The sequence below is a fragment of the Rattus rattus genome, chromosome 15 (assembly GCF_011064425.1).
Source record: "Rattus rattus isolate New Zealand chromosome 15, Rrattus_CSIRO_v1, whole genome shotgun sequence".
Classification (NCBI taxonomy): Eukaryota; Metazoa; Chordata; class Mammalia; order Rodentia; family Muridae; genus Rattus; species Rattus rattus.
This window is the reverse complement of record NC_046168.1, coordinates 63,383,337-63,526,987: the sequence shown is the minus strand read 5'-3', so window position 1 is coordinate 63,526,987 and position 143,651 is coordinate 63,383,337. Positions and strand designations below refer to the sequence as shown.

At 42.6% G+C, this 143,651-nt stretch overlaps 3 protein-coding genes and 1 non-coding gene across 6 annotated transcripts; 3 read left to right on the top strand and 1 right to left on the bottom strand.

Annotated features, from left to right (window-relative positions):
• Positions 1 to 19,187: 19,187 nt before the first annotated feature.
• LOC116885014 (thymosin beta-10-like) lies at positions 19,188 to 19,371 on the top strand. The gene has a single exon (XM_032886255.1). The coding sequence runs from the start codon at positions 19,188 to 19,190 to the stop codon at positions 19,317 to 19,319; it is 132 nt and encodes a 43-aa protein (XP_032742146.1). The 3' UTR covers positions 19,320 to 19,371.
• A 13,774-nt stretch (positions 19,372 to 33,145) lies between these two features.
• Seh1l (SEH1 like nucleoporin) lies at positions 33,146 to 55,982 on the top strand. 3 transcript variants are annotated; one of them, XM_032886251.1, is made up of 9 exons: positions 33,146 to 33,360; positions 37,439 to 37,489; positions 40,635 to 40,781; positions 41,791 to 42,002; positions 44,367 to 44,465; positions 49,128 to 49,268; positions 49,780 to 49,937; positions 52,378 to 52,528; positions 55,206 to 55,982. In XM_032886251.1, the coding sequence occupies exons 1-9, from the start codon at positions 33,250 to 33,252 to the stop codon at positions 55,396 to 55,398; spliced, it is 1,263 nt and encodes a 420-aa protein (XP_032742142.1). In that variant the 5' UTR covers positions 33,146 to 33,249; the 3' UTR covers positions 55,399 to 55,982. The 3 variants fall into 3 exon arrangements, with proteins under 3 accessions (XP_032742142.1, XP_032742144.1, XP_032742143.1); XM_032886253.1 differs by having other exon boundaries at positions 53,660 to 55,982; XM_032886252.1 differs by having other exon boundaries at positions 53,657 to 55,982.
• A 3,977-nt stretch (positions 55,983 to 59,959) lies between these two features.
• Positions 59,960 to 142,703, top strand: Cep192 (centrosomal protein 192). The gene is made up of 44 exons (XM_032886256.1): positions 59,960 to 60,028; positions 60,455 to 60,625; positions 62,209 to 62,376; positions 63,583 to 63,711; positions 65,547 to 65,695; positions 68,278 to 68,330; positions 69,877 to 69,997; positions 71,255 to 71,400; positions 73,720 to 74,080; positions 75,057 to 75,200; positions 78,196 to 78,260; positions 79,249 to 79,458; positions 81,320 to 81,443; positions 82,687 to 82,817; positions 87,472 to 88,288; positions 88,583 to 88,703; positions 91,718 to 91,886; positions 93,630 to 94,533; positions 95,711 to 95,859; positions 99,745 to 99,975; positions 102,675 to 102,800; positions 102,980 to 103,123; positions 103,239 to 103,299; positions 104,231 to 104,370; positions 104,462 to 104,554; positions 105,396 to 105,514; positions 106,589 to 106,765; positions 108,229 to 108,319; positions 109,501 to 109,677; positions 114,288 to 114,548; positions 114,930 to 115,045; positions 116,635 to 116,744; positions 118,410 to 118,554; positions 121,482 to 121,672; positions 122,132 to 122,255; positions 124,091 to 124,196; positions 125,053 to 125,260; positions 128,037 to 128,116; positions 129,127 to 129,222; positions 136,232 to 136,351; positions 136,787 to 136,908; positions 138,771 to 138,897; positions 139,307 to 139,365; positions 142,297 to 142,703. Exons 3-44 carry the CDS (start codon positions 62,213 to 62,215, stop codon positions 142,433 to 142,435), a joined length of 7,320 nt encoding a protein of 2,439 aa, XP_032742147.1. The 5' UTR covers positions 59,960 to 60,028; positions 60,455 to 60,625; positions 62,209 to 62,212; the 3' UTR covers positions 142,436 to 142,703.
• Positions 109,083 to 109,211, bottom strand: LOC116885030. The gene has a single exon (XR_004385917.1). It is a non-coding gene; the product is annotated as a small nucleolar RNA SNORA33 (small nucleolar RNA).
• Positions 142,704 to 143,651: the final 948 nt, after the last annotated feature.

Genomic DNA, 143,651 nt, shown 5'->3' with positions numbered 1-143,651 from the left:
TTATTTATTTATTTTTTATTTTATGTATGTGGTTACACTGTCGCTGTCTTCAGACACACCAGAAGAAGGCATCGGATCCCATTACAGATGGTTGTGAGCCACCATGTGGTTGCTGGAAATTGAACTCAGGACCTCTGGAAGAGCAGTCAGTGCTCTTAACCGCTGAGCCATCTCTCCAGCCCGGCGGTTTAGTTTAAAAGTGTTCAAATACCCTAGAATACACAAATTCTGCACGATTAAATCACAAGTTTTAAGCAAAAGTAGCCAATGGCCCCAGAAAGGACAAGAACCAGGAAAGCCACGATCGTGTTTGTTTCAGAAGAGACGTCATCACTTGCTCTTGGTGTGGTGTTTGAGTGTGTGCACACACGAGTGCAGTGTTTGAGTGTGTGCACACACGAGTGCAGTGTTTGAGTGTGTGCACACATGAGTGCACAAGTATAATTGATTTCATGTATGGGTGAGAGCCCTTGCATTAGGCTAAAGCCAAGGGAAGGGTAGGCCCAGGGTCGAGGAGTGTCACCAAGAGGTCACACTATGCATCAGATCTAGCACAAGAGCTTTACTGAGGGACAAGGGAGGACAAAAGGCCATCTCCAAGTGGGGACATGGGAGAGAGGGAGACAGACAAAGCAAGCGGCTGCTGAAAGACAGGCTAGCAGGATGCCAAATTTACATCGCTGTGGATTGCTAACAAACAAACCGACCCATCTTCATGATTAATATTAAGACTATCTGGAGCCTGGCACACCTTCAATCCCAGCACTCCAGAGGCAGACAGATCTCTGAGTTCAAAGGCCAGCCTGGTCTGCACAGTGAGTTCCAGGCCATCCAGGACAGCTACACAGGAAAAAAAACCCTGTCTCAAAAATCAGAAAATGAGTTAGTTAGTTAATAACAATAATAATTAATAAATAAAATGTGGGGATTTAAGAAATGGCTCACAGGTTATAAGAAAATACTGCTCCTACAGATGACCCAACATTCAGTTCCCAGCACCCATGATAGGCACCCTGCAACTTCCCTTAACTTTGGCTCCAGGGTATCCCTCTTCTGGCCTCCATAGGCTCTACAGGGATGTGCGCAAGTACCTACTTGCAAGTGCACAGGAGCAGATTAAAAAGAAACATAAAAATCTTTTTCTTACAAGCAAGCTAGGAAAGAACAATTGTCAGGAGAGTCTAAGGATGGAATAGTTGAAAGGGAAGAGAGTATAAAGCTGTAACCACTGAGCAACAAAAGTGTCAAAAGAAACCGAATGAAAGAAGCAAAGCATAAACTTGTAACTACTGATCAATGTCCACAAAACTAACTAAATAGGTTTACATCATCCCAGGTTATCTATGTGTAACAGTTGAGCTGGCGGTGGTTGTTTACATGGTACTCCAGTAGATCATATGCAGGATTTAATGGGAAGTCCTCTAAGGCCTGAATCATTGTCTGTCTTTTTTTCTGTTTACCCTACCTTTTTGTTTGTCTTATTATTACCAGTACCAATTGTTTTACTCTTTTTTTTTTCTTTGTATATTTTACTGCTGGGCATTTGAAACCAGGGAGGTAGCCTGGTTTAACCATTTTCCTTTTTACTGTTCAGGTCAGATAAAGAACTGCTCTTTGTGGGTTATGTCTAAGAACTCAGAGAAGCTTTTGTGCCCTCTGCTGGAATGAATCAGGGTCTTGGTGACCATGTAGCGCCTCAGAACCATTGGAGCTTTCCCTCTGTGCTGATCCTCCTCTTTTGAGAACAAGGAGGGCTTCCTTCAGAACAGTGACCCATATCAAGATGCAAAACACCGGAAGGGCTGAAGGAATTCCCAGCAGGAATCACAGAGGAATCTCTTATTTGAGTGTGTGTGTGTGTGTACATGAGTGGATGTGAGCTCATGTGCCCCAAACATGCTTTACAGGATCTCGAGCAGAAGAGGACATCTGACCCCCTGGAACTGGAGTTACAGATAGGTGCGAGCTGCCATGTTGGTGCCGAGACCTGAACCCAGGTCCTCTGGAAGAGCAGCCTCCACAGAGGTAATTTTTTTTTTTTTTTTTGGTTCTTTTTTTTCGGAGCTGGGGATCGAACCCAGGGCCTTGCGCTTCCTAGGCAAGCGCTCTACCACTGAGCTAAATCCCAACCCCACAGAGGTAATTCTTAAACATTTCAACCTACATCTTACTTCTGTGGCAGGGAGACTATAATTACACATATTATCTCCCAGTTTCCCTCACACATTAAGAGCCTGACTCAGGGGTTAAGACCACTGGCTGCTCCTCCAGAGGACCTGGGTTCAGTTCCCAGCAATGTGTGGCAGCTCACAACTGTCTGTAACTCCAGCTCCAGGGGATCCAACACTCTCTCAGGCCTCTGCAGGCAGCAGGCTCTCACGTCGTATGCAGACAAATGTGTAGGCAAAACATCCATGCACGTAAAATAAAATAAATAAAATATTAACATTTATAAAAGAAAAGAATTCCCAAAATTAGAGAATGCGCCTCAACCTCAAAATCCTCCCTAAAGAGCCTTTAAGGTCTTGAGTAGTAGAGAGGAGTGAAACTTGGTAAAAATAGAAAACAGATCAGGCTGATGCCAATTAATTGCCCATTTCCCCTTGCCACCTATGAGGTAGCAAATAGAACTGGAGTCCGTGGCCAAGAGAAAAGCCCATGTCAAAGGATTTGAGATTGACCAGGCAATCAAGGCATGGTCATGGTAATTAGTACCAGAAGTGGATGGCTGATGTCTTAATTAGGGTCTTATTGCTGTGAACAGACACCATGACCAATGTAAGTTTTTGGGGTTTTTTTGTTTTTTTTTTTTTTGTTGTTGTTGTTGTTTTTTATTAAATTGGGTATTTCTTATTTACATTTCAAATGTTATTCCCTTTCCCAGTTTCCTGTCCATCAGTCCCCTAACCCCTTCCACTCCTCTTCTATATGGGTGTTTCCCTCCCCATCCACCTCCTACTACTGCCCTCCCAACAATCCCCTACACTGGGGGTCCAGACTTCACAGGACCAAGGGATTCCCCTTCCATTGGTGCCCCAACAAGGCTATTCACTGCTACCTATGCAGTTGGAGCCCAGGGTTAGTCCATGTATAGTCTTTGGGTAGTGGTTTAGTCCCCGGAAGCTCCAATATAAGTTTTATAAAGGACAACATTTAATTGGGGCTGGCTTACAGGTTCAGAGGTTCAGCCCACTATCATCAAGGCAGGACAGACAGGTGCAGACAGGTGCAGGAGCTGAGAGTTCCACCTCTTCATATGAAGGAAGCCACGAACAACAGATTGAGCTTTCTCAGGCAGCTTGGAGGAGGATCTCCAAGCCCACCCCACAGTGACACACTTCCTCCAACAAGGCCACACCTTCTAATAGTGCCACTCCCTGGGCCAACCATATGCAAATCATCACAGCTGAGAAACCTATCATTGACTAGCTGAGGCTATGCAAGCCCTTCAGGGTAATAGATAGCATGTGAATTACCAAGGGGTAAGGTCCCTCCTTTGGGTGACAGAGGTGAAGGAATAGGTAAAGGATATTAATTTTGCCCTTGTTGCCCTCAGATGCTGCCAATCACAAACAGATAGGCTCTATGTGGCCCCACACCCTGGCTATGATAACAGGAAGACCCTTCCAGACCACAGTGATAACTTTTTGGGTCAGGTAGTCATCAAGGTTCTGTGAAATAAACCTTAAAGCAAGGAAAGTTTTCAATCTACTCATTGCCATCCCACAACCACATGGCCATGAAGCTCTAGGGCTTACCTCATGGATAGAGAATCTTCGGGAATTGCCCTCACCTCGCACCAGTGGCCGGCTCTGTCTCATGGTTAGCTGCACTCAAAGGGAATAGCGGAGTGTGTACGTGTGCTCTGGAGGAGAGAGATGGGATCAAGATACCCGAGGAACCTGGTTCGAGTTTCTGATACCTATCAAGCCCACTCAGAGACTTAGAAAGTGTGGGGAAGAACAACAGAGTGAACTTCTAAGGCATGACGCCTGGACCTTGGGCAGAAACTGCCCATAGCTCCCACTAAATGACAGTGTCTACAGCATATTCACCAAGAGTGGAGAGGCATTTATATTGCCCTTACTGGGGGTGGGTAATAGTAGTAGGGGTAAATGTGGAAACCTCGTGCCTTCTGACCAGGGCACATCGGCCCTCTGTCAGCCCTCCTGTTGGTAACGATTCAACAGTGGCTTAGAAGAAAAAGGAGAAAATCAGGAACACACAATTCTCTTCAACTGAAAATAATTCCAAGTACTCCCACCCCACCCCCTTTTTTAAACACTACTTAGGCTATAAATTTGCTTACCGGCCATTGGATCCTTTTTTCCTTAGCCAAACCCTGAACTGACTTTGGCTAAAATGTAACAAGGAGGGCCCATGTCTGCATAAAGCTTGCCAAAATACATAGGGTCGGCTCTTTTTCCTATAAAGGCTCCAAGGAAGAGATGATGACAGTTTTTAAACAAAGAATTCAGGATATGGAAAATGTACTGATGCTAGGATACAATTTTGAAGAAATAGGTAAGGCAAAAGTAATGGTTTAACCAACCAGAATATAGCATTTGAAGGATTGTTTGAGGTGTAATAGGGATAGTTTCAAAGTGGTCTTTGATCTTCTATAAGGTAATAAGAGAATTCCCTTATTTTATGGAAGTAAAGTCTGTCTTTTTACTGTGCAAAGTTTGCTTTGCTTTGCTTCCAAAGACAGTGTTTCTCTCTGTATGTCCTGGATGTCCTGGAACTCACTCTGTAGAACAGGCTGGCCTTGAACTTAGAAGTCTGCCAATCTCTGCCTTCCAGATGCTGGAACTATAGGAGTGTACTGCCACTGCCTGGACATTATGCAAAATTTTAACTTGGAAAAATTTTGCCTTTATCCTGTGATTTGGGGTGCTAACATCATCTTCCAAATGAAACATCTATGTGTGTGTGGTGGGGAGAGGAGATGGGGGGGAGAGAGGGAGAGGGAGAGAAGGGAAGAAGAGGGCAGAAGAGGAGAAGAGGGGGAGGGGGAGGGGAAGGAAGAAGAGAGACAGAAGAGGAGAAGAGGGGGGAGAGGGGAGGGGGAGGAGGAGGGGCAAGAGGGGAGGAGGAGGGGAGAGAGGCAGCATTTATGGATTCCAGGCTGGGAAATTGTGGGATTACAGGAGTGTATACCATGCCAAGCTTCAAACGAAAACTTTATGGAAGCGGTTCTCTGGCCTTCTGGTTTTCTTTCAAAGGAAGATCAGAAAGGAGAAGGGGGAAGAAGAAAAGTCAGGGGGGAGGGAGAGGAACATGCAGAGGGGGAGGGAGAGGAGTAAAGGTTGAGAGAACAGGGGGGAGGGGAAGCAGAAGGAAATGAGGAGGATGGGGAAGAGGAAGGAGCGGGATGCCCTCCAGAGGTCGTCCAATGAGAGGTCCCTGGATCACTGGCAGGGGTTTAACCTTCAAAGTGGACTGTGGAATCCTGGCCCTTTCCTTGTGCTCCCTCCCCACGTCTTCCCCATTGTTGCCATTCAGTATCCCCAAAAGTCTCAAAGCATCCCCAAAAGTCTCAAAGCATTGGGTTTGCCCAGCCATGGACTGGCACCTCTAAAACTCTGAGTCAAAATGACTGCTTTCTCCTTCTATGTTTGTTAACTGGGTATTTTATCCATAGTAAGAGGGTAGGGGGATCACACACAGAGGCATCTGGCCAGGACCTCTCAGGAATGTCTCCTTGCAGGGTCAGCCATTCATGACTCTCTGGCTTGTATGGCTGCCTTGTTTGGAGTCAGGAGGTGGTGAGAATTATTTTGGCAGACTGACTGTTCTCATTGAGACATAGCTTTTCCAGAACAGAGTATTTTCAGAACATTTACTGGCAGCAGGACATAGATGATATCACAGAAGTGATTCCGGCACTGCTGAGCTGGTCAATTCCCCAGTTAAGTACTGTTCCTATGTCAACAGCTCTGAGTCAGGAGGCCAAAGTCACATCATAACCACAAAGACTGCTGCCCACCCAGGATGCCGCTGTTCCCTGCTTTTAACTTCAAACAAGTTACTCTTTTACTTAATTAATAGGATTTATTTGAGATTTGGCATTTTTAATCACAACTTAAAAATTTGAATACATTTGAAATGATAGAGCCTGGTTTTCTTACTCCAACACCACTTAAATTAAAAAGTGTAAAACCGCATGAGGTCATGTTTGTATATTTGCTATACTGTTACTTTAAAAGGAATATGAGGTTTGGAGAGATGGTCAGCAATTTAGAGGACACAAATTCAATTCCCAGCACTCACAACAGCCTATAACTCCAGCTCCAGGGGACCCGACACCCTCTTCTCACTTCTGCGGGCACCTACTCTTACATGCACACACACACACACACACACACACACACACACACACACACACGCACACACACACACACACAGGCACACACACTTTAAAAAACAATACCCACAGACTTGCCTACAAGTCACTCTGATGGAGGCATTTTCTCACTTAAGATTCCCTCTTCCCAGGTAAGTCTATGTTTGTATCGAGTTTACAAAACCTCTGTGTCTTCCTAGGGGAGACAGCAAGCATATGCTCTTCAATACCCTTAGTGGGAATTTGCTTTGACTGCTTATCAAGATGGGTAAACAGACCTTTCCCTCACTTCTCCTGTACCAAATAACCACTATATTGATCGTCCAGGTTTTTAACTTGTGTAGTGTAGTAGGAGATGGCTTAAGCAAACAATTACAATTTAAATGTAGAGATAAGCGGCCAAAACAACGAAAGGGCACAGTGACACGATCTCCCGATCATGCCGGCTGAGGAGAGAATTGCATCCTGGGGTGAACACTGCCAATGCTATCACCATAGACTTCCTCCCATTTCCCAGGCAGTGTGAACATCCTCATTAGGAGGTTTTAAAAACAGTGGCAAGTAGCAGTGGTGCACGCCCTTCTTCCCCGCACTTGGGAGGCAGGATCCAGTAGATCTCTGAGCTCAAGGTCAGCCTGGTCTGCAGAGCGAGTTCCAGGACAGCCAGGGTGACACAGAGAAACCCTGTCTCAAAACAAACAAATAACAAAAGGATTTTAAAAACAAAAGTGAGAGCAGGTATATTTTTCTTAACTATTTCCATCCTAAATCACGCTCCCTGTGCTAGGAATACATTTCATGGGAATATACATGTCCTCTGAACTCTATCCTGTTTTAGTCCCAACATCTATTTTAATCTAAAAACATGTAGGTTCTTTTAAAAATTGTAAAATTCTAGGTATGCTAATTCTCATCTGTAATCTGAGCACTCAGGAGGCTGAGGCAGGAGAATGACTTGAGGCCAGCTGGGTATTAGAATTAGACCCTACAAAAATAATGGTCTGTGTTGTACACACACACACACACACACACACACACACACACACACACACACACACACACACACACACACACACACACACACTGAAATCAATAAAATATAAAAAAAATGTAAAAATCTTTAAAAATGTATAATGTATAATATGCTAATATGAGTGGGTTTGGTTTTTGTTTGTTTGCTTATCAACTTGACACAAGCTAGAACATCTGAGCAAAGGGAACTTCGACTGAGAAAAATGCCTCTATCCGATTGGCCGACAGAAAAATAATAGTCAAATTAAATCGTAGACTGTAAATAGTCCAGGACCCACTAGCCTCATTCGGTTATGAGAATCCACAGACTATTTCTGATGCAGGACTTTCCACAAATTTACATTTTTGTCTCTTAAAAAAGAAACTTTAATTTTATTTTATGTGTGTGGGTGTTTTGCCTGCTTGTATGTCAGGGCACCATGAGCATGCAGTACTCTTGGAGGATAGAAGAGGGCATAAGATCTCCTGGGAACAGAGTTACATAGGCCTGGAAACTGCGTTGTGGATGCTGGGTCTCTGGAAGAGCAGCCAATGATCTTAGCCACTGAGATGTTTCTTGAGCCCCTGTTTCTGTCTTAGAGGCAGAATCTATATGAATTGTTCCCATGGACGAGGACGATTTAGAAGTAGGCAAGATGGTAGATGCCTGTTATTCTAGCACCCCAGGAGCTTCAGAACTCCAAGCTCAGTATAGATAAAATGCAAGAGTGGCCTTCATTTACATATGATTCAAATAAACATATTTATTTTTGTTAAAACGAATTAACTGTCTATTCTACCCAGACAAATATATGATTCAGATACAGTAAGGGAGGGCTATCCTGGGGAGTAACAGCATTCGTGTTGTTAGTATTGGTTGTATGACTTCTGGAAATAGATAAATGTCTTTTCATCCTAGATAGAACAGGGGTCACAGACCAAATCAACAATTCTACATAGATTTATCTTAGTGAAACAGTGACCTCATTCAGCTCATACAGAAGTGTGGGTAAGAAGTTACAGTAGTACATATGACTCAAAGAGATCTGTGTCCCCACAAAGTTCACCCCAGTATAAGTGAAAGAAGACTCACAAAGGTTACAGAATTTGTAGTCAGTATGACCAGCTATATTCTCCTCTCATAATTTTTACTACTTGTATAGCCTTGGGAGAAGCCTTGTGATCTTGTAAGCTTTAGGAACTTCCTGAGACTTGTGAGTTTAGTTTACTTTCTGAGACTTAAGAGACCTGGCTCCAGGAGTGGATGTTTCAGTTCAGAAAAAGAGAAGCTACAACAACAGTCAGAGATGGGTATATTACATTGGCAACAGGCAGAAATTTTTATTATGAATCTCTTGCCTGAGATAAACTTCAGCAGATGACAAAATATCCCTTTCAGTTAATCTTCCACCCATAGTATAAATAGAGCTTCCAAATTAAAAACACCCATAATTCAATGTGAGAAATTGAATGGGATATAGATGGATCACACAAATATACGTAAGTTTACTTTTGGGTCTAATTTCATTATTGCTACAGGATACTCAATGGATATTGAATTATTATTAGTAAGTTCTATGTGTTGCCTGGAAAGCATCCATCTAGGGTGCAGCACTAATGGGCAGGAATTAGAGCTGTGCGAAAGACTCCATTACATCATCCTCCAGCGTCACTAGAGAAAAATGACTTCACGATAGTTCACTGGGAAGTTCTGGACCTTACAAGGACTTTATAAATAACAATGCCAGCACATCCATTCCTCTCAGATCGGAGCTAATGTGTATTTTTCATGTTATTTTTAAAACAATTGAAATACATTCAGGTAGGCCAATCTCTGTTGGTTATTCTCGTCGGAGTTCTGTTTTATGATCATGAAAGTCGATAATCTAATTTGAATTTACTTTCTTTTCTTGCCATCATCTAAATCATTATTAAATAAAACCAAGTGATGTGCTTCTCCTCATCTCCAAATGGAAGAGCACATTCAATTTATTTTAAAACATTTTGCACAGCAGCGTCACTTTCGGAAAATACTCAATAATTGCCTGATAGATTGTCCTCCTGCAGCCCAGTGGTGTTCTGCTTATATTCAGGAGCAACTTAATGCAGGAGAAACCCCTGGGGATTGAATAAATATCTTCCCTGCTGTGAAGATGGAGAGGAGTCCAGATTCTTCTTCTCTCCCCGCAGAGCTGGACCTTAAATCAGTTTCACCACCCTGGCTCTTAGCTTGCAAATGTCTCCGTTCAGTCCCATCTCTGTTGTACTCACCCAGGGCATTCATCCCGCTTGTGGAGCAAAGAGACACAGAGAGCAGAAGGCGTCAGCTGTAGGGGAGCCACAGGTTTTGGTCCCGTGCCTGACCTGGGCCCAGCACAGTTTTACTTTCACTGTATTCTAACCCAGAGGAGAGATTCATTACGCGAAGGCTAGGATGTCCGTCATCTGGCTACTAGGACCGTGCAGAGCAAGGCCCTGCTCGCGCTCCTAACCTGTCTCCTTAGCTCTCCATCTGATAGCTACTAAGTGAGGTAGGTACTTTTAGGTTCCGTGTTTTAAGTGTATTTTCAAAGTGCTCTTTCTGCTTTATCTCATATTTTTTAATGAAAAATCCATGCTAATGGTAAGGTGTTCCCATCTGCCTTTTAACCTTTCTACCTGTATAACTTTGTGCTTAGTATAACCAAAAATGGTGTCCAGCCAGGCAGTGGTGGCATACACCTTTAATCCCAGAGCTTGGGAGGCAAAGGCAGGTGGATCTCTATGAGTTTGAGGCCAGCCTGATGTACAGAGTGATTTCCAAGAGAGCCAGGGCTACACAGATAAATCCTGTCCTGACCCCTTCTCCCCAGTTACATAAGTAACACCAGATTCCTCTGTGTCTTCCACTCAGCTCCGCCTTATGATAATTTAACACAGTCATAATCAAAACTATTTTTTAAAAAACGGGGCTGGAGAGATGGCTCAGTGGTGAAGAGCATTGGCTGCTCTTCCAGAGGTCCTGAGTTCAATTCCCAGCACCAACGTGGAAGCTGACTGCTGTCTATTATTCCAGTTCCAGAGGATCCGATAACCTCACACAGACATATATATAATCCGAATACCAAATAAGCATTAAATAAATTATATATATACATATATAAATCTATATACATACACCAACATATCTCTCTCTCTCTCTCTCTCTCTCTCTCTCTCTCTCTCTCTCTCTCTCTCCTCTCTCTCCTCTCTTTCTCTCTCCTTTTTTTCTCTCTGAGTCAGGGTCTCATTCCATGTCCCAGGCTATCCCAGATTTCACTATGTAGCCCAAGTCTCAAGTTGTTATTGTTATTAGACTTAGCAATCACAGCCAGTGCCTCTACAAGCCACTTTAAATGACCCAAATTAATAGTGAAAATGGCTTATTTAGCATGGCCACATTGAGAAGAGGAGAGAGAGAGAGAGAGAGTGTGTCATCCTCCAGGTCTGCCCCTGGCACCCTAACATGGATGGACAGATAGAGGGACAACATCGAATAGCAGGGTACAAGGAGAATTTAGGTCCTAGCATCAGAGACAGACACCATGGTGAGGTCTCTGAAGGGTCTCAGAGCACACGTGACTGAAGAGAAGAGGAGGACATCCTCGTCATGAGGATAGGGGGAGTTTCACAGAAAAAGCCTACAGCTCTCTAATTCCCAGGCAATAGGCTGGGGTTAGGTGGGGAACTGAGGGTTGTGGCACCAATTACATCGTTACCACCAATACCCACCTCCCGTGTGGTGGTGCACACCTTTAATTCCATCCCTGGGGAAGCAGAGACTGAGGATCTCTGTGAGTTTGAGACCAGCCTGATCTATATTTGTGAGCTCCAGGCCAGACAGAGTTATGAGGTGAGACCCCGCTTTGAGAATAAACAAACACACATACAAACAAAATCCTTTAATGTAAATTCAACTTCCATTGAGAAATCCTGTCTTCCATGACCCAGTAGGGAGTCTGTCAGTACAGGAGAGAGACAGAGAGCTGCAGCAAAGCCAAGGCTCCATGCTCTAACTCTAAAAACAAGAAAAACAAAGCCAAAGACAAACAACAAACACCCCAGGATTTTAGCCGTGAGTTATCCCTGGTTGGAAACTTCCTAAATTTCCCTGAAGACCTAGCTGGACTTGTTTTTGGAAAAGAGCAAGGTCATTTCGTTATTGTTTCTTTTAAGAGGCAATCCAAAGGGTTTCTCAATCACCTGGACAGGAAAATGCCCCTCTGTAACTTTAATTTACAAATTAAAATTTTTAAGTCCAATTTTTTTTAAGTTTATTTATGTATATGAGTACACTGCAACTGTCTTCAGACACACCAGAAGAGGGCATCAGATCCCATTACTGATGGTTGCGAGCCACCATGTGGTTGCTGGGATTTGAACTCAGGACCTCTGGAAGAGCAGTCAGTGCTCTTAACCGCTGAGCCATCTCGTCAGCCCTCAAGTCCTATTTTTTTTTTCTTTTTTCTTTTTTTCGGAGCTGGGGACCGAACCCAGGGCCTTGCGCTTGCTAGGCAAGTGCTCTACCACTGAGCTAAATCCCCAACCCCTCAAGTCCTATCTTTTAATGATAGTTCTTTTTTTTTTTTTTTTTTTTTTGGTTCTTTTTTTCGGAGCTGGGGATCGAACCCAGGGCCTTGCGCTTGCTAGGCAAGCGCTCTACCACTGAACCAAATCCCCAACCCCTAATGATGGTTCTTAAACACTTTACCCTTCCTTGTAGCCCATCACCTACCAGAGGAAGTGGGAAAGAAAGGATACAGGGAAGTGGATCTGTTTAGAAAGGTTCTTTGGAGCAACTCCCATCTGTGTTGTCTGGAAATCAGCAGCGGCAGCTCGATTCACTCACAAACCCTTCATAGATACACCAGCAGTCCAGTAGAGTCAGGTTAGCAACAGCAATGACACGACCTAGCAGAGACAGCCGGGCCTCAGCCTCTGCATGAGTCAGCAGGAGGGACCAACAGGAGTACCAGGATTTCTCAGCTGTGCCTCTCTCAGGGACGCAAAGATCAGAGAAGACTTGAGACCTACAAGCATTGCGCAGCTAGCTGTACCAGCAAGCCAAGATTTCTCTCTGTCACTCTGTGGAGTCCTAGTTATACCCTCCAAATATTACGTGTCCTCCATGTGTCTTGCCTCAGCCTGGCTCATGCCTTAGCACAGGTCTTGCCTCAGCATGTGCATCCAATCAGCCCAAGTCCTTGGAAGCAGCAATGAACTGCAGCTCACCTCTGGAAGTTTCTCAGTGCGTTTCTCTCTATGGCGTTGCAACAATTGCAGCTCAACCACACGATGTAAGGCAGACCAGTACATGCATGTTGTTAGCAAAGAATCTTTCACCACGTGCCCTTTCACGTGCTTGTTTTTGCAGAACGTCCTCTCTCCTGTGTCTGCTTCAGCTAAATGTTCCTTCACGAGTCTGCCTTAGTCTTTCACACCTGTGTCCACTTTAACGTGAAACGTCCCTTCAATGCGTGTTTGCCTTAGCAAAATGCCATCCAACCGACTTTCCACTTCACCCCTCCTGAGGGGAATCTATCTACTCAGGAGGCATAAAATCCTGTCTAAAATCTAGAGTAGCACAATGGTCCCAGTAGTCATTATCTACTTTGGGGGACTAGAAGCTAGACAGATCCTTGATAGGCAGATGGATAAAAAAGAGAGGCCAGGACTAGATAGATAACAGGGACAGCAAGCTTCCAGTTTCTTCCTCATACTCCTGTCTGAAGACGTAGGCCTAAAGCTTGGTCTTTTTCTCCCAGCAGCAGTCCGTACCCTGACTGTACATAGACCAGTTAGTTGAACAAGTTCAAAGACTTAATTAAGGGCAGCTTGAGTCGCTGCAGGCCTATCTGTCTCCCTATCTTCTTTTAAACTAACCAACCATAAATTAGGGGAGGAAGACCTTGAAGACCTTTAAAGCACTCAGCCCTCAAGGAGGCCAGCTCCTGACGCTCTGGGAAGGGTCTTTCCGTGTGTATCTTGCTGTGTGTGAGTGTTTTTTCACCCCGAATAAAAGCATTTCGTTGTGGGGCTGTTTCTGTGAGATTTCCCCTGCTGCTGCTTGTCGGCAACTCGAGATTATTTCCCCTGCCTTTTAATTCGTTGATTGGCAGAGAAAACAAACCTAATCAAGTCCACTGAATGATAACAACTCTTACCTCAAGACGACTGACCCCAGTTTACTTCCTAATAAACTCTAAGCCATATCTATCTCGTACACTATGATCTGGGCCTCATCAGAAATCACAGGACTAGAACTGGAGAGATGGCTCCAGCCTGAGCGCTCTTCCAAAGGATCTGGGTTCAAATCCAAGCATCCACATGGCCGCTCACAGCTCTCTGTAACTCCAATATCTGACACCCTCACACAGACATATATGCAGTCAAAATACCAATGCACCTAAACTAAAAGTAAATAAAGTATCAAAGAGAGGAAGGAAGGAAGAAAGGAAGGAAGAAAGAAAGAAAGGAAGGAAGGAAGGAAGAAAGAAAGAAAGAAAGAAAGAAAGAAAGAAAGAAAGAAAGAAGGAAAGAAAAAGAAAGAAGGAAATCACAGGACTGCGGCACTGAGCACGATCCTGGGGACTACGTGATTGAGCCCAGAACAAGGGTCCTACTATCTAGTCTATGGGGATCATCCAACTCTGAGGCTGGCAGTCATATGTCTACATTCCTTCTTTGTTCCTTCCTTCTTCACCCTCCACAGGAGTTTTCGGGATCAGTCACCTCAGCTGACATGGTGACTCATGTTTGGCCTGTAACCTTACGTGCGATTATGAAAAAAATGCCTCAAATTCAAGGCCAGCCCAGGTAACGGCCTGGTGATCAGTTTCCAAAACCAAAAACTCAACTGACCAAACAAACAAATGCTTCTCTAATAACTCTCTTGAGTGTTAATGTTACCAGCTTTTGTCCCAAAACTGGATCTTTCTGTGTGTGTGTGTGTGTGTGTGTGTGTGTGTGTGTGTGTGTGTGTGTGAGAGAGAGAGAGAGAGAGAGAGAGAGAGAGAGAGAGAGAGATAGATTGTGGGAAGCAATAACAAATGCCAGTTTAACAGCAAAACCAGTTTTTTTTTTAAACTTTTTTTTTTAAAGATTTATTCATTCATTTATTCATTTATTTTATGTATGTTGCTCTCTTCACCACCACCACACCAGAAGAGGGCAAGCATCAGATCTCATTACAGATGGCTGTGAGCCACCATGTGGTTGCTGGGATTTGAACTCAGGACCTCTGGAAGAGCAGACAATGCTCTTAACCACTGAGCTATCTCTCCAGCCCCCGCAAAACCAGATTTTATTCTCAGACCCCAATAGAAGTCAGAGATAAACTCAAAAATCAACTTCTCATCTTTGGGGGTTGAGAAGTTACAGGCAAAAGAAATGAATAGGAAGGGTAGGCTATGAGGGGGATATCTGTGGGCTTTCTGAGAATGGGCCCCATCTTCTAGGAATTCAGGCAGCACCTCCTTCTATCTCCTTTTATGATTTTAGCCCGTCATTGCCAAGGCAATTGCGTTGTCTCTCCTGGCATTTGAATGCCAGGCAGATGGGATTGCAAAGACGTTAGAAGCTGGCTGGTATCACTTTGGCAGTCATCTTGGTACTAACAAGTTTCAGTCGATGCACGCAGAGAAGGGAAGTCCTTTGGCATTCTGTCCTAAAATATAAAAGGGATTAGAGTGGGGTTGTGTGGTAGTTTGCATGAAAATGATCCCATAGAGCCCTACTGATGTGAGTGACCTATGCGACCACAGGAGTCAATGGTGATGTCTGGGTTCTTGCTAAGGGCCACGTCTGGATCCGATGCCCTTGTGCAGCTGGGGTCTGTGTTGATGCCCATGGTCCAAGTGACCACCAAGGGCCATTGATGTCTGGTGTCTGTGCTGCCGCCCGAGGCCATGCTGATGTCTGTGGTCCAGGCAGCCTCTGAAGGCCTTGTCTGCATGTGTGGTCCTACAGCATCCGGAGCCATGTTCCTAATCCGTGCTATCATCAGAAACTGCTCTCTGCTCCACTGACTGTGAAGAGCAAGGAGGTTACTTTTGCTGTGATATCAAAGACTGCAGATGTACGGTTGAGAGGGAGGGACCTGGGAGACTTCGTGTGACAACTCCTACCCACAACCAAAACCCCCTCTCCTCCAAAGAAAGCAACAGCCCCTGAGTAGAACTCTTCAGTTGTTGTTGTTTTGTTTTGGTTTGTTTTTGTTTTGTTTTTGCTTTTCCAAAACAAGGTTTCTCTCTGTAGTCCTGGCTGTCCCGGAATTCACTCTGTAGACCAGGGTGGCCTGGAATTCAGAGATCTGCCTGCCTCTGCCTCCCAAGTGCTGCAATTAAAGGGGTGCCCAGTGTGCCGGGATGCTGAAAAGTAGTTCTCCACAATTGTTGGCTCCTGGAAGATGTACAGGAGGGGAAGGACTCAGTTCTAGTTAAGCGGCTGGCCACTGAGGGTTATACCATGCTCCGTGTGAGTATATAGATAACACTAATTGGACTTGTGCATAGTTTTATTTTTACTTCTTTGCGGAAAGGGGGGTGGTGGTGAGAGACCAGATCTTTGGTTCATACTCCATTTAGAGAACCTAACCTAAGGTTGAACTCTCCGGCATGAGTTTCCAGGTTACTCCCCAACAAATGTGTATCTAACACCAGTTTCCAGGTCACAAGCCTGCCCCTGCCCCTTCACTCCCTAACCACCACCAATTAGGAGGAAAACAGAAGTTTATGATTTGGTTCCCAGCACTAGCCAATTATTTTAAAGGGCAACAAAATTTCATAAGAGCCCCACCCCACCCCCAATCAGATGTGTGCCAGGCTAGGAACCCCTTGCTTTTTTTCTTGCCTCTATAAATGCTTGCTTGAAACTGGGTTCTGGACTTCACCCTCCTGTCCTGCTGTGTCAGAGACGATGGCATGGCCCAAGCTCAACTGTGAATAAAAAGACCCTAATACGACTAAGATTGGAGTCGGCTCCTTGATGGTCTTTTGGGGTTCATGAACAGGCACAGCAGGGGTAGGTCACAAGGAGGGGCAGACAGGGAAGGACTGGGAAGGGATTAAGATCAGGGTGCATGATGTGAAATTTCCAGAGAATCAATAAAAACGTTATGTGTAAAAAAAATAAAGAAAAGAAAATGGCCCCCACAGGCCTATAGGGATTGGCATTGTGGGAGGTGTGGCCTTGTTAGAATGGCTGTGGCTTTGCTGGAGGAAGTGCGTCACTAGTGGGTGGGGCTCTGAGGTTTCAGATGCTCAAGCCCGACCAGTGTGACATTTCAGTTGCCTGTGGATCTAGATACAGAACTCACAACTCCTTCTCCAGCACCATGGCTGACTGCATGCTGTCATGCTCTCCGCCGCGATGCTAATGGACTGAACCAACAGAACTGAGCTAGACCCCGATTAAATGTTTTCTTAGAAGAGTTGCTGTGGGCATGGTGTCTCTTCACAGCAATAGGAACCCTGGGTCAAACAGGCCAAATTCGTGGTAATGTTAGGAGAAAACGTTTTCTAACGCAAGGCCCTTCTGACTTAGCTGTGCTCAAGCTGCTTACTCCTGGGCGTACACCCAAAGGCGGGTGGGTGGCGGGTGGCGATCCAGCAAGACTCACCACTGTCTTGCTGCTGCCTCTAAACTTTTGTAGATACGTAATATACATTGTGCGCTCACGTGCCCTGGTATGCTTGTGGAGATTACAGAACAAGGCGGGGAGTGGGTGTCAGTTCTCCCCGTGTGGGCTCTGGGGGTTGAACTAAGGTCCTCAAGGCCTTGTCAGTAAGCACCTTTACCTACGAAGCATCTCGCCATCTTGGAAGAGAAACTTCTAAATGGTCAGGTGTCTGCAGCATAGGACAATAGAGTCAAACCTAAGACCTGTTGATCCATCGATAAGGGCGTGGTACTTGGATCATTGCCTACGTCACTGTACAAGAGCACAGCCCTCCCCATAGAATGTTTCGCTTTTCTTCTGGCTTTGGTTTTCTGGACAGAAGGTCTCTCTCTGTGTAGCCCAAGCTCAATTTAATCTTGAGGTCCTCCTGGTTCTGCCTCTCTACTCCTGGGATTATGGGGATTGTAGGTCTGTACCCAGTGGCTTTTGCTCTTGCTTTATTTTTCCTTGGCAAACTGGAGATAACACTCACACAGCATCTCCTCCACCCCACTCCCCAATCCTGCAACCCCTGCCTCTGTTTGGTTTGATCTGTCTGAGACAGGGTTTCACTGTGTAGCTAGCTCTCTGCCTGTCCTAGAACTCACATTGTAAACCAGACTGGCCTTGAACTCAGAGATCTGCCTCTGAGTTCTGGGATTAAAGGCATGCGCCACCACTGCCTGGCCCATGATCTTTTCTTAATAAAGTTATTATCATTGGGGTCCACAAGTTGGCTCACAAACCACCAATCTCAGTCAGTCAATAGTTTATTGAGCATTTGCCCCAGGACCAATTGATCAACTCATAGACTAGAGGTGATTTCAACCCTGAGCCGGGATCCTACAGAGCTCTGAAATTCACAAACATCTGTGCCAAGTTATTTCACCAATCAGGATTTAGGGAAAGGGAACTTCCTTAGGAATATGTCTCTGCTGTACATTTATCGAGTCCCCATTGGTTGAGTTACTAGACTGTGGTAGGGAGACTTGACTTGTCTAGCATGTCCCAACTTGTCAATCAGGATGTCAGTTGCCCACATACATATCTCTTTCTGTCAAGTAGAATGTCAATTCCCAGGGAGGTCTTGGGAACTTAAAACTTTATTCAACCCCCATTCAAAATGGAAGTCTTGTTTCAAAAAGCTGCTTATATTGGTGCAGGTGTCTCTCTTATGTTGGGGTCCATCTCAGGGGCAGCTTTTAAAGACAAAACTGGTAAAAGCTCACACACAGGCGAGGGAAGTGGTGCTGGGCAGTTGGTTCCGGTCCAAGCCTATTGTGGCTAACTAGACCAAACGGTTCTAACTGACCTCTACTGTGATTGGTTTCCAAGAACACTAACGCATAGAAGATAACAGACTACGCAATCACTTCTGGCATGAGAAAGCTTCCTAGTAAGAGCACAAGAGAAAGTTTCCTTGTAACAGTAATAAGAGCATACGTAAAATGGCTGGCTAGACAGGCAGCAGTGACCCAGGCCTTAACTATTGTAAAGTACATTTATCTAAAACAAACATATGAAAGTATTCAGGGCTTGATCTGATTAAAGAATCATGGTAATTAGGCCGTGGATTATCTTTTTTTCTTGGTTATTATTGTTAAAAGTTAACATAAAACGGGGCGGTGGTGGCACACGCCTTTAGTTCCAGAATGGAGGCAGAGGCAGGCATTCAAGGCCTGTCTGGTCTAGAGAACGAGTCCAGGGTAGCTGGGGCTACACAGAGAACCCCCGATTTTTTTTTTCCGGAGCTGGGGACCGAACCCAGGGCTTTGCGCTTGCTAGGCAAGTGCTCTACCACTGAGCTAAATCCCCAACCCCGTTTTTTGTTTTTTTTTTTTTAAGATTTATTTATTTCATGTATATGAGTGCACTGTCACTGTCTTCAGACACACCAGAAGAGGGTATCGGATCCCATTACAGATGGTTGTGAGCCACCATGTGGTTGCTGGGAATTGAACTCAGGACCTCTGGAAGAGCAGGCAGTGCTCTTAACAACTGAGCCATCTCTCCAGCCTGAGAAACCCCCATTTTAAAACACAATACAAAACAGAAAGTTAGCATAAAAAGTAAATGGCTGTCTCTTGCTGCAGCAACGTGCGTGGGAGCACCTGGAGCGCGAGCTTGGAACGAGAATCCACGAGTTGTAAGAAAATGGCAGTCGAGCCGGACACTGGGGAAATCGCCAGCTTCGATAAGGCCAAGCTGCAGAAAACTGAGACGCAGGAGAACACCCCGCGGACCAAAGAGACCATTGAACAGGAAAAGGGGAGTGAAATCTCCTAAAAGCCTAGGAAGATTTCCCCACCCCACTCCTTCATCTCCAAGCCCCCCTCGTGATGTGGAGGAAAAACCACCTGCAAGATGGACTGTGAATCCGGGCACTCCGCGCCGATGCCACCCTCCCGTGGGTCTCTGAAGGGGACCTCCCCACAACACACACACACACACACACACACACACACACACACACACACACACACACTAATCGGACTGCCAAATTTCACCGGTTTACCATGGGATGTTATAGGAAATTATTTGTACGATTGATGAAAATAAAATAAAAACACACTTCACAGCAAAAAAAAAAAAAAAAAAAGTAAATGGTTTTATTACATCGTTTTCACACTCCTGTGACGTCCCCCACCCTGCAATTCTTTTTTTTTTTTTTTTTTTTTTTTTTTTCTTTTTCGCAATCCTGCAATTCTTGCAATTCCTGCCTCAGACTTGCTCTCCTTTCTTCCCCTTCCCACCTGTAGTTTCAGTCCTACCTTCTGCTTTCACGTCGCGTGGATTTGAAAATCTTTTCTTCCTTCTGACAGCTCTCTTCATACTTCATTACCGTTGGGTTAGGGGACGGAAGCCTAGGGAAAACTCACTACAGAACCCGACAGCTCTGAGGAGCTTTATTTCTGAGTGCTCAGGAGGGTGGCCAGTTTTGGATCTGAACCAACTCCCCGAAGGGAGCCTGTGCGACGTTTTAAAAGTCTGAGAACACAAAGCGAGGGGAGCTGGGGGAGCTGCCGTGCTGTCCAGTTGTTGTTTGACATTATGAGGTAAGCAGGGAGAACCCGCTGGAGACCGGGCTCTATCCAGGGCCTGGCTGCAGGTCCCTCACTCTCGCACTCAGGTCCCTTCCTGGACTCTGGCCTGGAGTTTTAGAATGATGAGGGAACAAAAGAGCGGGCAAGCTGTACTCAATCAATTAGGGCATAACGGGCAATTGGTTATATATTTTTACAACTTATGCACCTTGGTTTAGATAACAGCAGTTTCTATAGTCTTTACAGGTTAACAGACAATTAAAACGTTTGGAGAAGTGGGATAGGTAGTCACTCCTAGGCCTGGGAACGTGAACTTGTTTTGACTCTGCCAAAAAGATGGAGAAGCTGTCCTTGAAACGTCTGGACTCAGACAACTGTTTACAACAGAAGTTGTTCAGCTACAGGGAAGTCCCTGGCTCCTGGGACCTTGAATTTAGTTTCTCCCTATGATTAAATGGAGTCTGAATATAAAATGGTAGTACTTAGAATATGTTTCTTTCCCTTGTTCCCAACATTATCCATACACAAACATATATATATATATACACACACATACACACACGCATACACAGACATACACACACACATGCATACAGACATATACACATACATACACATGCAGATACATCATACACACATGCACATACACACACATGCATACACAGACATACACACATATACACATACATACACATACACACATGCATACACAAACACACATATATACATACATACACCTCCACATACTTATACACACGTACATTACACACATGCACATACACACATGCATACACTGACAGACAAAAACATACACACACACACACACACACACACACACACACACACACAAATTTCTTTTTAAGGAGGGGATAGGGCCTCACTTTGTTGCCCTGGTTCATCTGGAACTCACAGAGCTCTACATGCTTTTTGCCTCATGGGTGCTGAGATTAAAGGCCTGAGCCACAATGCCTAGCATTCCACGTTCCTCATGTGACCAGAAAGCAGGCAGCATTTGCCTCTGGCCTCAAAGTATGGGTAGTGTGTAATAAAACTTTTTCTTGGGAAACACACATGTCCACTCGCCCAGATAGGGAACCTACAGCAGACCAAAGTACAGATACCACCAAGGTCCAGCTTGGTGAGCCAACGAGTTTGATTGGGGTTGTGTGGTGGTTTGAGTAAGACTGGTCCCCGCAGACCCTAAGTCAAATGCTTAATCAGGGAGTGCCGATATTGGAAAGGATTTAGGAGGCGTGACCTTGTTGATGGAAGTGTGTCCCTAGGGGCGGGCTTTGAGGTTTCAGAAGAGAGTCTCCCTCTTCCTGCGGACTGGATCCAGATGTAGAACTCTCAGCTACTGTGTCTGCCTGTAGGCTGCCGTGCTTCCCGTCGGGTTGATAATGAACTAAACTTCTGAAAGGCTCAATTTAATTTTTTTTAAAATGGGTTGCTTTTTTAAAGAGCTTGTCCGTGTCTCTTCACAGAACACTGAGTAAGACGGGGTACTTACAGGAGTACGAGTAAGCGGTGAACTGCAGGAGCAGAAATGGCACATTGACCGCTGCATCACCAAACAAAGCTGGGAACCTGGAGCGCACTGCGCAGCTGCGGGCAGCGCAACCGGTTGGCAAACATCCTTTCCAGGGCCTTCATTTGGTCTGAGCCTCTTCCAGGGTAGCCTGGTCAGTTTCTGCTTCTTCCGGTTCCAGGCTGAACTGGAACTCAGGTATCTGCCTGCCTCTGCTTCCTGTGTGCCTTGATTAAAGGTATGTTCCACCACTGCCCGGTCCATCTCAAGATCTTAATGATTTCTTATTTTTTAAAAATCACACACACACACACACACACACACACACACACACACACACACACACACACACACACACAGTTAATGTCGTCTTCGGACACACCAGAAGGTGGCATCAGATCCCATTACAGATGATTGTGAGCCACCATGTGGTTGCTGGGAATTGAACTCAGGACCTCTGAGAGAGCAGCCTGTGCTCTTAACCAGCCCAATTTAATCATTTCTTTAAAGTTCATTTGTCATGTAAGGCAACCTGTTTGTGGGTTCAGGGGTTTGGATGTAGACATTTGGAGAGCCTTACTCCTCCTGCCGCCCGGTGCTGTTGAAAATGTGCTTTTCCAGAGGTAGGTCAGTGAGAGCGTTCCCCTCTATCACAAAAACTGGAAGGCGAAGGGCTGAGAAAGTTCCATCTTTCGTCTTTCATCTCACATTAAGACTTAAAAGTGACCTACAAAAAATATTCTCTCTCCCTAGACTCTGACATCACACATCAGTTGTCCCAAATACCCAGGCCCCGAGGTGGTATCTGAGAACTCAATTTCCTCTCTCAGGTCCCAGGACAACAAGCCCCATTACAGCATGACAACTTGAGAACAGTGATTCCCCTGTTACCATGGAGACGGGGAGTGCCGATGTTAGCCACGATGGTGCTTTGTCCAGCCCTGTGCTGTCCTTGTGCACATAGGACAGGAGGTGGATAGAAGCCAGCAAAGAATCTATGGAGACCTCTGTAGTTTCTTCTCTGCTGCCAGTCCTGCATGGGGACTTTAATTTTGCTATAGCTGTTCCCTGTGTGTGGGCTTGCTGTACTTGACTTACGCAATGAGGACTCAGGTGGCCAGTCTTGAATTTAGGGTGCTGTCTTGTCTATAGCATTCACACACACAGACACACACACATACACACACACACACACACACACACACACACACACACACACACCGTTATGTATAGCGCAAAGCCAAGCCAAGCCAATCTAAACAGCGACTTAACTTTTTCAGTTATGGGACCTAAGGACTATAAATTTTTTTTTTTTTAAGATTTATTTATTTATTACAAGTATACACTAGCTGCCTTCAGACACACCAGAAGAGGGCATCAGATCCCATTACAGATGGTTGTGAGCCACCATGTGGTTGCTGGGAATTGAACTCAGGACCTCTGGAAGAGCAGTCAGTGCTCTTAACCTCTGAGCCCATCTCTCCAGCCCCAGGACTAAATTCTTTGTTTGCTATTTTTTGAGATGGAGTTTTTTAAATAGCCCAGGCTGGCCTTGAATTGCAACTCTTTGAACTTGTGCTTGACTCCTGTCTGGCCCTCAACCCACACCTCCAATGCTGGGATTACAGGAAAATGCACCGTCATTATCTGGTCTTAAATATTGAACTCTTGACATAAAGGTTACATAAAAGTCACAGATGACAGCGCTGGTGGTGCTTGGATCCTTAGTCACCACAGTGAACAGCAGCTCAAGGGCCTGATGCAGGGCCTTATCCCTGGTCTTGTTCAATGGCCACTTCTTCCCTCTGGACCACATCTGTCCCCCAGTCCTGCTACATGGATTTTTTTGCCCAAAGTCCATGACTGTCCTGTGTTGTTAATAGTTTACTTGCACCCAAGTGACAGACTCCTGGAAAGTCAACTGAGTCCCTTAGGAGAAGGCAGAACTCTGAAATGCATCTACAATTGAGGAGCCCAGGATTTAAGCTTTGACATTATTTTACTGCCCATCTCTGAGGCCTTTCTGCCTATGAAAAGCTGTTAGGACTCTGGGGGGTAAACATCAGTAGCAGACTACATCCCCAGAGGCTAGACCTCAGCGCTGCAAAATAAATTAATAATTAACTTAAAATAGGCTGTGATTTTACCACTGTTTTATAACACTGTTCCTGACCCTGTTTTTTGTTTTTTGTGTTTTTGGGGACAGGTTATCACTTAGGACTGTCCGGGGCCTGCAGTCCTGCCATCCCCTGTGGGCACTGGGGCTGCAGTATTCACCAGCATACCTGGTTCTATTGTGACCTTTTAATTTATTATTTATATTTATTTTTGGTCTTTTGAGACGAGGTGTCTCTGTGTGGTTCTGGGTGTCCTAGAACTAGCTCTGTAGACCAGGCTGGCCTTGAATTCACAGTGATCCACTTGTGTTTGCCTTCTGAGTGATGGGATTAAAGGCATGTGCCACCACCGCCTCCCGGCTTGTTGTGATTTTTTTTTTTTTTTTTGGAGCTGGGGACCGAACCAGGCCTTTAGGCTTCCTAGGCAAGCGCTCTACCACTGAGCTAAATCCCCAACCCTCTGTTGTGACTTTTAACTATGACCCCCAACTCCTGTGGGAAATAAAAGCTTTGGAAAAGTAATTGGGGGGTTGAGATTTAGCTCAGTGGTAGAGCACTTGCCTAACAGCAAGGCCCTGGGTCTGGTCCCCCAGCTCCAAAAAAAAGAAAAGAAAAAAGAAAAGTAATTGGGGAGGATCTGCCTGTTTTTCATTCTCAGCCACAGCAAATGACCCAGGCCTGTATAACTTACTCTTTTTAAAGATTCCTTGTTATTGCAGGGTGTGGCATCTCATGCCTTTAGTCCTAGCACTTGCGAGGCAGGTAGATCTCTATGAGTTCGATGCCAGCCTGGTACAAGTACCAGGACAGGGCTAGAGAGATGACTCAGCGGTTAAGATCACTGACTGCTCTTCCAGAGGTCCTGAGTTCAAATCCCAGCAACCACATGGTGGCTCACCAACCATCTGTAATGAGATCTGATGCCCTCTTCTGGTGTGTCTGAAGATAGCTACAGTGTATTTATATATAATAAATGAATAAATAAATAAATCTAAAAAAAAAATACCAGGACAAACAGAGTCATAGAGCAGGACATTGTATCTAAAAAAAGTTACTTTTATTTTTTTAATTATGTTCCTGGGGGGTGGGGCAGTAGTTAGGTGCATGTGAATGCAGATGCCTGTGGGGGCCAGAGGTGTTGGATTCCCCATGGGGTTGGATTACAGGCAGCAGTGGGCTGCCCAGCATGATTACTGGAACTGAACTCAAGTCCCTTGCAAGAACTACCTCTGAGCTACCCCATGAACCCCTTTAAAAACTCACATCAACAAGCCCCTCTGACCCCCTTTGAGGAAAGAAACCAAGCCCTTCATCCCCCACCCCCAACCCCCAGCCACTGCTTCCCAATTTTCCCTCTGTTCTGCCCACACTGTAGCCCTCGCTGCCGCCACTCCATGCCACCTTCCTCCTGCTTCATTCAGAGAGGAAACCAGTCTCAGGCTGTTGCTGGCTGAGGTAGAGTCTCTTCGTGAGAACTCAGAATCACAAACACACAGCCGCCTGAGGCATGAGGGAATACAGCTCTCAAATGTCTCACAGGAAAATCCTTAGGGCTTCAAGCTGAAGCCTGGCTAAGGACCTAGGTTCACTTCAGAAGCCTTAAGGATGCTCCTTGGCCAGCCCCTCCATTGCAGAGCTCATCTTTTTCTTCCCTGTCAGACCTCTCACAGGAACGGGATCCTGTGTGTGCCTTGCCTATCCTGTGAGAAGGGCGTCCATTCACAGTTCTACATTCAGATATGGCTTCCCCCTACACTCTATTCTAGATTATCTTTGCAAGAAAACCTGAAGATAGCAACGTTAAAACTAATCTCAGCACTGGGGCTGTCCCTCGGCTGGCACAGTGTTTACGTAGCATGTACAAAACCTTGACGTGATTCCCGAGACTGTATAAACCAGGTGTGGTGGTGTACATCTGTAATCCTACTACTTGAGCTGTTGATTCAGTCTGAAATCATATATGATTGCATAGCAAATCAGAGGCCCCATATCCAAAGCAATTTTTAAAAATTTTTTTAAAGGTTTATTTATTTATTATATACATTGTAGCTATCTTCAGACACACCAGAAGAGGGCATCAGATCTTATTACAGATGATTGTAAGCCACCATGTGGTTGCTGGGATTTGAACTCAGGACCCAAAGCAACTTTTTGATCAGAAAAGTACATGTCTACCAAAGGCCTTATTCATACATAGTTTTATGGATGTTATCTGCCACAAAATTACTCGTGTTATTTAAACTGACTGAGAGCAGATAACATGTGTAAAACTTTAACTCACTGTAGGTTAACATTTTCCATGAATCACAGAGGTTAGCAAAGAAGCTGGTAACAGAAACATGCAATCTTAGCCACCTTGGAGGCTGAGGTAAGGGGAGCCAAAGCTCAAGGCCTACCTGTGCCACTGGGCAAGTTCAAGGGCAGCCTGGGCAAACATTTCACAGATGTGGGGATACAGCTTAGTGGTACAGCATCTGCTTGGCACGTGGGAGCCTAGGTTCAGCCCTCAGCTCTGAAGAAGAGCACAACGGACAGCCTGCAGACTATAGTGTGATTTCCTGAAGCCAGGGCAGCATGTCACATGCCTGGAAAGACAGTAGCAGGGACATAAGCGGGGCAGGCTTATTCCTCCGTTAGCAGATACTCAAGTCCCCAAGCACGAGGATCCTGCCTAAGTGTAAGCCACAGGGCGAGCAGGTATTTCTTGGTTTCTTCATGTTGGAGCAAGACAGTCTGTGTCGTAAAGACACGGCTGCATCAATGTCCACCGGAATGACAGCCTGACTGGTGTCCTGGCAAGAGGAGGAAGATCTCAGGTCCTCCCAGGTGGTCGGTCCTCTCCCCCACCCCAGTTCACTTCTGGCTCTAACTGAAAAGAGGAAGCCTGCTCTCACCATCAATCAACAAGAGGCTCTTCGAATTTATTGAGGAAGCCGGTGTGGAACTTGGAGATGTAAAGATTCCAGTCTGATAAAGCCATCTGCACTTACAAGGTCTGGAAAACACATAGATGGCATAGATCCCCAACTCTGCCATTACTGCCGTTCACAGTTCTGTATGAGATGCTTTGCTGCCACCTACCGGCTGCTGTCAGCTATGGCAATCCAGAGCCCTGGATGGACCTGTGAAAAGTGTGTGTGTGTGTGTGTGTGTGTGTGTGTGTGTGTGTGTGTGTGTGTGTGTGTGTGTGTGTGTGTGTGTGTGTGAGAGAGAGAGAGAGAGATACACTGTACAGTTAAATTTATACAGGGTAAAAAGGCTTTGAAACTAGTTGAGGCAGAATTTTCCAGAAAAATTAAACAGGAGTGCTATAGATCTAGAGGTCTTAGACATTTTAAAGGGATGTGACTGTGAAGTCTGGTAAACTAGGAAACTTGGCATGATTTCTGTTGCAGGCATTTTTGTTAGTTTGCTTGATTTTGAGAGGGTTTTTCTATATAGTCCTTGCTGAAACTAGCTATGTCGACCAGGCTGGCCTTGAACTGCCAAAGATCTGTCTCTGCCCCTGGAGGGCTTAAGGGCTTGCTCCACGAGGCCCAGTCTTTTGTGTCCATAATTCCAATGAAGATTCTCTCTTCTCTTCTGGAAATTTAGTCTTTGATCTTAAGGTTCTAACTGAATAGAGGAAGCCTGTTCTCACCATTGTGGGTGTGTGTGGGTCTCCTGTATTTGAAAGCAGTTGACTGTGAAATATCTTTGCACTAACATCTAGGATAATATTACAGCAACTGGATAGACACTGTAGCTTAGACAAGTGACATAAGCTGCTGGGAATGGGAATGAAGGTGGCTCTTAACAGACCCCCCTCATCCCACAATGCTCCCCCTTCAGCCCTCAAGGGATAAAGCTGTGGCCATTACAGGAGGGCATCTTGGGTGCTGGTCACACTGGTTCTCCACCTGGTGATGGTTGCTGGTTGGTTCAGTTGTGATTCTTCACTAAGCTGTACACTTGAAGGACAAGCACATGTTAGAGCTTGCAAGAAAATGCATTACTCACGTTTGGCAGGTTTGTTTGTTCAGGCATCAGGGCTGGAATACAGGGCTTACACGGGCTACCAAATTTAATTTTGAGATAGGGTCTATGCAGCCCAAGGCTTGAAGCTTGTGATATTCCTGCCTCACCCTTCCAAGTGGCTGTGATGGCAGACGGGGATCATCAGACTGGACTAAAGGTTTTAAGTTATAACACATTGCTATTTGTTTGTTTGTTTATTTTGAGACAGAGTTTCTCTGTATAACTTCCCTAGCTGTCCTGGAACTCACGCTGTAGACCAGGCTGGCCTCAAACTCAGAGATCCACTTGCTTCTGCCTCCTGGGTGCTGGGATTAAAGTCTGGATGCTGTTTGTAACTCTATGGTTAACTTCTGAAACCTTGGTGACACGACTGTTTTTAAAGAAAAGAACAAACAGCCTGTCCCCCCTCCCAAAAAAGAGAGAGGGAGAGTTGGCAGTGAAGGGACAATGGGAAACAGAACAACCAATAGGCTTTAGAAACACAGATCCAAGCCTCATGGTGGTAACAAATGTTCAATCCTGGCACTAGGGAGGCGAGAGACTGGTGGCTCTTTCTGAGTTCAAGGCCAGCCTGGTCCAAAGAGTGAGTTCCAGGACAGCCAGGACTCCACAGAGAAACCCTGTCTCAGAAACAAACAAACAAACAAACAAACAAACAAACAAGTTCCAAAATAAGCAACCCCTCTCCCCCAATCCACTAGTGAACAACCAGAGGTGAACTGACATTTTTCAACGATGAACAGAACAGAATTCTCTACTTGTGTTGGAGAGTCTTCAGACTGATGAGAACTGCGTGCTTGTGGGGAGCTGGAAAGTTGCAGGTCCAAGTGGAAGACAAAAAGTATCCCAGGCTGTCTTAGGTCACTTTACTTGTAGTTATCAGCTTCCTCCCACCTGCCTCTGCATCTGAGCAGGTACCTTTTTGACTTTCAGGTAAAGCATTTGGAATGCACTACTCGCTTAGCAAAACACTGGCTTCCACCAACTGCTGGGGCTGCAGCAGACTTCTGGGCTTTGTTGTGGTCTACCTATCAGTGACTTACCTATGACTTTGGAACAACAGCTGTGTTTTGCATTGACACTACAGGGTATCACAGAGAGGAATAACAGGTTTCAGTTAGGGGTTTAGCTTGGTGATAGAGCGCTTGCCTAGCAACTGCATGATGCTGGTGTCAGCCGTAGTTTGTGGGTTCTTTGTGTTTGGGGAACGTCTTATATTGTGTGTCTGGATTCTTGAGGGTGTATTACAGAGTGTCTCACTCTATAGGCCACCCTGGCCTCTAACTGACAGCAATTCCACCATCTCAGCTTCCCACAAGTTAGGACTACAGGTGTGAGTCACCATGCTAACGTTGAGTTCGAAGATTCTGACTGCTGTGGCTTTGAAGGGGGACAGTGTCAACAGTGCACCAGGGACTACTTCCATTCTTCCAGCCTGAAGGTAGAGAACAGTAGCCTACACTTTCACACCTCATAGTGTCCTGTTATACTTTTGCTCTTTTTTTTTTTTCTTTTTTCTTTTTTTCGGAGCTGGGGACCGAACCCAGGGCCTTGCGCTTGCTAGGCAAGCGCTCTACCACTGAGCTAAATCCCCAACCCCTTTTTGTTTTTGATTTTAGATAAGATCTGCTTGTAGCACTGAATCTGTGCTTTGTGTCTCTACCTCCTCCTCCTCCTTCTTGTTTTTTTTTTTAAAGATTTATTTATTTTATGTATATGAATACACTGTAGCTGTCTTCAGACACACCAGAAGAGGCCATCAGATCCCATTACAGATGATTGTGAGCCACCGTGTGGTTGCTGGGAATTGAACTCAGGACCTCTGGAAGAGCAGTCAGTGCTCTTAACCACTGAGCCATCTCTCCAGCCCTCTTCTTCTTGTTTTAAAAAGTGATTCCAATAGCTGCTTGAAGCAAGCATTTATTTATTTAGTACACTGTAGCTGTCTTCAGACACACCAGAAGAGGACATTAGATCTCTTTACAGATGGTTGTGAGTCACCATGTGGTTGCTGGGAACTGAACTCAGGACCTCTGGAAGAGCAGAGTGCTCATTACTGCTGAGCCGTCTCTCCAGGCCCTGCCCCCATCTTCTGAGTGCTGAATTTACAGTACGCATCACCATACCTAGAATTGTTCATTTTAATTAGTTCCTCCGATACCTTTGAAACTTTTGTGTGTATGTGTTTCTCAATTTGAAATCTGTTGTTCTGATTGGATGTTTATATATAACATCAATTTCAAATTGTTTTTAAACTTCTGTATCTAAGGGAGTCAATGTTGAAGCTTTTTTTTTTTTTTAGATTTATTTATTTAATGTATATATATGAGTACACTGTAGCTGTCTTCAGACACACCAGAAGAGGGCATCAGATTCCATTATAGATGGTTGTGAGCCACCATGTGGTTGCTGGGAATTGAACTCAGGACCTCTGGAAGAGCAGTCAGTGCTCTTAACCACTGACCCATCTCTCCAGCCCCAAGGTTGAAGTTTAATGAGCAAAAAGAATACAGTGATATTAAAAATATATGTGCAAAATTACAGGTGTTTCAGAGATCCCTAAAACAATACAGGGCAATACTCTTAGTTTTCTACCAGAATTTGATGGTAAGACCCTATTGTTAAAGACATTATTTTGGTTACAAAGCATGGAAAAATCAAACTGTTACTGATTGGCAGACTTCTCCCCTGCTGGGTTCTACTAGAAGGTGCTATATAGGTGGCTATGGAAGAAAAAACTAATAGTCTTACCTAGCTGTGAGCCTTGCAAACTATAATAATGACTGGTTTGGCAAGATATACCCATGGCTGCAGTAGTGGCATAAATGTTACTGGGTAACAAATTGCTTTCTGATTGGATTTAGGGCCTGCTCCTTGGGAGGAAATTCATGCCTAGTGTATAAATTGTGGTGGGAGGTCATTGCTGGGGAAATCATCAGCTGTTGGGCTACTATTATTACTTTGCTGAATGGACGTAGTGTAAATATTGCTTTTTTATCTCTATACCTATAGATTAGTGCTGCTCTCAGTCCTTAGCAGGAAAGCTTCCTTTTTATTGAATATGGGGCTTAATACAGAGATTCGCAACTGGTCAAGGTGCAGAGAATAACTATCTGTGGAGTGCTCAGCCATAACCGGGGCATCGATAGTCACATTCTGTCTCCCAAGTCTCAGGATACGGCCCAGAAGACGGGGTGAAGAGACTGTAAGAGCCAGGCATGGGGAGGACTGCTGTGAAACTCTTTTCTAGACATTGCTCTCATGACTGGGGAGCAGCTGTGACTGCCTGCACAAGATCAAGGCACTCAACATTTCAGCATGGTTGGGGACAGCCTCACATGTGGAAGGGTTGATGAAGAGGGAGTGTTTTCTATTAGCATAGGATCTTTAGGACAATGAAACTATTATGTATGATTTTGGAATGGTGGATCCACTTCCTGTTTGTCAAAACTTATAGAATATACACCAAAGATGAGCCCCATGTCAGTTACAGACTTGGATGCTGTTGTTTATGGTCTTACTGTAGGGTCACTGACCATAACAGTAACACATGTGCCTTCCTGTGCTTTAAACACTTATGTCTGCTTTTTCTTTTCTTTCTTTCGTTTTTTCTGAGAAAGGGTTTCTCTGTGTAGTCCTCTGTTGATCAGCCTGGCCTTGAACTCAAGAGATCTGCCTGCCTCGGCCTATGGGTGCTGGGATTAAAGGCGAGCACTGCCACTGCCCAGCAGGTCTAGTCCTTCTATCCCATATTCTACTTTCAGTTAATGTTTACTGTCTGTATTTAAACTTGGCTTCCAGGAGCTGGAGCAATGGCCCAGCAGTTAAGCTAACCGGCTGCTTTTGCAGAGGACCTGGGTTCGGCTCCCAGCACCCACCAGGCAGCTCATGACCATGTGTATAACTCCGGTTCTAGAAGATTCAACCTTCTCTTCTAGCCTCTACCGGTACTGCATACACATGCTATGCTACAAACATGCAGGAAATCCACTCTTAAAATAAACTAATCTTTAAAAAATTATAAACCTAGCTTTCTTAAATGTTTATTTTTGAAAGTATAGATTTAATTGTACTTTTATATAGTGTGTTTTGTTTCTGGAAATTAATGTCTCTGGAAATGAATGGTTAGATCCAATGGTTAGAGGACTTGGGGGTCCACCTCTAAAATAGGAATATAATCTAAAAAAGAATTTTTTTTAGAATTTATGTCTCTTCGTGTGTGTATCCGTTGTGTGCAGGAGAGTGCAGATCCTCAAGGAATCCAGATGTTTCAGATTCTCTGGAGCTGGAACTAAAGGTGGTGATGCATTCAAGCCATGCCTTAAATCTTATTAATTTAAAGAAGAGTAAGGAAAACTCAAGACTGGTAAGATCATTTCACTATCGGTCTCTGCGGGTTTCTGTACAAATCCATCAGGAACAAGTGCGATTTTGAGATCCTTTAGAGTCTGCTTTTTAAAGCAATTCCTATTCTTTTTTTTTTTTTTTAACATTTATTTATTTATTATGTATACATCATACAGCTTTTTGCCTGCATGTATGCCTGCAGGCCAGAAGAGGGCACCAGACCTGATTATAGATGGTTGTGAGCCACCATGTGGTTGCTGGGAATTGAACTTAGGACCTCTGGAAGAGCAGACAGTGCTCTTAACCTCTGAGCCATCTCTCCAGCCCGCGATTCCTATTCTTAAACATCTTTATTTTTAGGTGTATGCATGTTTCACCTATATGTGCACCGCATGCATGGAGCCAAAGTCGGGAGTTTGATCCCATGGGCGTTAAACAACCTCTCACCTAAAACCCTCGTTGAAGGAATGTTCCACCACTTCCTGAATTTGACTGAATCTCCTGACTGGAGCACTTCCCTTCATAGGTTTCTCTTTGCTATTTTTATTTCACTTACTTCTCCATTAAAGACTGGCTCCATCAAAGTAAATATTGGGCATCATTTTGGGTCTTGCCATCACCCCGGGTGACTTTCTAGAACTTCTTTTTCCTCATTCTGGTTTTGCTGACCCTCGAATCTGTTGTACTTGTGCCATCTTTCAGCACTGACCGCTGCTTCAGGTCCTCCACTCCTCATCTCAATTTCTTCCTTCTGGAAGACTTTGTGCTCGACGAGCTTGACTCCCTAAGCGACAACTCTGGGCATCGCCATCATTCCTAAGAAGCTCTGGTTAAACAGATGAGCCTTCCATTCCAATCTGCAGCGGGACATCTCTACTCGCTATGTGTACCGATCACGTGTTTACGGAGGCACACACCCCCTAGGCTGACCCCGGAAGGCGCTTTCATTTTTCCATCCTCCTGCGTCTGCAGGCTCCGTCCGTGGCTGGAACAAGGTTTGGACACAGGCTCCGCCTGCGCAGGGCGTGTCCCTCGGGGCGTGGCGCGCCTGAGCGACGCGAGCAGGCGAGGGCCGACGTACCGTACGTGCCTCCGCCGCGGTCCGGGGGCTGCGGGCCGCACCGCCGCCCTCTCGGAGGCGGGCCCGGCAGACGGCGGCGGCCATGTTTGTGGCGCGCAGCATCGCGGCGGACCACAAGGACCTCATCCACGATGTGTCTTTCGACTTCCACGGGCGCCGGATGGCCACCTGTTCCAGCGACCAGAGCGTCAAGGTGCGCGCGGCAAGCTCGACTACCCAGGGCCGGGTACAGAGGGGAGGGAGGCGGCACAGAAGGGACTAATCCTGACCGAGGCGTGCGAGACACAAAGCCGCGGACGCCGCCACGCCGGAAGCGGCGAGAGCCCTCCCCGTCGGCGGATTGTGGGGTCACGGGCGCCCGCGCTCGGGGCGTTTTCCTACCGCGCCTGCGCGGGGCGGCTCTCTGCCTCGGGGCACTGAGCGCACGCGCACGCTGGGTCTGCGGAGTGGGCCGCGGCTGTGGTCTAACGCGTTTGGCCTTCTCGTGGGGATGTGTGTCTCATTTCATTGGGTCTCGCCTGTATTCCTTTGCCCAGGACGCATGGGATTCCTTGAAGGGATATTATTATTATTACATGCCAGTTTCATACACACGTTTTCTAGACCTGGCAGTAGCCCTCCAGTCTCAGTTTCAGCCATGCTGGGGTTACGAGTATGAACTCCTTCACGACGCCAGAATAGCTGAACACCAGCTTTTAATTCTTGTTCGTGTTCAAGTGGCCTCTGAAGGTGGTTATCACAAGTGTCCGTTGAATATGCTACGATGTACTTTTTTGGAAACAGGGTCTCAGTTTTGTAGCCCTGATGATCTGCCTGCCTCTGCCGAGAGTGGTATGGTTAAAGATGGGAGCCACCAGGAACGACTCCATTGCCCTAACCCCACAATTTTAAAGACTTATTCGTGTGAGTGTTGTGTCTGCGTGTGTGAATGTGCACTGCCCGGCGTCTCTGCAGGTCGATAGAGGGAGTTCAGATTGTGATCCTTCTTGTTGGGAGGACCGCGCCCGGGTCCTTGGTTGGCCAACGAGCACAGCTGATGTAGGTAGCAGACATCTTTGGGAATGGTATTTACTAAGATAAATATGGCAATCTTGGGAGAGAACGTAATTCTGCATTGCAAAGCTTACGTGCATAATACACTACCAAGACAACCAGTGAAGGCTACCAAACTGCCTTGAGCTTTCCCAGCTTGGCCTCAGGACTGCTTCTGTTCACACTGTTGGAAGTAGGCAAGAAAAGAAGTCTCTCGAAGCCTTTTATTAGGTCTTTATCACACTAGGAGAGATGACCTACAGCTGACTTTCTTAGCCTGAGCAGCCTGCTTAGAGAACCAGAGAAGCTGTCTTGAGCCCCTCACTAGGTCACTAGGTGGAAATGGTTGGTGGCTCATCCAAAGTTCCTCAAAGCTCTTAAGAGTAAAAAGTGCAGGCGGCCGGGCTGGAGCTGTGCCTTCAGGAGGGCAGTCAGGTGCAGTCTTGGAGGACTTGTGGAAGAGTTCCAGATAGTTGGTACTTGGATTAAGGGCAGTTAGGTTGTCCAGAGCACATTTTCTTACATTTCTCATTTTTCGACACTACGTCGCAGCCTAGGCTGTCTTGGAACTCTCTGTGTAGAACAGACTGTCCCGGAACTCACAGAGTTCTACCTGCCTCTGCCTCCCAAGTGCTGGGATTTACAAGTGTGGGTCACTACTCCTGGCTAGAGTACTTTGTGTTACTTATACACCTTTAAAAAAAAAAATCTGTGCAAATGATAGACTTTCTCTTTAGAAAAAGTTCCTGGGCTGGAGAGGTGGCTCAGTGGTTAACAGTACTGACTGATCTTCTAGAAGTCCTGAGTTCAAATCCCAGCAACCACATGGTGGCTCACAACCATCTGTAATGAGATCTGATACCCTCTTCTGGTGTCTGAAGACAGCTCCAGTATACTTACATATAATAAATCTTTAAAAAAAAAAAAAGAAAGAAAAAAAAAGAGAAAAAGTTCCTGTGGGCTGGAGAGTGCCCCATGAGTAAGAATGAGTACTCCTCTCCAGAGGGACTAATATTCTGAGGCTCTCGACCATCTGTAACTGCAGCTCCAGTAGATCCAGTGCTGCCTTCTGGCTTCTTTGTGGTCTTCACTCAAAATGTGCACGCGCACACACACACACACACACACACACACACTTATACATGTAAGTGGTTCTTTAAAAAAAAGTAACTAGTAAGTTCCTTGCTGTCTGCACACTGGTTGTATTTACCAGTCTTTTCTATTCTTTGAATGATTTTTACTGTCTAAAATTTTAAAGAATTTCATCGAGCTGGATGTGGTAGCACATGCCTTTAACCCCAGCTCGTAGGAGCCTGAGGTAGTTGGATTAGTTCCATGCCAGTGTGGTCTTATATAGTGAGTTCCAGGACAGTCAGCACTGTGTAGAGACCCTGTCTTAAAAGCAGAAGGCTGGGAGATGGTGGTGTACGCCTTTAATCCTGACACTCAAGAGGCAGAGGCCAGCTTGGGTAACAGCAAGTTCCAGAACAGCCAGGACTACACACTGAGAAAAACAAAACAGACAGCATTTTGTCAAGTTCATTCTGGATAGTTGAATGTCAGTGCTGACTTTATAAGGGTCATTATTTTTATGAGTGCATGTGTCCGTACCAGGATGAGGTCTGAAGGAGCTGATCCCTTGGGGTTGGAGGCAATTGTGAGCCACATGTGGGTGCTGAGAACTGAACCAGGGTTCTCTACAGGAGCAGTGCTCTCAATTGGTGAGCCAGCTTTCCAACTCCTTCACTGTGTGTGTGTGTGTGTGTGTGTGTGTGTTGTTAGCTTTACATGATGAATTACTTTTTTTCCCAATATTGCTACATTTTCTTAGTAATTACCAGTCCTTAATACATTTTTGATAGATTAAATTGGGACTTTTTTATAATCTATGATTTCCTTGGTGTTTTTATTGAATATTTTACTTTAGCTTTGTTTCACATACCGCTGATCAATGTTATCTTGTTTAATTTTTATTATTTTATATGAATGGATAAGTGTTTGCACATGTATCTGTCCCTCTAGGGCCTCCAGAGGTCAGAAGAGGGTACAGGGTGCTGGGAATTGAACCTGGGTCCTGTAGGAGAACAGCAGTGCTCTTATCCCCTGAGACATCTCTCTAGCGCTGGTTGATGCTATTTATTTTATTTTACCACATTAAAATTTGTTTGTTGGGCTGGAGAGATGGCTCAGCGGTTAAGAGTACCCGACTTATCTTCCAGAGGTCCAAGTTCAATTCCCAGCAACCACATGGTGGCTCACAACCATCTGTAATGAGATCCGATGCCCTCTTCTGGTGCGTCTGAAGACAGCTACAGTGTACTTATATATAATAAATGAATAAATCTTTAAAAAAAAAATTGTTTGTTACCTCAAAGTGAATAGCCACCGTGTGTGTGTGTTTCCCCACTCATCTGGTCTGGAACTCATAGGCCAGCCTGGTCTGGAATTTAGAGAAATACCTGCTTCTGTCTCCCAAGAGTTAGGATTAAAGGTTATGCCACCAAGCTTGGTCCCACTGTGCTCTTGCCATCAGTTATAAAAGTGTGGGATGCAGTGTATCTGAAGACTGTTTTCACTTCTAAATTGACACTGTATCCAATAACTTCTATCCTCATCTCTCTAAGCCTCCTGGTTACATCTTCCTGGCTTAGATGGAACAGGATGACTGCCTTTGTTTATGTTGTAAGCAAATTCTTTTTCACAATTCACTTACTTAGTGCCAGAGTTCGTATGTTTATTTTTTATCCTTTCTGTTGGTGAGTTCAAAGGCTAAAAATGGTTTTCAGGGGCAGTACTGAAATGCTTCTATAGTTCTGAAGCACAAGCAAAGTGTGGGTGCCTTAGAAAGTGTGTCAGGAAGTGCCCTTCCAGCATGATTACAGGCTTCTGGCTGTGAGTTAGGTGCTGGTGAATGGCCAGTTATGTCAAGTCAGGTGTCTGTAACCAGAAATACACACTAAAAAGTTCTAAACTGCTAGGGACAGTGTTTTCATTAGTCAAGTTCCTCAGTAGAGCATAGTTGGGGTAGCACATGAGACTCTGGGCTCAGGCTTAGTCTGTACACCACTAGCACCTGGTAGTACCAGGGTTTTGGGGAAGGGGTGGCAGGAGGAAGTGGAGGACCGCGGTTGACTGTTAGAGCTCAGCTTCAGTGCTGCGGGATTGGCAGCCCGAGGGTGGGTGCGTCCTTCGTGGAGTGAGGTCCCTGGCTGTGCTCATTTGCCTTTGCTTCCTTACAGGTGTGGGATAAGAGCGAGAGCGGAGATTGGCACTGCACAGCCAGTTGGAAGGTCAGTGTTTTACATGGTTGAGAGAACTGAAATGTTTGCTGTTTTAGTGGACTGACTTGGTGCTCAGCTTTGAGAAAATGATAAACCTGACACAGTGTTTGTTTCTTGGAAATAGAGTTTGTTTTTTAACTTACCGTTTTGTTATTAAAGTAATAGTAAATTTGATAATAAGGAAATTTGTAGGTCTGGCCAGTGCCTTGGGAGGCTGAGGCAGGAGATTGCCATGAGTTAGAGACCAGCCTGGATACAGAGTGAGACCTTGTCTCAAAACAAAACCAAAGAGTGCAAAAATAGTGGTTTTGTAGCATTCTGAAATAACTACCTCTAGGGTTTTAGCATATTTCTTGTTTTTTCCCTTCCTCTTACTGTCCAACTTTATGTTCTTTCTCAAACAAAAACAAAAACGAAAAAATCCATAAAGCCCGTCTAAAACCACAAAATGAAAATTAAAACAAGCAGAAGACTAAGACAAAAAATGCCAGAAGAAAGCAAAATAAAGCAGAAACTTCATAAAATGACCATGGATGTCTTTGTGTTGGCCATGCTCCTGGGCACGGGGCCTGCCTGAGGTGTGGTTGATATACACAGTGAGTCGCCACCGGGGAAAGCAGATTTTCCCTATGCTGACAGCTCTCAGTTTAGATAGTCTCATGTCTAAGGTGGGACCCTATGTCCAGTTCTCTCAGCTCTGGAACCCTCCTGGCCTGAACCTCTGTATGCTCCGTAGTCTGTGTGCACTGCCCCCGTTGTGCTAGAAGACACGGTTTCCTTGGTGTCGTCTGTCACTTCTGGCTGGTAAAGTCTTTCTGCCTTCTCTTCAGGTAGATCCTTGGCCTGGGAGGGAGGGTTTGGATGACAACATCCCATGTAGGACCAAGTGCTCCAAAGTCTGCCACTCCCTACCTTGTTGTGGGACTCTGTTAACTCCCATCGACCGCACCGAGCAGCTTCTCTGATGAGGGTCGAGCAAGGCACTGGTCTATGGGCATAGCAGTCTGTCGCTAGGAGTCATTTATTAAGATCTTTGTTAGAATAATACTAGTAATTGACCTATCCAGTTCTTGGCCATTTTAGCAGTGTCAGGTATGAGTTCTGTCTCAGGGAGTAGGCCTTAAGTCCAGTCAGAAAGTGGTTGGTTTCTTCCACAGTATGTTTTCTGCTGTGTTCTAATTTGTCTTGCAGATGGGTCACTTGTAGGTCACCCATGATTTATAGCTGGGTGACTCCAACTGTGACTTTCAGGTACTAACATGAGTTTTAGATTTAAATCATTGTCTTACTTCTAGTTTCAAAAATTGGTCTAAAGAGGTCCTTGCATGACTGTCATTGCTTGAGGATCAATCTGTTTCCTCCTCAGTCTGGTCCTCACAGAATGTTACTGGTCTCAGAAACAATTGCTATATTATTTATTTTCTTATTTATATAGTGGCAGGATCTCTCTACATAGCCCTGGCTGTTCTGGAACTCACTTTGTAGAATAGGCTTGCCTCAGACTCAACAGGGATCCCGCTTGCTTCTCAAATGCTGGGATTAAAGGTGTCCACCACCATGTCTGGTTTAAGATGTCTCATGTTATTGGAGCAGAGAAAGTGTTAGAAATACAGAGGAGTTGTTGGGGTCGTAGCTCCGTTAGTACAGTGCTTGCCCTACCATGCACAGAGCTCTGATTTGATTGGCAGTTGTGCAAAAACCAGATGTGGGCTCATGCCTGAAATCTTAGCACTCACCCTTAACCCAGCACTGGGGATGTGAAGGCGGGAAGAACAGAAGTTCTGGGTCATCCTTGGATACATAAGGAATTCTAAGCCCCCTGGGCTACATGAAAACACATGATAAAATAACAACAACAAAGAAACATTGAAGTGTGAGGTTTTGTAAGTGTAATGGGTAGAGTGATTGTTACATCATCTAACAAATTCCTTTCATGGTGAAATACATCAATCTGTTTTCTTTCTTGACAGCATGAGGATGCACAGTAGTAATATATGTCTATACAATGAAGTGATCCTTAATGAGCTTTAAATTAGATGTATTCCTTGACTTAAATGGAGTTATTTACCAATAAACATAAATTAGGTTGTAAGTTGAAATGTTTCTAGCATATTCATCTTGCCTAGCATCCTGCATCAGTACAGCACACTCCGGATCCTTGGTTGATCCTGACTGATCAAGGGTTAGGGCTTCTTAGGTTTGAACTTAATGCTTTCATCCATAAAATAGTTTCTTGTTTAACTTCACATCAAATAATTTAACCATTTTGTTGTTACTTTTCTGTGTATTGTTAGCTTTTAAGATTTTATTTATTTTTATTTAAGAGTTTCCTGTCTATTTATGTGCATCAAGAGCTTGCAGTGTCCTCAGGGGACGGAAGGCATCAGATCCCTGGAAATGGAGCTACAGATTGTTGTGAGCCACCATGTGGGTGCTGGGAACTGAACCCAAATCTTATGTGAGAGCAGCCACTACTCTCACCTGCTGAGCCATCTCTCCAGCTTTCTGTGTTAGCTCTTGAATCAAATAATTCTGCAATTGTGAGGACCCAAGTTTGGAACCACATAAAATGTGTGTGGGAGGCAGCTTGTTCTTGTAATCCCAGTGCTGGGGTGATAGAGCCTAAAGGATCTACAGGAGCTGGCTGGCCAGCAAGTCTAGCCAATCAGTGAGCTCCAAGTTCAGTGAGAGAGATGGAGAAAACACGTGCATGTGTGTGTATGCACATGCACACATTCAAAATAAGGTAAAGATAATTTAAAAAGAATACTAACTCTAGGAGCTGATGAGATAGCTCAGCAGTTAAGAAGACTGACTGCTCTTCCAGAGGTCTGGGGTTCAGTTCCCAGCAACCACATAATGACTCATGCCACCTACAAAGGGATCTGATGCCATCATCTGGCATATAGGTGTACATGTGGACAGAGCACTCATACATAAGAAAAGAATAAATAAATAAATAAATAAATAATCCTCTCCAAGTCCACTATTCTAAATATCTTCCAAAAGTTCTGTTTTTAGAAATTAACTTTCTATTTAAATGTTACATTGCTGTCTTTCTTGTCTTACTGAAGTAAAACTACTTGTGTTCTATTATTTTTGCAAGTAAAATGATATGTGTGAAGTGAGTAAAATCAGTTTGCTTTTTAAACAGACACATAGTGGATCTGTATGGCGTGTGACATGGGCTCATCCTGAGTTTGGACAAGTTTTGGCTTCCTGTTCTTTTGACCGAACAGCAGCCGTATGGGAAGAGATAGTAGGAGAGTCAAACGATAAACTTCGAGGACAGAGTCACTGGGTAAGATGGGTTCCTGTTCCCTCTTCCATATTCTCCCGTTTGTTTCACTTTGGCTTGGCTTGCTAGGTCTCTCATTGTTCCAGTGGGGAAACCAAAGGATTTCTTCATACCAGATTCTGTGTATTTGTGTATTTTGTATGATTTGTATAGTAATTACTCTATGGTTTTAGGCTTCTGGTTTGTAGTTATTTTGCAATGCCTGGGATTGAACCCAGGGCTTCGTGCACTATCACTGAGCTACAGTCCAAGGTCCCCTTCCCTTCGCCTACTTTAAATTCCACCTCCGCCTTTGTCAGGTGATTTTACCTGTGTGCTGCTTAGATTCCTCAACTCTTAAAGAAGAGAATTAAACTAGATTATAAGTCCTTTCCACCACTTTCGTTGAAGTTTATCATATGAAGTGTTTTATTTTCCTTTCAATTTATTTTTCTTTTTTTTTTTTCTTTTTTTTTCGGAGCTGTCAATTTATTTTTCTTAATAATCACACACAATATAAAATCCAAAGCTGTAAAAGGGTACGTGCATCTTATCCTGCCTTCTGGTTCTGCTCTAAGGGTGTTTAGTCTGCGGGCGTTTGTCTTGTCTCTGGTGCAGTCCATTCCTTTACTGAAGCCGCAGAAGGCACAGGCCTCACGTTTACTATTAAAGGAGCCCACTTGGTTTGACTCACTGCTTGCAGCACGCTTTGTATGACAGCTATGTATACAAAAGTGCGAACATTTCTGGTGGTGACGAGTCTGCTCAGTGAGATTACTAACATAATACACGATGCTTTCTAAAGGCAGACTTTCTTCTCTCGTAAAGGCATAACTGTTCATTAGTTTGTTATGAGATTGCATACGCAAAGTGCTTCACTGGAAATAGAGACCAGGAGTGGCTTTAAGTTCCTGATGCAAGGATGAAAACCTAATAAATGGCGAGTTGTCTGTGTGATTCTAAAACATTTGTTCTTCAGATCCATCATATTTCTTTTTGTGTATGGTTTAAATTGTATTTTATATTTTTCCAGGTGAAAAGGACAACTCTAGTGGACAGCAGAACATCTGTTACAGATGTGAAATTTGCTCCCAAGCACATGGGTCTGATGTTAGCAACCTGCTCTGCAGATGGCATCGTGAGAGTCTATGAGGCCCCAGATGTGATGAACCTCAGCCAGTGGTCCCTGCAGCACGAGATCTCGTGTAAGCTGTGCTGCAGCTGCATTTCTTGGAACCCTTCCAGGTAAGCGCACGCCAAACCTCCGAAAGTCTTCCAAAGCAGGCGAGGGGTTTTTCAAGCTAAGAATTTACTGGCTTAATTTTTCAGATGCTTTTTGTAATACATAATATTATCTAAAAGAAAGTTTCCACTTTCCTATATCCATAAAATGGTGGAACCCATTCATTATCAATAGTTGAGAACTTCTACAAAATTTTCTATGTATATAAAAATAAATTAGAATATTTTTAAGAGACAGATCTGTGCAGAAATACCAACCCAAGAAGACATACTATACTCAGTCATGTGTAGAACTCATACATTTTCCTCAAGTTTCTTTTTCTTACAAAAAAATACTTGTGAATAAAATTTGAAGACATTTTAGTATATAATTTATTTTAATCTTTTTCTTTTTTCTTTTTTCTTTTTTTTTTTTTTTTTTTTTGGAGCTGGGAACCGAACCCAGGGCTTTGCACTTGCTAGGCAAGCACTCTACCACTGAGCTAAATCCCCAACCCCATAATTTATTTTAAAGCATCCAATTAATCCCTTAAACAATTAACTAATTGGAAGGATTCTCACCTTATTGCCTATGCTGGTCTAGAACTTGCTGTGTTGAACTTACTGTCCTGCTTCAGCCTCCTGAATGTTGGCATAGTAGAAAAACAGTCATCATATCTGTCTCTTCATTATTCCTGTTTAATGCTCCATGTTGAGTGCGATTGTATGACTATGCTATGGTTGCTTTTAAAAGATTTTAAACAAAGCTATTACTTAATTTTATGTGTATGTCGGTGAACACATGTGTCTGGTGTCCTTAGAGGTGTGAAGTAGGTGTTGGATCCTTGTGACTGGAGTTACAGATTGTTGTGAGTCACCGTGTGGGTGCTTGGAATGAAACCTGGGTCCCCTGGAGGAGCAACACACGTGATCGTAACAGCTGAGACATCTTTCCAGTGCCCATATTTGCTTTCTATTTATCTTTTTAATCACTCCGTAAGAAAATCTGCAGATATCTAGAAGAGTAGAAAACAAAACCAAAAGTTCTCTTTTTCTAAAAGGAAATGCCATCATTAGTTTATATTCTAGATTTTGATTCTGGTAGCTACTGTTACATACGTAGATGATTTATTCTGTTGGTTCTTGCTCTGTTTGATCTAAAGTGTTTATATTCACTGATACCTGAATATGACTGGTATGTGTTTTATTTGTGGTAATCTTTATAGTTGTTATGTTGGTAATTAAGTTCTAAACTTCTCTGTATTTAGTGATTTATTAGTTCTTAGATTATGACTCCTTGCTTAAACTTTAAAAGTTTTTATTTTATGTATATTGGTATTTCTTCTATTTGTATATCTTTACACCTCCATCAGGCAGTGTCTTTGGAAGCCAGAGAGGGCATTAGATTCTCTGGAACTGAGGTACAGGCCACCGTGAGCCAGCATGTATGTGGGTGCTGGGAATCGAACCCAGGTCTTCTGGAAGAGCAGCCAGTGCTCTTAACCTTGTAGTCATCCATATAGTCCCAACGATTCCTCTCTTACAAAGGAGAAAATTAGCCACATGATGGTAGTGCATGCCTCATATCCCAGGACTCCAGAGGCAGAGGTAGGTGACTCTCTGAGTTTGAGGCCAGCCTGGTCTATGGAGTGAGTTCCAGGACAGCCAGGGCTACACAGTGAAACCTTGTCTTGATAATCTAAAGGGGATGGGGAGGAGAAAGGAGAGGTGGAAAGACAGAGAGAATGGATGAGCTTACTTTGCTTCTGTTTCATGTTGAGCCTTCTCCTTTTGTTCATTTTTGTTACATTGTTATAAATGCATGATAAATATTTATAATATTTGGGTTCTGTGAATACTTAACATAGGTATAGATGTTTTGTCTATACCATGAGTCTAGTTGATTCTAAAATTTAACTAGCAGCCAGGTTATGTGAATATTTGTTATAGATATACTTTCTCATGAAGCTGTTGTTTACATAGAATAATCTCTTCATACCTTTAGTTATTACCATAGCTCCTTATAGTTTAAGTTTCCAATTGGATTAGTGGATCTAATCATGTGATGCTTTAGTAACAAAGCTGTAGTTAGCTTTAATAATAAATAACTACATTTTTCCTGTTGCTGATGTTTGAAGTAAGAAAGTCTCTAAGGTATGTCAGCTGTTGGAATGCCCTTGTTTAGAAGAGCGCTCCTTGAGAAGCAGTCCTGAGGGACAGTGGGAGGTTCTCATGTGCACATGTAGTGTGGCAGGTCTATGGTGGACATCCAGATGTGATGGTGAGGTCAGGCTGACTTGTAGGTTATTCGTCTGCTTGAGTCCAGTTCTTAATTTTAATTAATGCAGTGGGTTACTGCATTACATGAGTGCTTCCCTTCCTTTCCAGCTCTCGTGCTCACCCCCCCATGATCGCTGTGGGAAGTGATGACAGCAGTCCAAATTCAATGGCCAAGGTTCAGATCTTTGAGTACAATGAAAACACCAGGTGAGTTCTGCTTTGTTCAGAATTGAGTTATGTTTTTTTTTTTTTTTTATTAACTTGAGTATTTCTTATATACATTTCGAAAGTGTTATTCCCTTTCCGGTTTCCAAACAAACCCTCCCCCTCCCTGAGTTATGTTTTAAGTAAGTGATTGTTTCTTTATTATCTGCATTGTACATGTTTCATTGTATAGTTACTGGTTTCCTGAGAGACACCAAGTTCTGTGCTATGCTTTCATTTATAGTTGGTGTTTTTTTCTTCCAAAACAGGGTTTTTCTGTGTAGCCCTGGCTGTCCTGGAGCTCCCTCTGTATATCAGGCTGGCCTTGAACTCAGAGATCTACCTGCCTCTGCCTCCCAAGTGCTGGAATTCATGGTGTGTACCATCACAGCCTGGCCTGATGCTTTTTAAGAAAAGATTTCTTTCCGGACTCCTGCCTGCATTATTTTTCTGTGTGCCATGTGCATGCCTAGTCACATGTCTTAAGGGGTCATTAGAGCTCTGGAATTACAGTTGTGGTGGGTGTGGGTGCTGGGAATAAAGACCAGGCCTTCTACAGGAACAGAAGTGTGCTCTACAGTGCTGAGCTGGCTCTCTAGCCCCATTGCTGTTAGCTTTTTGAGACAGTCTCATGCTACTCCCGGTTGGTCCTGAATGAGAGTTCATTCGATTTTCCTATTTCAGCCTTTTGAGTAGGTTGAGCTTAAGGGATGCACCCAGTTTGTGAAGAGGAAACTGAAGAGGAGATAGATAGTATCTGGTACCTCAACCTGTATTACCTTGTAGAGAAAATGGGACATAAGACTAAGGAGTGGGACAAGCTTTCAGAACTAAAAGAATCAGGATGTTTAGTTTTCTACGTGGGGAAACCTGGTTTAAAGATTAGGTTAGGAATGTTTACTTAGCCCAGGACCTACGGGGTGAGTAGAAGTTGGCAGAAAGCCTTTCGAGTGACTAAGACTGTATCTGATAAGACCTGGGAACAAGACTTTGTTAGCCCTGCCACTTTAACAGAACAGGCAGAGGGGACGTGACAGGCAGGCAGACGCAGTAGCCTGTTCCACTGCTGTAGTGTTGTCTTACTTGTCGTGCCCATTTGAGCACAGGGCCAAACGGTACTTTAACTCTTCATAGGAGTGATAAGTATTTTAGAAGGGAACGTGAGTGGTTGGTGAAGTTATCTAGTTGGGAGATGACAGTGGCTTTGGCATAAAGTAGGGACAATGAGAAAGGGGAAGATAGCAAGGTACTGCAGGTACCTCGTGCATTTATCTCCCTGCTTAGAACATCTGAACACAAAAGCTTTGACACTAACATTTTTCACAACTGAACACACCAACAGCCTGTGGTGAAGTCTTAGGTCAAATATCAAGAGTCACAAGTAGAAAACAAGGTTTTTGTTAGCCACCCTGTACCTCTTTGTTTTGACAGTCTCACTGTGGAGTCTGTGGTCATTTTAGAACTCATTCTGTAGACTAGGCCTTCTGTGTGCTGTGATTTATTTGCTCTCCTGTCTCTCCCAAATACCAGGGATCACCTCTGTACCTCCATACCAGGCATGCAAGGTGCCCTCTTCCTCTGTAAAAAAATAAAAAAATCTGACTAAGTCTGTCAGTTGGCTACTCTGAATAGAAACTACTTTAGACAACTGTTATTTAAATCTGTTTTTATGAAGTATTTTGAATATTTCAGAAGCACCAGTAAGAGCTGAAGATAAGAACATGAATGTAGGGGCTGGAGATGGTTGCGGTTAAGAGCACCACTGCTCTTCCAGAGGTCATGAGTTCAATTCCCAGCAACCACATGGTGGCTCACAACCATCTGTAAAGAGATCCGATGCCCTCTTCTGGTGTATCTGAAGACAGCTACAGTGTACTTATATATAATAAATAAATAAATCTTTAAAAAAAAAAAAAAAGAACATGAATGTAATTTGGCATGGAGGTACACAGCTGGGATCTCAGCGCTTGGGAGACAGAGGCTGGCAGATTTGAGTTCAGGACTGGCCTGCTCTACATAGTGAGTTCCAGGACAACCAGAGCTATGTAGAGAAACCCCGTGTGTAAAAGAAACCAAACCAAACCAAACCAACCCCCAAACAGAAATGTAATACAGTGGCTGTATAGTACAGCGCTGACCATGGTAACATTTTCTTCATGTAGTAGAAAAAGAAGCAGCAGCGTAGTCTGTGACTGAGCCGGGTAAAGTACTGAGCGATAGCTGCCCCTCGCTTTCAAAGTGTTCTGTAGGTGGGGTGGGGCAGGAGCACAGCGTGGAGGGCATTCTCAAGCTCCCAGGCTGCTGAGACTGCCGAAGTGAGGTGAGATTTTTCAGGTAGGTATTTCAGAGTGAAGGCTCAAGAGAATTGAAGAAAGGTAGGATGGAGAGCTCTGTCCTATCTTCGTACGTGAAGGGTTGCTTGGCTGAGTGCTTCAGCCATGTCCATGCTGTTGAACCTAAGAAGGACCAAACTCTTGACATCCTCTTCCCTTTACAGTTTGCTTGATTCCTGGTACAGTCTTATTATGTACCCCTGGCTGGCTTGGACCTTGTTATGCAGATCAGGCTGGCCTTGGAGCCCTGGGAATCCACTACCTGCCTCTGCTTCTTGAGTGCTGGGATTGAAGTTGTGAACCTCCATGACCAATTCATTGTCATCTTATTCTGTTTACTGCTGCAGAACACAATGTGAGGATAAATATTGCAGCCACCTTCAGTTTTTACTCATGCTAGGCAAGCTGGCTACCATTTAGGTTCTTGATTTTTTGAGCCAGGGTCTTACTGTGTAAATCAGGCTGCCTTTGAACTCATCGTGCTCTTTCTGCTTGATCGTATCTGTGGACCACCACACCCAGGTCTCTCTTGCAATAGCTTTCCCCTAATTTATCTTCATTCAGGCGCTTCCGGCACTCAGTACCTGTCACTGGACTTTGCTACTTCTTGGGCTCTTTCTTCCACCTTTCCCACCCTTAACCACCCTTTCAACTCTAACCCTAGGCAGGAAAGAAAAGGATAGAGGGATCGGACAACATTGCCTTAGGCTACTTCCCACTTTTGATTTTGGCTGTAAGGATATCCAATTTCCTCTTGTTTCTTTGCTAGTGACTGCTTAACAAACTGATGGACAGCAGTCAACGGCAACTTACCGACAGTCCCCTCCCCAACCCACCCACCTCTCAGGGCCCTAGCATTTACATACTTTCTCAAAAGTCCTTAGAATTCTAAACATTACATAATTACAGAACTCGCCTATCAGCAGCTGGCAAAGTCATGGCTCTGCTAGAGCTCAAGGAAGGAAAGCATAGTCTCGGGCTGTGGGCTCTGAGGCTCCGTATCCCACACCCATAATATTTTTGTTTTTCAATGAAAGTAAAATTCTCATTACAAGGACCTTTAACTTTTTCCTCTTTAAAGGAACTTGGTATGTTGCCCAGGCTGGCCAGGAACTCAGTGATCTTTTTGTGTACGTCCTAAAAGCTGAGGTCACAGGTGTATGCCGTCAGCCAACTCTCCCTTCCCTCCTTCCTGTCTGAGAGCTCACTATCTAGACCAGGCTGAAGTCATACAGTTCTCCCTGCCTGTGGAGTGTGGGATTAAAGGCATGAACCACTATGCTAGGCTCTTACCCTTTTTTAACAAAAAAAGGAAAACAAAAAGGGCTAATGAAGCCAGATTTTATTTGAGCTAAGTTTTGATTAAGTATTTTTATGGACTGGTAATCTGTTGGTGGGGTCGGAGATCTGAAATCCAGTTGTTGGTTTGGTTGTGCTCTGAGGAAATCTTCTAGCTTTTGAGCCTAGGATCCTGGACTGTGGCAGCCACTCTAGGCATCTTCTCTGTTTTGTGTTTTTTTTCACTCTGTTTTTTCTTAGAAACATTTTCTCTGTGTAGTCCTGACTGTCCTGGAACTTACTCTGTAGACCAGGCTGGCCTCAAACTTGCTTCCTCTGCCACCGTAATGTGGGGATTAAAGGTGTGGGCTACCCCACCTTGTTCATCCTGTTTTGTCTTATCTAAGGGCATTGAACTTTAGGGTCAGTCCTACCCTAATGATAATGAATAAGGAATAGATAAATTAAAATTTTTTTTTTTTTTTTTTGGAATAAGATTACATTTGTAGGCTCCAGTTTGGGCCTAGGAGTTAGTCATTTGGGGGCCACTATTGAGTGTTCCCTCAAAAGTCAAGCATTTACTGAGAGGAGTATGAAAAACATTGAGATATATTGATGAACCTTTTCATATTTCTGACTTTTTAAAAAAATTACTCATTTATTTTGAGATGGGGGTCTCCATCCACAGTCCTGGCCGACCTGGAGCTCACAGAAGATTTTCCTGCCTCTGCCTCCACAGCGCTGGGCTAAGTAGTACCCATCAAACGTAGCTCAACTGTTTTTATTATGAAGATTTATGTGTGTTCATGTACATGCGTATGCATGAGTGTACATGTGCCATCTATGTGCTGGTGCCTGCAGAGGCCTGAGGAGAAGGTTGAGATCCCTTGGAGCTGGAGCTGCAGGTGGGTGGGAACCTGGAGTAGGTGCTGGGACTCCAGCTGTGGTGCTCGGGGACACAGCAAGTGCTCTTACCCCGGAGCCGGCCGCCTCTCCAGCCTCAAGTTCTGTAGTTTTATTTCTGAAAATTTTAATTACTTTTTCTCTGACTTAGGAAATATGCAAAAGCTGAGACTCTTATGACAGTCACAGATCCTGTCCATGACATTGCATTTGCTCCAAATTTGGGACGATCTTTCCACATCCTGGCAATAGCAACCAAAGATGTAAGAATTTTCACATTAAAACCTGTGAGGTAAGTTGTAGAGAAATGCGGAATTTGAAAGTACTCTTTCCTTCTGCCTCTCTTCCTCTGAGAGAACAGTAAGGGCTCAGGTCTGCAGACCGAGTCCTCTTCTGAATGTTGCATGTGACCTTTGGAGTGAGGATTTAGTTAATTGTCCCAGTTACTTTCCTTGTTTCTCTGCTTTCTTTCTGCTACTCTGTTGGATTCCAAACCTCGTTTAGGAGAATAATGTGCTCATTTGTCTCTCCCCCCCCACCCCCCCCACCCCCCCAAAAAAAAAGAGGCAATGAGCTTCATATGTGGGGTGAAGTAAGTCCAGGTTTTGGAGAAGTCAAATGGAATGGTGTTTATGTAGCTCGAGGGCTGAGTGGTAGTGGGCAGTGGGCAGGGGACATAAGTGCACATGTTGGGAAAGAATATGGTAAGCGTATTTATTTGTATTTTTTACTTCAAATATATGTTTATGTGTGAGTGTATATACACACAAGACTCTTTGAGAACTTTGTAAATCTTTTTTTAGGAAAGAACTTACTTCTTCTGGTGGTCCAACAAAATTTGAAATCCATATTGTGGCTCAGTTTGATAATCACAATTCTCAGGTCTGGAGGGTGAGTTGGAACATAACAGGAACAGTATTGGCGTCTTCAGGAGATGACGGCTGTGTTAGGTTGTGGAAAGGTAAGGTTTTTAATAGAGGGGCACTTGTTACTTATATTTACCTTTCACTTAAAAGTATAAACTCTGAAATATATATTTAAAATTGTTTTTAATATTATTTAAAATAATTGTCTTATGTTTGTACTATTTTGAAATACCAGATTACCTAGTTCATAGAAGTTAATGGCCAATTGAATTGTTTTATTTCTATGTGGAAGAAAGCCAGTTTGAAACTAATTAGAACATGCAGTGTCTTCGGGACAAGCTAATCTGGGTATCTGCTCTATTAAACCTTGACGAGGTCTCCAGTGGTCTTTGGTAAAAGTATTTGCCTCCCATGGGTAAGGAAATGAGTATGAATGTCTGCAACACCCCAGCTCCTTTAGGGAACTGGGGGCAGAGGGAGGAGACTTCTAACCTGGTAAACACAGCTCAGTGAAAAAACCAGTAGAGTCCTTATCTTAAACAAGGTGGAAATAGGGGCCGACAGCTGAAGTTAACCTCTGCAAGGGTGCTATGGCACACATGTACCCAAACACGCATACACACATACACACAAACGCACGCATGCACACGAACACACACACGCACACACTGTCTCTCATCCTCTCAGAGACTTTAAATCTATCATCTTTTTTTTTCTTTTTAGACTCCAAAATTCAAGAATACTGGAGTTCTGATTCTGTGTTTCTTGTGTCCCACTGAGGGAACTTGGTCTAATCAGTTGACACTGCCTTTGATGTCTGTAGCATCACAGTGGGCTGACTCCATTCCGACCATCAGCTATAGAACTGCAGTGGGTCATTTGTCCTGAGTGCAGGCTGGCTAAGCCCTGATGGCCTCCCATGTTCAGTCTTACTGTATATTCTGTAGGACCAGCCCAGATTTTCCTTTCCTCAATTTGATTTTAAGGATTTCTCTGTCCTTTTTTGTTTCTAAACTTAAAGTAGGATGGCCTAGTAGTTAACCATTAGATCCTTTAACTTTGATTTACTGACTTCAGTGACTAGTTTTGCATTCAAAGAATGAGATCATGTTGGATGAACTGCTACATAGAGGTTTTTTTTTTTTTTTAAAGATTTATTTATTTATTATATATAAGTACACTGTAGCTGTCTTCAGACACACCAGAAGAGGGCATCAGATCTCATTACAGATGGTTGTGAGCCACCATGTGGTTGCTGGGATTTGAACTCAGGACCTTAGGAAGAGCAGTCAGTGCTCTTAACCACTGAGCCATCTCTCCAGCCCACATAGAGGTTTTCTTATCAATACACATCTCTGACCATAATCTACACAGTGCCCACGTAATGTGCATAGCCAAGAAGACAGCTCCAATCCTTATTTATATTCATTGTAAGAAAGACAAAGAATTTGGGTTTATTTTTTTTAAAGATTTTCTTTTGATATTAACTTGTATTTGTAGAGAGAGGTCAGACGACACTCTTGGGTATTGTTCCTTAGTTATGATTCACCTTTGTGTTTGAGAAAAGGTCTTTCTTGCCGGGAAACTCACCAGGTAGGCGAGGCTGGCTGGTCAGCTGTTGAGCCCAGAGATTTGTCTGTCCCTGATAGTCTGTTGCTGGTTCCCCCAGGCACACTGCTGCATCTGGGTTCTGTCGCTGATCTGGGTCCACATGGCTGCAAGTCAAGCCCAGCCCAGACATTAATAACCTCTTTATCTTTGAGATTAGATAATTGTGTCAGTTATTTGTCTCTGAAAGAAGGGAAATAGATAGTGATATAAGATCTTACTCTGTATTGTAGGCTGGTCTGGAGCTCACTGTGTAGCCTAGGGTTGACCCCAAACTCAGACCAATTCTTCTGTCTCAATTATAAGTCATCATGGTTGCTTTAAATTAGTAGTTCTTTGAAAACCTTAATGTATTTCATCTAAAAATTGTACTTACCGCTTACCTAGGAGTAAATGTAGCTTGCTGAAGCTGCGGAAATGCTCAGTTGGTAAAGAGCTGGCTGTAAAAGCATGAGGACTTGAGCTCAGATCTTCAGCACCTATGTAAAACCCAGGCCTACTAGTGTGCAGTTGTAACTCTAGCGCAGGGGAGCCTTAAGTAGCAAGGTGTTTGGAGCTGCCCAGACAGCTGGTATAGCTAGATTGGTGAACTCTAGGTTTAGAGAGAGAGAGAGAGAGAGAGAGAGAGAGAGAGAGAGAGAGAGAGAGAGAGACAGACAGACACAGAGACAGACCTTACCTCAAAAACTATGATGGAGAGTCCAAGGGGAAGATGGCCAGGATCAACATCTGTTTCCATGTGTAAGTTTATGCACACAAGCATATGCACATGAACGTGAATACAGGCACTCGTTATACACAAATATTTTTAGAAATGTAGCCCATACCTTGTTTCATTTCTTGCAGCTTTAGGAGAAGAGTGCTGATACATGTATTCATATGAATAGGTGTTAGTCATGTTAATGTATTTGGCTGTTTTTCTTTCAGCTAATTACATGGACAATTGGAAGTGCACTGGTATTTTGAAAGGTAACGGGAGCCCAGTAAATGGGAGTTCTCAGCTGGGAAACTCAACTCCTTCACTGAGCTCAAATATTCCAAATCTTCAAAATTCATTAAATGGAACATCTGCTGGCAGGTAGGCTCTTCTGTGGGAACTAGCAACCCATCTCCCGCCCCCACGCACTTTTTACATGTATGGGTGTTTTGCCTGCTTGTCTATCTGTCCACCACAATGTGTGCAGTGTTTGGGGAGGCCAAAGAGTCAAGTGTTTTGGAACTGGAGTTATGGATGCATGTGAGCCACCATGTAGGTGCCGGGATTCAAACCTGGGCCCTTTGCAAGAGCAGCCATGTTCTTAGTTGCTGAGCCACCTCTCCTGGTAGCCGTACTAACAGGTGAATTTTAAGATGAAATAAAGTAATTCACCAGTAATTGTCACACTTACTCTTGAAATCTCACTCTTGCCTGTATTTAGTGGGCTAGTTGGTTATAATATGGACAGCTTTTACGTCCATTGAATTATATTCTGAAATTCAGTGGTCAGTAAAGATGTTATTAGCTTTATGATTTCTGTGTTCTTTTCTGCAGCAGTGAAAGGAGACGTGGTTTAATAAGGTTGGCTCTTAGATAGACAGTCGGGTTTCTTCTGTTAGTACCTGTTGGGTAGGCTTTGTGTCAGGTCACGTTGAAGTTTTAATAAATACATTACCTCCAGCTTTGTGAGACCATTGAATGAAATGAAATGATTTGTCTTTTGTGCTTATAATAACAAGAGGAAATGGAAAAATATGAGATCTTGAAGTTTATGCGATTCTGCATACATTTAAAATTTTTTGACATAGTCTAGCCTCAGTTTTTTTCATTCAAGTTTCAAATAATGTAAATTTGTAATATAAAAATTTAAAGATATGCCTTTGGGCATAATTTGGAATAGAGGCTCTGTGGTTACGCTATTGTCATTCTAAGCAGAAGATTTTAATTTTCTCAGTTGTTTTGATACTACTGTATTTTTTTAATAAAGAAATCTTGCTGTTTGATTTTTGAGGTCTTAGGTATTTGCAACTATAAAAACTTTCCAGTTACTATGGAGAAGAACAAATTATCTTATGAAGGAAAGCATATTAGAGTTAATTTTTTAAGAACCTGCTTTAGGTTGCAGCTTCTGTACTGTGTTTTCTTTAATCTGTGTTCTTACTTTGCCAGTAGCCATCTGTGTTAGATGTGTGATGCACTCTCCCTTCTCCATTTGTGTTGTGTCCTTAGCAGAAAGCACAGCTGAGTGCACGCTAGCTGGAGTGACTGTGCTGCTGTGCTGCTTGTTGCATGCACACAGGAATGGAAACCAACTTCTTTCCCTCCCCAGCGCCGTGTGATCTCCACGATGCACCAGCAGCCTGTTCACTACTACACACAGGCCCAAAGGCCTTTAAATGACAGTGTATATAACTTCTGTACTAGTCAGACTCCTGACACTATAAATGGAAAGGCTTTTTGTTGACATATCATCACCAAAACAATTTTTTGGAATGTTCTGGAGACTAACTTGGGTTTAAAAACTGAAAAGATTGCTATTATCCTCATAAGCAGTTGGGAGGAGGGCAATTATAATTTTATTCCATTTGGAGAATATAGGAATATGTCTTTTATTTTCTAAAACAATAAGCTAAAATGATGAGTTTTTATAATTTTAATTTGAAAAATCAAATAAATATTTTCATAAAGATTGTTTTGAGTGGTAATGTGTTTACCTTTTGTAGAATTGCTCTGTAGGTGACATTATCCACATAACTACTTTACAGGTGGCATTATCCACACAACTACATCTCTTGTAATTAAAATACTAGTACAGGAACAGATCAGTAACGTGGCACCAGTTGAGCTCAAATAGTTTGTAGCCAAGCAGCACATTAGCATTTGCTGGTTTTATTGGTAGTAAAATGGTGAAAGCACTTCTAAGTTTTCATCTCATATTCATTAAGGAGATGGCTGTTTCTAATCTATGCATGAATGTTTATGGTGTGATCCTATACAACTTGGTTTCCTTTAAGACAATTTGGAAACATGAGTTGACATTTTTCAAAAAATGTGCATGCAGTTAAAATTCCGTGTCTCAGGATTTTTAATGTGTTATTTCAAAGAGTCCCTGTATTCTGAAACTTTTGACTTTGATGACAGTTATACACCTTTTCACTTACTAAACTGCATACATATTACGGGTAAGTTATGAGATGGTAGAATAACAGGCTATAATTCTTTGAGCCTTTTTATGCACCAAAATTCTGTAGGTATTCTAAGTTTTTTGCAGGAAACGAAGCCTGTGCAATGATTGTATTTCTCAAGCATGTGGAGTGCAGTAGCCAGGTCTCCCGGGTAGTGGGTTGGAGCTGGTTCTCGGTATCATGTATGCACTAACGTGTGCCTGCTGCTGCTGCAGCACATGCAGCTCTGCTGGAAAGGAAGAGCAGATGTGTGAATTAAGGAATCAAATGAGATTAGACACACTTTCAGTTTATAAAATGAATGTCTCTGTAACATACGTCCTGATGATTTTGGGGGCATTTTAACTTTAACAGATTGTATTTTTTTTAAATTTTTATACTTCTTAAGCAGCCTTGATTCAAGTGAGAGTCTTGATTTGTACTGTTCCATCGGTTGTGGCATGAATATACAGCTTTTTTCCTTCCTTCCAGCATGTTTTCTCTTCTTTGGTTCTCTTTGTATTTACTGCTTTTCTCTTTTTCTTCTGTTTCCCTCCCTCCTTTTCCCCTGTTGTTTTTGTTTTGGTGTTTTGTTCCTGTCTTCATTATTTCAGGTATTTCTTTCCCCCTCTGGATTCCCCACGGGCTGGATCAAGATGGTCCAGCTGTGCCCAGCTCCTTCCTCCTCCTGCTCCTCTGCTAGAGCACTCTTGCGATGCAGACACTGCCAACCTCCACTATCCTCACCCTCGCAGAGGATGCCTCTCTCGGCCTCTTAATCCCTTACCTGAGAATGAAGGGGTGTAAAATCCTGATTTAAAGGCCTTACCCAGATGCTTGTAAATGCTTTTATTCCGGGCTGCTTTTGGTTTCTTCATTTTCTTTTAGAAGATCCTTCCTAGTTAGGCCATGTCTTGCATGTATCACAACTCGAGTGTTTGAAACCAAACCTGTTTGTACTTCTGCACCAGGAAACCTTGGCTTCACTAGTTGGTTACCTTGGACGAGATGAGCTTCAGAAAAAGCAATATTAACTGTGAACGATTCCCAGTATCTGGTTCAAAGTGCCTGTCTTGTACATTCATTCTGTGTGGACTTGTTATCATAGAGTTCAGTTTTGTCTGTTAATGGTAGCTTCAGAGGAAAGCATATCATTGTGAACTTCACTCTGTAATTCAGACATTAAGAAATGTTTGGAATTTTATAGGCTGATGTTACAAATGACTGTAAAATAAATCATTCCTGTGTATAAAGCAGCAAATCATAAGGATATTTTTGTCTTTTTTTTTTTTTAAAGGAAAATGCCTTTTACTACTTGGAATTACTACTTAAAAATTTTGTAACTGTTCTCCAAGTAGGTTATTTAATAAAAGTATTTTAAAAGATGTGAATCTGTTGTCTTATGAGAACCACGTGTACTTGGGTTTTGTGTTTTGAGAGCCTTAAAGACGGACCTGGAACGGATTCTGTAGCCACACAACCCTTCCTCTACCTCCTGGGGATTACAGGCTTGCACCATACCTGGCTAAAATGGGTCACTTTAAGATAAGTTAGGTTTAGTGTCCTTTTCCCATGTCCCAACACAACACAAAACAAAGCAAGCAAACAAACAAACAAACCCAGAAAACAAAAGAGGAACAGGGGTAAGCAAGTGTTACACTTAAAGGTACAGAGCCGGATGGGGTGGCTCAGTGGGTGAAGATGCCTGCCACCGCGCCTGACCACCCATCTACCCTCCAGAAACCACGAGGTGCTGGGAGAGAAGCCGTCGGGCAGTTCTGACTCCACACAAGTAACATATTGAGAGTGAGTTTATACACACTAACACAAAAATGTCATTAGGGATAGAATGTCAACATGCAAATTAACATTCAGAACTGACAAGTGTCTTCAGTCTCATTATTCAACGTTGTTATGGTTATTAGTTCTTTTGAGATAGGCTCTCTACGTAGCCTTGGTCTTGGAACTCACTGTGTGCACCAGGCTGGTTCTTGAACTCAGATTTGCCTGCCTTTGCCTCCTGAGTGTTGAAACGATGAACATGGACCACCATGCCCAACTCAGCATTATTTTGTACATGAAGTCAGAAATCAAGCTATATTAAAACCATGGAGCTAATAATGGTATTTTGGCCTATTATTTTTTGAATTGTTGAGGATTTACCTTTCAAGGCAAAAGGATATCTTTCCTAAAAGTTGTATTTTAATTATGTTTATGTGTGGGTACATGTATGAGTGATTACAGGTGCTCTTGGCGTCCAGAAGAGGGTGCCAGATTTCCTGGAGCTGGAAGAGTTACAGGCATTTGTGAGGGGCTGGACAGTGGTGCTGTGAGCTTAACGTGGGTCCTCAGCTAGAGTAACAAGCACTATAAACACTCAGTCTTCTCTCCAGCCCAGAGAGATGTGTGTTTAAAAAAGCATTTCATACGTGCATGTACATTAGCTTGGAGAGGATAAAGATGAGATAGAATGGCTCTTATTTTAAAGGAATATTTGAATTGTGTTTAATGTCAAATAAGCCAGACATGGTGGTGCATTTCAGTGGCTCTATTACAGAGTTCCAATGAGACTTTGAGACCATTCTCTGACTTAATGTAGTGAGTGTTTCGTAGCTAGCATGTCCAGGATACTAATGGCGTGCGCTAGAGGATATGTGAAAGATAAAAAGGTAATCAGTCAGCCCACAGTTGCATTTTAGTGAGAGAAAACACTTCTGTAGTATAGCGAGTATCAGAGCTCTGCTTTATAGTCAAGACTGCACAACAGGCCTAAAAGCCACTGGCTCCCTTCAGCTGACAGAATGTGGAAGGGAGGTGGCATTTTCATGGGTGGAAGAGTTTAAGGTGGAGACATAGGGCAGTGTTCAGGAAACATGATTGTTGCTTGATTTTTTTTAAAAAGTATTTTATTGGGTTAGTATACCTCTACGTCCCTTTCAACCCCTGACACGAGGTAGGAGAGAAAGGTTAGAGGAGGAAGGGGACATAGGCATACTTTTGACTACTTCCTGCTGACTGGGGCATTGGGTTTTGGGAGGCCAGTGCATTCTTTGCATCTCCTGCTTCTCATCTCTTTGCTTACAAACACTTGTCAAACCATAACAGCAGCCTCCACAGCTCTCTGGGGCTCTCTCTCTCATACCCTCTCCAAAGTCCTGAGGATTAAACTATCTGCAGCTAGCATATATCACACCCTTGCCAGTGAAAGGCAAATCCGTCACCTGCTGTGAAGCAGTCTCTTATCCCATATCTGGGATTAAAACAAAGGTATTCACATATGTGGGCTTTTAAGGAAACCAAAATTCTCACTACATGATATTTAATGAAAGTAAGATTACTCCGAATACATATCCTGTAACTGGGATTGGATATTGGCTGAGGCATTCCACTGAAAGCATTTTGGAACTGGAGCTGTCCTGTTTTTATTTACTTTGCTTTGGATGGCCATCATTTTTACTTTTTTTTTTTTTTTTTTAAAGATTTATTTATTATTTATATGAGTACACTGTCACTGTCTGCAGACGCACCAGAAGAGGGCATTGGATCTCATTACAGATGGTTGTGAGCCACCACGTGGTTGCTGGGAATTGAACTCATGACCTCTGGAAGAGCAGTCAGTGCTCTTAACCGCTGAGCCATCTGTCCAGCCCTCACTTTTACTTCTTTGGAAGCACTGGTTGTAGGGCTTCTACTGGCTCTAAGTTCTAAAAAAGATACGCAGACTACATTGGGAGTTTTAGTTTTTCTTTCCAGTTGGCAAGTAAGGTAAGGTACAGGTGTAAGACATTAGGTGCTCCTATCACTTGAGTGCCAAGGGCTTCCATGTGCAAGTGCTTTCCCAGGTGTGCGAATTGATCCACCCAAGGCTCCAGTAATCCCCATTTTACAAACGAGGGCGCATAACCAAGACGAGGGAGGAAGACTCAGTTTACATCTAGGGAGTCTAGCCTTAGCGTTCAGGCTTTCCCCCCTGCATATACTTTTCGGTTCATCTGTCATTGGAGAATCAACAAGTTGCTGAGTGTTTTAGGTTAAGTTCTAGTGGTTTGAGGATCGTGAAGATAGTTCTTGAGTTGGGAATCCAGGTGTACACAGCCAGAATGACACAAAGGAACTCCTAGACCCATTGCACAGCTCACCTCCAACTGGGTTAAGATCTTTGTGAAAGAAGGGTAGTTTGTATCAATTGCTTTGAGTCCCACAGCTGAGGATTTGTTTTTGTTTGATTTTGTGTTTTCATTGGATGTGACAATTACCACAAAAGGGAAAAAAGTATGACAAGTGGACAGCGGAATAGAAGATAGGCTTTTTGTTTTTTTTATAGTCTCAGTTTTCTAAGGCAATGCCTTAGTATGTACAGGCTGGCTATCCTACTTCCTCAGCCTCCCAAACGCAGGGATTATGGGTGTGTGCCATCAATAGGCGTTGTTTCCGGAAAGTAGCTCTGAAGAGGTTAACCAAGAGTACCACCAAGAAAATGATCAAGTAAACAGATCCCAGTCGGCCAAAGTCAGGTACAGCAACTGTAGACTTTGTATTTCTCTTCTACTATGTTCAAGTGTTTTTAAAATGATATGTAAAAGCCGTTAAGGAATTGTTTAGGAGCAGAGGGAGTCCCTTCTTCCCTTTTGAGATTCTGAACTTTTTTGATTGATTTATTTATTTTATGTATATAAGTACACTTGTGGCTGTCTTCAGACACACCAGAAGAGGGCATCGGATCCCATTACAGATGGTTGTGAGCCACCATGTGGTTGCTGGGGATCGAACTCAGGACCTCTGGAAGAGCAGTCAGGGCTCTTAACCACTGAGCCATCTCTCCAGCCCGAGATTCTGAACTTTTAAGACAGAGACGATACATTTTTCAGGTAAAGCTTGTGCTGAGCAAAGATGGTGATGGGATTTGTGTGATTTAGGAAGAATAGCAGTTAAAGAAAAAATTTCCCACTGTTGGTACTTTATCCCAGGAGATTAGGTGTAGTTAACTATCTTGACATGTGCACCCCAAGGAATGATTTGTTAAAAGCAAATCTGAAGCTTATGCGTCTACTAAGCGGCGATATGAAAATTAAAAAAAAAACCAAACTAGTGGAGAAAGGCGACTTACGGACCTTTGCGGAGATCTCAAACTGAGGAATTAATGTTTTCAAAACGGCGCCTAAGAGAAGAAGGCCTTTCTCACCTATCTGGGCTGCGCGGCTTTGGGCCTTCAAATCCAGTAACGCACTGTCCTTACCAATCACAGGCTTCTGCCCGCCCCTTCCTCGAGCCTAGCCCAATCCGGGTCGGGTTCCGAGGCCACGCCCTCGCTTCCTACAGGAGGGAGACCTCGCGGGCCTCCGGAGCGCGCGCACGCGCACTGTAGCCCCGCGGATCCGCCCCTTTAGCGGACGTTTTCCTAGCGCTCGTGAGTGGCGGAGCTGGGTGTCGTGGCCTGGTGAGGAGGGTCGTCGGTGCGGAGGCCTTGAGGGAGAGGGCGAGGCTGTGGCTTCTAGACGGCGGCGGTGACCGCTCGGCCTGGTGGGGACATGGGCTGGAGGTTGGGCTGCTCTGTGAGATCAAGCGTCCGCGCGTGGCCCAGGCTCCCTGCCTGGGCTTTGGAACGGCCGCATCCTTGTTTCCTCCGGTCCGGCTAGCGATTGCCCACTTCTGAGGGACGCACCCATGGCCTCTGGGCTTTGCGGTGTTTTCTTCTTGCAAAGTGCTCAGGTGACTGCCTTACCGTATTGTGATGAGCGGTCTTGTCCTTTTGACGGACTGAGGGAGCAACGTTTTTGTTCGCTCTGAGGGAGGGCTCATATTCAACCGGTGTCTGCTAAGCTTCATGCACATTTACTCCTAACAGCTTTGCTCTTGATTTCAGACTTCGTGTCGTTAAGCATGAAGTCCCTTCTGAGACAGTCGTTTGGAGGCCAGTTGCATATGAGACAGTACATTTATTTGCCCTTACCCTTCTGAGGTTATGGTTCTGGTATTTTCATTTGGAACGAACCAACTTTTTATTCGAATTTCAGCGTTGTGCATTAACTTCACGGTAAGTTTTTAAAAGTTATATACGAAATGTCTACCTAATTTTGACATGTATCACAGTGTGCCAGTAGGTAAATGATTGCTGGCAACTCTGTGTTTTGGGTTCTAGGGCATGTACTTTTTAAAAATGTGTGGATATACATAGACCTGCGATGACCACAGGAAGTAATCTTTTATGCACCCATGAATGTGGTTCATTGATTACAAGTAAACTAGTATGTGAAAATTGAAGCCACTCTACTCTTTTAAGAAAACAGCAAGAGAAATTGAGTAAGTCGTTACTTGTTTAAAATACAGTAGAATGATAGCTACCATTGTATTTTCTTCACGTTACATAATGGATAATGGAATCCTAAGGGAAATTAGTGCGTTTTCCCGTTTAGGAACGTTTTATGAATGCGCCGTATGCATGCATGGATGGGGGTTCTGCTTTGTTTTGATTAGCTTTGGTAATTTATCATTACCTGTGTGCATACACACATCAGAGTTTAACCTGTGGGAGCTGGCTTTTCTTCATCATGTAGGTCCTAGAGTTCCAACTCAGGCTGTCTGGCTTGTGTTTTTAGTTAGTTTGTCTAAAAAGTATTTTTTAAATAGGACCTTCTTCCTTCTGGTTGGTACTGGCTGGGTATCCCAGGCTGGTCTGAAACCTAGGGTAGTCTCATCTCAGCTTTCTAGATTACAGGCATACAAGGCTAGACTTAAGATAGTTGGAACAGTTGCGCAGTGGCTTTAAAATGTAATGAGCAACATGCATTGGGTCGTAGTAGTGGGTCTCAGCTCTAGAGGGGCATTCGAAATGAGGAACATTAGAAGTAGATAACTGACATAGCAGGGGAAATTAGGATTATCAGAGGTATCCATGTATGCCACAGCTCCTTTGTAGATATCAGAGGACAGCTTATGGGAATTGATTCTCTTCCACTTTGTGGGTTTAAACTTTGGTCATCGGGCTTGACAGCAAGCATCTCCACCATGAGCCATCGCACCAACTCTAAATACCAAAGTTGTAACTCACCCTAAAAGTCATTAGTTTTATACCACCTTTGCTTTTCTTACTAGCGAAGTTTGGGATTCTCCATATTCTCCATTAAACCGTGGGTGTCTCAGAGGCACCATGACCATCGCAGCTCATATATTAGAAAACATTTCATTGGGGCTGGCTTACAGTTCAGAGGTTTCGTCCATTATCACCATGGTGGAGAACATGTAGTCAGACATGGTGCTAGAGAAGGACCTGAGAGTTCTACATCTTGATCTACAGGCTGCAGAGGGACACTGACATTCTAGGCCGAGATTGAACATCAAAACTCACCTCCACGGTGACATATTTCCTTCAATAAGGCCCTGCCTCCTAATAGTGCCACTCCCAATGGACCCAGCTTAATGTTTGGTGTGCATGTTCTTAATTGTAAGGGAGCAAGGTGTTCTGAGCTAAAGTAAAGCTCAGAGTATTGTTAGTAACCACTCTTTCTTATTGATGTTACAGAAATCTTGGATTTTAAAAGGAGACATTGTTCTTTTAATCTTTGGAAGGTGTTATGGTAATAAAACATTCAACTTATTTTTAAAATGCTGTTGTTGCAGTGAAATGGAAGATTTCCGAGGTATAGCAGAAGAGTCATTCCCGAGCTTCTTAGCCAGCTCACTACTTGGCAATAGTGAGGTTTTGGAAAATGTCACTCTTCAATCAAATTTTGGCTTGCCCATTGCTGTCTCTACACTTGCCAAGAACAGACCCAGCACTGACAACAGGTAAGACTCACTTACACAGATACTTTTTTTTCCTGTTTACAAACCATGTAATATACTGAGAGAGTAGAGTATGGGATGTGTTAGGACTTGGGTTTCTGGCTCCCGGTGCTTCTCTCTGGATAACTATTATTCTCTTATTCTCCCAGCTTACTGGCTTTATTCGCTTTCCTGTTTATGTTCAAAAATATGGGGGCTGGGATTTAGCTCAGTGGTAGAGCGCTTACCTAGGAAGCGCAAGGCCCTGGGTTCGGTCCCCAGCTCAAAAAAAGAACCAAAAAAAAAAAAAAAAAAAAAATGTCTGAAAATACGTCTGTGAATAGTTTTCTAGCTGGAGAAAGGCGGCTGGTGAATTGTTTCTCAGTGTTGATCTATGATTGTGGCAGTCATTGCATCTTTTTATGTGACCATTTCCCTTTTTTACTTCATTTCAGCCAGCTTCATGCTTTACTAGTTATTGAATGCTTTTGATTTTGTTTTTCTTTTCATAGTACTGAGGCTTGAACCCTGAACCTTGTGCATGCTAAGCAAGCACTTTACCCTGATCTACCTCCCTAACTCATGCTGTATGATTATAAAGCAACTTATCTTGTATTCAAATAATTTTAAATTATTCAGATCAAGTTTCTTATTTTTGGGAACTAAACCACCTTTTATCCTATTTTATTTTTTATATTTCTTATTCTAGTTCTATAACCAAGTACATGTTTGGCTTATTCCATTTTATTTATATCAGTCCACATGTGATATAGGTAGTCTGCACACATGATTTCGTGTATGGTCTTAGCAATGTGTAAATTCTGACTGTGCTTAAATATCTGACCGCTATTGAACTACCTTTCAATCTAGCAATTTGATGAGGGATAGCATTTTTACCTTTGGGATAAAGGGGTTATGGTAACACTAGGGCTTATTTAATGGTGGTTATTTTATCTTTTAGCCCTATGACATTAGTTAATTTTGGTACAGGTCTCAAGTAGATGAGGCTGGCCTCAAACTCACTATAGCTCAGGATGACTTTGAGTTTCCGGTCTTCCTGATTCTACATAGAATAATGAGTAAGCCTCTGCTACCGTGACACGCGTGTCGTGCTGGGGTCGGACCCAGAGCTTCATGCTTGCTAGGCAAGTGTTCTACCAAAACTCCTATATTGTTAGCCCAACATGAGTTTTAATTGTAAGTAATTTAAATCTTAACAATTTTGTGTAGGTGTCCTGATGTCCAGGCATCGTACTTAATGGAAGGGAGGCTTTCAGTTCCTTCTGCATCGTCTCCCGGTTGCCAGAGTGAGAGCAGTGAGCCGAGAGAACGAGTGCAGCTCAGCTTTCAGGGTGATGAGTAAGTCCTTGCCTTCGTGTGCGTTCTGATAAAACTGGCCTCGGGCTGGGGAAGACGTGTAACTTATTACTTCTTAGTGTCTGTAAGGAAGACCTTTCTATACATCTTTTAACTACGTTTTTAGCCTTAAAAATTTTTTTTCTGACTATAAATGAAGCAGTCGTTGGAAAAGGTAAAGATACAGGCAGTTATTAGGAAGACAAAGCTTATCTGTTAAGAGACACTAATTACAATTTTTTTCATTTTTCTTTTTTAAAAAATATTATAGAGAGGGGGAGGGGGGGGAGAACGCATGCATGTGAGTATGTGAGTGCCTGATGATATAAGCATGCCTTGGCACATGTGTGGGTGTCAGAGGACGCCTTAGTGGTCTGTTTGCTCTGTCTACTACACTGGCCCTGGGAAAGAGGATTGGTGGTGAATAACCTTTACCTACAGATTCATCCTGCTCGCCTGCTATTATTTTTGATCTTTCACTCTTGAGGTAAAAATAATTTATGCATTTGTATGTATACACTGAAGAAAAATCAGATTCTTTTTTTTTTTTTTTTTTTTTTTTTGAAAAATCAGATTCTTAAAACTAAAACTTAACTAGAAGTTCTTGGTGGTCTTCGTGTAGACACTCTTAAGGTTTCTGTTTCGTGCTGCGTTTAGTATTGGCCAGCTCGAATGTGCTAGGACATTATTCCCTACTTTCATTTATGTCATGCCCTGCCTCTTGATGGACTTTATGTGCGTTTTCTTTTCAGAGATTGTTTGTCCGTTTGTCATTTATTTGAGACTTTTATGCCATTTGCAGTAATTTGACCCCTGTGCTCTTTTATTGAAGTGAGACTTCCCTGAATTACCTATGAGTGTGGTTTGGCTTAGCATATGACAGCTTTAATAAAGGGATAGAGAAGCCTGTATTACCTATGAGTGTGGTCTGGCTTAGCATATGACAGCTTTAATAAAGGGATAGAGAAGAGTGGGAAGTAAATTGTGGTTAGGGCAAAGGCTGTATGGAAGCATGGCAGGGTTCTTACCTCTTTAACTTGAAGCTAATGGTTTTGTTTTGTTTTTGTTGATCCCCTTACTGAATTTAAGGTTGGCCCTTCGTCTCTATCAGAAGGAAAATTGCTGTTAACAAAAAACATTTTCATCTGCATACAAAATTATACAAACAGAAAGTTAGGTCGGAGAACAGGGGCAGGGGTAGAAATAAGCTGGTGAAACCTTTATTTCCCAGTCATGGTGGCATACTATACCCTGGCATCTGGGAGGTAGAAGCAGGAATGTCAAAAGTCCAGCCAGCCAGGCCTCCAGTGACACCCTCTCTCATAACAACAAACAACTAGAAACCTTTACTAATTCAAAGATTTTATTGTTTTGGCAAGCATACTATTCTAGTATCTGAAAGTATAACTTGTTGTTGGAAATAGTTAGGTTTTTAGGTAGGTGGTTGTGGCACACGCCTGTGATCCAAGCACTTGGGAGGCAGGTGGGTCCTTGAGTTCTAGTCTTGTCTACAGAGTGAGTTCTAGGACAGCCAGGGCTACATACAGAAACCCTGTCTTGAAAACAACAACAACAAAATAAATAAATAGAGAAAAGGAAGTTGGGTTGTTTTCTACGCATAATACTTATGTGGTAAAAGAAGTTTTCTTTTTCACTTGAGAGGCAGGGTAGTGGTGAGATATTCTCTTTGGATCTGGTGAACTGTGGGAGCCAACATGCTTATCCTGTCCCCAGAATGCATTTCTAGAAAGATGAAATATAGAACTGAATAATAGGTATTTCTATAGATTTATCTAAAGGTAACTAATATTTTATTATAATTTCTCCCCCTCAAAAAGTTCGGCTACAAGGAAAAATAACTACGTAGAAAGTGCACATTTGTCACATGCTCTCGTGAAGCAGAGAGCAGAAGAGGAGCAAGATGACACTGCCTCTGTTCAGGGTCAGAGTCTTTTGGGTGGACTTTCCCTTCTGCAACAGGTACCAGGTATGAAATGTTAGGAAGTATTTCATGTTTATGTTTTAGTGGCTTTAATTTCCCTTTCCTTTGCTTAGCATCTGTCTTCTGCTTTTGCCCTGTGGTAACCACAGAGCTTTGGCTTGGTAGAGCTCTCTTGGTGGCTTTCATTTGCCTTGGGAACCATGCTGTTGGTAGGTGAAGCGCTTTTCTGTTCATTGCAGAGACTCCATTGCTAGTATTCTTCTCTCTTCTCCTACCAACTGAAACTTACTTCTGTATTAATATAATGGATAAATTAGAGAGTCTAAAATAAACTCTGGTTTATTAGACAGTCAAGCGTGGACTTTTAAAATACTCAAAGGTATAATTAAAAATCATTTTAAAATAGGAAAGCTACAAAGCGTGAGGCTCTGTCAGTAATTACAGCATGCTCCTGCGGTGGTTCCTGTGTGGTACTCTAAATTCTTGCTCTTTTTTTGTGCCCCTTGTGGTTCTTGAGGACAGTTTTGCTATGACCTCTGACTGGCTTTGTACCTTGCTGTGTAGCCAAGGCTCTCACTAACTTGTAGCAATCCTCCTGCCTCAGTTTCCTGAATGCCAGGATGCAGATGTGTCTCACCACACCTGTGTTTCTTCTCCTCCCTCAACTTGTTCTCTCTCTTTGTGAAAGAACTCAAAGCTGGAAACTGAAAACTATACGCTTTTGGTTTACTGCAGCAATAGTAGAAATTGAAGCTGCAGTTCAGAACTTAACCTGGTTTGAGTGTCAGAAGATTGGTGAGCAAACACGCATTTATAGTTTGAAGAACTGTTAGGTGTGTTCGTGTTCTCCTGATGCAAACTGCCAGTTCTCTATGAAGATAGAAGAGATGTGTGTCAGCTACACTTGTAAGCTGTCAAGAAAGTGGCAAAACAGCTAAAGATGTAGAAAATATTTTTTCTGTATATAAATACATGTATGTTTAAAATATAAAATATTTTCTGTTTGTATTAATTACAGACTGTATATACAGAAAGGTACTAGTATTCAGAATATATAAAGGACTTTAAAATTGGAAAGATAAATATGTAAAGGGTTTGAGTAGGCATTTCTCTATAGAAATTGTACACATGGCTGGTAAACATACAGAAAGGTACTTCATAACATGTCATCAGAGAAAAGCAAGTCAAAATCATGAGATACTGCTTCATACCCAAAATAGATATATCAAAAAGACGGAAATGGGGCTGGTGAGATGACTCAGTGGTTAAGAGCACTCGCTGTTCTCTGAGGGACCCAGATTTGATTCCTCCTGTTTATGTGGCAGCTCACTGCCATCTGTAACTCCGCTTTAAAGAGACCCAGCACCTCTTCTGAGGTCTGAGGGAACTACAAACGCGGTGCACAGACATACAGACAGACAAAACACTAATCACATAGAGTCAAAAAAACTGAAAAAGGAAAACAGCAAGCATCGTTGAAGATTTGCAGAAACTAAAGCTCAAACTTTGATGGTAGAAATAGAAAATGGTGGCTGGGTATGGGAGCACACACTTTAATCCCAGCCTGAGGAGGCAGAGGAAGGGGAATCTCTTTAGTTTGAGGCCTGAGATTCTATATAGCTTCCAGAACAGTCAGGACTATGTAGTGAGGCCCTGTTTAAAAAACAAAAACAAAAAGAAAAACCAAACCAACAACAACAACAAAAGACCCAAACTAATAATAAAAACAACAACAATGAAGAGAGAGAAAAGAAATGGTGACCTATTTTGGAAATGAGTTGACAGAACTTAAAACAATCAAATAGACTAGGATATATACTAATCAGACTTCATAATTGTGACAAATTTCTGGAAAGCCTTAGTTGTAGAAAGGATTTACTGTAGTTTGTGGTTCTGTACCCTCTGTCCGTGTTTGGCTGGTTGCATTGCTGTGGGCCTGGAGAGAGGCCAAGTCTGTGACTCTGGGTGGCAGGGAGCAGAGACGGTTCTAACTCAGGGTGCCTGGGGGACAAACTTCGTCTCACACGTGCTCAGCAGGCTGGCCACTGAGCTGTACTCCAGAACTCTCCCTGTACTTACGTATGCTGACTCTTCCTGACTTTGTAAAGTTTCCAGTGTCGTAGTGCTTCTGTATGTTTCGACTGCTTCTCTGAGTGTTCCCCTTTGTGCTCTTACCACTTGGTAAGCTTGACTCTTAGCTGGCGCTGGCGTGCAGGCCTTGTTGATGTTTGGATTGACACGTGAGGTCATTTGTTCTCCCTGTGAGCAGGTTTGTTGAAGTGAGGGAGGTCTGTCACAGCTTACTTCTGTACTTGGACTTGTCCGTCTGCTCATGTGGGAGTCATTTCTCCCCCTTTACCAAGTCTCTTATTATTAAAAGGTTAGCTTTGCAGTCTCAGAGTGATACTCAAACTTTATGGCACTGTGTAATTTATGATATCCCATTCGAATAGTTTTTGAGTTTTAGTTGACCAGTGATGGATTCCTGTATTATCATCCTGTATTATCTATTCTGTTTCAAAATAAAAACTGTTTAGTTCTTTTATTTGTTGCTTTTAAATATGATTAAGTTGAAAAACAATTTTTCCCTTCATTTTTTTTTTTTTTTGTTTTTGTTTCTTTAATAGATTCAGCTCTTGATTTTCACTTAAAATCATGGATAAATAATCAAGACCACAAGGTAAATTTTTATATATTTTCAATTTCTGGAACTCTGTGATGGAGTAAAAGTTTATATTACACACATACCCTGCTATATTGGAGTAAAAGTTTTTATTAAACACATACACACAGGCACATGCACACATACACACACAGAGAACTATAGAAGCTTGTACATAACAGAACTTTTACAGAAAAAATGGAAATTTAGTAGTGCTTGGTGGTATATTCCAATATTCCTAGCACTTGGGAGGTTGGGAAGGGAAAATTGCTCTAAATCTGAGGCCAGCTTGGGCTCTGTGGGAAGACTCTGTCTCAGCTTCTCTTCCTGCTGCTGTGATAAAAGTGCCCTTTGAAAACAAGGGAGGAGGGCTTTGTCTTCGCCCAGAGCTCTACATTCTAGTCCATGACGACTGGGGTTACAGTAGCTGAAGCTCAGTGAGCTGCTTATAGGAAACCCATAGTCAGAACACGAATGTGTGCATGCTCACACCCAGATTGCTTTCTCTACGGTTTTGTTGTTGTTTTGTTTGAGACAAGATGTCTCTATGAAGTCTTAGCTATCCTGGAACTCACTGTGTAGGTTGGTCTTGAACTCGGCCTCCCTGTGTTCTGCTCAAGAGTGCTGGGATTTTAATCTTGGATTCCCTGCTTAGGGAGTGGTGCCACCTACAGGAGGTGGCTCCTTCTGCATTTATTAATAAGGTACTCATAGTAGATAACCCCAGAGACCTACCTCCTAGGTGAGTCTAACTTCTATCAGGTTGAAACACTAATTGTTACCCTCTGCCTCAAAAACCAAAGGTAGGAGTGGTTTACCTTTAATGATGAGGAGAGTCAAATACAGTTCTGTCTGGATGTGGTTGTGTACACTTTTGAGTCCATCACTCCAGAGGCCAGCAGATCTCTATATCTTCAAGCTTGTTCTACATGTCAAGTTCCAAGCCAGCCACATAGTACAGCCCTGTCTCAAAAATAATAAAGTAAAGGTTCTGGCACTAACGTGTGTCTTTATTGGACTAGCTGAGTCCCGTCCTGTGTAAATGTAGTCACATTAACATGCTGTGGTTTTAATCTCAATATTAGACACATTTTGCATGGTTTTAGTATATATTTAACATTAGTGTGAAACAAATGGGACAAGGGCTGGGCTGTCACTGTTTGTGGTAACCCGCTCATGCCCTTTAGTGTTGGCTGGTCCTTGGGTGGGAGAGAAGAGAAATAGGTAGTTCTAGATAATGATAGGGGAGATTGCCTGGATTAAGGGTACTTACTCCGGCTTCCGCAGTGCATTCACTTCCTGGAGCAAGCCTTGTATTGCCTGCGTTCAGTTGTGTGTACGTTGACCACGTTACTGAATCTGTATGCTGTGGGGGTAGTTTGATAGTGCCCTGCTCTTTGACTAGTGGGTCAGAGCAGGGGAGTAGAGTAGGGCAAGAAGGGATGGTACTCGTCCATGGAAAACAATTCTGCATTGACTAACGTGCATCTTTCATTTTTTTAACTGCATTGCAGATTAAATACTTGTTCTTTTTTGTAGCCTTGTACCATTTGTTTCCTTTTAGATTGCCATGCCTGATGCTAAGAAGTATCTCGAAGCCAAGAATCCAAACAGCGATTTCAGCCATACCAGCTTCTTAGACAATGAGAAACTTTTAACACTGTCAAACTTGGACGATTCCTCTGGTACTACAGAATGAGCGATGCTCTCTGCTTTTCTTTGCCACGTCACTTTCTGTCTGTATTGCAGTAGTTAGTACATTTTTGGTCATTTTCTCCTTTGTCTTTCCCTTCTGCCTGTAACAAGACTCTCGACTTGTTTTGCTTTATTTTGTTTTTTTGAGATAGGGTTCCTCTGTGTAACAGACCTGGCTGTTAACTAGGCTGTAACCTTGAACTCTGTAGATCAGGCTGGCCTCAAACTCAGAGATCCACCTGTCTCTGCCTCCTGAGTGCTGGGATTAAAGGCCTATGCCATCATTCCTGGCTTTCTGCTGACTATTCTGAGTAGCAAGATTTATGGTTTTACTTTTTTTCAGACAGGCTCTCACTATGTAGGCTTGTCTAGAACTCCCTAGGCAGCTTAGGCAGCCCAGAAACTCATAGAGATCTGCCAGTCTCTGCCTCTGAGTCTTGCCGTTAAAGGCATTGTTTTTGTTTAATTGTCGAGAGGAAAGTTTATACCGTGTAGTTCACACTAGCCTTGAGTTCAGGATCCTCCTGCGTCATAGATAACTCTATCCGTCAATCTCTCTCTGTCTTGTTTCTTTTCTTCTGTGGTCTGACCTCCTGCATGTTAAACAAGCACTCTACCATTGTATCCTAAACCCTCCTCCCTTCCCTGATTGCTTTCTTTTCTTTTCTTTTTTTGAGACAGACTCTCATGTTACTGTAACCATCCTGAAACTTGTTCTCTAGATCAGGGTGGCCTTGACTTTCCAAACTTTTTCCTTCCTTCCTCTCTTTCTTTTTTTTTTTTTTTTTTTTTTTTTGGAGCTGGGGACCCGAACCCAGGGCCTTAGGCTTAGGCAAGCGCTCTACCGCTGAGCTAAATCCCCAACCCTCCTTCCTCTCTTTCATTTATTATTTAATGTACATGAATGTTTTGCCTGCATGTATGTTTGTTTGAGGGTGTCAGAGCCCCTGGAACAGAAGTTACAAATAGTTGTAAGCTGCCATGTGGGTGCTGGGAATTGAACCCAGGTCCTCTGGAAGAGTAGCCTGTGCTCTTAACTGCTGAGCCATCTTTCCAACCCTGTTCCTACATTCTAAGTATACGCCGCCTCATCTGGCTTTACAATAGTTTTCTTATGCTTGGCATTAAAATAAAATTATATCATCTATTACCCTGCCATGTTTTATCAGCCCTTATGATTAAAAATTACGTGTAGTTCAGTTTTTACTTGAAAACCTATCTTATTTTCCATTTTTCTTTATTAATAGATGATGATATTAATGATGAAGAATTTTATGATGATCATTTAGAAGCATATTTTGAACAACTAGCCATTCCAGGCATGATATATGAAGCAGGAGGCCAGGAGTCACCAGAAGATGTTTTTAAGTTCCCTATAAGTGATTCCAGTCAGGTATGTTCTAATCTTTGTTTTTGTTTTTGTTTGTTTTTATGAAGAAATTTGACCTTGTAATCACTGACTTATTAGGGTTTTTTTTATGTTGTTTTGTTTTGAGATATGGTTTCATGTAGACCAGGCTACAACTCACTGTGGAACTGAGGAGGACCTTAAACTTCTCATCCATCTACCTCCACCTCCCCAGTTGCTAGGATTAGAGTTCCATGACACCATACCTGGTTAAGTTGATGGACATTTTATTTAACTTCATAGTAATCTCTCATGTTTGTATGATACCAGATTTTCAGAAGAAAATTGTTGACCTCTGAAAAATACTGAAAAAATATAAAATTACTATTTCTGTCGTTTGTGTCGATTGTAGGTATTGTTGGCATCACTGTCACACATTTTCTTGGCTTTCAGCATCTGATGTCATGCATTTAGCTATTCCTTTGAAAAGTTCTTTAACCTAGTTTGTAGTCATTAGTAAAGCACATGGCTGGGTGTGGTGCTAGAGGTGAGAGGGTTGGGACTTGAAAGTCAGTTCAGCAGTATAGCTGAGTTCACACCTGCACATACGGGACACATGGGAACCTGTCTAAACATTAAAAAGAAACAAAAAACCCAAAGCAAACATTGTTTTTAAACCTTGCTCAGGGATGTTTTCATGTTAGACTTTTCTTTGTTCTGATGCCACCTGGCTTTTCCTGTCTTGGAACATGGCAGGCATTTCTGACGCCTTCCTTTTTTTTTTTTTTTAAATTTATTTTATTCTATGTATATGAGTTACACTGTAACTGTCTTCACATACACCAGAAGAGGGCGTTGTTTTCCATTACAGATGGTCATGAGCCACCATGTGGTTGCTGGGAGTTGAACTCATGGCCTTTGGAAGAGCAGTCAGTGCTCTTAACCGCTGAGCCATCTCTCCAGCCCCACCTTCCTTTTTTAATCTGTATATTTGTGTGTCTGTGTAGCTTGGCTCGCCTCCCCTCCCTTCCTCACCTCCACTGAGATCGACTTACCAGTCTAAGGCTGTATTAATTGTTTGCCCGCTAGACCTCACAAAGCAGCTTAAAGAAGGATTATTTTTGTTTTTAAAGATTTATTTATTTATTATATATATAGTGCTCTCCTGCATGTATGTCTGCAGGCCAGAAGAGGTCACCAGATCTCATTATAACTGGTTGTGAGCCACCATGTGGTTGCTGGGATTTGAACTCAGGACCTCTGGAAGAGCAGACAGTGCTCTTAACCACTGAGCCATCAAGAAGGGCTGTTTTGGCAAGTGATTTGAGGAGATGCAGTCCTTCACTGGACGGCTTTTTTCTTCTTCTTCTTTTTTTTTTGTAGTCCTGGGTGTCTTGGAACTTACACTTTAGACTAGGCTGGCCTTGGACTCAGAGATCCACCTACCTCTGCCTCCGAATGCTGTAATTAAAGGCCTGCACCACCTGGCCCCCTGGCTCACTTCTTGAAGGCTTTCATTTATACTAGTTTTATGCAGCTTGTCACACTAATGGGTTTGCTTTTGTAGAGACTTTTAGTGGTAACTACAAATGTGAATTTACAGTTCTGTCTTGTTACCTGATGCACAGAGAGGCCTGCTTTTGGTTTGTCAGTCTGTTGATGTGCGATTGCTAGGACCACATTTGTTTAAGGTCTGATCATTTATTTGTTACTTGTCTTTGACTGCACTCAGAATAAGGAAGGGTAGCATCTCTTTCCTGGCAGTTGGTTCCTGGTGTCTTTCTTTGGCTTTTTTCATTCTCTTGGTCAAAAGTTGAACATGCTCTGCCGCCTCTTCTGCCTTTTCTCAGTGTGCGGTCTCTTCAGAGCAGGGCATCGGTGTTTGAGTTGGAGGACAAGTTGAGTCAGTGACAGGATGCCGAGTCTGGGTGCCTTGGCCCTGGGCTTCTTACTTTGAGGCTTTCTGACAGTATATTGGCAGACAGACCCAATCTGTCTTTAAAAAGATTGAAAAGCTTCTGGATTCTCCCAGTTCATTTGGACCCCAGCTGAGAGGGCACATTAGTATTTGTCAGTCCATGTATCCCTCTCTTCTTTATTTTATCTTTTTAAGTTGTGATAACCAAGTTGAGAACTTGGCATGCCCACAGCTCATCTGAGAAGAGTCGAGCCTGAGCACGTTGTACAGTTGGGCTTTGGAGATGCTTAGCTTTGGCTCGTCTGTAGTCCAGGATACACCAAGTACTCTGAGGGCATTGACTTACCAATGAGCATTTGAAAGCAGTTGCATGGCTTTGATCATTAAATGTTAAAATGAGTGTGAACCTAAGCTTACTGATGTTTCACTAATAATAATTCTTAAAGGAATGTGGAGCAGAGGCTGTTCTGATGAGGAGGCTGCATGCTGTGGATGAGGTTCTCAGATCTACTTATCATCACTGCACAAATGAAACAAAAGGTGGCTTCGACCCAGCGGACTACATACAACAGGATTCAGAATCTCCCCAGCAAAACAAGTATTTGGCTCCAGATTTAGGAACAGTCCTGAGTGTGGATAGATGCTTAAATACAGAGACTCCTACAGTGTCTATTCAAAGAGATGGGAACATTGCATCTTCGGATGCTAATGGCGACAATGGAATTATTTCTCCTGATACTGTTTGGTCACCAACTTGTGAAAGGAGAGCATGTGAATTTTACAAGTCCGGTGCAAAGACTAATGACGGTAAGTAGACTATTTGACATTAAATGGAATTAGGGAAGTGTGTAAGGTGCTTAGGCTAAGCTTCCACATAGAACTCTGATTATTTATGTTGAAGTATTTAAATGTTTTTATGGATTTCAAAAATATTCTTTAACATTTTTTATTCATAAACAGTATATTTTGAGTATGGCCTCCTCTCCCCTCTCTTCATTCTCTCTGCCGCACTTCTAGCTCTGCTTCTCATTTCCCTTCAGAAAAGAGCAGGTCTCTAGGGATGTCAGCTGCGCAGGCCATCAGAAGGCACAGTACTGGGCACAGAGCATCTCAGGGCTGGACAGGCAGCCCATAGGAGGAACAGCGTCCCAAAAAAGCAGGCAAAAGAGTCAGAGACAGCCCCACTCGAGCTGTTAGGAGTCCCAGAAAAACCTCAGGCTAAACATGTGGTCACATTCACCCCTCTACCCTCTCTTACCCTCTACTCCTACAAAGTCCTCCCCCCAAGACCCCATCCCACCTTCATGTCTTGTTTGGTTTTGTTTTTTGTTCCTCAGGGTTTGATCAGAGCCAGTAAGCATGGTTGTGAGCTTGTTCTCTGAAGTATAAGTAACTCCCTAGTAGCTACATTACTAAAGAAAACTTCCTCTTCCCCTCGCATCAGCCCTTGAGTGACAGAGGTTCCCCTGGGTAGCACAGGACCCCATGAGCTTCTCCTGATGTTATTAGGGGTTTTAACGATTTTTAAAATATACTAGTATTGCATGATTGTTGCTCAGAAATAATAATGTTAAGCAGACATCTAGTGCAAATGTACCTTTCTTTCCCCCCATTATACCTCATTCTTATAAACTTGTAGGTAAACTTGTCTTGTTGCCATCAAAGGTATTTCTCTTTTTGGGGAAATGGATTTTCCTTTTTTAAAACAATTTTGAGGAGACTATTGTTAGATACGTTAGTTGTTAAATGCATCCTTCAATGGTTTTGGAATTTACTCTTTTAGATATAGATCTCTCACAGAATGTAGTCTACCAAAATGAGGATGGCAAATGGGTCACTGACCTTGCCTACTACACATCTTTTATTGATCAACAAGGTGTACAGATGTCTCCAAATAATGAAATGAATGAAGACTTCAGATCTGGTTGTAAGTATGGAGATAACCTCTTTTATTGTGCCAGAATCTTTGTTTATGATGATGGTTTGAATCTAGTTGGCTTGTCAATCATACAAAATCCCTTCTGAAATTGCATTCTGAAAATTCTTTAATACAAGGGATGTAGCAAACAGTTAAAAGGTTTGGTAGAAGGAAACACATTCAGTACCTCTTCTTGTTGTTATAGCAACTGAACTTTAGGGGAAGAGGACTGCTGTAGTGTTTAACCAGTGGAGAAGTTAGGTGACAAACGAGATTATTATTTTAGGTTAGCTGATAATTAGGTTTATATTTTTCTAAAAGTCTGAAATTCTTCCTCTTTAATGTCCATGGATGATTTTTGAGGGGTAGAAAAGGCAACACTAGCGCATTGCAGATTAAATGGGAGATTCCTTAGAAAAAGGACTTTGAAATATAATAGACAGTATTTGAGGTATCAGGCCAGTGGAGTAAACATTGTGTGACGTTTAACTCATGCGAGCGAATTAAGGTTCCTCTGTTACCTTCCTGTGGGCTGAGTTTCCTCCTCCTCCTTTCTAGGCTGTTAGAGTTGGTAGGCTGCTGCTTCACGTCTTGCCGTGGAGTTTTAGCTCTTCAGCAGTGACTCACAGAGACTCGTCGACATGCCTTGTAATATTTGCATCTGGTTCTGGGGCCTCCAGGCTCCTCACGTTGAGCGTGCTCCTCTGTTTTGGCGATTGCTTCAGCAGACACACACAGCAGCATTCCGACAGAGTTGCTGGCTGAGTTGGGCACTCTGATTCTCCTGACTAGGAGAACTGTGTCTGTTCTTCTTTGTCTCTCAAGTTTTTAACATGAGACTGTCTACTTGTCCTAAAGGACAGTTTGAATCTAATTAGTCCTTTGTGGGTACGTGAGAGAGCCGTGTCCTTGTTTGGGTCATGAGTGAACTTTCCCTTCGGATTCATTCTTCACAATCTTGAAGTAGCAGGCGGAGGCCTCAGACAAGCAGGCCAGGCCCTGGTCTCACGTATGTTTAAAATCCCCTTCTGTAGAGCTCAGCATTCTGGTCTCCCTGGCCTAGAGCCTAGGATGTGTGATCAGGCACCTCATACCCTCATGAGAACAAAGGCTCTCCTGAGGGTCTTTACGGTCAGATAGGAGACCTGTTTCCTGTTGTGTTGGGGTGTGGGACTCTGACCACACAAGTACACGGGCAATCTAGCAGTTGTCTTTGTAACTAACTTGTAAAGAGGCTTTTCAGTCAGATAAAAGCCTGGGTATACATAGACAGCTTTCTTTCTTCTTTTCTTTTTTAAAGATTTATTTTTGTTATTTTTTAAGTTCTATGCATGTCTGTATAGGTTTGTACACATGAGCGCAGGTGCCGACAGAGAAGTTGGATTGCATTTGAAGCTGGAGTTAGAGGTGATTGTGAGTCACCTGATAGCGGCTTGAACTCTGGTCCCCAGACGAGTGGTACATGCTGCTAACCACTGAGCCATCTCTCCAGTTCTAGACAGATTTCTCTCTCTCTCTCTCTCTCTCTCTCTCTCTCTCTCTCTCTCTCTCTCTCTCTCTCTCTTTTCTCTGGCCTCAAACTCACAGAGGTCTACCTGCTCTGCCTTCCTTGTGCTGGGATTCAAGGCTATGCCATCACACCCTCTCAGATAAAATTCTTAATTTGTGTGTGCTCAACATTTTAAAGCTTAAATTAATCAGAGCCTTGCTTAATTTCAAGAATGAGTATTTATTTTATTTGTGTATGTGAGCATTGTATGTATGATGTGTGTGTGCATATGTGGATAGACACACAACGGTTGCATCTTGTGCGTCATGTGGATGGGGATTGGGACAACCTCAGATGTTTGTCTTTTTTTTTTTTTTTAAATTTAGATAAGGGTTTCTCTTACCCTCTTATTCACTTCTGAGCTGGCCCATGAGCTTCCAGATTTTCCTGTATCCCTGTTGCAGCACACAGGGATCATAGACATGTTTGCTGCTGTGTCTGGCTTTTTTATGGATATTTGGGATTTGAACTTAGATATTTCTGCTTGCATGGGAAGTGCTTTATTTACCCACTTAGCCATTTCATGAGTCTGGAACTTTCCTTTTCTTTTTCTTTTTTTTTTTTTTTTTTTAAAGATTTATTCATTTATTATATATAAGTACACTGTAGCTGTCTTCAGACACACCAGAAGAGGGCATCGGATCCCATTACAGATGGTTGTGAGCCACCATGTGGTTGCTGGGAATTGAACTCAGGACCTCTGGAAGAGTAGCAGTGCTTTTAACCACTGAGCCATCTCTCCAGCCCCCGGAACTTTTCTTACTATGGATAGAAGTCTTGCTATTGGCTAGGTTGTTGTCATTGCTCTGGGCTTAAGTGATTCTTGTCCCTCAGCTTCCTGAATGACTGGGCACATGCTATCCTGCTTGCCCTCAGTTGGAATCACTTGTAAATACTTTCCACAAATCAACTAGGGCAGATTTTCACAACTGAAATCAGTCACAGTGGTGTGCATTTTAACGGAAATTTGACAACCTTACATACTTAATATAATTGTATAAATCATGTGAATGGAAGCTTTACATACTTAATTTGTATTTCATGAACTAGGGAGTTGGCCTAAAGGATAAAAATGCTTGCTGTACAACAGGAGCATCTGTATTCCAATTCCCAGTGTTTGTGCAACACCTGGGTCGGAAGGCAGTTGGAGGCACGCACTTGTAACCCCAGTGAGGGCTGGGTAAAATGGGCAGGTGCTAGGGCTTGACAGGATACTGGAGAAGTGAACTTCAGGTTCAGAGAGACTTTTCTCAAAAATAAGAGTTAGAGCACTAGAGAAAGACACCTAAAGGTGACTTGTGGCCTCTACAGCTGACAGGTATACCTGCAGGGGTACACCTCCCCCATATATGCACCCGTCCCCATAACAAAGTGTTTTCTTATTATTTCATTTTTAAATTTGCTTTTTGTGTATGCTAATATAAATGTAATTATATAAACTTGTTTTTCTTTAAGCTGACGCATTGGATTTAATTGCAAAAGATGAAGAAGAATTCAATAAAGAACATCCATTTATACAGGTTTGAAATTACTTGTTCCAACCTAAATTTAAATTCTTCTTGTATTAATTTAAATTTAGATAAAAAAAAAACTCCCCATAGCAGTTAGTATAGAATTACTTTAAATTTTTTTCATGTATAGTATCTTTAACTCATTTGTTCTGTTACTAGCTGAAAACTGGTATGCTAAAATATATCTTTGTAAGGGAATTAGGTTACAGGCGTAGAAGTTACCTGGTACATAGAGCCTTCATTTTCAGTGCTGTACGCAGTAGCAAAAACAACAGAACAAGAACTGACCTTTTTTGTTTGTTTATTGAGTCCCGTGGGAGGGCTGGGATGTGTGGGCTGGCACATGGGTAGAGGTCAGAGGACAACTTTTGGGAGTTGATTTTCTTCTTCTACCATATGTCCTGGGGACCAAGGTGATGTTGTCATTGTCTGGCTAGTGGCCTAACTTTTAAAAAAGAATTTTAAAAAGTTACTTTTGGTTATGTAAATATGTGCATAAGTAGGTCACTGCCGAGGCTAGTGGGACACATCTCTCTGGAGCTATAATTGCAAGCAACCACGAACCCTCAGCTAGTTGTGGGTGCTGGGTCCTTTATAGGAGATAGTTCACACTCCTGACCACTGAGCCATTTCTCCAGACCCTAAACGTATCTTTAATTTACTTAAAATCATTTCTAAAATTTCCATGGATATCTCTTTGCTTTTAAAAAATCTGGCTTATAGAAAGTAATCCTATTGTGTGTGGTAAAGATGTGTATATTCTAATGTGTGACAGTGTTTGATTAAGTAACTTATTGAGACAGTCCATATTGTAACACAGATACAAAAATACTTCTGTAGTTACTCATCCTTAAGTCTCTATAAATGTTTTTTACCACATTTTGAAAAAGTTAGCTTTTAAGTTTTCCTAGTTTCTTTATTTTTACTTTCACACATTAGAAAAATAAGAAGTCTTGTTGAGGAAAAAAAATGAAACAATAACTTTATTTTTTTCTAGGATGAAAAAATAGATGTTCAGAACACTTCGGCGGCACTTGGCGATGCATCCTGGGTAGCAACAGTTAATTACCATTTATTGAGAAAATCACTTGGCACATCAGAGTTTGATAAAGACGATGGCAGCTATCTACGCCTGTCATTAGGAGAGTTCTTTGCAGAAAGATCTGAAGCTCTTGGTTGCCTTGGTGGTGGTAAGGATGTGAAAAGAGTAAGTATGAAATGTGTGGGAAGTGGCGAAATTCACTCAAGTCCATTGTGTGTTGCTGGACCACAAGACCCACTTGGAAATGGCTGGGGTCCTCATGTCCCCTTCAAGGACATGCACTCAGTGACACAGCTTCTTTTATTAGGAATCACCTCCTAAAGTTCCACCACCTTCCAGGAGGGCCACACTGCTCACTACTTCCTTAGTGCATAGGCTGTGGGCCACTCCAGGTCCAAACTGTGGCCCAATATAATGAACTCACGGAAGTCAGAGGAAGTGAGATCCCCTGGAGTTGAAGCTACATGAACTGTGAACAAGAGCTGTCACGTGGGTGCTGAAAATTGCCGGGTCCTCTGGAAGAGCAGTCAGTTCTTTTAACTGATGAGCCATCTCTCCAGTCCCTAAATTAATTTAAAAAAATTATGTGTATATGCATGTGTCTGTGTGTATGCATTTGTGCACATCCATATAGTGCCTGTAGGGGTCAGAAGGGGTGTCAGACCTGGGGCTGGAGTTACAGGCGGTTGTGAGCTGCCAGATTTGGTGCTGGGAACCAAACCTGGGTCCTGGGCAGGAGTTACACACACTTTTAACTACTGAGCTGTCTCTCCAGCCCCTCAGAACCTAAACATGGAACTGTGCTTTTGAACTGTCTGATCCATATAGTGAATAAAAAAATGAAATGCTTGAAAGAGGTGGGTTGATTGGGCTTTTAGAGACTATGAAATAAATGGGAAAATAACCATTCCTTTTGTATCATCTTTATTTTAAACAGTGTCTCTGTAGCCCAGGTTGGCCTTGAACTTGTAGTTTTTTTGTCTCATCTTAGTCTGTATTCAATTGTACTCATGTGACATTACACTTGGCTGTAGGTTGATGTCTATATGCAGGTGAGGGCTGGCATAACGGGATAAAAGGTTCTGCCTTTTAAAAAAAATTTACTGCAACACTTGGCTCTGAACTCTTTTTCTTTTCTTTCTTTCTTTTTTTAATATAGGGAATGTAGCTAGCTCTGGCTAACCTGAAAATTGTAGAGTAAGCTGGGCTTGAAGTCATAGACTTGTCTTGCCTCCTAAGTGGATGTTGGGATTACAAGCAGGTGTCACCATGCATGGCTTTCTGACCTCCTTCCAAAACAGATGAACATAGCATTAGATCTTAGGAAAAGACGTCTGACTCAAAGGTTTTGTTTTAGTACTGTGTAATTTCATATATTTGGCTTACTGGGTCCAGGGAAGAAACTTCCAAATGAGTGTCAGCTAGAATCTTAAGCCATATTTTAGATCTGTGATAGGAAGGCCATGTAAGAAAAGTGAAAACTCAGTTCTCTTTAGTAAGCTTCTTGAACCTAGATCTTTCTGGAACTGAATGAAAGGCAGTGGGAGCATGCTTACTCTCAGGACACCTTTTCCTCAGGTTAGTCTGTAGAGCAGGACACGCTGTATTTAGTTTCTCCAACATTTTTACCAGCCCCATTCAGGAGAGCACCAGTGAACAGTGAGTGCTCGTGACGGTGGCTGAAGGACTGACAGAAGTGCCGCTTCTGACTTGTCTCTGACTTTATAGGAAGGCTTCCTTAACAACATCAGCTACAGTGGTTAAACGGTAGCTGTGACTGAAGAAGGGTGTTGTCTGAGCGTCTCCTCTTCTCCCCATGGTCTTTCCATGAACAGACAGGTGCTATCATGGATAACCAGCCCAAAGGTTCTCTCTGGACTCTTAGAGTTTGCCTCTAGTTTTTTGATGTTAAATGGCAAGAATGAAGTCACTTGGATGTTTTAGTAGTAGTAGATAAAGTAATCTAGAGCTTTTCAAAGGGGTTGGAAATTAAGGAAAATTAATTTGTGTTTAATTATTTTTGCAGCCATCATTTGGTTATTTTATTAGATCACCAGAGGAGAGAGAACCCGTTGCGTTAATAAAATCTGATTTGTCAAGAAGTAATTTGGAAAAAGAAGTAACTCATCTTCGCCATGGTTTCTCTTCAGGTATGGATTAAATGAAAGACTTCAAGGAGCCTTTGTCTTAACTTGTAATTGTGTGATCATGTTCTCTGGGTGAAGATGTATACATTGCTTTATAAGATCTCCACATGGGTTGTAGATTTGATTTTTTATTTTTTCACATTCCCCTTTCAATTGAAAGTAGTGAAGAGAGATAAAATTCACTCAAACTTTTTTTTTTTTTTTCTTTTTTCTTTTTTTTCGGAGCTGGGGACCGAACCCAGGGCCTTGCGTTTGCTAGGCAAGCGCTCTACCGCTGAGCTAAATCCCCAACCCCTCACTCAAACTTTTATATAAACTACTATTGCAAGTGTGAATATTTAAAATGATCTAGTAAAATTTGGCTTATTAAATTATTACTGTTAAAGAATAATAGAAATTGTATTTTATCCAGAGAGATTTTAAAGAGATGCTTTGAAATTTAAAGTAGACTACATATAACATTCCTGTAATATCTATAGAATTCTTTTTCTTTTTTGAAGCAGGGTTTCTTTGTGTATCCCTGGCTTACCTGCACTCACTCTGTGGACCAGGCTGGCCTTGACCTCAGAGATCCTAAAGGTGTGGGCTTCCACTCTCAGCTAATAGGAAATGTTTTAAGTTAGACTTTCTTGGTTAGCTAAGTTACTGAGCTGTTCCTTTTTGCTAATCCAATATCTTTTGCTGCTTGGTTATGAAGTTGACTAATAGTGTTCCATCCTTTTTAAAATTATTTTATTGTAAGTATCTGTCTGTTTTGTCTGTCTATGTATCTGTACCATGTTCATGCCTACCTAGTGCCCATGAAGCAACTGTGTGTGCTAGGGATCGAATCCAGGTTCTCTGGAAGAAGAGCCAGGGCTTTTTAACCGCTGAACCATCTCTACACCCCCAGGATGTGCCTGTATTCCAATACAGGACGAAGGATAAAGAGCCTGGGTGTAGTTCATTTTTTTAATCTTTCTGAAGAAGTATATAATTTTGAAATCAATTTTTGAAGCCCAAATATATTAAATTAGTATATATTCGTAATTTAGGGGAGATCAAAATCCACAGACGTCCTTCAGAGTCTGTCCTTTGTCCAAATGTCTGTCATTTAGACATTCTTACTGAGGCCAACCTAATGTTTACAGTACAAGGATATTGTTTTTCCTTGGCATTTAATCATTTTGACTGGTACTTTCTTTTCAGATTATTTCAAAGGGGTAATGCATGCCTTTAAATGGAATATTGTGTTTATTTCTTATAGGAGACTTGAATGAAAAGTCCCGGGCACAGCTAAGTGAAGGATCAGTCACACTTGAAGCTGAAGAACTGCAGAGAACATCCCAGGTGGATGAAGACGACAGGACACTGACTGCCAGCAGAAACCAGACAGAGGTAGCCCAGGCTCTCCCTAAAGGGCATCTTAGATTACCTTGCTGTGGTTTTCAAATAAGGTGGCCCAAGGTCATCTGTGGAAAATGTGTGCCCTTATTTTTCTGGCTTCAGTTTTATTACAGTGTCCTTTAAATGAGAAACATTTTAAAATTAGTTTATAAGGTACACAGACTTACAGTGAATGTATTATCATAGTTTGCGTGTCTCAGATCAAGAAAAAGCACACTGAGGTGTACAGAAACTCTTTGTTTCTTCCCATCTGATGTCCTTCATGACTTGGCTAGTAGGCAGACTTCAATATTTACCTTCAGAATCGTGAAAAGAAAGAAAAGAATGAAAAAAAATAGAGACTACGGTCAATAATTCAGAATTCTTTAAAAAAATTCTTCTAACCGTGTTCCAGCACTGGCTCTATTGAGGCCTTAGCTGCTACTCAAACTGACAAGTTGGACTGCTTTTTACTGCCTTGTTGCCAGCTATCTGAGCGTGAAAGGCCGCAAGCCGTGGGTGCTGGCTGTCCCACATCACAGGCATGGCAGGTGGCAGCCCAGACTGAACCAGAGCCTCACTTGGACATGAGTATTAGCCAATGTAATAAAAGCCTACCTTGCCTAAAGTGTATCTTTTTTTGGGGGGGGGGGTTCTTTTTTTAGGAGCTGGGGACCGAACCCAGGGCCTTGTGCTTCCTAGGCAAGCGCTCTACCACTGAGCTAAATCCCCAACCCCACCTAAAGTGTATCTTTTTCTGCTTACAATGGCTTGGAATGGAAGTGCATGGTTTCCTGCTTCTAATAAAATCCTTTAAAAGCAAAAAAAAAAAAAAAAAAAAAAAAAAAAAAAAAAATTCTTCTAAACAGTATTTATTACTAGTGTACTAGTAATATTAGTTATAGAATTGAACTCTAATTCTTGCCTGTTTTTAACTTTGTGTAAAGACTCACAGCATGCATTCTTTTTCTTTGTCTGTTTTTGCTTTAGTTTTTACTTGCTAGAGGAACATATAGACAGTCATTTTCTGTAGAGTGCTGTGTTCTGTTACATGAGTGTTAGCGAATGTTTGGGATGTTTATGTGCTGAAACGACCTAGTACCTTTGTCTTGTTGCCTGACCCACACCACCACCCCTGTTCTGTGTCGGTCTCTGTTGAGTGCAGCTGGTGGTTCTCACATGAGGTCTGACTTTCACTGAAGCACCTCTGGTGTAGACAGTACCGTTGTCTCCCAGTGGTCTGCGATAGTTTCTGCTGACATATGTCTTCTCCTCACAGAATGGTATTCCTAACCATTTGAGTGGCTCTGTGGTGGGACTTCTTTGTTTTCATTTGTATTCCTCTGATTGCTAATGGAATTAAGCACTTTACACTTTTATTGATCTTTTAGGCAGTTTCTTTTGTGAAGTTCCATTTCTTGGATTTTTTTCATCTGGTAGAATCCTTTTGTCATTCATGAAAGTTTTACCTATTTTCTTCCAGTCTGACTTATCCCCCCCTTTTTCCCTCAAGATAGGTCTCACTGTATAGCTCACTGTATAGTTAGACTTGGATGGATTACGCTGTGCAGGCTGGGCTCGAACCTTTCTAAGTCTTCCTGTCTCAGCCTCCTTAATGCTGAGATGTCACATGGGAGCCACCATGCCTGGCTCATTAGCCTCCTCACTAACTTTTATTTTTAAATAACTTCTTTAATTTTATTATGAGCATTGGTGTGAGGATGTCAGATTTCCTGGAACTGAAGATACAGACAGTTGTGAGCTGCCTGCCATGTGTGTGCTGGGAATTGAATCTGGGTCTTCTGAAAGAGTGGCCAGTACTCTTAACTGCTCACTCATCTCTCTAGCCCCAGCCTTTTCTTTCAGTGGTATCTAACATTGTTTATTTAATTAGCTCATGCTTTCTCTAGAGTTCACCAATGTGTTGACTTTTTAATAAATCAGATATGCAAGTTAATTGTTTTTGTTCATGTTAAATTACTCGTAAATATTGTTTCTTTGATAGTAAGCCTTTGACATCTACTGAAATCATTTTCATACAGTTTTAATAAAACAAAGAACTAACCCACCAACAACCTTGTGCTTTTAATGAGATTAGTTTAATTTATGGAACAGTAAAATTCACATCTCTATAATACTGACTCTTCTGACCCATGAACATTTTATATTTCATAATCATTGTAGTTTTCCTCTACATTTTATGATTGGGCAAATCTTCCTTTGTTTTTTGTTAGTTTTTTTTTCTAAAGTTGTTGAACATTTTAATATTTTTTTCCTTCCTCTGGTATCACTATATAGCCCTGGCTATCCTAGAACTCACTATGAGAACCAGGTTGGTCTCGAACTTATCAAGATCTGACTATCTCGACCTCCTCACTGCAGGGATTAAAGGTGTGTGCCAACTAGGCTGGCATTATTTTTATTAATATTTTTTTGGGGGGGGAAGTTCTTGTAATGTAGCTTAGATTGACCTTGAGCTCCTCTTTCTTCCCCTAACTTTTTGAGATTAATGTGTAGCTCACTGATTATTTTCCACTGAATTATTTCTGTTTTATCTTCCCAATATGAACATTTACCTGGTGGCATGAATTTTCCAGAGAGCACAGCTTTCATTCCATGTTACATGATAATGATACATCATATTGTTATTATTCAGTTTCCTTCCGTCATCCTTCCCAGTCTACCCGTGCCAAAGCTTCTCTCTTCCCCTCTCTCCTTCCCTTCGTGCTTCCCATTGGCTGTGCTGAGAATTGAACCCCTGGCTCCACGCATACTTAGGCAAGTATTCTTCTACTGATTGACAGCCCCATTCCTCTTCAACATATTTTGAAAAAACTTACTTAGGTTTTCAAGTATTTAGAAGATATTCCAGATTTTTTATTTTATTTTTACTATTTTAAGTTATTTCTTTTTAAAATTATGTGTATGTTGAGGGTAGGGTCTGGACGTGTGTGTGTGTGTGTGTGTGTGTGTGTGTGTGTGTGTGTGTGTGCCTACCCCCTGGACTTTGGCGTTGTGGTCAGTTTTGAACTACTTGACATGGGTGTGGGAACCAAACTCAGGTCGTTTGCTAGCTATTTCATGCTCTTATCCACTGAGCCATCTTTCCAGTCCAGCTCTCCAGATTTTAAAGTAGTTGGTTTTATGTTGCTTGTTGTGTGTTCCAGATTTTGCTCTCAGTCATTTATTTCATTAGGACATTTTCAGCACATCTGGGTTTGTTCAGTCTTTGAAACCTCGCTTTGTCCCCTTGGAGGAGACACCTGTCCTCCAGATGCTGCTTTCTTCTTTGTAATGTCTACAGTGTGGCCCTTCAGTTATTTAGGCTTGACATCACTACTATAGACTATATGTTTATCTGCTTTTCATTTTCAGTCTTATTTTTACTTTAAATTTTTTGAGGTTGTAGTTTAGGTTCATAGAAATCAAAATTGTCTGCCTGATCAGCTGCTGTACCATTATTCGTATCTCCCTCTGTTCCCGTTGTTTTTTACTCCCAAGGTTGCTATAAACCATATAAATACAAACTTTCGCCTTAGGGTTGTCATGCTGTTTTACCCACAATTTTTTATAGTCAAACATAATACATCTGTTTATTTGTGTTCATTTGCATGTTTCTCAGAGACTGTGTAAAGGTCAGTGGACAACTTGCAGGAGTGAGTTCTCCCTGCCGTGTGTCATGTGGGTCTCCAGGTATTGAATTTAGGTCGTCAGCTTGGAGGCAACTATCTTTACCTACTGAGCCATTTTGCCAGCCGTTTACTTTTAATTTTCTCTTGTTCTTGTTTTGAATGTTTTTCAAGAACAGAGAAAAAGATTTAAAAAATCTGTTTCACAGCCTTTCTACTTTTCTTTAGTGGCATACTGGTCCACAAATCTGTTTGAAGCCTCATTTCCTCTGAGTTTGCTTTCTTTATTTACTGGTATTTTGTTGGATTGTATGTTATATGAGCTTGTTTTTTTCTATTAATTTTATACATTTTTTCTGTTACATTAGCAGTTATCCAAGAAATTATAACCTGTCTCCTTGATTAAACAATGTTGAATAAAACTTTCTTCCTCCCACTCTCTCTCTCTCTCTCTACCTACCTACCTTCCTTCCTTCCTTCCTTCCTTCCTTCCTTCCTTCCTTCCTTCCTTCCTTCCTTCCTATTTGCTTATTTGTTTGAGACAGTCTCTCATTTGCCCAGATTGGCCTTGAACTCATTGTGTAACTGAGGATGACTGAGCTGATCTCCCGACCACGTCCCAAGTGCTGAGATTATAGACCTGTGCCAGCACACTGAGGAAATGGGATGCTTTTAAATAAGCTGTCGGGTTCCAGCTGCTCTCAGCAGGAAGCTAGCATTACCTATCCTGTAGTCACCAGAGGCACGTGTTTTGGTATGTGTTTACCATGGATAGTTTATAGTTTTTGCTCTTGGGCCCATCTCAGTTTTATATCTGTGGTTCCCATTATGTCTTGCTGTGCCTAATCTATAAATTAAGTTTTATCATAGGTTTGTGTATTGTCTAGGGATAAGCATGTATATATATATAGCTTGGTGTGCTGCCTTGGAACATAGCCCTTGGATAAGAGAAGACTACACTGAATAAAGATTAAACTAATCTGTACATGCCCTTGTATGTGGAGTTAGTGAATTTAATAAAAGTTTTTTACTTCTAGGACACTCTCTGCAGTAATAACAAGTTTCTGGAATATGAAAACACACTGTCTGGTGGTGGAGACTCTGTCCTTAGAATAAGCACCATTGCGTCAGCCATTGCAGATGTGTCACTGAGTACCGATCCTGCCCAGCTCGTTGCCATGATGAAGGCACTCACAAATAAAAGAGGCAAGACTTTTCAGGATGATGAGAGACATGACTGTTCCGTCATCTCGCATTTCTTACCTAATGATTTAGAAAAAAGTAACAGATCCAACGCATGTGATATGGAGAAATACCTTATACAAACAGAACTGAGTAGCTGTGAAGGAGCCCAGGGGCCCTTCTCCACAGCAGACACATCTGACATTTGGGATTTATCTGTGCCCGAGCAGCAGACTGTTCAAGACATGAATATGGTGAACGCTTGTGCTACGAATACAAGGGAGGCAGAAGTAGATACAGCAGCTATTTTCCGTGGTGAAAATATAGAGAGTGATACTCAAGAATCACTTAGAACAATAACTTCTTCAAATTCAGTTCTTACAAACATAAGCGAGAATAGAAACACAGCCATGCGGAGGGTGACGTGCTCTGCTGACGAATTACTGGATATGCAGAACAGTGAGGGAGCTGCCTCAGTTTCCATTCCAGCATCCAGGAGTGACTCATCACTAAGGAAGCCCAGAGTACCTTCCTTCAGCATTGCAGAACAATGTGAAGAAATACAAGATAACATAGACCAGGGAAGGAAGAAGGAGTGTGTCAGTGAGACAGGCAGCGGTGACAAGCACGTCACCTTTGAAGACACTCACGGAGTCTTACCTAAAAGTGTCGGTAAGTGAGCGACTGCTCACAGTGCAGATGTGTGGAGTGAGCGACTGCTCACAGTGCAGATGTGTGGAGTGAGCGACTGCTCACAGTGCAGATGTGTGGGGCGACTGCTCACAGTGCAGATGTGCGGGGCGACTGCTCACAGTGCAAATGTGTGGAGTGACTGCTCACAGTGCAGATGTGCGGGGCGACTGCTCACAGTGCAGATGTGCGGAGTGACTGCTCACAGTGCAGATGTGTGGGACTGCTGTTTGGTGCTGTTTTCTGTTCTTAGTGGAGAATACACCTTTCTTGTAGATTTGCAAACCGCCTCTCCTGACAGTGGTAAATCTGGCTCTCAGGACCAGGAGAGCTTCAGACTGTCTATGTCACCACTCAGTCATTCTTCTCCCAGTGAGATTTCTGGAAACCTCTCAGGGTAAGTGCTTACCTCAACCTTATTTTTGATATTTATTTCTATTATTTGGGAATTTCATGTAGGCATATAATGTTTTGATCAGATCACCCCCTACTTAATTATTAATTTAAAAATTTTACACTATGCATAGGAAAATTAAATTATAAAAATATCAAAAAGAAGAAAAATCTCTTATTTTTAGGTTCATTTATTAAAGGTAGTACCTAAAATACTTCGAATTTCCTTACTTCAGTTGTTTCCTCACCTTAGTTTATACTGTGAAAGGGTCTTTGACAGAGCCTACAGCTCAGCTCCTTTTTGTCCATTTAAGCTAGTAAGCTTTGGGCAGCAAACTCCTTTGAGTTCTCTAATCCATTCCCCATAATACATTGTAGATACATACTGTCACACTGATGAGTTTTTGTTCATTTTCATTGTTGTTATTTTTCTTTACGTGGGTGCTGGGGATTCAAGCTCAGTTCCTCATGATTGCCTGCAAGCAATTTACCCACTGAACCCTTTCCCCAGAGAGGAAAAAGTTTATCCCAGCTTGCCCTGCCAGGTTACAGACAGGACCTCACTGAGGGAAGTCAGGGCAGTAACTCAAGGCGGGAACCCTGTGAATGCTGAGTCTCTGACAGAAAGAGTCATGCTTAGCTAGCCTTCCTTAGCTAGTCTATGCCTAGGGATGTGCCATTTAAGACAGTGGAGGTAATTCCTCACAGACATACCCACATACCAACCTGTTAAACATAATTAAGACTTTGTTCAGGTGATTCTAGACTATGTCAAGTTGTCAGTTTAATGCTAACTGGGACAGGGACTGTCATGGTTTATTCAGTTTTTCTAGTATATTGTTCAGTATATCATTTATGTTTTACTATCTTTTTTTGTTTTTTATTTTTATTTTTTTTTTTGAGACAAGGTTTCTCTGTGCCCTGGCTCTCCTAGAACTCTCTGAGGACCAGGCTGGCCTCTAACTCACAGAGCTCTGCCCACCTCTGCCTCCAGAGTGCAGGGATTAAAGGTGTGTGCTGTCATGTCCAGCTCTAGTGTCTTACTATCTTTTAAAGATTATTTTACTTCATGTGTATGAGTATTTTGATCACACATGTAAGTGTACCGTATGTACCTGTTGCTTGAGGAGGCCAGAAGATGTCAGAACGCTGTAGAGTTCTGGGCAGTTGTGAGCTGCCGCGTGGTGCTAGGAATTGGGCTGCAAGTACAGCCGGTGCGCTTAACCTCTGGGCCGTCTTTCCCGCCCCATGTTTTGCTATTTTAATAACATTGAGATGAACAGTTTTCCTCTAATTTTTAATTCTGTAAATGTTCTTTGGTGGCTTCATAAGAGATTGTTCAAGTGTTTTCTCTGTTGACAGATACTAATAAATGAGCACATTTGAGTAGCTACCGAAATCTCAGAGCTGTCTTCTTCTCAAACTGTCTTTTTTTTTTTCCTTTTGAATTCAGGCATTATTTCTGAAAAAATATTTTCCTTCTTCATTTCCTTCTGCCCTTAGGAGGGAATTCACATGATACATTTGTGGAATAAATTTAAAAATTTTTAAATTACACTATCTGTGGGAAGGTGCATATGCCTCAGTGCGTGTGTAGGCTCAGAGGGCAGTGGGTAGACGCTGGTTTTCACCTTCCACCGTGTGAGTCCTGGGGGCATCAAACTCAGGCGTCGGGATGCTTGGCAGCAGGTGTTGCAGAGCCATCTGAGCAGTGCCCCCAGGCTGTGTCGTGCAGCTTTCTTCCCTTCCTCCCATGTGGGCGGAAGGCTCTGACGTGGCTAAAGTAACAGCAGTGTGGGCGCATGCACGTGCGCGGTCAATAGATGAGGGTTTCATAACAAGGCTGTCTTTATCATTTTGCTTTTTATTTTTATTTTTATATTTATTTATTTATTTGTATGGGTCCTAGTAATCGATACCCAGGTGTTGTTTTTGTTTTTAAGCACCATCTGCCACTGTCCCACATCCTTAGCCTTCTTCCATTGGATTTTTTCTTAACTTAATATATTGTGAGTATCTTTCTGAGCCAGAGGATGGTACTCAGCACCATGGTTTAGGGTTTTTGTTTTTGTTGTGTGTTAGCAATGAGAGTAAGCATTCTGCCATTGACTTGTATCCTCAGCCTCACAGCATGGCTTTTGGTGGTCAAGAGTGTTTTGTTGTCCTCTTGTGTCATGTTTTGCCCCGTCCCGCAGGGCAGTCAGCAAGGGTCTGGGGTCCACCTAGGAGAGAATGGGGGGCAAGAGATGCAAAGAACAGACAGCAAGTCAAGAAGTCTGATCAAGCTGACAATTTTTAATTTTTCTGAGGCAGAAGATATACTGGTAGAAGCAAGATGTGGGTGGGGAGGGGTTAGGTAACCACAAAAGAATGGCCAGGATACTGGCTGGGTAAATCGGCCAGGGTGGGGAACAGTAGGGTGGGTTGCTTAGTGACCTGACCACCAGATTTATTCTACTGAGTTCAAGCAGAACTGCAGCTGCAGGCGTGGGTAAGGCTGATGGCCTTCGGTCTAACATGAAGACTGCATTCAGCATCTTGAGGCTGCTCCCAACAATGCTTTAGCTCATCCTACTGTATTATCAAAAATATTCCTTTGTGAAGTGTTTTATATTTATCATTAATTTTTTCTTTCTGGATGAATTTCTTAAGTACAGAATATCTGAGTCAAGGAGCTTTTTCTAGGTGCTGCTTTATCTGTTTTTATATTTTATTACCTTATCTGTGTATTTTCTGTGCTTTTGCTCTTTGAGGATAGAGACTTCTTTTTAAACTGGTTTTATTAATTGCTGTTTGTCAGGTACACAATAAATTTTTATTGAGTGAATAGCTAATTGTTATGTGTCTGTATATGGTATTTACTAATGAAAACAAGGCCAGGTAGGTCAATAGCAGGAATATAACTGATCATTTTCATTGAAGATAGTAAGCCGGTGACCGGGTTTCTTCAGGCTTATAGACAGACAGGAATGGTCGTTTGCGTACAGAACCTAACACACGCCTGTATTTTTCTTTCAGATGTGCTCTGGAATCTCTTGATTCAGCTTGTCACCAGAGGCTCCACTTAGAGAGTGACTTGTCCCAGTTGGCATGTTCCCATGCTGACATGAGCAGGCTGACTTATGTGTCTGGACAAGAAAACACCCTTCCTGTTACAGCTGCTGATGAAAGCTCAGAGGACCACAAGGTGGGTGGCACTTGGACTGTTTCTTTAGTACGGCCTTGAGACCAAAAGTATGACTCAGATTGGCGGTCTGCTCTGTTTAATTTCTGTGCTGTTCTATATCTTTAGACTGAATTAATGTATTTGTATGTATATGTATGTATTTGTACTGTGTCTCTACTTGGCTCCTGCCCACTTCAAAAGTAGTATCTTTGACCACGGTTGAGAGCAGCATTGACCCACAGGGAACATAAGTATTTAGGAGGCGCTTTGGCGACATCAGCACTAGTAGTAGGTCCCTTAGGGCCTGTGGCCTCCCTAGCTGTGCGCTTTTGACCAGGATTACGGTATCAGGTATGACTTCCTTCCCTTGGAGATGCCCGCAAATTCAGTTAGAAGGCATTTGGTTACCTCAGTAACTGTTAGGCTACTGTTGCCTCAATGAGTGCTTCTCTCTTGGTAGATCAGTATTATAGCAGATAGGGTCCCACTGTGTGAACCCATTGATGACCTTCCTCCTGTGATTGGCATAATATCTTTCAGTGTGAAGGTTAACTAATAGGGAGGGAGTTTCCGGGTCAGGTGTAGGCTCTGCAACCGAAGTCCGTTATGTCTTCAATGATGGCGCTTATCATCTGCTTGTGGTGAGCAGCCAAGAGCAGTGGCCATAGCCTGTGTTGTTTTGGGAATCTTTAGGATCTTCCTGACCATTAACTCATAGGAAGGTATTTCTACACCTGGCACTGGAATTTTCACACCCATATCTTCTAGAAGAAGCATTGTTCATCCACGCAGGGTACCTCCACTCAAACTCCTTTTAAGATAAACTTACATTTTTAATTAGCTTACAAAGCAGTGGGTTTCCATAAGCTTTTGGTATACATTTTTAGTTTAAAATAATCCATTCCTGTCCCCTGTCCCCGTCTCTCTTCTCAACATGGTGTTTAACTGCCAAATGATGGGGCCTCTCTGCTGCTTTCTTGGGTTTCTAGCCCTCTCTAATCTGATTTTCTTCATCCTTGTGAAGGCTTGTGGTGTGAAGTCAGTGCTTATCACATAGTAATTTACTCCTTGAGGACTTTTTTTTTGTTACTATTAGTAATTGACCAATAATCTGGTTTTTCTGTATATCTTTGTTTTTAAAGCTTTGGCTTGGGAGCAGCCTCCAATGCAACCAGAAATAAGTGAGAGTTATATTCTCGAGTTTAGTTCTAGAGCGTTCATTTTGCAGATCTATAGCTCTTAATCCTCAGGCTGTACATTATGAAGAAATAATAAAAATAACCATTCTGGAGTTTAGAAGTTAGAAAAGGCTTAGTATTTACAAAAATTAGTATCTTTACCTCGAAGCATATTCAGTTATAGTGTATGGGAGGCTTGGGCGCTGGCTTTGCACCCACCCAGCCTCCTCTCCATACTGCTCTATAGCTTGTCCGCCCCCGTCATTTACTAAGTTATATTAGTTTATAAAGTTAACAGAGAATCCCTAATTTGAATAGTGTTAGATGACTTTGGTTCCTTAGGTCAGTGTTTTAGCTGTAATTGGTGTGTGCCTTTTATTTCCTTCCTGCTGTAAGACTTTTTATACAGCAATAGGTGTGGTTTACTTGGGTAAACCTGCATTTTATATTTGCAGATACTTTCCTTTGTGCACTGTTTCAGGACACCATGTAGATTGCACATTGAGATTTATACCAGCATTGTTTGAATCTGTTATATTTTATTTAATTTATGGATTATTAAAGAAACAAAATTTGTCACATTCAGAGTGATCTCACCAGTGAGCTGAGTACCACAATTGTTCGAGCCAGTCCCACCCCACCAGAGGAACAAACTGTGGAGAAACTAAGGGACAAAATTCCAGGTCAGAATGCAGAACAAGTATCACTGCCATGTGTTACCCAGAGCAAGTCTGGTTTAGGAAACATGACAGAAACTCTTTCTCTGAGGAACGGATTTGAAGATGGAGAACCTAACTTTACATCCAGTCAAAATATTTCTTCCAAAAGTGGGAAACCCTTGGAAACTGGTAAGAAGGAGTCAACATCTAGCTCCAGTGAGCAGGATCTGATTGGCCAAGCTCTCCTGAACAAGGCAGGTCTAAATCACCAGTCTGGGCCAGTCATACTGAACCTCCCTGTATTGAGCCAGAAGACTGTGGATCAAAGTCAAAGATTAACATCTACTTGTCTGTCAACTGCCAGCAGTGAATCCAGCAGCCAGATTCCCAATCTGGGCACCTCTGGAAACCAGCATAATCCTGCACCCCACATTTTGGCTCATGCTTCTGTTGCTAAGGTGCAGAACCAGCCTGCTGTGTGTCCTACTCTCTGGACTGGACATCCTGTATACACAGCTCCTGGGGCCCCACAGTATTTGGGGCCTGTCTCTTCGTCTGGGAATGCCACCTTGTCACAGTGCCATGCAGGCATGCAGGTCTGTGGGATTTCAGGGTTCTCTCCTTATCCTTCTGTTGCATCAGAACATTTGGCTTCCGGCGTGTATTTAGGACCAAATCTTGCCTCTGGATTGATGGCGCCCTCTTCTGTTTATAACAAATGTTCTACTGCTGTACACCAGAACTTGCTTAGTACAGCAAAGCCATTTCCTGTGCAGTCTGTTGGTACAAACTGTGAAACTGAACCATGGGACTCAGGGATGTCTGGATTTGGTAAGATGCATTTTCTTCTCCAATATTGCTTGTGTTACTACCTGAAAGTTGAATTTTTTTCAAATGGGTCCATTTGTTTCAGAAATGTTGGTTGGAATTAATTTCTTTAATATTTTTAATCTTTAAGATTTATTTATGTGTGGGTGTCTTTATGAGTGTATGCACATATACATGTGCAAGTGCCCAGAGAGGCTAAAAGAGGATCTTGGATCTCTTGGAGCTGGAGTTGCAAGTGATTGTGAGCTGCCTGATCTGGGTGCTGGGATTTGAATTTAGGTCCTCATTATAGAGCAGCAAGTCCTCTTAACTGCTGAGCCAGCTCTCCAGCCCCCTCTCTGTAGTTATTTATTTTTTTCCTTTTTAAAAACACAGGATTTCAGATTGGCTTACACTTACTATGTAGGGAAAATGACCTTGAGCTTTTGAACTCAGTGTCTCCATCTCCCCAGTGATGGGATTATAGGCATGCATCACACAGCTTATTTTGGGTTATTTCTTAAAAGCTCTTCTTTCCTCTCATATTGAGAGCTTCAGAATGTTTCTATGAAGGGGTTACTGAAGTTGGCTTAGAACAACAGTGAATTGTGTGCTGGTAGTTGGTAGTTTCCTAAGTCTTGTCCTGATGTTTCTTTTCCTGTCCTTGCTTTTGTGATTCTCCTAATTAGGAACATTTCCCAGAACGAGTGAGTTCTCTTCCACTGGTTCTCCCGAGGGTGACATAGTGAGAGTGAGGGAGTGGACTCTGCTCTCCTGCACAGCCTCCTTACTGATGACAGACATTGGCTCTGTGGGGCTGGGGATTGTACATACAGCCCACCTGAGTGTGAGGATAGAGACAGGGCTGAAGACAGTGCTGTGAAGACGCTGTAGCCGGGCACAGCTGGAGGCAGAGCCTCTGGAGCTTCTCGTCTCCTGTCAGTGGCTATAACTTGGGAGGGAGACAGGGAATGACAGCAGCGACAAAGATCTGTCTCCGTAAATTTGCTGAGCTTGGTCAGCTTTACTTGTGTTGCGCTATTTGTTTTTTCCAGAGATTGTTGGTAACTTCCACTGAGCCCTTTATGTCAAGAATTCTTACACTCGGGACTTTTATTCTATAGCTCTTGTAATCGTTTCCTTTTAAACAGTGGTGCTTTTAGTCAGATGCTCAGTGCAACTTGCATTTACTCTCATGCAGGGAACGCCAGAGTACCTGAGGAACTGCGGTTTCCTCATGCTTGCTGTGTGGGTATTGCCTCACAGACCCTCCTTAGTGTCCTCAACCCAACCGACTGTTGGCTACAGGTCAGCATCAAAGTTCTCAGTGTCTGTGTGAACGGTGAGAAGGTAAGTTTCCTGTGTCATCTCATTGGGCTTCACTGGTGCACTTGGGTTAAAACCTTAATCCATTTCTCCTTCCCCGCTCCTCCTCCTGCAATGACCACTCTGAGACACATTATTAAATGTGTAGGCCGTGCGTTGGCTCGTCCCTGGCTAGCTCAGAGCTTATTTAATCCATTTAAACTAGTCTATGTCTTCTGCGTGGTTCCTTACCAGTCCTTCAGTCCTGGTCCTCTTCTTCCTTTGAATCTTTCTCTTATCTATCCTGAGTTTAGTTCCCTTCCATCTCCTTTTATTCTCGCTCTCTTTTTCAGAATTCCCTCTCTTCCTGCCAGTGTCTCACTTCTTATGTCCTGCCTCAGCTCCAGGCTTTTTTATTGACAGCTGTTGCTTTTGAGAGATTCTCTACACACATTAGTAACGTGCTTGCCTTCCCTCTTACTCTCCTTAGAAAAAGAGCAGAGTACTTCTGTCTTTTGATAATTCCGTACACATGGACCTCCCCTAACTATTCCTAAAGCCTCTCCTCTTTTTTTTCCTTTTGCTAAGTGATTAAATTTTTTTGAAAGTTTTTTTAAGGTTTATTTATTTTTATGCATATAAGTGCTTTGTCTGTCTGTCTGTGCACTAAAACTGTGCAGCGGCCACAGAGGGAAAAAGAGGGTGTCAGATCCCTTGAACCTGCAGTTGAAGACAGCTTTGAGCTGTTATGTGTGTGCTGGGCCCTGAACTTAAGTCTGCTGCAAGAGTGTTCTTAGCCACAGAGACATCTCTATAGCTCCCCTTCTGAAAGTTTTTTTTTGGAGTTTTAGACTGTTCTTTGATACATGATTCTACATGTGTATGATCCACCCTGATCACTGTCTGCCCTCCCTATCTCGTCTTCCTCTCACCTTGTCATTCTCTTTCCCCTTGCAGGTCCCTTTCCTATATTCATGTTGTTTTGTTTTGTGTGTGTTCCACTGATGTTAGCTGAATGGTGTGTGACCGCAGGTTTAGAACTATCCATTGATACCTGTAGAGCTCATGCTAGGTATATAGCTAAAGGCAATCTATGGGTAGCCAACGATAGTTGAGCAGGGAAAGGTAGAGCCCTATGAAGACCTCCCCAGTTCATGATTGGTCTTATAGGCCAGTCCCATACAGGCCCAGGTCAGTCAGGCAGCTGTGGCTGCTGTGAGGTCAAGTTTGCAGTGGCATGCCTGGAAGAGAGTAGGTTTCAGCCTTTCTTCCCATTCGCTGAACCTTAGGGGGATTGGTAAAAATGTCCTTCCTGTTTAGGGCTGAGATCTCAGCTGTCTTTTATTCTGAGCACCTTGAGCAGCGATGAACTTTTCATTGGTCACTGCTCTCTGCAAGGAAAGCTTCTCTGAGTAAGGCTAAAGACAGCATTTGTCTCTGGTTTAAACCTGAATATAGCATGTGGTTTGGTACCGTGTTTAGCTCAGCTAAACAGTAGTAGTGAGTTCTCCCGGAGGACTTAGGACCTCCCTCATGATGAGGTTATCTGGTTTACAGTACTTGGTATGAATTTCCTTTTATTAAGCAGGTCTCAGGTTCAATCTGAAGTGGTTATTACCTACTAACAGTCATGCCGCTATTGCATGGGTGGCCACATCTTGTGCTTGAGCTCAAGTGCCTCTACCCACTGAGTCATCTTACTGGCCGCAGTTTTGGCTTTGTTTCTTTTTCTTTTTAAGCAGACTGCCTATGTTGTCCTACCTGGCCTGCAGCTTTCTATGCATAGCAGTATATCAGATTGCCAATCATTTTTTTTTGTGTCATCCTCTAGTGATTGCCTTCTAAGTGTTAGGATAAACAATAGATATATATCACCATGCCTGGCCTTTTCACTCCCTGACTTATGTCTGTGCTGTTCCCGTCTCTCTAGCATATATAGAAATACAAACACGATTCTTTTATTTCCTGTTTATAAGTGGTGGGTATGTACAGAGCCATGGCATGTAGCAGACACATGTGGGCTGTAGTTAATTCACTCTGTTTGTTGTGAGCCTCGGTCTCATGTACTTCCGGTCAGTTCAGACTTGCTAAGTAGGATGACACTAGACTTTGGATCTCCTTCTTTCCACCTTCAGAGTGCTGGGATTAATACGCAGACATTATTATGCCTAGCTTTTTTTTTTTTTTTCCTTAAATCTTTGTTGCCCACATAGAACTTGAATGAACCTAAATGAACAATTTTGGATCGGGGTTTGTTTGTTTGTTTGTTTCTTTTTTTTTTTCCAGAGCTGAGGACTGAACCCAGGGCCTTGCGCTTACTAGGCAAGCGCTCTACCACTGAGCTAAATCCCCAACCCTGGATCAGGGTCTTTTTTACTTCGTTTTTTTTTTTTTTTTTTGTTTTTTTTTTTTTTTTTTTTTCAGAGCTGGGGACCGAACCTAGGCCTAGCGCTCGCTAGGCAAGCTCTACTGCTGAGCTAAATCCCCAACCCCCAGGGTCTTTTTTAAACTCCTTGTTGTAACAGCATTTGCATTGTAACACATTTAAATATATTTTACATTTTTCACCAGTTTTAAACTTATTAATCATTATTTCTTATTTATAAAGCCTGTTAATTTGCATTTAGCACTATTATTTTAATTTCTGGGTGCTTAGAGTTCAGTAGAGTACAATTGAATATAAACTATTGAATATATTAAGGAAAGAAAGAAAAGAACTAAGGCACTTATTTGGGCCTAATCTTCATTTGGTAGGAGGGATATTGTTAGTTTATCTGCTGATTTTCTTATATGATCTTATGAAATCCATTGAAACAATAGCTTTAATGTCTAGCAAGGATCTCACATAACCAACTCCAGCTGCTATCGAGAGATTGTGAATCTTTCTTCACTCTGATGGGAGCAGGGCCAGCAGCTTCTGCTGGGGTGTGTGTAGGCTTCCTTGCTGCTACCTGCCAGCCAGCACTGGGCGGGTTTCCTCCCTTTCTCCTCTCACCACCCTGATTTACCTGGTAAAATAACATTGTTTCTATCTTAGTTTCTTTTCCTGTTGTGTGGTAAAATGCCCTTGACTCTAACAACTTAGCAGAGAAAGGGTTTGCTTTGGGTATGGTCGTCATGGCAGCAGTTTAGGCAGGAGGAGCTTGAAGCAGCTGGCTGCATCATATCCTTAGTCTTCAAGCTGCTACTCCACTCTCTCTCCACATGTCGTCCAGGATCCCAGACAGGGAACGAACGGTACCACCTACAGTGGGTGGGTTTTCCTACTTCAAATAAAGAAAGGAAGATAATCTCAGGCACATCCAGAGGCCAATCTGCCAGGTAGCTTTTGTAGTTGACAGCGTCAACCATCACTTCTGCATCCTGTCTCTTACTTTCCTCACTTTCTCATCTGTTGCCAGATCATTTAATGAGATAAAGTAAAATGATGGTGGGAAGCACTGTAGGTGGGAGGTGAGAGTTGACGCAGCATGTAGAAATAGAAGTCATATCCTAAACAGGCTTCTGGGGCTGAGGATTACTTCTCTGAGTAAAGGCATAGGCAAATATGTTCACTTTAAAGTCTACTAGAGTATATATAGTTCTTATGTAGTGAGAATGGATATTTCACTTGGAGATGCAGGTGTGGAGGTCAAAGGTCAAAGGTAGGCATTGGTTTTCTCCTTTACCATGTGAGTTCCACGGGTCAAACTCAAGTTGTTAAATTTAGTATTCAGTACCTTTTACCTACAAGTCCTTACCAGCCATCAAAAAGCCTTTTGCTTTTGGACTGATTATACCTTTCAATTAGTGAGTTACAAGAGTTGACTATGTTTTAAACATATAATGAAGGTCTAGATTTCATAGTTGGACTAAAAAAGAATTTTAAACCTGATGATTAACCTCAAAAGGGAAAGCCATTTCTAACATACTACCTTGCTCTATTTACAGGTGGATCTTTCAACACAAACCTGTTTGGTTTTCAAGAATAAAGTTGTAATAAGACCTCATGCCACAGAAGAGATAAAAATTCTTTTTATCCCCACAAATTCTGGAATTTTCAGATGTACGTTTAGTGTTGCTTCTTGGTCATTTTCAGCAGATGCTGATACAATAGCGCAAGCAGAAGCCCTGGGGAGCAGAGTCACCCTCACTGCCATTGCTGAAACCCCTGTCATTGAGGTAGGTATCCATGAGCCTCATTCGCCAGCGTTTGCTACAGGAAGAGCCTGGCGGCAGACGTGTCAAAAGTTTCAAGCTAAATCTTAGTTGTCTCTTAAAGTTTATCTGTTTAGACTTATTTACTTTCATGTCTATGAGTGCATATCCGCGTGTGTATATATGCCCCACATGTGTGCCTGTATAGGTTAGAGGCGAGTGTTGGGCTCTTCTGGAACTGAAGTTACAAATTGTGAGCCACCATATGGATGCTGGGAATTGAATTAGCACTGGGAGAGCAACAAGTGTTTTAACCACTGGAACCTTAGTTCTTAGCCCGCCCTCCCTCCCTCCCTTCCTTTAAAAAAAAAAACCATACAGGCTTTTATTTCATAGACCAAGATGGCCAGAATACCCACCTGCCTCTGCCCCACTAATACTGGATGAAAGACGTGCACTACATTAAGCCCTTACATTCTTATTCCAGGATTTGAAGCTACTGTGTTTTTTAAAATAGGAGCTATGAATAGACTTACTAAAGGGATTGTAGAGCATCACAGTAATCTGTTTTCTATGATTGCTCTTGTATACATGCTTAGCAGAGTTCCAGTGATTCTTTTCTTCCTCTTCCTCATCTTTCTTTTGTCTTCCCATGTTGGGATAACGACCGTTAATTAGGTGATGTACCTGTTGAGATGAAGGGCTCTTGGTTAATTTGTCATTTTGCAAAGACACAGTGACTTATACTGTAAGCCAGAGGTGTGGTGGGTGAGTGAAGGGCAAGGCAGCCTTCCTGAGAGACCAGACTTGGGAGAATCATTCAGAGATTTTCCATAGTTCATGTTTTCCAGGGGAATTAGTTCAGCATTTATTTTGTTGGAGATGGAGAAGGAAGTGAACTTGGAGATAGTCTTAAGAACTCCGTCAGGTCTGCTGTTTGCCATTGCTAGGTCTAGGTTTTAAAACTGATGGTACAAGGGGCCTGTTTTGGGCAATGTAGAATACACAGCTTTCTGCTTGACCATGCCCATTAGAAACCAGTTACTGTCCCTTTTCTTACTTGTGACAACCAAAAACATCTACACATTGTCAATTTTTGCCTGTTCAGATAGTGTTAAGGACCACGGAGACAGACATTTCTAATTGTCTGCAGGTCAGTACATCCCATGGTGCAAGGCTTTTGGACTTCCCTTGAGCAGCTTACATTTTTAGCAGATGTGAAAAATTATGACCACACAGTGTTTAAGGTCTCTATGTCATGCCACCAGTGGCTCACAACAGTGGTTACTTTGCATTGTGGAGCTGTGTTGGGTCCCAAACCAAGGGGCCTACTGTACTCACCTGGCATAGATCAGAAATGCCAATGTCTGTGAACTCTGAGAAGCACCAAATAGGTGTGATAAGGTGCAATAAGTCAGTGTAAACTAGGCCATTTGAGTTGCTGTCTTAGAAGCTGGGACTGACTGAAATGGGCCTTCTGTTTAAAGTCTGTTTTGACCAGTGTGGATCTTTCTATATCATTTCTCTTTTGTTTGTATTCCAGTTTCTCTTAACATCTTTTTGTTACAACATCTCTTTAAAATTCAGCCAGTTTTTCCCCTCCCTTTTCACGAGTCTTTATTATCCCAAGAGCATGTTGTGGAAATGCGAAGAAGGCATGAAAGGCTCTGTGCGTCTCAGCTGGAGCCAGTGCCAGTGCTGGTGTGGCCGAGACTCAGACTCTGATGTTCTTGTAAACAGTCTTTTGAAGTGTACCCATCCCTGGGAAGGTTCCCTGTTGTTTTTTGAACAGCAGGACAGAATTTTCAGGTGGTTTTAAAAACAATATTCCTAGATAGTCACTCTGAGTTTCAGGACTTTTTTTTTTTTTTTTTTTTTTTTGGTTCTTTTTTCCGGAGCTGGGGACCGAACCCAGGGCCTTGCGCTTCCTAGGCAAGCGCTCTACCACTGAGCTAAATCCCCAACCCCTGAGTTTCAGGACTTTTATGTATGGTGTTTACATTTTATTCCAGTTTTGCCCTGCCCACAAGGAGCCTAAAATATACTTACTACCTTGGGAAAGTGTCAAACTTCAACTGTCTTGGAGGTTAATTTGGACCTCTTGGCCTTCATTGTCCCTTGTGGAATTCAGCTCCCATATGCTAATATGTCTTTTATTCCCTTGTAGCTTCATAAACTACAAGAGAAATGTTTATGTGCTTTAAATATTGAATAAAGTCTCACCCAATATGTTAGGCTTTTCTCTGATGTTAAAAATAAACCAGTTTGCTACATCGTTATACACTTGTTTTTAACCTCTGATATGTCTATCATTTTAAATACTCTAGTCTTTGTATCAGACTGAATGTGAAATATACCGAGATCTCCATGAAGTTGTGAAAGGAATTAAGGAGTTAACCTAATGATAGGACTAATTAAGAGGAGATTTATGTTTTATAAAACGTTGGTTTCATTATAAGATCTAATAGTGTTTTCAAAGTAGCAGGAGCTACTTTGCCTTATTCTGAAGTAGTAGTATTTGGATACATGGCCTACTTTAAAAGAAGACTTTAACTCTTGGCTTTATAGCTAATAATGAAGTAAAATGGGAAATAGAATGGGAAAGCTTAGGTCTAAGTTTATCCATCATGTTGACTCTTAACTGTGGCTAAGAAAAGCACGTAGATAAGATCATTCATTAATAATAGGTTGCTTTTCTCACTCAGTCCTTTCTTCATACTTAGGTAGAAACAGAAAAGAAAGGCGTTCTGGATTTTGGCGACTTGACCTATGAAGGCTGGAAAGCGCTTCCTCTCAAGTTAATAAACAGGACACATGCTACTGTGCCAATCAGACTGATTATTAACGCTGTGAGTGCTAACCTAGAATTAGACACTACCTACAGAATATATTGAATATATTCCAATTACAGGCAGTGCTAGTATTCTTGGTTAATTTTTCCTTGTAAAAGTAAATTTTACTGTTAAAGAGCCTATTGCCAGCTATACTACTGTGATTGTGCTGAAACTGGCTTTTGTGTTCTGATCAGAACGCCTTAGCCTGGCGCTGCTTCGCATTCTCTAAAGAGCCCATTCGTGCCTCTCTGAAAGCTGCTCCGTACGCTGATGTGGTTGCCCAGCTAGTGACCCCGTCCGTAGTCAGTCACGTGATGCCTGCCAGTTACGACGGAAAGGTAAGTTGAGTCAGTTTGAGAGCCGGCTTAGGAGTAAAGAATAGTTGTAAGCTACTTTTAGCTCGTTGGGATTTCAGTCTTAATATACATTAAATTTTTGTTTTTCATTTCATAGGATCCAGAATTCCTGATAGTTTGGGTTATTTTCCATAGCCCAAAGAAAATCCTCACTTCAGGTGTCGTATTTTTGGGGGGGGGGGAGGTTATTCTATAATTTAACTTCAAATTTACAGTTTACTTTGTTAAATGACAGTATTTTAGGCTATTGCCAAGAATTTCATGTTGTTTGGAAAATGAGGAAGATGGCGTGATATTTTGGGTCGGACCTATGTAGATGTAGGTAATGTAAGTGAGGGCTGAAGGAACCCCATTTCCTCTCGACCTATCTCTCTGGTCATACCTATATTTGGATTGTGTCTTAGGCAGGGTTTCTATCGCTGCAAGGAAACATTACGAAGAAGCAAGGTGGGGAGAAGAGAGTTTATTCAGCCTACACTTCCACTTTCCTGTTCATCACCAAAGGAAGTCAGGGCAGGAACTCACACAGGGCTGGAACCTGGGGGCAGGAGCTGATGCAGAGGCCGTGGAGGGATGCTGCTTACCAGCTTGCTTCCTCTGGCTTGTTCAGCTTGCTCTCTTATAGAACCCAAGACCACCAGCCCAGGGACGGCACCACCCACAATGGGCTGGTCCTCCCCACTTGATCACTAATTGAGAAAATGCCTTACAGCTGGGTCTCATGGAGGCATTTCCTCAAGGGAGGCTCCTTTCTCTGTGATAACTCCAGCTTGTGTCAAGTTGACACATAAAACCAGCCAGTGCAGATTGTTTTAAAAGCCTTAACTGAGTTTTCTTTTTAATTTGTTTAATGCATTAATACTGTGTGTCTATGGGCATGTGTGTGTGAAGGTTAGAGAACAATTTTATGTTGTTGGTTTTCTCCTATGTCTATATGGGTTTTGAGGATCATACTTAGGTCATCAGACTTGCATGCCAATGGCTTTTACCCTGGTTCCTGAGTTTTCTTTGGACCCCTAAAGACATCCTTTTAGATGATTGGTGAGATTTGGGATCTGTTTACTGAACTAAAAAAGTAAACTTTTATAGAAATTCTAGGCTCAGCAGAAGAATTCTTGGCCAGAGTGGATATAGAAGTTGACAGCCCAAACCCTATCCCAGTTCTGAGAAGTGTGGACCTCCGAGCAAGGGCAGGAGTAGCTAGGATTCATGCTCCTAGGGACTCACAGGTATCCTCGTCTGCTCTCTATGCTATACTGATGTGTCCAGGTTGGTGTTTCTTTAACTGTGACAAGTTTTTTAATGCATTTTGCCCTGTAGACTATCTATTTGTTGGCTGATGTGAATTCCTCAACAAAGCAGCCCTTACCTTTGAAAAATGCTGGGAATATTGAAGTTTATCTAGATATAAAGGTAAGAATTTCTGCAAAAGTGTGGTAGTATTTGTGTCCCTTTCTTTCCAATGGCTGTTGTGTGGGCAACCTTGTCAGGATGCTATGGGAATTAAGATGAGAATTACCACCAGTGTTGTAAAAACTGAGAGTCACAGAAGACTGAAGCGTATGCTGTGGTTAATGCTGAAACCTAGTGCTTGAATATAAGGATGCTTGAGGAGTCGCTGAGAAGTTTGTGTGGCACCTGTGATTGTGTAGGAATGAGCAGGCTGCACATAAGGTTGATTTCCGAGATCCTGAGGTGAGTGAAGGACAGCGGTCAGCAATCAGAGATGGAGTAGGAAGAAATAGTCTTTTGGAAAGGAGTGAGACAAGTTAGGATTGTGATGAGCAAGAAGAAAGAGCAGCAGCGTGCCTGGTTAGTAAGAAGGGTGCCCTAGGCGCGAGGCGATGGCTCAGTAGTTGAAAGCAGTCGCTGCTCTTCCAGATGATCCAGGTTTGGTTGCCAGCATCTTGATGGCAGTTCACATTTGTCTCCAGTTCAAAGGAATCTGGTGCCTTCTTCTGGCCTCTGTGGGCAGTGCACGCAGCATGGTGAACGTGTATACATGTAGGCAAAGCACGTACATACATAAATTTAAAAATGTAAAGCATAGCTGAGTAGTGGTGGCAGCACATGCCTTTAATCTCAGTACTCAGGAGGCAGAAGCAGAAGCAGAGAGGCGCAGGTGGATCTCTGTGTTTTAAGGTGAGCCTGAAGAAGAAACATCTAGGAAATAGCAAAGAAAGGCACACAATACAAGAACATCTGAGGGAGAGCTTGCTTGCATGAGTTAAGTTGTGGTTCTGTAATTGCTTAGGTCGCAGAACAAGGAAGTCAGTTTTCAGTGGACCCAGAGAGTTTGTTTCTTAAACCTGGAGAAGAACATGAAGTTACCGTTTCCTTTACACCAAAGGATCCCAAAGCATGTGAGGAGAGGTAATATGAAAATGTTTACAATGGCCACTGGCTTATCTGCTTTTCACTAATGGGCAGATATGTCACCTAATACCCGCTATAAATGATATAGTGCGCTTTTATCTCCTCAGTAACCCTTCACGTGTGTGTGTGTGTGTGTGTGAGAGAGAGAGAGAGAACATTCACATATGTATACACATATGTAATTTACACAGACACACATAAGATATACACACACCTAGTAATTTATATTACACTGTTGTAAGTGTGATATGTGTGGTATGGGCATCAGTGCCATGGTGCATGTGTGGAGATCAGAGGACAACTTTCAGTAGTTGTTTCTCCTTCCATCACAGGCACAGGGACCAGGTTCATGTCCTTAGGCTTACGCAGCAAGTGCTTTCCCCACTGAATAATCTCACTGGCCCATCTTTTCTATTTTGTTAGTAAAATGCTTCTCTTAAACTAATCAGGTCAAAGTTAAAAATTGCTCTTTCTGGTATATTCTGACAAAAACAAATAATAAAGCATGATTATGGTATTCCTCATTGACTTTCTTCTTCCAAAAAGTCTTTACTTTGTTTTTTTATTTATTACTTTATAATTCTTCCCAGGTCTCCTTCAGGACCTGTGACATTGACATCTAAGTCATTAGTAATTTTCAGTCAGAATGTTATTGTTGTTTGTGTTAGAACTTGACTGTGTGGAGTTTCCTTAGTATATGCCTCAGAAGTACCCATGGAGACACACGCTGCTTCTCCCCAGTGTGGAGTACAGAATGCTCATGTCTAGGAAGTTTATTACTAGAATCCTGTGGAAAGTGGGGCACTAGTTAAGTACTTGTGCCTCAAGTGCTTACCCTCAACCCTGCTGCTGTCAATTCTCCCCAAATTCCTCAAGAAATTTCTCTTGTGCCACCATGAGGACCTTATTGTGATCATCACTTTGGTGTGGTCTTTTCCCTGGAACATAAGCTTTTGGGGTAGAGATACTGTTGACATCACAGATTCAGTCTCAGACAAAGGGAGAGGACAGGCTATAGGTGCCAAAAAACTGACTGTGGGACACTTGACTCCTGTTTTCTTCTTTGGTTAGGATCCTGATAATATTTGTGCAACCATTAGGACCTCAGTATGAAGTAGTGTTAAAAGGTGAAGTCATTACTTCTGGGAGTAAACTTCTGCCACCTGGACCTCACTGCTCAGATATTTCATTGATTCTATCCAATAAGCAATTTCTGACTTGGGGTGGTGTTCCTCTCGGCAGGACACAGTAAGTATTCATAGCCACTGACTGGGAGGACTGAGATTCTGTTGTCTAATTCCCTGATGTTATTTTCTCAGACATTAAATATTCTTTTTAGATTTGAGATAAAGCTGTAATATATTTGCTTAATGTTCTTGATGATAACCAAAATTCAAAACTATAAAAATTTATGTCTGATTTTTAAAATGCATCTCAAACTGTCTTTTATTTTTTTAGGCTCTTTGAGCATTTGAGAGCATGAGCGCTGCTTTTAAGTACACTGTAGCTGTCTTCAGACACACCAGAAGAGGGCATCAGATCTCATTACAGAAGGTTATAAGCTACCATGTTGTGCTGGGATTTGAACTCAGGACCTCTGGAAGAGCAGTCAGTGCTCTTAACCACTGAGCCGTCTCTCCAGCCCACACTTTTTTTTTTTTTTGGAGACAAGATCTCATTCTCCCAGGCTGGCCTTGAATTTCCTATATGTAGCTGATGCCTCTACCTCCAGAGTGCTGGGATTACAGGCATGCGTTAGTGTAACTAGGGCTGGGCTCGAACCCAGGACTTCATACGTGCTAGGCAAGCACTCTACCAACTGAGCCACACCCCCAGCCTTTTTTTTTTAAAAAGATTTATTTATTTTTATTTATGTGAGTACACTGTAGCTGTCTTCAGACACACACCAGAAGAGTACATCAGATCCGAGCGCTCCTTTTATGGAAAGTCAGAAAGATAATGATCAAAGCACTGTATCTTGTTTAGGGGGATTGCAATCCAGTGATAAATACTTAGACTGGACTTCAAATTAGGTGATAATGGTTTTCTTTTCTTTTTTCTTTTTTCTTTTTCTTCTTCTTTTTTTTTTTTTTTGTGCACAACAGGGATTTCTACACTTATTTTGTATTAAATGGAGAGAGGAAATAATTTCAAAGATGCAGGGTTTTTCATACTAGCAACCTGCTATTTATGTATCCATTTATATTCTAATGTCTTTAAAAGGTAGAGGGAACTCAGCAGACTGCTGAAAAGACTGTTGTACAAATAAGCATGGTAGCCTTGATGGCTTGTTTCTCTGAAAACAAGACCAAGCAAAGAATTCCAGCTCTATTAAAGACTTGAGACTTTCTTCAGTAACTTCTATACACTTTTTGTAGTGTAGAATATGTTTATAAAATGTATACACTAGAGATACTTAAGATGAGCTTTACGTTTTTTTTTTTTTTTTTTTTTTTTTTTTTGGTTCTTTTTTTGAGCTGGGGACCGAACCCAGGGCCTTAATGCTTCCTAGGCAAGCGCTCTACCACTGAGCTAAATCCCCAACCCCCCCCAGCTTTACGTTTTTAGAGACAAATTGTGTAATTGTGGAGAGGTGAGGTGTACAGTCATCCTGCCTTTAGACACTGTGGTGGGGTTTGGTTGGCTTTGTGTTTGCCGCTGTAGCAGTATCAATAGAAAATAAAGGCTTTAAAACATGTAATTGTTTTTAGGCTTCAGAAACTGGCTTTGAGAAACAGTTCTACAACAACAGCCCAGAATTTGCAACTGTTTATCAAAGGACAAGATCAGGATTGCTTTCAGGTTTGTAGTCTGATCTTTGTCTTGTCTGATTAACCCCCCCCAACCTCCCCCAGCTGAGGACCGGAACCCAGGGCCTTGCGCTTGCTAGGCAAGCGCCCCTGCCACTGAGCTAAATCCCCAACCCCGATTTAAACACTTTTTAAAAACTGTTTTGTTTTGTTTATGCAGCAAGGTCTCACTGTGTAGCCAAGGCTGCCCTGAAATTCATGATCCTACTGGCTGCGACAGGCCTGAATCACTACATATGGCTTCTGCCTGATGTTTTATCTGAGTATAGAATACTCACTTATATGCAGACCATTTGTTGTTTAATTTGACTAAGATTTCTCTTACTATGTAGCTCTGGCTGGCCTGGGGTTTGATATGTAGACCAGGCTACCCTTGAACTTACAGGAATTTCCCTGTCTCTGCCTTCCAAACACTGATTGTAGGTGTATGCCATTGGACCGAACCCAGACTACGTGTTTTCTGTATCTGTTTTTTGCAGTCCTGGGGATGGAACCCAGGGTCCATGTCCACGTCTTTCTGATTTTTTGTTTTTTTATAGGTTTTTTTTTCCTTAAAAAAGTTAGATGTAAATTACTTTTCCAGTATTACGTTCTTATTAACTATTTGATTAATTCTTTTTTTTTTTTTGGTTCTTTTTTTTTTTTAGAGCTGAGGACCGAACCCAGGGCCCTGCGCTTCCTAGGCAAGCGCTCTACCACTGAGCTAAATCCCCAACCCCTATTTGATTAATTCTTAAAGTGCTCCTCAGAATTAACACTGTAGCCATTTTCAGGGACCTTAAAAACTTCAGCTGTCCTTAAGGCTCGTAACATGGCATTACTATTGCCAGCCTTTTCTACATTTCTGCAGAAACACAGAGCTAAGCAGACTAGATGGCTGGCTTGTTTATAGGTTTTAAAGATTTTTAAATTTTATTTTACGTGTATGAATGTTTTGCTTGCATGTATGCTTATGCAACATGTGTATACCTGGTGCCCATATTGTTCAGAAGAAGGTGTCAGACTCTCTGGGACTGGAGTTACAGAGGCTTGTGAGTGCCATGTAGGCACTGGGAACTAAACCTGGGTCCTCTGCAAAAGCTGAGCCTTCTTTCACACTTAAGAGTTTGTATTAATGTGTGTTTCATTTGTGCTAGTGTTTAAGTTTATACAGTGATTGTTTTTAAATTGTAGATTCAGAACACTTTTGGCTCAGAAGAGCGATTGACCAGTAACTGTGAGATCAGAATTTGCCCAGGAGAGGATTTTGTAATTTCTGTGCTATTTGCACCAACTCGATTATCTTGCATGTTGGCTAAACTAGAAATCAAACAACTTGGAAATCGATCACAGCCAGGCATTAAGTTTATGGTAAGAGAAGTTTACTGCTTTTTTTTCTTCCATGAAGTTCATGTAAAGTTGTAACCATTGCTTTAATATTGGTAAATTATGTATTCTGATTTTTCTGTTATATACTTAGAAACAAATTACAGAATAATTATCAAGTCAGGAAAAGCAACCATTATGAGTTTCATATAAAAAGCAATCCTAACGCTTTTAAAGTTTCATTACTGCTTGAGAAATTTGAAAGATACCTAACAATATCCACATAGAACTATTCAACTCAGCAAAATACTGTCTTAGCCCATTTGGTCCACTATAAACAACAATCGCCACGAGCTGGATATTATGTTATTATTTATGTGTAGGAATGTTTTGCCTGCATGTCTCTGAGCCATGTGTGCATGTGGCGCCCATGGGTGCCAGAAGAGGGTGCAGCGTCTCCTGGAACTAGAGGTACAGACTAGTGTGAGCCTCCATGTGGTGCTGGGAACTGAACCTTGGTCCTCTGGAAGAGCAGCCAGTGCTCTTAGCTGCTGAGCCGTCTCTCCTGATAGTCCTTAAACATTTATTCCTTACAGTTCTCAAGCTGGCTGTCCACGCTTAGTGTGCCACCACTGTCTGTCTAGCAAGGAGCTGCAGTCTGTTTCGGAGACAACACATCTTTTTCCCATGTCTGCTCCTGGTGCCAGGGTGAGACGCTCCCTCCCCTCTTACAGGCACACCAATCCCACTAGCAGGCAGGGCTGTCAGGACTCATCGCTTCTGAAAGCCCTATCTAGTGCTGCCGTGTTGGGGATTATTTCAACAGAAGAATGTGAGACACCAACGTTCAGGCTTAGGCAAATACCCCTTGATATAATTTTCTAGACTGTGTTCCAGAGACTGGGCTTACAAGGACAATTTGTTAAAATGGTTTTTAATTTTTTTTTTTTTATGTACAGTGGAGTTTTGCTTGTGTGCAGATGTTGGATCTCCTGGAACTGGAGGCAGCTAGGAACTGCCATGTGGGTGCTGGGAATTGAACCTGGGTTCCTTGGAAAAGGAACCAGTGCTCTTAACTACTGAGACAAATTTTTTTCTTCAGCCTGACAAATTTTTAAAACTTGATTTAACCATTTGCATAAATATATCCCAAGCAACTACAGATAAAAAGGATAAGGCACTGAGGAAAGAAAAAAAGGGCAATACAGTGAGATGACATCATAGTGAGGTGACATCATAGTGAGGTGACAGCACAGTGAGGTGACATCACAGTGAGGTGACAGCACAGTGAGGTGACAGCACAGTGAGGTGACATCACAGTGAGGTGACAGCACAGTGAGGTGACAGCACAGTGAGGTGACATCACAGTGAGGTGACAGCACAGTGAGGTGACATCACAGTGAGGTGACATCACAGTGAGGTGACAGCACAGTGAGGTGACATCACAGTGAGGTGACAGTGAGGTGACACACAGTGAGGTGACATCACAGTGAGGTGACATCACAGTGAGGTGACAGCACAGTGAGGTGACAACACAGTGAGGTGACAACACAGTGAGGTGACATCACAGTGAGGTGACAACACAGTGAGGTGACATCACAGTGACACGACATCACAGTGACACGACATCACAGTGACATGACACATCACGTAAACGTGAACCCCTTCAAACTGCACGTTGATCTGGAAAGGAGAGCAGGATTGAAATTTGTGTTCTCTTTCTTGTGTCAGATGGGAATGTAACCAATTAGAAGATTGACCAAAACAGCTTTATTTGACACATGAGTTAGCCTGTTATCTGTGGAGCAATTTACTTGGTCCCAGGGTGGGCCAGATGGTGTGAGTATGTAAAGCAGTCACTCTTAGACCCTGTGACAGAGTGTCAATGTACACAGCTGTAGAGTGTACTGATCTGGTTTCTTGTGAAATAAAGTTGGGTTTGTAGAGATGCTAAGTGAATGTGTCCTTCACTCCATCCTGAATATGATGTGCTGGATTCTAGGCTTAGTAACCTAGGTTTGAGATTGTTAGTCATTTAGGGCAGAACCATTTGATTTAACAGTCACCAAGACCTAGTTCTAGTCTGGGACCTCCTTAAACCAGGGTCTTAGTGTGATTTCTGCCTGCATAGATTCTCTTAGAGCTTCGTAGGGTGGGGTTTGTCTGTGGATTCTCCAGCTCAAAATGGCTTTTAGTTCACAAAAAAGACTTATAACATGGAAGATAAAATAGCCTAGTAAAGTGGTAGGGGAAACCTCACTTGAGATTTGAGGGAATTGGGAAAACCACCCTGTCTCATCACTTACACCCCCTGGACTGGCACTTCAATATCTCCCCATGACAGGCAGCTTCTTGCTGTCCCAACATTATGGTTTGGTTCTGAGGAACGAGTGGAATGTTCTGTGCTCTAAATAGCATAAAGCATGGTGGACTTAAATAAAAATTAATTTTTTTCCATGTTGAGTACATGATAAGCATCATTTTTAATTGGTAGATAGAATATCACATTTGTTTTCAACATAACCTGAGATAAAGCCGTTCTCCCCATTCTACTCAGGTTAACTGAGGATACACAAGTGTAGAATCCACATTAATTTCTGTGTAATCCCTGGGGTGCTAAATACAGCTCTGTTTTGTAGTCTTTGAGAGCAGCCCCAGGCTGTGATGCTCCCAGAGATTTTTGGCAATATTGGAGACAATTTTGATTGCCTTAACTGATACTAAGACAAGAGTATTGTTCCCCCTCCCCGCACACCACACCACACCACACCACACCACACCACACCACACCACACCACACCAAAAATCCAGCCCAAATGCCAATGGCACTGAGCTTAAGAAACCCTCCTTTACAACAATGATTAATCTCTGGATCTGTTGGCGACAAGTTGGTTTCAGCTTTTGTGTGTTAGCATGTATGTGTGATGTGTTAGCGTGTATGTGTGATGTGTTAGCATGTGTGTGTGTGACGTGTTAGCGTGTGTGTGTGTGTGATGTGTTAGCGTGTGTGTGTGATGTGCCAGAGGTCGGCTTTGGATCTTCCTTTGTCACTTTGCTTTATTTACTGAATCAGACTCTCTGAACTTCTCATTGCTATTTTGGCAAAGCTTGCCTTAGAGCTTTTTTTGGTTTATTTGCTAAGTACTGGGTTATGGGTGATCTGAACTCCTACTTCATGCTTGCATGGAAAGAACTTTATCTGTTGAGCCAAAAAAATCTCATGACCTTTATCTCTACCCAACATTTATACTGTTTCTCTTGATATTATTTTCTAAATGCCACAATTAATTTATATTTTAATAGCATTTATATTGATTGCATAATATATCTTGTAGAGATGATTTAAAGGGTATGTTGGAATATGCATAGGTCATGTGTAACAACAATTTCATTTTATATAAAGGACTTGAGCATCACAGAATTTGGTACTCATGGGTATGAGGGGCTAGCCTGGAACGGATGCCCTGAGGATATTGAGGGACAAATGTAGAGAAAGAATACATATATTGAATGTTTTCAAAGATGCCTTTTCTCTTTATCATTTCCTGTTTAATTTTATGCAGATAATTTATGCATAAAAGTATAGAAAATGAAGAAATTGAAATATTTTTGGTTCTTTCAGCTGTAGCAAATCATTTTAAATGATAAGGTTTGTAGGTTTCTGTTCTGAAGGTCTTGGAAATGTTATTACTTTATAATAAATCAAGCAAATTTATGAGGATCCTCAGTTTAGTGTCCAGTGTTGTTTTGATTAGATACATAAGGCAAATCAAAAGCAATTGTTGATTTTTCCATATTCTCTATGGACTATTTGGAACCTGTGAAAAGTAAGTTTTAGAGATGCCTGTTGACCAGCATAGAAGGTTACTTTCTAATAAGGTAAATGCTTTTGTTACTTCTGTTATAAACGAAGGTCTCCGTAAGCCCTCCTTGTCTAGAAGGCTCAGCTCCTGTCCAAACTGCAGCAGGTATCTCTCAGACCTGGCTTCAGTTCCAGGTTTCCAGGTCCCTGGCTGGCCTGGAGTTTGGAGTACTAGGCCTGTCTGTGGGCTTCTTCTGACAGCACCTCTGCCAAGACACTGAGATAACAGCATAGCCCTGGCTGCCTGTGTGGACCAAGCTGGCTTTGAACTCATAGATTCGCCTGCCTCTGCCTCCCTGAGTGCTGCGATTGCAGGCGTGTGCCACCAAGCACTGTTAAACCTGGCTTCTTAATTCTTATAGAGTAATTTGAGAAGGGAGATGCTCACATATCCCCTAAAGTCTCTGTTATGAGAAGTTTCTGATTATAGAGAAGTCGCAGAAGCACCACTTCTACAATTTACACCCAGCTGACCATTGACCAGTACACTTCTATATTTTTAGGCATTTCAAGATAAACTCTAGTATTACTAGTATAGCTAGGCTCGCATTCATTTGCTAGGTGAAGCGTATTATTCTTTGGTTAAGCTTGAGTTATGCAACGGGAAATGATGTTCTTTCTGTAGTCAGAAGGTTAATGGAGTTTGGAAGCGCTGTTTGTATTTCCTTTTCAAATGTACATAACTGTACATACACAGTGGTGAACGAGAAGTTGGGTAATTCCTAGCTCAAGGATACAAACACTAAAAACTTTAATTGTATTAAATTGGATGTGTGTATTTTTTGTTTTTTAGATACCTTTGTCTGGATATGGAGGAACAAGTAATCTTATTCTAGAAGATGTTAAGAAATTATCTGACAGTTACCTGGTAACGGTGAATGACTTGATTCCTGGCAAAGAGAGCAAAGTTACTTTTTCCGTTCGCAACACTGGCTCCAGAGCTGCCTTCATTAGAGCAGTGGGCTTTAAAGGTTCTCAAAGAAAAGTTTTGCTGGATCCTAAAGTATTGAGAATTTTTCCAGATAAATTTGTACTTAAGGAAAGAACCCAGAAAGTAAGTATACAATCTCTGCCCCAAAAGATAAGGTTATATTTTGAGTAATATTAGTTAGTATTTTATGGCCAAATGTTAGCATCATGCTGGGAGGGAGTGTAGGTTAGAAGACTTTCCTGGTCTTTCTTGGAGAGCTGCTATACATATTTCCTTTCTTCCTTTTTCTCTCAAGATGGAGTTTCTCTTTGTAGCCCTGGCTGTCCTGTAACTGTTGACCAGGCTGGCCTTGTCCTCAGAGACTAGCCTGTTTCTGCCATCTGAGTATCCATGGGTTCTGTCTGTGGTCTCCTTAGTATTGTAGGACTGTTTATTCAGAGTGAGATAACTTACTGAGGAGAAGTATTGAGTACTCATGCTCCTGCTGTCCTTTTGTTGTATCAGGATATTACTTTAGTATACAATCCGTCAAGCAGGAAGATCGGCAGTAAACCTGAGACAGAGCTGATAACTGTCTACATGTTTGGTGGTGACGAAATCTCCAGACAGCAGTATCGAAGGTATAACCTACTTAAACAGCGCGGGAGCCGACCAGTGCGGTCTGCACGGTTGATGGCTGGGAACCATTTAGAACACACCTCACTGTTCATTAGTACTATTTATGGTAGATGGAGAAAAACATTGGTGAATTGTGTGGCTCATAATTTGGCATAATGTGTGTTAGAGATACTTGGAGGAAACATAAGTAAGTTTTCCTACGTTCTGCCTCCTTTTATGGCGTATGGGTGCTTTTTTCCCCCTTATCCAGTAGGACCATCATGCTTTACACTGCTCCTACTGTATCATGCTTTTCCTACGCCCGATTTTATTATATAAACCTACATTGATTAATTTAGAATATTTCTAGGAAGGCTATAAATTACTAGAAAGGATCATTATATCTTAGAAATGTGTAGATGGTTTACCTTATACTTTATAAAATTTGATACATCTAATATTCATATGATTTAATATACTGAGTTGGAAAGTTTGGAATATTGTCCTAGGTCAAGTGTGGTTAAAATATTGGTACATTATTATGTGCTAAGTTCTGGGTGCTTCTTGTTGCACAATAGAGGTTTTTGGGCTAGAGAACTTAAGCACAACATAGATGAGACTCACGTTGAGAGCGATGGCTACTCTGAGGCTGACTTCTTTTTTCTTTTCTTTTTTCTTTTTTGAGACAGGGTCTCTCTACATAGCCCTGTCTGTCCTGTGTAGACCAGGCTGGCTTTGACTTCACAGAGATTTGCCTGCCTCTGCCTCCTTGAGTGCTGGGGCTAAGGTGCATCCTACCAGCAAGCACTGTTAAACCTGGCTTCTTAACTATTTTAGGATAATTTGGAGAAAGGACTTAGTCACATTTCCTGTTTCTCTTTCTCTATACTGAAACATAAAAAGAAAAACCAAACAAAAATCCCTATGTATTGTTTCATAAGTTCTATTGTCTTTGGTTGTGAACATCTGAGAACTACAGAGACATAGTTTGTTTCTCACTGTAAAGGTCCTTTGGACGATACCTGTTTTACAATAGTTAAGTGGCTACTTAAATATTCTCATGAACGCTTATTAGTTATTGTTCTTCTCTCCCTACTGAGGCAAGTTCTTTGACCAAATTGTCAATAATGACAAGATAAGCCCTGGAAAGAATCCAGTTCTCAGCTAGAAAGATGGCTCAGGGGTTAAGAGCACTGACTGCTCTTCCAGAGGTCCTGAGTTCAATTCCCAGCAACCACATGGTGGCTCACAACCATCTGTAATGAGATCTGGTGCCCTCTTCTGGCCTGCAGGCTTACATGCAGGCAGAAAGCTGTATGATGTATACATAATAAATAATAAATAGATAGATGGATAATCTAATTCTCTTTCTCCTCTTATATTAAAGAGCCCCTACTTTGATACTACCATTGAACTAAAATTAGTGATTCCACTACCATTTAAGCTGAACTTCCAAAGCAGGTTTGGCTCTAAAAAGTACTTATTTTATGATTTAAGATCTGTGATCTATGTATGAATGTATCCTGCTGCTAGTGGGGTTTGCCAGATAATTTAATTAAAATCTGGTTTAGGTCACTTTATATATAAAGTGAATAAAAATCTTTTCTGGCAGAGCTCTGCTGCATAAACCAGGAATCATAAAGCAGATCCTTCCCAAACAGAGCGTGCTACAAAGCATCGACTTTGCTGAAGCCTTTCAGGACGAGCTACTCACAGACGAAGGTGAGAATTGTAAGAGCCTTGATGTTTGGGGTCACTTGTGTCATTATCTAGGCATGGGGTGAGACCAGGAAGGAGTTGTCTGAGTCTGAGCTGTCTGACTTTGGACAAGCCACATCCGTCTCCAGAGTTCTCGTTTCTCAACTGTAAGAGATATTTTGAGAATCACATGAAAGAGTTTGCTTTGTAGACATTTTATATCTCGGCAAAGTCTCGATTTCAGGTTCATAAGTGGAAGAGGGACGGGGGCCGGCATTACACTCAGGTTCAGGCAGTTTTAGGTCTCATGATCGCGTTGGAGATGCAGTGGTGTCCAATCCCAAATAGCCATGTGGGTGCTAGCCTGGACTCTTCGCCTCACGTGAGAGAAACGTTCAGGTGTTTGTGTTTGTTTATCCACATGAAGTAAGTGTACTAAGACATGTAAACTATGTAAACACACATACATAATTTTTATTCCATAAAATGGGGCGGCATAGAGAAAGGGTCAGCCACTGAGAATGGGTTGACTGTTGACTCATAATTGAAGAACAAGAAATGTAGACAAAATGGAGAAGATGGGCTAGGATGAGGAGCGATGCTTCAGGGTAGCTCCTTGTCCAGAAATTCAAAAACTGTGTCATGAGAAGAGGTGTCATCTGGGGTGGTGTGAGTAGGGACTTTGACCAGCTTTCTGGATACCAGAATACAGGGTACATTGAGTGTTCTGTGTGCGAATGAAGAGACACAGCCCCACATGGGTGTGTTGATGGTGCCTTCCATTGCCTGTGAGAGGCTGCAGGGCTCTGTGATTATGTCAGTGACGTCTGTTTGAACATATCACTACTACAGATATTTGTCTTGGTCTCTCACAAAGTGGGTAATAATAACCTATTCTCATAATTTATAGTCATAGCATGGTTATTATAATTTAAGTTCACTGCTTGGTATTGTGATAAATGAGTGTATTGCAAGCATTTCGGAGTGGAGTCAGCAGGGGCAGAAGTACAAGAGCAGCCTTGGCTTCATGAGACCCTGACCCTAGAAAAACAAATTTACCGTGTTATTTTATGATTTTCACTTAAAATGTATACCTTTTAAAGAAGGTTGAATGAAATACACTCTAAAATTTCTTTAAGTTTCACATGTGTATATGTGTGTATATGTATATATGTATGTATGTGTGTGTGTGTGTGTGTGTGTGTGTGTGTGTATACACACACATACACACCCACACACATTTAGGAAGCCTAATCTAAAGATGTTCATGATGTACACACTTTTATTAATCTAGAAATACTTAGTGACTTGTTCCTAGATTTGCTTAACCTTTTTGTGCTTCAGAGTCTTCCTTTTAAATATGTACCTCATAATACCTACCTCGAAGTGTCACTGTGGAAATTTAGCTAACCTGAAAAACTGGAATGGTGCCTTGCTCAGCATATACTTGAAAAATGTTGAGAGTGCCCCTGAGATAGATTATTACTACCATTCCAGACGGCTGAGGAAGACTAACTCAGAGAAGCTCATTAAGTCACAGGGTGGAAAGGATGAGAGTTTGCATCTGTACCAGTCAGTGGTATTAATAATTGAGATACTTCCTATCCCAGCCTAAGGAAATAGTTTGGCTATATGTAAATGCTGTGCCTGTGTGAAGATTTATGTGGTTCAAAGTGTACTTTTTTGCAGCATGTGATCTTCCTCAGCGGCTTCATGACATTCAGCTCTTTTATGGAAGCATGCGTAAAATTACCCTTTCAGTGATTGGAGAATTCAGAGATTCCATTTGTAGCAGAACATTTCTTCCACCTTCCTCCAGCGCTGAATCTAAAAGGTAAAACAAACACAGACAGAATCTTTTCCCAGATCCATGACTGACTTGTCCTGCAGTTCATCTTCTCCCTTCTAGACTGTGTTATTTTCTCTCAGGTTTTCACCTTTTTAGCTTAATTTAAAACTCCTAAGAACATTTGGAAATAGTGTAGTTTACTTTTGAAAACCCCAGTACTCAGATATCCTAATTGTTATCAGTGTACCACACTTTGCTGTCATCTCTTATCATAGAGATTCTGTCTTAGTTACATACAGTGAGTTGCAGGAATGAGGAACCCTAAGTTGCTAAAATTACTCCCATAATTAACCTATCAGGGTTAGAACGTGTAACAGCCAGACAGATATCCATGGTACTTGGACTCTGTTTATGCATCTTTTAAGTGTTGCTATAAACTCTCCTATAGTTAGGCTGTGGAAGAAGATCCTCTTTGTCTCTTGTCTAGGATCCAAGATTATGTTGTATTTTGATGACCTCTTTTCAGTAGTGAACAGTCTCTGTCCTTCTTTACCATTAAGAGATGACCCATATGTGAATGGATTATCAGATCGGAACCTCAGGCAAAAGAATACTATACTCACCTTTTGCTGGTAATTTGAGATCAAGTTTGAGATTGTCTGTGGTGCTTCCTAGATACTTCTTTTTTTTTTTTGAAAGACTTATTTATGTTATGTATGTGAGTACACTATTGCTGTCTTCAGACACACCAGAAGAGGGTATCGGATCCCATTACAGATGGTTGTGAGCCACCATGTGGTTGCTGGGAATTGAACTCAGAACCTCTCCAGCTGAGCCATCTCTCCAGCACCCCTAGATACTTATTATGTTGACACTAATCCAGTTTACACAGGTTCTCTGTGTCCAGCAGTTATGGCAGAAGGGAGCTATTTCAGGCATGAAAGTTCTGTTTTATAGTTTGGTTTTTATATAATTTATACGATAATTTTTAAAGGGGTATCTCACAGGCTCATGAATTCCAGGTTTCTTCACCACAGACAGTTGTATGCAGTTGGTACTACTAACACGCCACGAAGCATGCCATAGACAAAGGCATTAATGTATGACTGTGAGATTACCAGATCTGCCCAAGTCATCTTTTTTCCCCCTGAATATTCCTAGTAAAATAGAGAAATAGTTTACAGCCCTCTGCTGGCCATTTCCCGAGGAATGGCTTTTTAGTTTGCAAATTCAAAGAAGTGACCCAGTTTAATTTTATTTCTGAGCATCTTCACAGGTGGCATATGACAGAGACCTGGCCTGGGGGCTTTTGTTTTCCCATGTATTAAGTAGTTGGCCTCAAAACTCCCAGAAACTCACCTGCCTCCGCCTCCTGAGTGCTGGGATTGGAAGCCTGTGCCACCGTGTCAGCAGTAGCAATGTTTTTATCACTTGGTTAAAATAGTGTTTCCAGAACAAAATCAGTATCTTTAAATAAATATTCAGATATGGTAAATTATTATGTTATATTTTTTACATCTGTTGGTAATTATTGCCTGATTCATGCTATTCCTATCAGGTAGCCACAGATATTTCTTTTTGTCTTCTTTTTACGTTTCTATTTGTTGACTGTCAGCTGTAAAGAGGAGACTGCTATGTACTTACTAGTAGTAGGGCGGCTTCCAGAGTCAGTGTGACCTTTTCCTCCCATCTCATTCTGGCTCATTATTTCTTTGGATGGATCTTCCATTAGTCCTCCAGTATTTTCTTAACTCATTAGCACAGCAAGATATTCAAAGTTTTTCTGATATCTCCTTTCCCAGGTTTACAGTGCTCATTTCTCTTAGAAGTCCCTTCTTTTAGATAATGACATTGTAAATCCGGGAATGGCACTACATGTGTCCATGCTGTTGTAGTAGAAGAGCTAAGAAATGCATGGGTTCATGCATAAATCCATGTTTTATATGTCAGACAAAGCAAACATGAGTTCCTATCTAACACTATAGTATATCCTTCCTGTAATTACATATGTTCCTTTATTAACCCCATTATCTTCTTTTGCCTTAAGGTTTCACTCAATCTCCCAATCTCCAAATGATAAGAGGAGGCAGGGGGTTCCCTCTGACTTTCTGTTTGGTGTTGATTGGAAACAGAGCTGGGTTCTATGTCAGGAAGAATTTCGACACTGAGCAATAGAACTTCAGTTACGATCTGTACCTCTGTGATTACAAGACTAGGAGAGAGCAGTAAGAGCTTCCAAGGCTGTCTTAGTGCTTTTCCAGAAGACTTGGCTGTTTTCATGGATTTTGGTGTCACTGTGTGAAACCAGTTATCATTGTGCAGCTATAGATATGTTTAAAAATTTTAGTTTTTCTTTTTTTTTTCCTCTCTCTTTCCCTCCTTCCCTCTCTTTCTTCTTTTTTATATCTTTCTTCAACAAGTTCTGACTGTGTAGTTCTTGCTGGCCCAGTATGCCTATGTGGACCTCCTTCACTGAGAGCTACCTGTCTCTGCCCCAAAGTGTTGGGATTAAAGGCATGTACGACCGTGCTTAGTGAATTTGGTTTTTCTTTCTATAGTGCCATTTTCCAGTAAAACTTTTAAGAGATTTAAGGTTTAGAAATCAGGCAGAAAAAAAGGTGGAAATTACCAAATAGTTCGATTAAAGTTACACATATACTCTGTGGCTTACACTGTTTTTTGTTTGGTTTGTTTTTGTTTTTAATTTTCTGTCTTTTCTCCTGTAATGTTAGGGTCAAATTCCAGGGCATTGTCATGCTTGGTGACCACCCTCTCTCAGAGCTACATCCTAAGCCCTATAAGCTACTTTTAAGTATATAGAAAAAATGGAGACTTGTATTTACTGAAATATATATGGTATATCATACCCTTTTACTCCTGTCATAATATTTTATTTTATGAAACATTGATATAAAGTATGAAACAATTAGATTTGTTAATATTTTAATATATCTTTCTTTTCTGTTTTTAAGCAATTTATCCAGTGAAACTGGAACTTCTGGAAAACAAGGTGTCAGTGTCCTTTTGGATGTTTTACCAGTTAAAGGTCCTCAAGGTGCTCCTTTTCTCTCACAAACTGCCCACCCAGCTCAGGGCACACCCACCCCTGAAGAAAGATGGACTGTCCATCCGGAACATTTGATTCTGGTAGCTCCTTCTTCTTGTGAGTATTTTGGTAAGAACTTCTCAGAAGTGCACTTAGGAATGAGGTCTGCATCCATATCTGTGGATCACCTTAGATTGGCTCCCACCTCTGAGACCTAACAAGTGGTTATTAGTCCACCTAAGGATCTCTATTTGCTGCTGCTTATTGACTTAACATTGATACTATGGGTTCAGAGTAGTAAAAAACGGTACATGTGTGTTTCCCACAGTGAAATCAGGTGACAGCATTTTCAAGTTTATAGTCTTTCTAACCTGGTTTAGTGTAGCCAGTGTCTTTCTAGTTTCTAGGAGTTATCAAAAAGACCTACTTTAACACAGACTCGAAATTCCTACAATTGAACTGTCGAGAAAAATAAAATAAACTATATAAGTGCATTTACTCAGGATTCACTATTACTAACATGTATCTTTTTTATTATGACTAAGTGCAATTAACATCATTTATCTGATACAATAGGTGATTTGGCAAAAACTGGATGTTTCCAGATTATAAACAGTTCTGTTACCTTACTGAAATTTGAGCTGTACTGGCCAGCACATTGCCTAACAGTCACGCCACAGCATGGATATATTATGCCAGAGTAAGTATGCTTTTTTTTTCTTCTGTATTTTATTCAAATGCCGTCATGGAGGGTTTTTATTTTATTTTATTTTATTTTTGTTTCTTGGGGGACAAGGTTTGTCAGTCTAGGCCTAGCTGTCATGGCATTTGCTCTGTAGATGAGGCTGGCCTTGAACTCAGAGATCTCCCTGCCTCTGCCTCAGAGTGCTTGGAATAAAGGGGTGTACTACCATGTCCAGAGTTTTGGAGACCTTTTAAAATAATGTGTTAGTTACATATAATGAGTATAAACATCTTATATGTATTTTAACATACATGTATTTTGATCATATTTCCCTTCTGTTCCTACTCCCACTGATTCCTTTCCTCATCCCAACTGAAGGACCAACTCACCTCATATAGCCTTGCTCTGGGTAATGCAGAGCTCTGTCATTGAGCTCCTGCCTAGCACGCAAAGGACTGGTTCTGTTCCCAGCATGCACAAATAAAGCTATTCAGTAGAAGTTTGCTTTGAGCCAACAAAGTACACATGTGATTTTTGTAACACACAGTTAAGAATCGCTCCTCTTAGTGGAGTAGAGATCATACGCATAGCTAGGTAGGGTGCCCTATCATGGCAGAGACAGGATTGATGAGGAACAGAGCCCTGGAACAGAAGACATCAGAGAGTTTCTGACACACTGTTCTGCTAACAAATTCACCATGTAGGGATAAAGCCGGGCGTGTGATAGGGTTGGCAGTCTCGTATAAAACCTAGCTGTTTTGCCTTCTGTCTCCCTGGTTTGACATGTGCATTCCATTTTGTTTGTTTGTTTGTTTGGTTTCTTGTTTTTCTGGAGACATTTCTCAGCCAGGACTTTCTGATTTGTAACATGTCTAAGTTATAACCTAGCTTATAATTTTCTACACAAAATGTTCTAAGATGGAGTTTTCTAAGAGCAGCTATTCCTCCTCGGGTGCTCTCTGTGCAGCCTGATTCTGGCCAAGATGAAAAGCACGGCTCTGCAGCTTCCCGAGGATTTTATCTGCTTAACACAGAGCTCTCCCATCTAAGGTGTCAGTATTTGTCAGTAGCAGCATTGCCGAAGAATAACACAGCTCATTTATGTTTGCAAAATTATGGCTGTGCATATTTGTAGAGTTTACAGGGCTAATGCCCTGAACTAATGTAAAGACAGGGTACCCAGAGTGTCCATGGAGTAAAGCAGTCAACTCATCTTGCACTGAGTGCTTATCACACAGAGCAGGTCTTTGCCAGCTGATGAGTAAAAAGAAAGGGCATGGTAAAACAGTTGTTTACAGATGGCCCTGGGGCCCCAAGTGTTGGCTATTAGCAATGGAAAAAGATTTGACATGTGTGGATTTTCATAGATAGAAGTCTGATCTGTTCATTTAAACTTACCCTTAGCATACATGGTCCTGGAAGAGAAATTGAGAACAGAGATTGTTAACTGGATTATTAACACGTGTGTGTGCGCACACACACACACACACACACACGCACCTTTCTACATTTTCTGTCAGTTTACTGAAAAGTTGGCTTAGGATTTGTGCAGTATGTCTTTGTCTGGAGTTGATTCTGAAGCAGTGTTTCTGTCCCGTGGTTTGTACCCCAGTGAGTCCTCCCTCAGGCTGAGGACATGTATCAGCATGCTCTCTGTTTGTCACTGTTGGTATTGAGGCCAGGAAAGCTGTCAGAGAATTAAGGAGAGAGAAAACCACATTCTCTGTTGTTGTTTTTTCTCTAGCCATGGGAGGTGATTGGTTATTGGCAGAACAGTATTTCTAACATTTGTCATTACTAATATAAAAGTAAAGAATATTCTCAGTGTTCATTATTAATCTTTTTTAAAGGAGTAAGATACAAATTCTTGTGAGTCCTAATCTTTCCGTGTCCACAAAAGAGTCAGGGCTCCCATGGACTGGCTTGATCTACATACACTGTGATAACGGACAGAAGGTATGTCTCTGTTTTTCTGAGCAGCATTCCTTTTATTTTTAGTTTCAATTTCACAATCCTTATTAACTTTTACATATCAGAGGTCAAATGAAACCCAAGAAGGTATTCTTACTCAGAGCACTTAGTACAGAATTTTGCCCTTTGTGATCTGAACAGTTTTCTTGGGAGACTAGTAATAGAAGTAAGGGCCTGGTAACTATTTGCTTTAAAATCAAAAAGGAAGGCAGAGGAGATGGCTCCGTGGGTAAAGCACTTGCCTTCTAAGTGTCAGACCTGAGTTCAGAGCCTGAGAACCTAGGAAGAGCCAGACAGGAGTAGGCATCTGCTTATCCCCATGAGCCTACAGGAGGCAGGGGAGTACTAGGAGGCAGGGGAGTCCCAGGAGGCAGGGGAGTCCCAGGAGGCTCAGTTGCATCTTAGCCACTGTAGATAGAACAAACCAGAGGCCTTACTCAAACAAGGTAGAGGATGGACCCAAGGTTATCTTATGACTTTACATGAGTGCTGAGGCACACATGTGTACATAGCACATGCATGCAGGGATAGTAGAAAGAAGGGGTGGGGGGGAGGCTACTGCTGAGAGAAGAAATAGAACCAAGAGTTACTTTGAGGTGTAGAATAGACTATAATTTCTAAATTCCTCGATGTTTTATTTGTTTGGAATTTCTTTTTTTTTTTTTTTTTTTTCTTTTTTTGAGCTGGGGACTGAACCTAGGGCCTTGTGCTTGCTAGGCAAGCGCTCTACCACTGAGCTAAATCCCAACCCCTCTTTGGAATTTCTTTTACCATAATTTAAAACCATGTGTCGTTTAAACTGCTAGCTGCTTCCGTGTCTTACTCGTTTGGCTTGTTTCAGAAAATTATAAAAGTTCAAATTCGAGAAGATCTGACTCAAGAACCCTCACCTCATTCGCTCTCCTCCGGCACATTTGGGGTTCTTGTCCCAGCACCGGAACCTTCCATTAGTCATTTGACAAAACCACTAACAAAACCGCCTTCCACCAAAGTTGAAATTAGAAGCAAGACAGTGGTTTTTCCTCCAACAGAACCTGGTAAAACCTCAGGTACGGTGTTACAAAGTCAGGTGGGCGTGATGCAGTCACTGTGCGCTCTGGTGCTTTGTTTTTAGTTGTTTTTTTCTTCTTTTGTTTTTAGTATTCAGTTGTTTTTGTAGCTAGGGATCAAAGCCAGGGCATCATGCTTTCCTGCTGAGCTTTACTCTTGGCCCTGAGTTAATAAGTACAACATTTACTCCTACTTAAGGAGAGCATCATGGAGCTCTGGCAGTCATTTCAGTAATTGGATGGATTTGAAACATGCTCTTAAGGTCTGAAGCTCAGGCTCTAGTAAGTGTATTTAGGTTTCATCAGATGGTCATTACTATCCTGTTCCAACCAGATCTCATAGTAGAGACTTAGTAGTTGAAGAAATGAGGTGGCTGTCTTAGTTAGGGTTTTATTACTGTGAAGAGATACCATAGTCACAGCAACTCTTACAAAAGAAAGTGTGGTTCTGGGTTCTGCCTCTCCTCTCAGGGTGTCCAGACATCTCTGTTACACCGTCTTAGAGAGGACTTGGCAAGTCTAGAATGGGTGGGGTCTGAGGTCCGTTTTCCCCTCCAGAGCCTGGAGGGGTGAAGGAGAGGGGTGAATCAGAGTCTAGGATGATCAATATCTTGGGAGGGAGGGGAGGGGGGGAGGGAGGGAGAGAGAGAGAGAGAGAGAGAGAGAGAGAGAGAGAGAGAGAGAGAGAGAGAGAGATCTTAGTGTTACAGCTCTTTTAGGCAAAGACCTTCCCCAGTGAGCTTCAACGAACAGCGCTCTGAGATGATCTTAGCTTGTAGACATACTTTTATTCAGGGTGGCCTTATACACATCCCTTTATTCAGGGTGAACCAAGGGTTAAATAGTTTTGAGGAAATGGTGAGACTCTCCAGGATGGGCACAGGTCACTGTCTGAAGGTTAAGGCTACTGAGAGGCCCCGTTAGCAGGGGGAAGAGTTCCAGGTGCTGGGCTATGTGACTGACACTTGTGAACACCTTGTTGGGGATGTTGGTTATGTGCTCTGAGACAGGCACATAAATGGAGAGAGTTAGTTCCACTCCTGCTGATGTCAGGTCTGGGTTTGAACATGCTCTACCTCGCCAGTTCCATGCCAGTTTCTCTGGTGGCACAGCCTACATACCCCACAGGAAAGCATTTAATTGGGGTTGGCTTATAGTTTAGAGGTTTAGTCCTTTAATGTCATGGCAGAAAGCCTGATGGTACCCAGGCAGACATAGTGCTGGAGAGGTAGCTGAGAGCCTTACACCCAATCAGCAGGCTGCATGAAGAGAGAGGGCTACGTTCTGGGCCTGGCTTGGGCTTCTGAAACACCAGAGCTCACCCCCAGTGACACACCTCCTCCAACAAGGCCACACCCACTCAAACAAGTTCATGTCTACTCCAACAAGGCCACACCTCCCAAAAGTGCCACTCTCTATGAGCCTATAGGGGCCATTTTCATTCAGATTGCCACAGTGGGTCTGACCTTCATTGAGGTTCTCAAGAGGCTACATACATTACTCAGTTTCCCCGTGTGTTACGGGGCTGTTGTAACCATCACTGAGGGTGAGTTCACTCATTCATGTACACTGTTATGTATTTTAAGCATTGAACCTTGTCTTTCCCATCTAGTAGACTCCGTAGTAAATAATCCTCCAAAGTCCTCACGTAATCTCTTTGTCTTTGTCTCTTTCTCCTTCTCCTTGCAGACCTTTGCTAAATGAACAATATTATTTAGGTGTTCTAGAAAGGACTTGGGTCCCTGTTTCATATGGTACCTCCCATTGACTTGGTTGTCTTTGTAGTCCTCTCCCAGACTGTACCATTTACCCCAGTAGCTCACCTTGCTCTCTTATCTCAAGTCCTTCCTGTCTTCTCTTCCACGGATTTTAGTCTTTCCAGCCTTGGCCCACATCCTTCATGCCCCCATCACTCAGCTCTGGTCCCTCTTTTCCCATAGCCACAGCCTTCCCCCTTTTCCTTGATTTTCCTTGCCTTCCTGTTAAAGCATGGCTGCTCAGCTGTCTGGCCACTCGTGTGCCCACTCCAGCATTAGGACATTGCTGGGTGAGCAGGCTCCTAGACCCCAATGCTCCTTTACCGTGTCCTCACCAGCAGCCTGTGTCCCAGCTACTCCAAGTCCTCTCACTTTCTTCAACTCCTGACTTTGCTTCACACATAGAGAAGTTATTAGACTGAATGAAGTCTCTGTTTCTGTCATAACGGACACCTTCCGCTTAGATCTAGGCCCGCCTAGTCTGCTTTTTCAGGTCTCAATCCTGGCCCTGTCCTTTGCTTGGTCTTCCGTTTCTCCTCCTGTGAGCCCCCTTGAGCAAGCCTACAGTGCGCTACTCTTGTAGCCAGCTTCTGGAGTTCTGTGCACTGGAGCTCTGGGCCCACTGATGCCCTGCACCCTGCCACCACCTGTGCCCTTCCCCCTTCTCTGTGGTTTCCCTGGGCACTGGCCTGTAAACGGTGGCTGGTGCTTGCTGTGTGCTAGGGTGATGTAAAGTTTGTAGAGGTGTTGGACCCAGGACAGAACCTTCCTCTCTTCTCCTCTGCCCATGTGAGCATTGACACCTGTCCTAGTCCATTATAATCTTCCTTTCATGGTTCGGTCCTTCAATATCTATGCATTGTGCTTTTGAAAACAAAAACAAAAACAGGATATCTGACACATCTGATTCTCTAGAAAATTCCATAGTTTCTACTGGACTGTAAGGTCATGAAGTTTGTCACAGAACTGTTTGCCACTGACTTCTCAGAGTCAAGTGATGCATTCTTTTTTCTTTTCAGAGAACTATCTGGAACTGGAGAATTGTGGGCCCACAAATGTAAAGTGGCACCTGTCGTCTTTTGCTCCCCCTTATGTCAAGGTCAGTCATCTAACTGTTGAGACTCTGTGAGCTGTGTCAGACCTTGAATACAAGCACAGGTTGACATCTTGTTGTGTGCTGCCAGTTCTCTCACTTTGTGTCTCTGTAGGCGGGGTGGCGTGTATCCAGTCTTTTATAGCAGATAATTCCAAGAGTCAACTTGGAAAATGCATTTAAAAGTGCAAAACAAAAGTGCTTACTCCATTTAATTTTCCTAGTCTGATTGTTATCTGAAATAATTTAATTTGAGAAATGTTCAGTGTTTTGTTATTGAGCCTGCGTGCACACACTGTTTCCTTCTGTGTGCACTGTGCTCAGTGCCCTGTGTACACATGTTGTTACGTCTGCCATGTGTCAGCCCATGGGAGCTGCTACAGGTGGGGTGGAACACTGCTGGTGATTGTCACCGTGCCACCTGCTGTATAGCTCTTTAGTGCTACTTCCCAAAGAGAATAGCTTGTCATTGGTATGGTTCAGTATTTTGTGATACTGTTTGTGGGTGGTTTTTCTTTTGTACAATAAGAGTTCTATGTAATCTTGCCTGGCCTAGAACTATGTAGACTAGACTGGCCTCAAATTCATAGAGATCCTCCTGCCTCTGATCAGAGGACTGCAGCCCTGTGCCTGGTTGTGGCACAGTTGAGGTGGATAGTTACTGCGTACATCGCAGTACTCATTTAGTTTTGCAGCAGTATTACAGTGTACGTTCAGCAGGGCGCTGGGGTCTTTGGGGCAGACCGTCATTTGGCATTATAAATAGCATCGAGCTCACAGAGGACAGATTTGAACTTCTGTGTGCTGGTGACAGCCAACGTGATGGCATGCACAGAGCTCGTCTGCGCAGGAGGCTCTTTCTTAGGAGTGTGTGCTCCAGCTCCATTTTGAGATAGGTTTGTCCTGCCCTCCATAACTAAGAATGATGGGGTCTCTTTGATTAGTTAATTGGGTATGATTTTTACCATTTGAATAATTAAATAGCCATCTAATTATTTTAAATTATTATTTTCCAGGGAGTCGATGAAACTGGAGATGTTTTTAGAGCTACCTATACAGCGTTCAGATGTTCTCCCATTTCTGGCACATTAGAAGGCCATGGACTCCAAAAGGTGAGTTTTGGGATTTTATTCACAGCTGCTAAGAGCATATTATTTCACCAGCAATGAATCGTGTGACCTGGTTGCCTCAGTTTGTCTCCTTCAGACCAGCTTTCCACGGGAGAGGAGGTCCACTTGGCACAGGCACACTTCTGTTATGCTGTGTCCACGGGAGAGGGGGTCCACTTGGCACAGGCACACTTCTGTTATGCTGTGGCAGGTGTCTGCTTCCAGAGACGCTTTAGCTAAAGAGCATGGGGACAGGGACTGCAGCTTCTGTGTCAAAATCAAACTTCACTGACCAAGACAGTTCTGTGTACCAGCCGTAGTCATTGGAACCACTGTTCTTCAGAAAAATTCAACAGTCACAGTAGAGTTTTCAGTATATTTTCATGGGTAGCAAAACCTTCCAGCTATTGGGAACTTTTATTTATTTTCAAAGTATGATTTTTAAAATTATTTCTTTTATATTTTGAGATTATAATAGTTACATCATTTCTGCCTTCCCCTCCTCCCTCCAAAACCTCCCATTACTCCTCCTTACTCTCTTTTGGATTTATGATCTCTTTTCCATTTTTTTTAAAGGTTTATTTATTTATTATATATAAGTACACTGTAGCTGTCTTCAGACACACCAGAAGAGGGCATCAGATCTCATTACAGATGGTTGTGAGCCACCATGTGGTTTTTTTTTTTAACTTTTATTTTGTTTTCAGTTGTGTTCTGGTTTTATTTTTATACGTGCAGTGGTGTTTTGTCTGCATGTATGTCTGTACGAGGGCGTCAGGTCCCTGGAAGAGGAGTTACAGACAGTTGTGAGCTGCCTTGTAGGTGCTGGGAATGAACCCGGGTCCTCTGGAAGAGCAGCCAGAGCTCTTAACCACCGAGCCATCTCTCCAGCCCTCCATTATTGTTACATACGTCGTCTTACTCAAAACCCTAGCCAGGGGCCTGGAGGAATGGCTCAGTTAGGAGCACTTCCTGATGTTTCTCAGCACCCATTTTGGTGGCTCACAGCCATCTGTATCTCCAGCTTCAAAGGATCTGACTCATCTGGGCTCTAAATACATACATACATACATACATACATACATACATACATACATACATGTGTGCGTATATATGTATATATACATAATACATATAAATGCACATAAAATTTTTTTAAAATGTACGTGGGCTTTAAATTTTTTTAAATCTTGTTTTATTTGTGGGTTTAATTGCTCTTACTTTTCAGAAAAATTTCTGTATTTAAAAACGCTCATTTCAGAGCAAATAGGTGACTGCCATAGGGTTTTAAGTGTGCTGGTGACCAAGAAAGTTAGGAAGGAAGGCCTTGGGGCTTTGTCATGTCAGAATCACAGAAGAGGGTCCATAACTAACCTGGCATCCGTTTGACGTTGTATTCACGTTAGAAAGACACAGGACAGGGCTCCAGGCGCTTCCAGATCTACTTAGGATCAGTCAGTTGGGACCACATGCAACACTGTGCTGAGTCACTGATCTTCAGCTGTTACACTTGCACTTGACATGGTGACAGCCCATCACTGATGGCACTAATCTGCCTTGAGATTAATAGAAAATGTCATACTTAATAGGAAAGTTGGTATTCGCATAAACCAGGATGGCACCAGGTATGTTATGTATTATATCACAGAATAAGCAGGAAAAGGATGTGTGTGAGTGTGAGTGTGTGTGTCTGTGTGTGAGTGTGTGTGTATATGTCTGTGTGTGTGTGTGAGTGTATGAGTGTGTGTGAGTGTGAGTGTGTGTGTGTGTATATATGTCTGTGTGTGTGTGAGTGTGTGTGAGTGTGTGTGAGTGTGTGTGAGTGTGTGTGTGTGTGTGTGTGAGTGTGTGTGATTGTGTGTGTGGTGTGTGTGAGTGTGAGTGTGTGTGTGTGTGTGTGTGTGTGAGTGTGTGTGTGAGTGTGTGTGTGAGTGTGTGTGTGTGAGTGTGTGTGTGTGTGTGTGTTGTGTGTGTGTATGTGTGTGTGTGTGTGTGTGTGTGTGTGTGAGTGTGTGTGTGAGTGTATGTGTGAGTGTGTGTGTGTGATGTAAGTGTGAGTGTGTATGTCTGTGTGTGTGTGTGTGTGAGTGTGTGTGTAGTCTTCTCCTTTTAGGTTTCAGTATCTCTGGGACTAAGCATTTGCTTTCTTAGTGTGTGTTCCTGTCCAACCTTCTTTTACTTCTCCGTGTTCCCCACTATTGCTTCCTGTTAGTTTTGTTTTAGGTTGGCAGAGTGGTCCTAAAGTTCACAGAGTTGGATCCACAGGGATCCACAGTAGTGGAAAGAGCATGAGAAGAGCCCCGTGGGGAGGACTCAGTACTCAGTTTCAAACCCCTCACTGTCGGAGCATGGTGACAGGGGCACAGACAGTGGCCAAGAAACAGCCCTTATGTCTGTGCTCAGCTGATATTGTTAATTAGGGAACCAAGGCAAAGCGGAGAAATACAGCAAATGCAGACCGATGACATGATCTGCGCAGGTCAAACGTGAGCCTCACCTGTCACCACAGCATAGTTACTTTGCTCATTGCAATGACAAAATACCTGACAGGCATCAGCCTGGGGGCTGGAAGTGTTTTGGCCCCAGTTTGAGGGGATCCAGCCCTTCATGGAGGAGAAGTGACAGGAGTGTGTAGCTGGCCTCCCATTGCCTCACCTCTTAGCAGAATGAGAAGCACAGGGTGGACAGGAAGGTGGGCTGAGCTATAACACTTCGGGGCTTGTTCCCAGGGATCCATTTCCTTCAGGTGGACACAGAGTTCCCAAAGGTTCCAGAGCCTTCTGAAACAGCACCACCAGCTGGGCAGGAGTGTCTAAACATGTGAGACTGACGGATGTTACACATGCAAACTACAGCAATGATTCAGAAAATTAACTCAAATGGGTCAAGGAAAAAAGTATACAGCCTTAGAAAATACGTACAACAAATCTTCATTACGCACTGGTATCTTAAGTATGACACCAATAAAGGTGTCAAAGGATGGCGAATTGTTAAAATTAGTAATACTTACGCATCTAAATGACTCCATAAAATAAAAAGATTCTCAAGGTGGGAGAAATATTTGAAAATCATGTATTTGACAAAGACTTGCATTTAGAATGTTTAACATTTATGCCTTAGATAAATGATTCAATTTCTAAAATAAGCCAAGGATTCAAATAGATGTTTCTCCAAGAAGATATACAAGTAGCCATTAATTCAAAACACTTAGAATTGTTAGTCATTAGTAAAATGCAATCAAAGTCAGAAATGATCTGTCACTTGATAATCTACTAAAATGTTTATGATGTGATTTTTAAAAACATAAACAAAACTAGAATTCTCATGTGTTGATGTTGAGAATGTATTATAATATGGTGTAGTCATATAATATAAATAAAGTTTGACAATTCTTAAACTAAACGTAGAAGTTCAATATGCCTTAGCATTTCTACTTCTGGATATATACTTCTGAATAAATTCAAATAGCTACTAGACATGTGCACATACTGTTAATCCTAACACTTTGGAGGCAGAAGCAGGTGGATCTAAATTTGAGGCAGCCTGTTCTATACAGTGAGTTCCAAGGCTGGCAAGCCTGTTGTCTTAGTTACTGCTCTATTGCTGTGATAAGACACTGTGACCAAAGCAACTTAGGAGTTTATTTCAGGCTTACAAAGGGTTAGAGTCCATAGCTATCATGGCAGGGAGCATGGCAGTAGGCAAGCAGCCATGATGCTGCAGCAGTAGCTGAGAGCCACAGGCATGAGGTGCAGAGAGCTAACTGGGAGTGGTGTGGGATTTTTGCCGTTAGAGCCCTGCTGTGAGTGCATGAGGTCAGCAGTCCTGTCATGTCCAGAAGACACTGTTTTGGTTTGATCCTCTGAAGCGTCTCTTCCCAGATGGTCTCTGAGCCTATCTGTGACTGAGAACTCCCTTGATACTCTCCCTGTACTTTGACCATTTGTGAGCGTGTGTCTGCATTAAATCTATCCACTGTCCAAAGAACTTACCCGATGAGGTCTCAATGCTGTACTCACTGTGCAGAGAGCTAGGAAGCCAGGAATTCTCATGTGTGTGTGTGTGTGTGTGTGTGTGTGTGTGTGTGTGTGTGTGTGTATGTATGTATGTATGTATGTATGTATATTTGTTTACTTAGAAATGTAAGCTCCATGGTGGGTTTTTTCCCCCCTCAGAGCTGAGGACCGAACCCAGGGCCTTGCGCTTGCTAGGCAAGTGCTCTACCACTGAGCTAAATCCCCAACCCCGTTTTTTTTTTGTTTTGTTTTTGGTTTTTCTGTGTGACTTTTCCTAGGGAAATGTGAACAGATGCACTTTCCCTCTGGATAGAACACTGACAATAAACCAAAGAGACCATTCCACCCGAGTTTGGCCTGGTGGATTGGGAGTTACTGGATAGGAACATAGGGTGACTCCCGGGCAGTTGCATGACTGAAAGGTATCAGTGGTGTGCAGTAAGCTTTTGAAGCATTGGTCAGTGGGCTCTACAGGCTGAGCGGGGTAGTAAGTGTACTGAGTGTGTGATGGACAGTGATGCCAGGTTTCCCCCTTTGTTTTGCTTTGAGTTTAACTGTTAAAGAGGCTGACGTTTCCTGGTTGTAGACGAACGCCTGTTTTGTACCTGAGTTGGACGCTGTTGTCTACATGCTTGCTTCTCCTCTGCTTCGTTGAGTGTTTAATTTCCTGGGCTGGGACTGTGCTCTCCTCTGGGTCTGCTCCGTCCTTGCCGCTCAGCTCTCAGATCTGGGTTATCCTCTTCCCACTGTGCAGGGGCAGGAGTGAGGCCACATGCTCACACGAGACTTACATGTTTTAGTGTTTTATTAGTTCAGAGATATGATCGGTGGCCTCTGCTGTTAACTCTTAATTTCTTTGGTAAAGACGACTTTAGACACTGACTTTATAAAGTGCTGCTTTAAAATATTGTTGCATTGTTAACACAGTGAGATGGCAAGTTTTCTTGTCCCAAGATATCCGAGAACAGAATGGGCAGTCAGTGGAGGGAAGAGGGCCACATGGGAGCAACAACTTAAATAGGAAGTGGAGGACAGCGCTGTGCCCCACACAAGGTGCCAGCTCAGAGAGTATCAGCAAGCGTTAGAGCTCCAAGTCTTCAGGGTCTCAGGATGCCAGCCAGGAGCAGTTCCTTGCAGAGCAAGTCTGCAGAAAATGAGTTATAGCAGCCTCTTGTCTTTGTGGCAGATCTTGAGGGCTATAGGCAGGTTCAGAGATGGACTCCTGTTTGCATCTTGGGGCGGGGTAAAATGAGTTCCCTACTTACAGCTGTAGGTTGAATCCTTGAGGGCAGAACATTAGGAGATCCAGTGAGTTCCTTACTTGAAGCAGAAGCTGCCAGCCACTGTGGCAAGCTACTAATGGGTCTGTCTTGGAGGCAGTCTTCTTTACGGGCTGCAGAGCAGGCTGAGTGGATTCTAGCTGGGAGCCAGGACCTATGGTTTCCCTTCTCTTTCCCCTCAGACAGTCTAACCCAGATATCTGTCTCTCTCGAGCTCTCCTTTCCCATCAAACCCGGAGGGGCAAGAGAGCTTAGCAACACCCTTAAGGGTATGTCAACCAGGTCAGCGGGCTCCATTCTCTGCCACTGAAGTGTCAAAAGGGGACCCCAAGTTTTTTTCAGACGTGGGTGGCTAACGCCCTTTGTGTAGAGAGGGGCTGCTTCTGCATCTTCTACCAGTTGTCATTTCATTGTGGTAATCTCCTCAGAGAGCAGGCAGACCTCACTTACTGGGGGCTGCAGCCTGTTTCCCCACTCCACTTGCACTCCGAGCTCCTGTCAGCGTTTGTTCAGTGGGGTTTTGCTTCATCCTAGTCACCACGGCAACGACACTGGAACCTTTCACATTTAAGGCTGTCAGACAGCCTATTGCCTTGGTGGGGGTTTTGGAGAAGATTCCTACATGGGTCCAGTAACACTTGGGTTTTTTCTTTTGTTTTGTTTTTGTTTTTGTTTTTGTTTTTGTGTTTTTGTGTTTTGTGCTTCATTTCCCTTGCTTGCCTCAGCAGCCACAGGGAAGGGAAGTAAGTGCCTGACTGTTAGAAGCTGGCAGCTCTGTGGGTTGTTGGTGCCCATGCAGTCAGTTCTAACTGTGGGCTACATTGGCACTGCCTGTATGAGAAGCAGGGTTTACAGTTGGTGCTGTAAAGGTCCAGTTGTCTTTACACCTAGGTTTCTTGGACCCTGGATACTGCTACAGATACCTGATTACTGTTGGGAGCTTTCTCCTGTTGTCACCAACCAGAATCGCCATTGGGGGCCTTTAGCTGAGCATTCACAGGTTGTACATGTGCAGGTTGTGTGTACCTAAGCTGTATGAGCAGGGCAGCTGCTGTACGAGCTGTATTAGCCCTGACTAGCATTCTGAATTACTTACTGTGTGTGCTGGTACAGTTGAGCACCATTTGCTTTATTGGGCTGGTGACCCTCACCTTCCTCTATTCTCATGTCTCACTGAGAAGGCCTCATTGATGAGGTTGAAAGAGGAGCTTGTTTCATGGTGGGATTTTCTCCAGGACTGTGTGACACAGCTCTAGTATTGTGAAAATTCCATTCCTCCACAAAGCATAGACTGTACATTTGAGGGAAATGTTATATATAGCTTTAACAGAAATATATTTTAGATATGTCATACTAGTGGTAAAATTGTCCAAATCCTTCTTTTAAAATTACTAGTTTATGTGTATGCATTTTTCATGTGTATCTGTGTACCACATTCATGCAGTGCCTGAGGAGGCCAGAAGAGGGACTTGGATCTTTTGGAACTAGAGTTATGGTTGGTTGTGAGCCGTCGTGTTGGTGCTGAGATTCAAACATGGGTTCTCTAGAGGAGCGGCCAGTGCCCTTAACCACTCTCAAGCCCTCAGATCAGTTGTTTTCAGAGGGGAAACTAGCCAATGTAGATGCATTTGTCACTTTACTCGCTTTACAGTGAACTTTGAATTCCTAATCTGTGTGTAAAGTTGGGGCCTGTGTGTCTTGCCTTCTGTTTTGTAGGTCTCCATCACATTTCTACCCAGAGACAGAGGCAATTACGCCCAGTTTTGGGACGTTGAGTGCCACCCTGCTAAGGAACCTCACATGAAACACACATTGAGATTCCAGCTCTCGGGCCAGGTGAGTATTGTCCCTCGTACAATAAGCAAGTGTGTATGTATTAAACCCTAAACGAAAAAACATCTCAGAACACACAATATGGTTTCCCTGTCACTAATGTGTTGTGTAGCCTCGTATCTTAAGGTTCTTGTCGGGCTTTATTAGCCGATGTCTTTGCAGTCCGCATTAGCCTCTGTTGTCTCAACTCCACACGAACCACATTTGACCTAAGTATGTGAATTGCTGTCTATGTGTATGTAGTGTATGGGCATTTACATTGGGACAAAAAACTAGAGTATACAGAACAGAGTTTGCAGTCCACAGGATTTAAAAACAATCATGTCTTTACAGTCTTTTTTTTTAAATAATGGAATTCCTATGAGGAAATGTCTTTGTGCTTTCTGGAGTATTCTCCTTTTCTCCTCCCACTTTGTGATTTTTTTTCCCCCTATACAGAGCATCACAGCAGAAAAGGATCCTGAAGACTCACGCTCCTCCAGAGATACCCTCATTAAAGTAGACACTGCAGTCATGTCCCGGAGGCGCGCTGTGTCTGAGACCTCTTCTCACATGCCTGGGTGTGTGCACTGTGTCCATCTTGACAGTTTCTGTTCACCTTGGTTCTTAGAGGAGTCACTTCCATTCTTCACCAAGATAATACCTCTCGTCCGAAAGGTTCTAACGCATCCCTTGAAGTACAGTGTATTCTGCTCTGGCTTCTGTTTCATAGGATTCATTTTGCTTTAGCTTTGTAAGCATGCACATCTCTGGGTCTGTTCTTTCAACGTTACACTTCCTGTGATTCATTACTGCTGATGAGCATAGAGTTTATCCTTGTTACTGTTTTGCATTCCATTATAGGAACTATACTTCCTATTGACATGTGGGTATCTGTACCCATCCTTGAACTAAGAGATGCACCTGCCTCAGCCTCCCGAGGGCAGGGAGTAAAGGCTTGTACTACTGTGCCTGTCTTTCATGTACATTTGTGAGAATAAATGCTTTTATTTATTTTGAATAAAAATAACTAATTACTACCCCAATAAGCATATTTTAACTTTAAAACAAGTTGGCAAATCGTTGTCCCAAAATGGTTGTGCTGTTTTATATTTCTATAAGAAGAGCAAGAAGGTAGATTCTGGGGCTGGAAGGACAGCGAGGCAGTTAGGAGTGCTTGCTGCTTTTGCAGGGGACTGCAGTATAGTTCCCAGTTTCCTTGTTGGGCCGTGAGAAATGTCAGCTCCAGGGGGTCAGGCCACTGCTCGCCTCTGGCCTCCACCTGCACTGCACGAAGGTTCTCACACGTGTACAGACATACAGGCACACAAATAAAATAACACAACCTTAAGGAAGTAGGCTGGTCTGTGTGTCTATGTTGGCCAGGCTAGCCTGCATTTGCTAGGATGATGTCAAACACCTCATCTCCCACCCACACCTCCCAAGAACTGGGGTTTCAGGCATGCGCAGATTGAAAGTACTTGAGCGTTACTTTTTTTTTTTTTTTCCTTTTCTTTTTTTCGGAGCTGGGGACCGAACCCAGGGCCTTGCGCTTCCTAGGCAAGCGCTCTACCACTGAGCTAAATTCCTAACCCGAGCGTTACTTTTTAAGTCCTGTTACTTTCATCTGATGAGTGTGTGGGTCTGTGTGACTGCACACCACCTAAGTGCGGGTGTTCTTGACGTCCAGAATACGGTGGCAGATCCCCTAGAACTGGAGCCACAGGCAGTTGTGAACTACCGTGTGCGCTCTAAAAACAACCCTGTGTCCTCTGCCAGAGCGGGAAGTCCTCTTAACTACTGAGCGGTCTCTCAGCCCTGAAAGTACATTCTTAACATTTTTAAAGATTTCATATCATTATACTGTTCTAATCATACCCAATGAAAAATCTTTTTTATGACAGATAAATAATTAAGTAATTTATTTCTGGAATAAGAGCTTTAGAAGAAGAAGGTAAACTAAAACTCACTAAGTTTGGTATATATATTTGGTCCTCTGCCTTCTAATGCTGGCAATAATGCACTTTGTTGTAAAGAAATAGAACACTTTATAAAGAGCGTCCTCTTTCTGCTGTCCACTTATCTGTTCCTCTCATAGTCTTTGAACTCTGATGTTGTTGAAAGATGCTAAAGTTGAGGGTAGGGGTGGTGGTGGATTGCCCAAGTCTCACCTCCAGTTTTCAAATGGAGGGGCCCTGATAGTCCTGCCTTGGTTCTAGAGAGGTCAGCATCTGTGGACACCTCAGAGTAGCCTATGGAAATATGATTGGCCTAGGTGACAGGAACTGAAGCAGAAATGGGGAAGAAGTCACATTCACAGTGTCCAGACCCAGCCCACCTGAAGAGCCCCTGTGGCATCACATGATTAGATAAGCTCCGAACATAATGGAAACATTGTAGTCACAGACTCTTAATTGTCTTTGTAAATCTCTCCCCAAAGCAGGCAGCCTGACTTGAGTCACGGTGGAGTATATGCCCCAAAGGATGTCTACGTGTTCCAGCCAACCAAACTTGGGGAGTCCAGGATGCTGAAAGTCAATTTACGAAATAATTCTTTTTTCACTCATACAGTAAGTTGAAAATGTTACTTGGGGTTCAAAAAATTATTTTCTTAATGACTAGAGATATATTCTCTATATTTCAGTTGTAATGCATTTTAAAAATGCTTTAATGCTATCTGTATTTGAAAATAAATTTATTTGCAATTTGTGGTCTTTATTTTGAAAATCAAATTTAAAAATTTTAACTTTTTTTCCTTATATCTTCTGCTACATAGTACATTTCTAAATAACATTTCCATTAATCTGAATAGAGAAAATTCATGTTAAAACTCTTTAAATGTGTTTCTGATACTCGAGTCTCTAATTTTTTTGGCTGAACATAAATTTACTCAGTGTCTCTGTAAAGCAAAGCTGAGTTTTACATTTGACAAATTCCAAATTTCCCTACTGTTACAATGTGTTCCCGCTTACTTTCCAGCTGAAGTTTTTGAGCCCCAGAGAGCCTTTCCACATCAAACACTCCAAGTACTCTTTGAGGTGAGTCTAGTGAGAAGCACTGTTCTGTTCTTCTGACGGGTGGAGTGCAGAACTTGCACTTTGGGATTGAGGATAGGAGAATTTCCTCTTTGCAGCTTCCTTCCTTCATTGGCGACACAGAGAGGGGTGTTCTGCTCACCCTTCACGGGTAGCCAAGCAATCGAAGAATCCTGCCTAGAGTGTGACATCACTCTCTGTGGGTCACTTGACAGTGTGGTGGCCCCGCAGGCTTTGATCCACGGCTCTTGCTCTTTTGTGTCCACAGCAGACACAGCTTAATCACCTCAGGGCTACCTTGTAACCGTTGCTGCTCAGTGCTGCTCTCCCCAGTCAGGACTGACATCACCACTTTGAACTTTCACTAATGGAGATAGTTGAGTTAGGAATCGTTTATTGTGATGTTTCCCAGTCGTCCTCCTGCAGGTACCACTGGGTATTTTTAAGTCTAGACTTTGTGTTCCCTCTACTCAGAAACTAATGGCTTTTGGTTTTGTTATTTGTTTTGTTTTTGAGCCATAACAGGTGTAAGCCAGAAAATGACCGGGTCTAAGATAAGTTTTGGGGGTAGGGCCACAGTATTCAGTCTGTTGTTGATATAAAATTAGTTATCTTTGTGACTCTATGCATTTGTTAATTATTGATACCACCTAAATTCAGATGTAATTTTGACAGTCGAAAGAAATGTCAGATTATTTCATATGTTTTGCTTCATCTCAATTTTTAACAAAATGTAGTTCATCTGTTTGAAGCTGCCTGGATTTAGTCACCATTTTGCTGCTGCTTGTAGATTGCACTATAACAGCCCCAGTAGAATACAGGAGCTTATTTCTATATATATTATTTATATAATGTATATATATGTAGAAGAACATATACATCATATACGTGTGTGTGTGTGTGTGTGTGTGTGTGTGTGTGTGTGTGTGTGTGTGTGAGATAGCACTTTACTCAGTTTTCAAACCAGTTTTAAACGTGTAGAAGGTGCAGAGTTCTGGTGGGACACTCCTGCAGTTTCTGCACCCCGAGAGCTGTCCTGGACTCACGATAAAACTCTGTCCTTTAAAAAGAAAAGACGCCCATTGTCACACAGGTTAATGTAAATGTCATTATTGACGTGAGTTCGTGGGCTTCTTGCCCTAGAGCTAGAGAATGTTGTCTTAAGTTGAACCCTACTTTTGGGTACAACCTTTGTGTTTTAGTTATTTTTCTATGAAAAATACCCAACAAAAAAGCAGCTTAAGGAAGAAGACTCATGTCATCTCCCAGTCTGTCCTGCTCTGGTGGGAAGGTCCATGTGAGGTAGCTAATCACATTGCAGCCACGGTCAGGAAGCCACAAGCAAGAGCAGTGCTGGTGCTCAGGGCGCTTGTTTAGCTGCAGTCCAGGACCGCAGCCCGGGAACTGGTGCTGGGCATAAGTAGTGCGAGTCCTCCTCACAGGCTTTGTCCTCAGTGGGTTCTGGATCTTGTCTGAAGGACGGTGTTAACCGTCACGGTGGATCCTACTTACTGCATCGAAAGACACTTAGGAACACTTTTGATTCTTAAAGATTGATTTTATTTTTAATCATGTGTTTGTGAGGAGAGGGGTTCACCACAGGTGAAAATAAGCAGACAGTTTTTCAGTAACTAGTTCTTTCCTGCTTTCTAAAAAGATGGTTTTATATTTTGTGTATGAATCCTTGCCGGCCTGTATATATGTGTGACTTGGGTGCTTGGAACCAGCTAATCCACAAGAGGGCATTAGGTTCTCTGGGATTGGTGCAGGAGCAGCCAGTGCTCTTAACCTCCCGCCATCTTTTCAGCCTGGGAAGCCCTTCTGCATCTGAAAGCCAGTACTGGGTTTCATTAAGAAACATTAGCAACAGGGATGGGGATTTAGCTCAGTGTAGAGCCCTTGCCTAGGAAGCGCAAGGCCCTGGGTTCGGTCCCCAGCTCCGAAAAAAAGAATCAAAAAAAAAAAAAAAAAGAAAAAACATTAGCAACAATGTTTAGTAACAGAGTTAACACAAAATCCCGTCACTCTGTGGAGGGATTCTAACTCTGACTTGTATGATTAAACCAAGAGTAGCGACTACATATGGGCAGGCTGTGCATAGAGCACAGAAAGATGATTCACCACAGCCATAAGTCTATCCAGGGACAGCTTTACGGACAAGACACACCTCTGCTGCTATTGCTCTTTCACACAGGCCCTCCTGGCCAGTCTACATAACCTAAAAATAAAGCGTCAAGGATAATTCTTTATTCAGATTTTAGAGCGAACTTACACAGTAATGTTGATAAGAATGGGAGCTGTTTTAATTATTTCTTACAGTACAGTATGATGCCTGAGTTAAGTAAAGCCAGGATTTTATATAGATAGATCTGTAGGTCGATAGTGACTTAGATTTGTATATGGGTGCAGAGAAGCAAAATGCATTTCTCTTTCCTATTTTACTTGGCTAGCCCTAGCTAGAGTTCCAATGTCTGTTAATCCAATTGGCGTATTTTGTTTTTTGTTTCATTTTGTTTGTTTTGGGCTTGGGTACATAGCTCTGTTGGGGACTGTGCTTCCCTTGATCATGATTGAAGCCCTGGCTTCTGTAACTAGTCACAGAACCCTCGTGTGGGAGGCGTAGGTAAGGGGGGTTACAATTCTGGGTCTCTCTTGGCCACACAGCAAGTTTGAGAGCCTCTTGAACTACATGAGAACCCTGATTCAAGAACACAGGAGAGTGCTGGGGATTAACCACACCTCAGGCACTCTATAGCTGTGTCACCTCCATTCGAGATTTTCCTTTCTTTAGCCTCTTGTTTAATATCAGCATGGAAGAAATTGGAATTCCATGCATGCTTCCTGGTTCTGGGTTCCGGCCTGGGCTGTAGCAGCGTTGTGCTGTAGCAGGCAGCTGATGGCCGCTGTCATATCTCCCCATGTCCTTCTCCACAGGGCCCGGCACTATATCCACATCCCGGTGCACTTCAGGCCAGAGACGGTGGGCAGGTTTGAAGCTTTACTTGTGATCCAGACAGATGAAGGCAAGAGTATTGCTGTCCGACTAATTGGTGAATCCCTTGGGAAAAGTTGACTACAATACATGCTGTGTAAATGACCTACTTACATTTTGGCAATCTCATTTTTCTACATCAAAATTATGCAGTTGTATATATTTTGTATGATAAATTCAATGTATATAAATTATAGATTTGTTTTTTTAAAGAATTCATCCCTAAATATCATGTATCTAGTTCACAGTATTAACATTTACAGGAGAGAAGGTTCTATTTTTACATTAATTATGACATTCTGAATAAATATGGCATATGTTTACAAATAAAGTTAATGTTTTTAAACTGAACTTGTCTTTTTATATGATGCACATTATAAAAATGACAATATTCTTTACCCTCTAATGGTTGCCAAGAACAGGCTTCAGAGTCTGTTCCGATTTCTTCTGTATTCTACAGCTTCTGTCTATACAGCTTCCAATTCTGTGTAGAGATGGGAGAAAGCTTGTTTGTTTCCAGTTCACTGGATTTAGTGCTGGACAGGACAGCTGCTCCCTGGTCCAGTTTGGACAGGACCTTTGCAGTCATGTACTGCCCAACAGGATGAGGCGAATCTGTGGCATTCAAAGGGGATGGGAAGGGGGTGGGAGGGGTTAAGGAGCAGGACCTGTGAGGTCAGGAAGGCAGCATGCCACCCAGGAGGTGCAAGGTGAGTGACTGCTTTCTGGCTAGTCACTGGTGCCTCTCCCAAACATGGCCGCAGGCCTAGCCAGCAGCCTTGTGGGAAGTGATACAAGCCCACAGCATAGGTGTTGCTTCTGTTGTGGTGTTGTGGCCCTGGGATCTCAGCTGGTAGCATTTTAAGCTTGGATAAAGTTTCCCGGACAACATCCACACAAGAACAGTTAAAAGGCATGACTGTGAGTCTAATAGAAAGTGAACATCAGCATTCTCGTTTCTCTCTTGCTCAGAGGAAAACCTTGCAAAGCCAGGTGTGCTACCTCAGGCCTGTGATGCTGGCACTTAGGAACCTGAAGCAAGAGGAGGGTGAGAGAACCAGCTGGATTCACAGAGATCCACCTGCCTGTGCCTCTCAAGGGCTGAGATAAGGACATGTACCGCCACACTTGGCTCTCTGCAAAGAGGTTTCAGCAAGTCAAGCAGGTAGTGCGCTTCCTGACCCAGCTCACTGTAGGTTTTATGTTACGGATGTGACCTGTGTGGGCATTTGGCCATATGCAATTTCAGAAATGCTGAGAATAGTGCATGTTCTGTAATGTTCCCTCTGGTCTTTCA

Coding starts and splice junctions, on each gene's coding strand:
- LOC116885014 (XM_032886255.1), top strand. CDS start 19,188: ATGGCAGTCGAGCCGGACACTGGGGAAATCGCCAGCTTCGATAAGGCC.
- Seh1l (XM_032886251.1), top strand. CDS start 33,250: ATGTTTGTGGCGCGCAGCATCGCGGCGGACCACAAGGACCTCATCCAC. Junction 42,003..44,366: donor ATTTCTTGGAACCCTTCCAG/GTAAGCGCACGC, acceptor CTTCCTTTCCAG/CTCTCGTGCTCACCCCCCCA. Junction 49,938..52,377: donor CTGTGTTAGGTTGTGGAAAG/GTAAGGTTTTTA, acceptor TTTTTCTTTCAG/CTAATTACATGGACAATTGG.
- Cep192 (XM_032886256.1), top strand. CDS start 62,213: ATGGAAGATTTCCGAGGTATAGCAGAAGAGTCATTCCCGAGCTTCTTA. Junction 71,401..73,719: donor CTATAAGTGATTCCAGTCAG/GTATGTTCTAAT, acceptor TAATTCTTAAAG/GAATGTGGAGCAGAGGCTGT. Junction 103,300..104,230: donor AAAGAAAATCCTCACTTCAG/GTGTCGTATTTT, acceptor AAACTTTTATAG/AAATTCTAGGCTCAGCAGAA.